The sequence below is a fragment of the Oenanthe melanoleuca genome, chromosome 6, assembly GCF_029582105.1.
Source record: "Oenanthe melanoleuca isolate GR-GAL-2019-014 chromosome 6, OMel1.0, whole genome shotgun sequence".
NCBI lineage: Eukaryota > Metazoa > Chordata > Aves > Passeriformes > Muscicapidae > Oenanthe > Oenanthe melanoleuca.
Window position 1 is genome coordinate 28,618,149 of NC_079340.1, and position 144,179 is coordinate 28,762,327.

General features: G+C 40.6%; 2 protein-coding genes across 2 annotated transcripts; one reads left to right on the forward strand and one right to left on the reverse strand.

The window, feature by feature from the left end:
- Positions 1 to 5,749: 5,749 nt before the first annotated feature.
- On the forward strand, positions 5,750 to 32,185 carry SLC18A2 (solute carrier family 18 member A2). The gene is made up of 15 exons (XM_056494792.1): positions 5,750 to 6,353; positions 8,106 to 8,457; positions 15,525 to 15,583; positions 17,613 to 17,696; positions 19,997 to 20,089; positions 20,491 to 20,580; positions 20,682 to 20,725; positions 20,800 to 20,860; positions 23,331 to 23,426; positions 26,182 to 26,260; positions 26,507 to 26,558; positions 26,968 to 27,031; positions 28,013 to 28,132; positions 28,683 to 28,816; positions 30,657 to 32,185. Exons 1-15 carry the CDS (start codon positions 6,233 to 6,235, stop codon positions 30,765 to 30,767), a joined length of 1,560 nt encoding a protein of 519 aa, XP_056350767.1. The 5' UTR covers positions 5,750 to 6,232; the 3' UTR covers positions 30,768 to 32,185.
- Positions 32,186 to 33,336: 1,151 nt separating this feature from the next.
- On the reverse strand, positions 33,337 to 85,494 carry PDZD8 (PDZ domain containing 8). Its single transcript, XM_056495151.1, has 5 exons — positions 84,477 to 85,494; positions 68,561 to 68,683; positions 64,470 to 64,572; positions 38,958 to 39,120; positions 33,337 to 37,900 (listed from the first exon to the last, which is right to left on the reverse strand). Exons 1-5 carry the CDS (start codon positions 85,367 to 85,369, stop codon positions 35,721 to 35,723), a joined length of 3,462 nt encoding a protein of 1,153 aa, XP_056351126.1. The 5' UTR covers positions 85,370 to 85,494; the 3' UTR covers positions 33,337 to 35,720.
- Positions 85,495 to 144,179: the final 58,685 nt, after the last annotated feature.

The following is a 144,179-nucleotide window of genomic DNA, read 5'->3' on the forward strand; positions in this document are numbered from 1 at the left end:
TTTTTATGTGCTTGGCAGAGCCTCTTTTATTGTCCAATGAACATGTCAGAGCCAGATCTCTCCATCACTAACCTGTGGCCAGTAATACCAGAGTACTCAGACAAAGCCTGCCATGGAAATGCTAAAAATAGCTTCTCTGGACATCTTGCAGTGTGATTGTTCTCCTGGACAGCTCTTGAGGACAGACACATGAAATCCTCAGCCCCATGCAGCTCTTGGTAATGTTTGCTCTCAGGAATGAAAAATATTCTGTGTGCAGAAAGCCAGCAGAGAAATGATGGTGTGGGATGGAAGAGCCTCTCCCTCCTCTTCTGTCTCCTGGTCCTTGAGGTTAAATTTTCAAGCAAGTCCAAAAGGTGAGGATATACCTGGCACACCAGGAAAGCATTGCCACTGCTGAACCATCCATGGTGGTTATTCTGTCATTACTTAGGCTACCATGTATACATGTCAACAAATATTTCCCCATCTATACCTAAACACTCTTATCAAGCTGTAACTCATTTAAGTATCCCAGGTGATGTGTTTTCTGCAGGGGTTTAAACAGGGAGCAGGTTTAAGTGGTTTTTCTACTCAAACAATTCCCCAAGTCCAGAATTGTTAAATGCTTTTTTTTTTTTTTTTTTCCTAATGTGGATAGCTAAATAATTTAAAGAATTAATTTTAGAGACATTTTACAATTTCCTAAATAAGAAGCACATTGAAAAATTCAAACCTTCATTGAAACCCTCACAATATTGTATTTTTTGGATTTGTTTTCAGTGTTAATTGTATAAAGCAAACCTGAAGGAACACCATCTCAGACTGCTACTACTATTTTGGGTCAAGATTATGTGTGAACAATATTTTAGAATAAGTGCCCTAACTTGAAAAACTTTACTTTTTACCAGGTTAAATCATTTAGTGCATATAGACAGCCTATGCCACTATGTATAGAAGTCCAGGATTTTGTCCATGACACATATATGCATGTATGGTTTTCCAAAAGTAAAAGCATTACCTATTTATATTAATATTTTCATCTATTCTTCCACCACAGCTTTCCCACATCTGTAAGAACCTGCTGCACAGTTTCTTGGTGGATGGGGAAGTGTCTGCCCTGTATTCTGACATTAAAATTAATGTTCTTGTTTCTATTCAAATGGGGGAAAATGATATTTTACTCCTTTTTAGCAGAGACACAGGAGCTGCTCAATCTCTCTTCTTGTTCCACACCCCCTTTTTTCACTCTGAGCCTTTCCAGCTTTAAAAATGACCCCCTCAGAGCATATCAGACCTGGTTATCACACACACAGCTGTTCAGCCAAATAAATGCTTAGCATTATTGATGAATTGGTCAATGGTTCTCTTAAAATCAAAATTTCTGCTTTTTTTCCTCTCTCCTCTGAACATTACATGCCATAGTGAATAGTCATATATATAGAAATACACATCCACACATACAATTTCTGTAGGTTATAATTTCTGCAGATTAAAATATAATGCACACTCTCTGTGCCTGCAGAAGAGGAGATGCATTATTCAGTGGAACTCACTGCAGAGTAATTAGCAGCATGACTGTCGGGCACAGAGTGGGGAAAAAAGTCTGGAAAGAGCTGAAAAGGATGAAAAAGCTGACTAAGTATATTACTTGCTATTAGTAAAACATAAGCTGCCAGGTATGCCTTCCAATTTAAATTGTAAGAATTATTTATAGCAGGAATTTTCCCCAGCAGCAATAACTGCAAATGATTAATTCATACAGAAAGCTAAGTTAATTATGAAGTATTGCAAATTAAAACTCCAAGCACTAAAAATAAATGTAAATCTTAAAAAGAGACAGCTTTAAAAGGGATTACTTTTGCCAAAGCAGCCAGGAAGGTAGTGCATTTCTCAGACTGGATTGTGAGAACCAGGAGTGTTTTTTTCTAAATTTCAACATTTAAGGAACCTGTAGGCAAATGAGCAAAATTCCACTTCTCCCTGGTGCTTGCAATGGAATCATAGAATGCTTTTGGTTTGAAAGGGTCTTAAAGATCTTCTAATTACAAAACTTCCACTAATTTCCACTTGACCAAATTGCTTGAAGCCCCATCCAACCCAGCCTTGAACAATCCCAGGGATGGGAAGTATTTATAAGGCCTGAAAATGTTTATTTCTAAATGAATATTTGCTTTTGGAACTAATTTCAGAGTTTATTTATTTTATTCTTTTCTTATTAGAAGGTTGTTTCACATGAATTTCTTATTGCAATTAATAAAGGGATCACATTATCACTGGGTTTAATAAGCATGTATATAGTTAAAAAAATCAAAGCAAATAAAAAATAGATACTTAGCGAAAGAGATGGAGCTGACCAGCATTTTTCAAAGCATGAAAGCATTTTTGAGCATTTTTACTCTACTGTTCTATCTCCCTGGCTTTACCTCACTTTTTTTGATCTTAATTTAAAATTACAGAATAGTAAAGCCTCAAAATCGGCAGTCCTATCCTTTCTCTGCTTTTTTTTCAGTAAACACAGAGATTACTGATTAAAGACAAATGGTTATTAGTGAAGGAATCATTTTATTTGCCTGAATGCAGTTCACACCTGCAGAACAGCAAACCTGGCTGGGGCTGATCACAATTCCATCAGCTGGACTGGTAAAGCAGAAGTATCCCTGTACCAACATCTTCACATGCAAATGAATGTTCTTGAGTGCATTTCTGTCCACCCGTGCTAAGAGCACAGCCATGATTCTGCATTTATATTTCAGCATGATTTATCAAGTAATCAATTAGCTGAAGGCAAGAGAAGCCAGGACAGGACAGGAGGGAAGGGGAGTGGTGTAAAACTCCAGCAAAGTGAGCAGGTATTGTCAGTGTGTTGTAGCTCCACAGTAAGAGAGGGATGAGGAGGAGAAAAATGCCAGAAGAAAGGAGTGAGAGAGGAGGCAGGAGGAAGGGAAGGTCCCCCCAGTCACATCACTGATGCTGAGACACAGAAACAAATTGCTTCTCCAGTCATGTCCCTCTTCAGGAATTGTTAGAAAAACGTTTTATTTCTCTCCATATCTGCTTTTTGATAGGTGACAAAACAACAGCATTGCTGTTGATTTACTCTTCTGTGAACTGTTTGGAATAAAAAACACCCAGGCCCACATTTTCCTGGTAAAATATTGCTATTGACATTCTTGATGTGCATTCCATATTAATGCTGCTTCTGCTGCTGACCAGAGCTGGTGCTCCCCTCTTCCTACTGCAATCCATACATTGCTAAATAATCTAATTTTTTGACTAAGTGCCTTCAGTATCTGACACTCAAAAGATGAAACATTTCTCCTAAGTTCAGTCCAGTCGACTGTATTTTTCTATTGCCTCTGAATACAGAAGTCCTGTTTTGGAAATTCAACTTCAAATGTGAATGTGTCCAACTCCTGAAGATGCTGGTTATGAAAGTTTAAAAACCCCAAACCAATTATAAGCCATCATTCAAGAATCAATACTTATCACTTGGGTGATACTTGTCATGTGCTGGCATAATAGGATCTATACAGAAATAATATGTGGTGGACATGTCAAATAAAATCCAAGCTACCTGCATGCAAACAAAAGAGAGCTGAGCTGTCAGCAGATCCTTTCCTGCTTTTCATTCTTTTTAGAAAAATCAGTGTGTAGCAAAAAACTCACTGGTCAGAAAATTTACTCCTGCTCCCAAGATCTGTTAAACCTCACTCAGAGATGGGTTAAGACCTAAGAGAGCAATTTAGACCATAAACATTTATCTCCTATTATAACTGACATTGGCAAAATTCTGGGGTAAATGTCTCTTGTTCTCAATCTGGGTGTTTACAGCAAGAAAAGGCTGCTGCCACAGAGGCACCAGCAGAAGTTTGAGCACTTTCCTAAGAAACCTGCATCAGCAGTGAAATCACATCCCACCAAAGATGGAAACCACTAAACAGATTAAAACGCACTGCAGGCAATGTAGCTACAGAAATAAATGAGCTGTGTAGTGATGATGTCATTGTCTTCAGCAGGACACTGGGATCTGGGGCAACTGAGCTCCTCAGGAGACTTCCCTCCCTTCCAGTGGGTTTTTCCAAAAGTGAAGTTCTGTGAAGCAAAGAACAGTTCACAAAGCTCAGTATTTGGTGACCAAAAGAATGTAGTGTGTTGTGTGATATGAAAGACAAGAGTTTCACAAAAGTGGAAACCTTTTTTAGAAAGTGTTTCTTGGCAAGTTCAATGTAGTTAACCTCTTTTTTAATACAAATTGAGAAGAAATTGATAAGGGCTGAGAGAGAAGAGAGAAGAGAAGAGAAGAGAAGAGAAGAGAAGAGAAGAGAAGAGAAGAGAAGAGAAGAGAAGAGAAGAGAAGAGAAGAGAAGAGAAGAGAAGAGAAGAGAAGAGAAGAGAAGAGAAGAGAAGAGAAGAGAAGAGAAGAGAAGAGAAGAGAAGAGAAGAGAAGAGAAGAGAAGAGAAGAGAAGAGGAGAGAAGAGGAGAGAAGAGGAGAGAAGAGAAGAGGAGAGAAGAGGAGAGAAGAGGAGAGGAGAGGAGAGGAGAGGAGAGGAGAGGAGAGGAGAGGAGAGGAGAGGAGAGGAGAGGAGAGGAGAGGAGAGGAGAGGAGAGGAGAGGAGAGGAGAGGAGAGGAGAGGAGAGGAGAGGAGAGGAGAGGAGAGGAGAGGAGAGGAGAGGAGAGGAGAGGAGAGGAGAGGAGAGGAGAGGAGAGGAGAGGAGAGGAGAGGAGAGGAGAGGAGAGGAGAGGAGAGGAGAGGAGAGGAGAGGAGAGGAGAGGAGAGGAGAGGAGAGGAGAGGAGAGGAGAGGAGAGGAGAGGAGAGGAGAGGAGAAGAGAGGAGAAGAGAAGAGAAGAGAAGAGAAGAGAAGAGAAGAGAAGAGAAGAGAAGAGAAGAGAAGAGAAGAGAAGAGAAGAGAAGAGAAGAGAAGAGAAGAGAAGAGAAGAGAAGAGAAGAGAAGAGAAGAGAAGAGAAGAGAAGAGAAGAGAAGAGAAGAGAAGAGAAGAGAAGAGAAGAGAAGAGAAGAGAAGAGAAGAGAGAAGAGAAGAGAAGAGAGAGAAGAGAAGAGAAGACCTCGTTGTGGTCTTTAACAACCACATGAGGGGAAGCTGAGGAGCAAATACTGATCTCTTCCCTCTCATCATTCGCCACAGGACTCAGGGAAAGTCATGAAGCTGAGTTAGGGGAGGCTCAGGTTGGGTATCAGGGGGAGGTTTTTCTCCCGTGGTTGGGCATTCAGGCTCCCCAGGACAGAGAGCAGAGCACCGAGACTGCCTGAGCTCAAGAAATGCTTGGACAATGCACATGGTGGCATTCTTGGGGTGTCCTGAACAGGTTTGGGACATGAACTCGATGATACTGGTGGGTCCCTTCCGATATTCTGTGATCCTGTGAGATTCCTTATTTTGGGCAGTTGTTCCGTGTGGCTCGCCAAAGCCCTGCCCCTGTTCTGGCACATCCCGCTGGGCACACAGAGATTCTCTGGGCACACAGAGGTTCTGGCACATCCCGCTGGGCACACAGAGGTTCTGGCACATCCCCCCGGGCACACAGAGGTTCTCTGGGCACACAGAGGTTCTGGCACATCCCGCTGGGCACACAGAGATTCTGGCACATCCCGCTGGGCACACAGAGGTTCTCTGGGCACACGGCGGTTCTGGCACATCCCCCCGGGCACACAGAGGTTCTCTGGGCACACAGAGGTTCTCTGGGCACACGGAGGTTCTGGCACAGCCCGACCCGCCCCGGCTGTCCCGCAGCATCCCCGCCTGGGGTGGGGGCACGGAGCGGGGAGGGCAGAGAGGGCAGAGGAGCGGAGCCCCCGCAGCTCTCCCCGGGCTCACACGGGGACAGAGGTGCCGCCCCCTCTCCTCTCCTCTCCTCTCCTCTCCTTTCCTTTCCTTTCCTTTCCTCTGCTCCTCCTGCCGCTCCTCCTCTCCTGGTAGCGAGCGGCGGGGCCGGGAGCGCAGCGCGGAGCGGGGCTGGGCTGGAGCCCGTGTCCCTGCCCGTGTCCCCGCAGGTCCCTGCCCTTGTCCTGCCCTGTCCCTGCCCTTGTCCTGCCCTGTCCCTGCCCGTATCTCCGCTCCTGTCCTGTCCTGTCCCTGTCCGTGTCCTGCCCGTGTCCTCCGGTATCCCTCTCCGTGTCCCCGTTCTGTCCCCGTTCTGTCCCCGTTCTGTCCCCGGGCTGTCCCCGTTCTGTCCCCGTTCTGTCCCCGTTCTGTCCCCGCCTCCGAGTGGCCTTGGCCGGGCCGGACCATGGCTTGGGGCGAGCTGGGGCTGCTCCGCTGGCTGCGGGAGAGCCGCCAGTCCCGCAAACTCATCCTGCTCATCGTCTTCATCGCGCTGCTGCTGGACAACATGCTGCTCACCGTGGTCGGTAGGTAAAACCAAAGAATAAAACGGGCTCGGGCTCCTTTCGCTGCCCCGGCTCCTGCCAGGGATGATCTCCGGCGGCAGATGTGCTCCCCGGCTAATGCTCTCAAAACCAACGTTTTCAAACGCTGATTAATTTGTTTTTGTTTGTAACCATGAATTATATTCCAGGCATTGCAAACGCGCCGCCGTGGACATCAAAGTCTTGCTTTATTTCCATATTAATTGCCAGATAAGGAATGGTATAAAAAGGTCTTAATAACTCCTTTTTCTCTCTTTCTCTCTCTTTTTTCCCCTCTTTTTCCTGCTAAACGCCACTAATACTTCATAGAACGACAGATAACAGTATTTTTAGCTCATCACCGTTTTTTTCTCCTGTGGTCATGCAACTGAAACAACAGGCTAGATAACATTGGAGATGCCTGTTTCCTTGTGATATTTTCTGTTTCCCCCACATTGGTCTTAAAATGATAGGTTAATAAGAAAACTATCTGAAGTCACTTTTAAGAAAAGCACTTCCATGAGTTAGCTTAATAAAATAATACAAGTTTTGATCAAAGTCTAAGATACAACTTTTAATGGCTTCAGTGGCACAGTATCAAGATTCAGAAATCTACTCAAATAAAACAATTGAATATTTTTCACGGGTAGACTTAGAACTCCTCATATTCAAACGTTTATATGAATTGAAAGCAAATGGCCAGAGAAACCAGTGGCTCAGGAATGTGCACACAAACACACATGAATGCACATGGGTCTCCTGGAAGTCACTCAATCTGTGCACAGCCAGCTCTCAGGTGATGCTGCAGACTCAAACTCCTGAATTTCTTGCAGTGGTTTCATCTTAAAAGTTGATGCCACCAGGCAGACCTTAGTTAAAAAATATCTATTTTTTGCAAATTGATTTTGGAATTTTTTATTTACATAAATATACTTCCTTATAAAATTATTAATATTTAATAACTTGCTTACTAATATGTATGCTAGAAGCCCTAGAAATTATTATAGTTTGCAGATTTGAAAGGCTGGGCTTTTTCAGGACGAAATGCAAGATGGGAAGGGGTTATTCTGTCACTTGTATTAAAATGAATGAACCTGACATCTGTTTTTACAAACTCTGAAATCCTAATGTCTGAGATACATATTAATGCAATTAAATTGCAGCTAAGATCCTAAAACATGTAAACATGGTTCCTTTTGGATGATCTTTTGAATGTAAATTTTAAAATAATGAGACATGCAAATATCAACATATTAGTTTTGATTCCTTGATATAGGTCTGTTACTTTTTTTCCTTCTTATGGCTGGTACCTATCAATATTTTTGTGGTTTATTTTAGAAATGTTTTTTATTCTATTTTTAAAATTTGGCTAAATAATAATTCCAATGCTCTTTTCATTATTCATGCTTTTTTAATAAAAGGACTTGTGCAACAAAAAGGCTTCAGACATGAGTTTTGATACTTCTAATATTTTGCTTAATGATGTAAATATAGAAAACCTTATGGAAATCTTATGAAAACTGGCAAAAAATAAAGAATAACATAAATTAACTTTTTGTTTTAAACTGCACTTCTGAGTTATGGGTGTGTTTTTTTCCCATGAGCAAATTTCTCTTTCAGTTCTGTGTTTCAGCATGTGCTCTGTCGGAAAACCTTGTATTTACTGACCAAGGCAAAGCAAGCAAGACAACTCAGTGATTCCATTTACAAATAACCTGACAATAAGATGCCAATGTATTCTATTTGTTTTTCCAGTGCCAATAATTCCCAGTTACCTTTACAGCATCGAACACGAGAAAAATGCCACAGAAATCCAGACTACCAAGCCTAACCTACCCTCAGCAACCATGGACCATTTTCAGAGCATCTTCTCCTACTATGACAATTCCACCATGGTCACTGGAAATGAATCTGACAAGACACAGCCTGGAGAGCTGCATCAGACCCAGACTGAGCAAATGGTTGTCACTGTGACTCCTTCCCCCTCTGACTGCCCCAAGGATGACAAGGAGCTGCTGAATGAGAATGTCAGAGTGGGTCTCTTGTTTGCTTCAAAGGCAACAGTGCAGCTGATGACCAACCCCTTCATAGGGCCCCTGACAAACAGGTAGGTTGCTGCTGCCCCATCCCTGAGCTTTTCACACTGATGGATTAGCCCAGGTTGTTCTTAATTCTCTCTTGGCCCTGGCTTACTGCCTTCTTGCTTTTTCTGGAGGAATATTTTAGTGAAATACATTTGGTGGACACTTCTAAACACCTACACCCTTTCCAGAGCAGCTGCACATCAGCCACTTTTCCCCCAGCTCCTGAGACCTTGGGTTTTTATAAAACCTTTGCTGATTTGCTGTTGAAATATCTCCCTTATAGTTACAGGAGAACAAAAGTCGCTGCAATGTAGAATTCACAAAGATTGTGGACTGTCAATATTCCTGTGGCACCCACATTAGGCAAAGATGATATTGAAACTGCAGGCAGGGTTCTGATCCCTTCCCTGCTCTCACTGGGATGAGCAGCTCTTGGTGAGATTTGGTGTGTGATGGTTTGGATTTGTCTGAGGTGAGAATCAGTGGGAAATTTGTGTGGACTTCTGTGAAAAGTGACAAATGCCCAGCTTTGCTGATGCCATCACCAGGTTCAGTGGGTCCCACATTCCCATCAGTACATGGCTCTGCCCAGCTTTCTAATTGCTCCCTCTAAATTCTTGCAAATACATGATGTCTTGAACCAAATATGTTTAAATGAGACTTTATAGAAAATTTATTTGAGCCAGGATCAAGCTTACAGACACAGATATCAAAGACTTAAAACCCCTCTCCAAATCCAAGTACTGATGATGTTTACATGAAGATTAAAAATTATATATAATATAATTTAAATTTTTAAATGCTAATAATTAATTTGATTTCCTTGTTAGCATTTTGTGTAACTGCCTCCCAAAGAAGCAGCTTCAGTCCTCCCAAACAGACTGTGAGATCAATCTGCAGGAAATGAACTCCAAATTCTATTGAGTCAGGTCACTGATCTGCATATTTCTTATATAAGCTGTTTTCATAGAGAATTATTCCTTGCAGAAAATAATATGCTGCAGAAATCTGTACTTGTAGAACACTTTTGTTTAAGCAATGTCCATCATAGGTGGCAATATTTAAAACAACCAACACACTCCAATGCCTACAGTATATATATATACAGAGAGAGAAGAGAATCTGAGTGTTTCCTTTCAATCTAATAAAAAATATCCAGCTGAGGGCTAAGCAGCATTTGGACTCAAATGTTATGTATTCAAACCTGTGTTTGATCTGTGCAACTGATCTAAACACAAAAGCTTTAAATGAGAGAGACAGTTTCATTTCTCTCATTTCCCCTTATCACCAATACACATCACCTACACAGACAGAAGTAAGCCACCACAAAATTACTTTTGCACTAATATTGCTGCAAGTTGAGAAGGATTTTTCTTACCTGTATTGTTCAGTGAGGATATCACAGCTCCTCTGCAGGTAAATTAACATAACATCAAATAATAAGTTTTTATAATAGTTCTTTGGATGTGCTGCTAGATTTTCCTAACTGCCTTAATCGTTGCCCTATTGATATTTGCTCTTTTGCTGTTGGCACCACCATTTCCAGAGCCTGCCAAGCCAGGAGGAAGGTGTGTGGTCACACCTCTGCCCTGGAGCCACTCCTGGGACGTGCCTGGGGCATCCCTGGCTCTGGCAATGAGGCAGGAGATGTTCTTGCAGCATCTCCCGTTCCTGTTAGGGGCAGGGCTGGCACCACACCAGTGTGAGTTTTAGTGCTGGGAGCTGAGGTTTCCTCCTGGGAACATCCTACAGGTTTTTGCCTGGGGCAGGGTGTGTGACTGCAGGCACAGGGGCAGGTTTGCTCCCATGCCCAATGAGTGTGAGAAGGAAAAACAAGGGAAAACACGTCATCCCAGCATCCCACATGACAAACTGTTCCCTCACACAGCTGAAGGAGTGCCTTAATGGCAGAGTGCCCCTAAATTAGATTCAGGGTTCACTGCTTTTCTTTCATGTATTATTTGTGTCTTGGACTGGTATCTGCCTTTCTCCTGAGAAAAGTTTAGCAGGAAATAATAGTTAACACATTTATCAATTAACTGTAGAAGTTTTTGGATACCTTCCCCCTCATAAGCTGACAATTTCTAATAACAATGATCAGCTAAAACTTGTGATTGTATAAATCAAACAGAAAATACCTGAGTTCTCATTAGAAAGACTCTTCCTTACCACTGATAAGCTTTTTCTTTACTGTTAAGCTTTTTGCCTTTATTATTTCTACAAAATTCCAGCTACATATCAAAGCTTAAGGAGAAATGGTTGCTTGTCTCAAGATTAGGGTGCACAGTTGGTTAAGATGCCCAGTAAGTTTTTTTTTCCAAATGAGTAGCACACTGTGGACAGTGATTTTTTTTTTTTTCAATCAAATGTAACTGTTCAAGAGTGGTTTAGAATTTTAGCCAAGTGCTGGTTTTCACCAGACACTGGCTTTGAGTGCAGTGATGTTCTACTCATATGAGTCTGTGCAAATAATAACTATTTTTAGGTTTTTTGAAAGTTTTGGAGGCTTGTTTTCCAAGGCTTGATTTTCCAAAACAAATTTCAGAATTGGTTTCATTCAAGGAGCGTGTTCTGCAAAAAAACATTTCTTATTTAAAGCCCAGCTCTTTTCATGGAACACCAAGAACACCTGGCTCAGAGAACAGGTTTGCAATTCCTGAAACAATGCAAGTTCCCTCTGCCCTAACAAAGCCCTAGCAGAGCAAACACTGGTGACGGCTTTGCCATGGGAAGTCAACAACACATTTCCCTCCTTGGCACAGTTTCAGGGCAGAGATGATAACATTTTGGGGTCAGGAGCACATTATCTCTTTCCTGGTAGTGAAATTGGAGAGAAACCATACACAAAGCACAGCACCAGGCACAGGGCTCCTTGTGAGGAGGATGCACTGGCAGGGGGAGAGTGAAGGCTCTGCCTCAAGCTGTCCAGTGAAGAGACTGGGCAAAAGGCTGCCTTTAATAACCAACTGGTTTGTCTGGGATGGTGTTGCTGCCCCATCCCTGCAGGTGCTCAAGGACAGGCTGGATGGGGCTCTGAGCAACCTGGGACAGTGGAAGGAGTCTCTGCCCATAGCAGGGGGTTGGAAGGAAATGGGGTCTAAGTTCCCTTCCAACCCAAACCTTTCTGTGATTCTCTGATTGACTCCACTGCTTGTTTCAAACTCTCACCAAGCCCTGGGCACCAGGCTGAGCCCAGCTGTGCCAACCCCTCAACCACCCGAGCTCTGCCCTCTGTGCTCCCTTTTTTTTTTACCAGTCTGAAAAAAAAATATGTAGTTTTAGCCTTGTCCTTATTCATATCAGCCTCAAAAACCATTAAAAAATTGTTTAGCTATTTTCATCATCACCGTCAATTTGACACAATCCTGGCTAAAGGTTTGAACTCCTTTGCATGAAACAGAGAGAGCAGCTGGGAGCACAATGTTTCATGCCCAAAAAACACAGAAAAAAGAAAGCTGAGGAATAAATAACATTTGTAACCACATATTTACAGTTCAGTTCCTGTGTGAGCTTTTCTTTCAGGTGTTGGCAGGAGATTGAAGTGAGCAGTTCTGCAGGTCACTGTGTCCCTCTGCCTTCCCTGTGCTCCAGCCCTGTCTCTGCTGACCCTACATGTTCTTTTGTAACTCCACACATATTCAATGGCTCACTGGTTCAGGACCTTGAGGAACATATTCTTGCCAAAATCCTCCCCAGCCTTCACTGGCAGTGAAGAAGAGAGCCAGAGTGCCAGGCAGGACAGAGCCAGCAAGGGGTGCTCACATGGAGCTGTGGAACAGCAAGGTTGGAATCAGTGGATTTGCAGCACTGTAATTGATGATTAGGCTCTAATAATCCACAGCTGCTCACCTGGTCAATGTAACCTTTGTTGTGCTGCTGCACAGAACCAACAATCTCTTGTCTTATTCTAGAATAATCTTGTTAATGGGTACATATAATTTCCTGAGAGCCCTACTATCTGGAACAGGGACTGGAGTTCATTTGGGTATTCTCCATCAGTGGCAGCCTCTCCTTTCCCTCCTTCAAGCAGTGACTCAGACTTTTCCAGAAATCAGAAGTACTCTTAATAAGCACTTTTAGCTGTAAGTAGCCTTGGTGAGACATGCTGGACTCTGCTTCAATATTGTTTGGAGAGTTTTGAAAGTGCCCAAGAAAATTATATGCTTGGCCACAGTAACAAGAAAAAAATAAGAGTGAAGACAGGCTGTAATATTCTTTGGTGTTGCATACATGCAGAGGAGCAAAATGCAGAGGTAATTGTGGTGGAGAGTGCTATGTCATGGCTGAGGAAAAACTGCATATTCACTGTTTTCACATGGCAAGAACATGAATGGCCCAGGACCGAGGGACAGAGCCCCTGAATTGGCTGTTACAGGTGGTGCCTCTCTTTTTTATGATTATTTATGTTGTATAGTGCCCTTGTTCAGCAAAACCTCCCAGTCTGGGCTCTCTAACATCTGCAGAACAGAGCAGGGAATGCAGCTGCAGATCAGACATTTGTGGCAGCACAACTGCCAACTAATTATTGCTGCTATTTCAGGAGGAGCAGGGTTTGCTGAGAGGCAGGGTTTGTTGAGATTGCCCAGGAAAGGACAATCTGCATATCTAAGTAAATGTCAGCTGGATGAGGGCAAGACTGTCCCCTGAGAAAGCCCAACCATGGCTTCTAGAGGTTCAGCAATCCCATGCAGGGGCAGCACTCCAGGACTGTGCATCTCCACATTGTGGGGGTGCTCTGGGCAGTGCTGTCCTTCCAGAGTATTATAAGGACCTGTTTAACTCTCACCTTCTGTTATGTGTCACTTTCCACCTTGCTGTGGCCCTGTTTGTCCAAGGAAAAGGAAGAATAGTATCTACAGCATTTTAACAGCAATGCATGAACAGCATTACACTGAACACTAGAAGTGACTTACAAAATATTTGTTTTCTTCCTGCCTTCAACCACCAGAAAGTTCCCAGGTGTAGGAAACCTATTGGAAGAGTTGAAATCTCCTTTATTCAGTATGATAGAGCTGCTATGTGTTTAATTTGTGAATGTTTATGGAAGATCTCACAGCTCATGTCCCTGATGTAATGGTGAAGATGTGAATGTGGGAGCCAACTTGGATGGCATTTCTTTCCATGTAAATGAATATTATTTCAATGCACTTGTAGCAGAAGCAATTTGCTATCTCATAGGCCCTGTGTCAAGTATGTGAACTGCTTGTCTGTACTGAAAGCAGAATTCTCCCCCACAGTGCCCATCCTAGATACATCTGGGATGGCCTTGACAGACCCAGCCCTACTTTAATTTGCAGTGGGAAAAGTCATAAGGACATTCACCTTCTGCTTTCATACCTCAGAGAAATCTGTAATGCTCACCCCCAGCAGTATCCATACCTGCAGGGTTTATTTTATTTTATTTTTTTTATTTTTTTTTTTGTCTGCACTCCTATTAGTACTTTGTTTAATTGAAAAACTCAAAATCAAAGCAATTATGATCAAACTCTCTTGGCCTGTTCACTTCAGGTCTGAGGCAGGTAAGAAGTTGGCAAGAGGTAATTTTTTATTTCCTCATGTACATGGAAACACCAGTGGAGACCAGCATCCCATTGTGTAACATCTGTTACACACACAGCAAGGGAAAGGCTGGCTTAGAAAAAATCATTCAGTTTGAATAAAGCAGACAAGAAGGTATTGCTCTTTTCTATATCATGTATGAAGGTGCTGGGAGATTAAAGTTATTATCCTGAGGCCACAGGGGAATTTTGTGACAGGGATTTTATTTGCTTTAGAGACACCAATTCAGGTAAGTAGCCCATGAATAACCAGTCTCTGCTGGATATTTACAACACCCATTTCAACTAGGAGAATCTGTGCACTGTGTTTTTATCATATTTTAATGCAGTGATGATTTGAGGCAAAAAAACATGTGAAAGCTCAATTTATTTCAATCACAAGAATGGGACAAACAATGAACATTGAGCTCTGCACTCTAGGGAGTTTTCCAGTATTGAAGTCCTTGATTGTATAAAAATATTAATACAAAAACAAAGCTTAGAATAATTATTTTGATTTGCCTGTGTCATGAATACTGTTATTAAAAGGGCCATTATTGACCCTTCCATTATTTGATGGACCTGCTTTAGCCAATACTGCTCATTTAAATGCACAACACTGTCAAATCACTGGAAACTGAAATCCTTTGAGAGTACTCCTCGGAAAAGCGTGTTGAAGAATTTGGCCATTAAATAATGTCCTGGCAAATACATTTGAGATGCACAGCCCTACATAAAATGAAGCTGTGAACAAAGTGTGCTGGATAGAATATGCACACTGTCTTCAGAGCTACCTATGTTTTTACTCTAGAGCAGATTTTAACAGCATGAAAAAAAAATATATAGTGATTTTTTGGTTGAACTTTCAGTTTTATCTGCTCCAAAAATTTATTTGCTTCCCAGACAGGAAATTCTTTATTTCCTGGAAACTTAAAAATTATTGGAGCAACCAAGCATTTCTACAGGCTGTTCAGAGTCCTAATGAAGAAATGGGCTGATGAAGAAAGCTTTGATCAGCTCCATCTCTACTCCTAAACCCATGGAAAGCACAAGTATTATTCTCAGGCTCTTTGGGACTCTTCCAGTGCTCCTGAGGCAAAACTCCCAGAAAAGATGATGACAAATTTTTCCAGTAAAAAAGCCATTGGCTTGACTATGTCTCATCACAATCATTGTCTAATGAGGATGGAAACAGATGAGCATTGAAACACAGCTGGGGTATTTCAAAGTTCAGCACACTCAGGGAAATCTTCCCTTGGCATTTCTCTGGCAACCTCTGGAGCCCAGAGGGGTTTTATTGCGAACAATTAGGGTAGAATGAGAAGAGGGCAATCAGGGTAAACATGAGAAGGATTTCTTCCAGGGATTTCAGATATGAAGTCTATTCTGTCAGATGAAAAAAAAAATTGTAATGTGGATAAATATGGCCATGTGGGCCACAATAAATAGTTCAAAGCTGATCAAGAAACTATAGGTTGAGTTTGTGTGATGTGTGAACTCGTGTAAGACTAACTCAAAACCTCAAAAATGTGAATATTCCTTGTGTTTTCCAGAATAGGCTACCAGATTCCACTGTTTGCTGGCTTCTGCATCATGTTTGTTTCAACAATCAGTAAGTGTCCACATCTTATTTGATCTGGCCCAGGCACAACTTTTAAATAAATGGTCCATGATAATTGTCACTAGCAATTCCTCTTGTTGGTGTATTTTCATGGTGTCTTTACTAATTTCCAAGGAAAATTTAAGGGAGCCAGCTCCATGTTGATGAGATTGAACAAGTGCTCTCTTGGGAACGTGCTCTAGGGAATCACAGCTCTTCATCCCACCTCAGAGGGTCTCTTAGCTGAATCTTTCAGGTTTTTCTGATCTGGAGCAGTGCTCAGGCAGTTTTAAATGGACAGCCATGTCTTGCAAGGCCCTGAACCAGCAGATATCATGGGGGTTTATCAGAGGGATTGTGAGGCTGCAGTGGCTCATGAGTGGAGTGTGAGTCAACAGTGTTGCTAAACATCACTGTGGATGTGCAAACAGGAGCACAGCCTGCAAGTCAGCTGAGATAATTTGCCTGCTCTAATGGCATTGATAAGGCTTCAGCTGCTGTTTTATGTTTGGTTTTGGCCTGACATTTAAAGCTGTGGTCCAGACAGAAAGAGTACAGAGAACATCAAGGCTCATTAGAAGCCTGTGAGGATTGGTGAAAGAACTGTTTTTGCCTCAGAAGGCAGATGTAAGATGTATTAGAGCCTATGACAAAAAAAAAAAAAAAAAAAAGAGAAGGGGACAAACAGTTTTCCATGTCCACTGCACATAAAAGAAAGAATAATGAGAGGAGGTGTGGCTGCCCCATCCCTGGAAGTGCTCAAGGCCAGGCTGGACAGGGCTTGGAGAAACCTGGGGTGGTGGAAAGTGTCCCTGGCCATGGCAGGGGCTTGAGCCAGCTGATCTTTAAGGTCTTTTCTAACCCAAAACAGTCTGTGATTCTATGATCTTAAAACTGTATCATCAGGTGGACTGAAGTGCTAGAGATGACCTGGTCTTAGAGCCACTGACAACTCTGTGTTTTAGGAGCATGTCAGATAAATTCTGGTTGGGATGTGGATCAGAGTAGTGAGCCTAATTTGTGACAGAGAACTGCTAATCCCCTGAAATCCTTTTCTCCTTTATTTTTCTTGATTTTTATGTGTCCACACAGTAGGGATTTTTGTAAAATGTGGTGAAAAGCCCCAAGAGGCTCAAACCCTCAGGGCAGGTGGGAGGAGTGCCCATGGATCCCATGTTTAATTGGTGCATAACATCTTCCTGCAGCTGTAACGTGCCCAGCAAAATTCCAACAGATGGGAGCTGAAACAGAGCTTTATAGTGTAGAATGAATGACACTGGCAATGACATGGGCCCTACAAGCAGAGATGTGGGGAGTTTCTGGGACACTGCTGTTTTCCAGGGCTGTGGATGGGGAGTTCAGCCAGGCTGAGTGCAGCACCCAGGGCTCTGTCCCAAAAGGGGGAAGCCAGGGTTAAATCCCTTGGGAAAAGAAAGAGAGGTCCATTCTCTGATAATTGGGAGGAGAAGGAACTTGCTGGAGGGTTTGAATGGGGGATTCTGGCTTCCCTGCACCTTCAGCCAGCTGTGCTCCACACATCTGGAACAGGGCTGGCAGCAGCAGGGGAACCTCTCCCACCCACTCATTATTGGAGGAAACATTGGTGAGTGTGTTACATCCTGCCTTCCCTGCCTGGAGCTCCAGCCTTAAATGAAACAGCATGGAGAGGTGAGGCTGGAAAAAAAAAGTCTTGTTACTCCTCCTGTGTGCAGCTGAACCAGAGCAGATGTAATCAAATCCTAAGTAATTAGTTAAAACTGCTTGGGCTCTTGCATTCTGTGTTACCTGGAGGCTTGGACACCTGAGAGCAATTCAGCACTGACACATCTAAATGCAATAAAGGACAATAATGCAGTTAGCATTGAAAGTGGCAAAAGTCACTGTAAACACTTGGCTAAATTGTAGGAAGTTTTTGTGATGGTTTCAAGAAATCTAACTTTTTAACCTACTTAGAGTTAACCTAATTTAAAAAATTACCTCAGGTTTTTTTTGTTTTTGTTTCTTTTGTTTGTTTGTATGTTTTTGTTTGATTTTTCTGCAGTGTTTGCCTTCTCTGGAAGCTATGCACTACTATTTATTGCCAGGTCCCTTCAAGGAGTGGGTTCCTCATGTTCTTCTGTGGCAGGTAGGAGAACAGATGATAGAGGAAAATGCAGATCACTTTCAGACATTTTTTAAAGTTGAATTTTGTCAGCATACTCAATAATTAATACAAAAATATTCAATGAAATCAATTTCATATTTTGTTGGGGCTTTTTCCTGTCTCTTTCATATCAAGTAGCTCAAAAGCAAATGTCTTTTAAGACTTCCTTGGTATTTGGGTTGCTGCAAGGTAGAGCACTAAATGAACTGCACTCTCCCTGGGATTTCTGCACCTGGGTCTTCAACATTTAAAATTCATTTTTAGCCATTTTAAAGGTCACTGGGAACTTATGTTGGTACTTATTACAGTTAGAACAGCAGCTCTGTCTGTTACAGAAATTTCTGTTATAAAATGTTGTTTTCAAGGGCTTACCATGCTGGCTGCCAGTTTGGGCTCAGTATATCTGCACCACATTTCCAAAAAAAGTGTCTCATTTTTAAATGAGTAGGTAAAATGCAGTTTGGGTTTCAGCCCAAATTATTTGATCATTCTTGAGGCTGAGGCTGGAGAAAATATGTTTTGTTCATGCTGAGTATTTCAATCTTGGAAAAATTTTCTGCAATGGCAGGAACTGAAATTGGTTAAGGTTGTAACTCAAGCTTTCCCAAGGGAAGGTGTGCCAGAATGAAAATTATTCTTCAGCTGTTACTCAGTCCCTGTGCAAGGGGTCACTTTGAGCTATGGGCTCTTAGGTGAGCACAAGATTTTCTTTTATCTCAGCCAATGTACACAAAAGAGCAGAAAAGGCCAAGGGACCATCTAGTCCACCCCTTCCTGAAGGCAGGATCAACTTAATACCTGTCATTCCTCATGCACACTTGTCAGGCAGGAGCTCAGGAGCCTCCAGCACTGCCCCCAGCATCCAGCTCAGTGCTTGAGCACCTTTATGGTCAGGAAGGTTTTTCTGATGTCTCATCCAAAGGCTTTGCTGCCATGTGAACTTACTTCTGCTTCCCATCCTTCAGAGAAAACAAAGAGCAGTTTCTTTATCTTCCTGGCTCTCTTGCATATTGCAAGGCTGTTGTCACCTCTCACATCAGTTTTATCCTCTGGTTTTAAATTTAAGTCCTGCAGCTGTCCCTCGTGGATGATCTGAGCCCTTGCTCACCCTTGTTCCCATTCTCTGAATGGTCTCCAGGCACCCCCAGATTTCTCCCTGTGCTGCACCAGGGCCTGACCCAGCTCTGGGAAGAAGCTCTGACTCCTTATAGGGAGTATATATCATGTATCTCCCAGGCAAAGGAATTTTTGTGTACCATTGCTGCCACTCATTTACCCCCCTGCATTTGTGCAATCATTCCTATCTATGTGCACGACTTTGTGTTACTGTCTTTGCATTGCCCCCTCCTTTTTTTCCAGAGTATTTCCCCAAATCCCACATTCATTGTGAATTCTAATGCAGTTCTCTAACAGCTCTCCAGCTGTTCATGCAAACAATTTGATGTCATCCACTCTTTTCAATAAACATGGCAATCCACACAGGACCTCTGCTCTTTTGATGCACATGATGGATGGTATTTACTGAATGATCAACCATGCAATGTATTGTCTTTCTTCTCTGTGTAGCTGCAGCCCTTATTTACTGAGTCCTATATAAATCTTGGTTTGAAAACAGAATTATTAATTTCTATAAGGACTCTTCTGCAGCATTTACGTCTACAGTGTCTGAGTGCTCCACCAAAAGAAAAGCAAATTGGGCTTCGTGTTTCCTTTTGTGAAGTGAAGCTTCATAACCAAGTGCAGAAATAAGGCATGTGAATATAAAGGTCAAAAGGATCCTTTAATTTTTTGATGCTGAACTTGAAATACTCATTTGCAAAGCAATCAGCTCTGCATAATACCTCATGCCCAGATCACTGTCCACAGTTGGAGCTAAGTGGTCACCAGGCCTTTGTCCCCAAGTATAAATAAATGATGGTGAATACCTTTCAAAAGCTTTGTTTCTGCTCATGGGAAAGCATCATCTAAAAGCTCTGTGACAAAAAGATGAATAAAGAATCTGAAAAATAAGGGCATCACTATATTACCTGACTAATATTGCACAATAGAATATGGACTGGGGACCATGGACTTTGCTAAAACCATTTTTGCTTGGGAGATAATTCCATGGGGAAGGACTGTAGAAATGTATACACACACAAAAACACTTGGTCATTTCTGTATAATGTTTAGTAGGTGTGGCAAATGATTACCATAAACTGTAGCACACAGATGCCTAATTCTGTGTTGTGTTTTTTTTTTTGTTTTGTCTCTTTTAAATTTTTTTTATTTTTTAATTGTAGGGATGGGTCTGCTTGCCACTGTTTATACGGATGATGAAGAGAGAGGCAACGCCATGGGAATTGCACTTGGAGGCCTGGCTATGGGAGTGTTAGGTCAGTGAGCTGGAGGCTCTGCTGGCAAAAGAAACCATCCCCCAGCCATCCCAAAGCATGTTCTTGCTCTGAAAGCAGCAAAGGGTCTCACTGGGTGTGATGGACTGTGCAGCCTCCAGACTGGATTCATGGTGCATGTGAAGAACAGCTTTTCCCACAGCAGACATTCCCTGTGTGGATACACCTGACAAGCAGTAATCTCTGAGATGTTTGGGTTTTGTTTACATTGCAGAGTGTTTTGGGGAATGAGGAATATGGTTACTGTCATCATCAATGATCTTTGTGGGGATTTCCAGGCTGGATTTGTGGTGGCTGTTTCCAGCAGCACGATGCCCGATCGCTCGCAGGGGTTTGTTCAGAATCAGAGCCTTCACAGCTGTGTCCTTTCCTTTCCCTGGCAGTGGGCCCCCCTTTTGGGAGTGTCATGTACGAGTTTGTGGGGAAGAGCTCTCCTTTCCTGGTGCTGGCAGCCCTGGCTCTGTTTGATGGAGGTCAGTAGATCCCCAGGGTCAGTCCCACCCCGAAGCCCCTTTCCTGCTCTGCCATCCATCCCCTCCTGCAGGAATGTTACAGCACTGATTTCTTTCCACAGCTGTTCAGTTGCTTGTTCTGCAGCCCTCCAGAACACAGGCAGAAGTGAGTATTAAGGTAAAACACTGCAGGAATGGGTGTCACTTTGCCTTTCCTAATCCCAAGCTTTTGTTTTGCAGAGCCAGAAGGGGACACCTTTACTGACACTTTTGAAAGACCCATATATCATTATTGCAGCAGGTACCACACCTTTTTTCCTTTTTTTTCCTTCTTTAAACCACCCATTTATGGCATTCCTGACCTCTTGGCTGAGCTGATTTAACAGCATTGTCATTTGCTGGTTTACTTTATATAAAGATTGAAAAATGTGTTGGTAATACAGGATGAATGTACCGGTAGAAGTACAATAGGCAGAAAATGTGAAATAAATGTGTTTTTCCAACTGAAAGGCCACAAATGACTTGCAGGTGCCTGCTGAGGCAATGAGATGTGGCCAGGAAATTTCCTGTGAGGCAAGTGACTTTGGGCAGAGCTTTCAGAGTGAGGGATTGCCTCACAGGCAGGCACAGGGAATGACATTGAACTTTGTTTGAAGAGGGAGTGAGTTTGGTCTCTTGAGTGTGAATTGTATTTCAGAAAAGGTCTGGGTGGAATGGTGAATGGTGTTTGGTATTATATATATCATTTGTCTAATGGTCCTTCCTGTCTCAAGAGAAGTTTGTTTTTTTTACATTGCACATTGTTTATTCTGAAGTCTGTAATTAAATCTGGCCCTTTCTAATGTTGATAAAATACCTGGAAACAGATAATTATTTTCACAGTTCTGTTTCTTCATCCTAACTTGTTGCTTGTCCAACAGAGCAATTCTTCCAGGCATTTCTGTAAGTTTTCTGTTTCTTGCTATCTTAGGGAATTATCATAACCTTAACTCTGTGACTTGGTTGAGTTCTGACTTTAGTTATACAAACCCTTTTTCTTGAGAAATTCTTGGAGCTTGGTTGAATGCCAAATGCCCTGGTTTGTGTCAGAGGTGCTGATTTACTTTCTTTTGGGGAAGCTTTGCTGAGGTAGCAGGGTCTTGGGCTTTGCCCTGAGATTGCAGATTACCAGCTCAGGCTCCCACTTTTCTCTTGGGGCACATTCTGTGGATCTGAAGTACCTTTATCACCATATCCCTGAGTACTTTGGTAACCCCTGGTGATGCTTCCTGGCCCAAGAATTAGATGCCACAACCATGTGCAAGCACACCTGTTTCTCCTTCCTTTGTGAGGTTTGCTCACAGTAGAATAAATCCTTTTCTATTTAAGCTGTCTCAGCTAGAATGGTCCTGCTTCCTCTGGCTGAAATTTGTGCAGCCTGAAATTTTTCCAGCATCCAGGATGCTGTTTGAGCATGGCTGATTTTTGGAAGAGCCCCAAGGGGTTTAGCTGGGGCTCCTCCCAGACACTCTGGGAGTTTGCACCCGAGTGGAAAGGTTGGCTTTTTTCTTTAGGGCAGAGCAGTGCTGAGTGTTGCTCCTTGCCTGGGGAAGGGAGAGAGCCAGCTAGGCAGCAAGTTCATTTTAGGAATTGTGGATACACTGTCTAATATATTCTGACAGGTCTGAGCAAAGAATGACATCAGTGCTCATTTGGTTTTGAACCTTATGTTGAGGAATTCCTTCCAAGAGAAATAATGTTTCTCTGACCTCTGGAAAAAAAAAAAAACCCAAAGAAAAAAAGCTAAAATTTGTATAGTAAATGACTGGAAGAATCTAGAATATTTTCCTGAAATTGTAAATATTAGGAAGCAAGATGGTGACACAAGTGTGAGGTTGTCACTTCCAGCAGTGCCATTTTGTAAGGGATTAGCAGAGGGACATGTCCTGTTGCATTAAGCTTTGAGTGCCTGTGGGTCTTTTGAGAAAGTGTGAAAGGAATCCAAAGAAATTCCATGGGGCTTCATAATCCCTCCAGTAAAGCTGAAGTGCCCCACTGAGGAGAGATGAGCACAGGTCTGCAGGCAGTGCTGTAGGGCAGAGCTGAGCTGAAGGGCAGGCCAGGCTGAACCAGCACTCCCACCACTTGTTGTCCTTTGTGTCTGGGTTAGTAAAGCTCCAGGAATTCAAAAGAGATTTGTAAGAATTTGAAATTCATAGGGCTGTGCAAGCTCAAAGCCAAACCCATGTCTGCTGCACAGCCTGGCTGTCTGTAGGATCTCCAGAGAAAATTCCCATTTGTGGGGAACACACATCCCTGTGGTTGTATCTTGGTATTTTTAGGATCAAGACCTCCACATCCTGTCATGTGTTGTAGGCATGATCTCTCAGATGGCACAGGGTCAGAGCCTGAGCCTCTTACACAACAGGGCTCTGGTGTTGCCCCAGGAGACCAGGTAAAGACCAAGTGATTGTAGGTTTAGCTAATCATTTGTACAACAGACCTCATGAACTTTCCAAATGTCATCAAGCTCACTGCAAACTTTCACATTATGAAGTAGCTTAACCTTTATTGTGGAATTTCTAGGAGAATAGAAACGTATAAAAAGTTATTGTTCAGTCATTTTTACACTGTGTTCTATTTAATGTTAATCACCACCTGGTGCATGACAAATAGGGCTGTAAAAAGTGTAATATTTTATGTAAAAACATCCATTCTTTGTATGCTGTTTTGTTTATAGTAGAAAGAAATAATTGCTACTGTTTTTTCCCCTCTCCCCTTCTTTCTTGAAGGATCAATCTGTTTTGCAAACATGGCTATTGCTATGCTTGAACCAGCTTTACCCATCTGGATGATGGAAACCATGTGCTCAAAAAAGTGGCAGCTGGGTAAAGTACAGTATATTGTTTGCATCTCTACATTTTGTCTATTGAATGCCTGAATTCTGGTCTTGTTAAAGATCCTTTGCTTCAGGGGGGTATTTTTAAATTTTTTTTTTACAACCTGTAAAGTGTCAGTGTTAAACCTGTGCAATTGCAAATTGGTGTGCAAGAAAAATCCAGTGGGGTGATGTTATTGCAATAAGGCTTCTGTAATGGGACACACTCATACTGAAAGGAAAAAAGCAGCTGCAGGCAGCCTCAGGACTGGGTTGATGCAGCTCCATGGGGAATCCCAGCACTGCTTGGGCACTGAGTGCTGCCCAGGGCAGCTGCAAGGAGCTTGTTGAGCTGCAGAACTCGTTTGTTTGGCTTCTTCCCAGCAGGGAATCCCTGCTCAGTTCCCAGTTTGAGCTGGCCCAAGCAGCAGGCACAGAGATGTGCAGCAGGTGCACTGAGCCTGGAGCAAAGCACGTTCAGGGCAGCACATCCTCCTTCCAGACTGCTCCAGAGACACGTGGAGCAGAGATGGACTTCTGCCTCAAATGTGGCCACAAGCACATGAGGAGCACTTTCCCCTGGAAGTGATGTATTTGGCATCCTTTAGTGGTCACTTAATCATCCCTTTCAACAAAAAGCAAGGGGGAGCCCCACCCTGGACCTCACTGTGACTTTTAGCAGGGACAGTTTTGGGAAGCCAAGCCCATAACAAACATGGAACATGCCCCATGTATCCATTTGCACTCCAGAGTAAAGCTGGGGCAGCAACTTTCTCTTTGAGGTGAGCAAGAGCAGGAAAAAGCCACCAGAAAGTGGATTAAATTCTAGTGTGAGGTCAATTAGACTCTTCTTAAGTAGGGAATGCTCAGCCTTCATCTAGCTCTCATTTAGTGATGAAGTTATTTTTTTAATATCAGTGTATAGCTTGAAAGAAAAAGAAAATCCTTCATGAAAATGATGCCCAGCTGATATCCCTGCTCTGTTAATGCAGGTGTCCCTACACCCTGTAGAAAGCACAAACCTTATTTCTAATTAATGCCATTGAGATCCAGAGTGGCCACAGATGCAATTGCTGAATCTGGCAATAACTTCTAGCCTGTAAAACAGCAGAATGACCATGCCAGCTTAGGTATTTTGAACCTCAAAAGGGAAAAATAAATATTGACTATCTACCTCCCTCACCAGTTTCCTATTGCTAGTGCAATAGAAATGAGTTTTTCAAATCTCTTAATTGAACAGTGGTTACTAGAAGGAAAATATCCATTTTAAATTAGGACTAATTTAACCCTTTAATGATACAAGTAAGTGACTCCATTCCACTTTGATTTGACAGCATTAATGAAAATTTTTAAGCTTCTTAAATTGTAAATTGAACTGCAGGGTTTTAAGCAAATTATTATCTTATGCAATTGGAAATCCAGCTGTTTGAAGCATGATCTGAAGAGGCTCTAAAGAACCTTGATTTGACCAATGAATATTTCTGTGCATAAAGCCTATCTAGAAAATGATGGTTCTGCCTCAGTACCACAGCTTACAGACCAACCTGTGCAAGTCTTATTTAACAAGGCTTTGCAGTATTATTTCTCTTTTACAGCTGTTGAGGTCTGCTCTCTCTGACCCTTTGGTATAACCAGATAGCTCCAAGCAGTACTGAAGTAGCTGTGGCTACACAGGCTAAAATTAAATCTTTCCCCAGCACCACCACTGTGACCCACAAGGTTTTTAATCACAGGATATTGCTGTGCTAAAAATTACCTCCTGTTTTTTTTTCTTATGAATATATCAGAGAGATGGGAAGGAAGATGGATAGGCAGGAAATGAGAAAAGCTGTGTTGCCCTGGTGAAAGATGAGGAGCAAATACACATTAGGGCAATGGTTGGATTGTGCACCCTGATGTCGTGGCTGCTTTCTAAATCTCTGGCTGGGTCCTGTCTGGGGCTTCTGTGTGAGGAGAGGATGAATCCTCCAGCACAGACTGCAATAACTGCCTTTTAAACCAGAGCTGTCACCATCTACTCCAGATACAGCCACTGCTGTGGCAACCTCAGGGGTAGGAAAACATTGCTGGTGCCAACAATGTGCTTTTCCAGATGGAGGTGGGAAATGAGAGACAGAATTTACTCAGGTGTCCTTATCTGCAAGCTACTACAGTTTTTAAAATTTTATTTTATTTTATTTAAACCAATATGTAATCATTTAAAAAAAAAATTAAAAATATGTTGGCTAAACCATTTCAATACCATTTTTAAAGGTTTTTTACCATTACATTATTGATACATGCTTCAGTCTGTGCTTGAGCAAGGCACTGCAGGCTTGCCTGGAGCAGGAAGCTCCATGGCATTCCCATGCTTAGATGGGGACTGTCACCTGGAAAAGCCCAGCAGCCCTGGGGGATTCACCCAGCCTGAGCTCCCTGGGCTGGCTGCATGTGCTGAGCAACTGCAGGAGAGCTGCTCTCCTTCACCCATCCCAAACTTATTGTAGTCAGACATCAACTTTTAGCTCTTTGTTGTTCTGTCCCTTCTCCCAGACCAGTTCTTGTATCTAATGCTGAAAAACCCTTTTCAAAGGCATCCTGTTGCTCCTGCATTGCACAGATGATGTCCTTAGATTTCATGGGAAGGCTGCAACAAACCGGATATTTGATTCTTTGGGCTCTATTAGATGTGTCCAGATCAAAATTGCAGTGTCTGGGATTTATTAGTTTCTTCTAACACTTCACTAAAGTCCTTGCTGATAAAACATCTCATTCATATTTTTCAGGTGTCGCTTTTCTCCCAGCTAGCATCTCTTATCTCATTGGGACAAATCTTTTTGGGATACTTGCACACAAAATTGGAAGGTATGCTTAATTTAAAAATACTGATCATCATCCAGTCTCTCTATATACCATTTCCAGTGTTTCCCAGGGCAGTTTATTCATAGTGGAAGTTATAAAAGCTTGTTCTATAGGAGCAAAATTGCTTTTTTTGGAGCATTGCTACTTTTGCTGTTTTGCTCAGTGCTTCAGACATGGCTTTGAAACATTCAGGATCAGCTCTAATATCTCATTATCACCCATCTCTGAGTGATGTTTCTCCTTTGATAGGTGGCTTTGTGCTTTGCTCGGGATGCTAATCGTGGGAATAAGTATTTTATGTGTAAGTAGACAATCATGCATCTTTTAAATCATGTGGATGTTTGTGTGCTCATCCTCAAATATGCACTTTTCCCATGAGAGTTTTATGACACGTTATTAAACAATGTGTGGTTAATAGGTTCCAGATCAGAGCCTTGAGTGCTTTTCAGTTTCAGTGCTTCAATTATTTTTAGAAATGATGACTCTGAGAGGAGCATGCTCCTCTGTTGGGCTGTCACTCAGCAGTTTATAATTGTAACTGTGTCAGTGGTTTAATGGCACAGTTGTCTGAAATGACAGCTCAGAACAAGGATCAAACTCTCAGATCTGTGGGCCATTAATACTTGGAGATTTTATCTGAAAAAAAAAGAAACTAACCTCATTAGCATCTGCAGCATGACATAATTAACTGCCCAATATTTCCTTTCTAGGTCCCCTTTGCTAAAAACATTTATGGGCTCATAGCACCAACTTTTGGAGTTGGATTTGCCATAGGTAAGAAAATTTGCAATGAGTTCTTACAATCTGTTGTTTCTGTAAGAATTATTTTATATGAGATTCCACAGAAAATCAGTTTTGTTGCCTGAGCTGTGACCCAAACTGGCAGGCAGAGCAAGGATTAAGGGACAGTGCTTAGGGAGTTTGAACCAGGCTGCTTTAGACAAGCTGGACCCCCAAGCCTGCCCAGAATTGCTCCATCGACATAAACAGATCTTTCAACCTGCCCATGAGTGTAGAAATGAACAGAAATGAAGCTGTGCACTGCCCCAAACCCACACTCTTTCCTGAATTTATATAGACATTTCCAAAAAAAACCTTAAATTTTTGTACATAAAGAGGAATTCCCCAGCTCACACACACGTACTCTTCAAGTCAGGAGTGTGAATTTTCCTTTCACTGGCCCAGGCAGGCTGCAGTGGGGACCCTGCCTTGCTTTGCAGTGCTCAATAATATTCTGGGGCATCTTCACAGGAGGGATGTGTGGTGAGGAAAGAAACCGCAGGCACAAATTCAGATCCCCAGTATCTCAGCAGTTTTGTGAGCTGTCTGTGCTGAGGGTGTATATCCAAAGACACAATAAAAACACTGTAAATAATTTTGATTGACTGGGGGCTAATGTCTTTTTACCTTTCAGTCAAGGTAAGCTCACACCTAATAACTTTCCCCTAATTGCTTGGCAGATAATGTGAGGTGGGAGCTTTGCACAGACAGTTGGTGAGAAGGGTGGATATATCCTAAACTCACATCTCTCCTGTCCTCTGGCAGGTGCCATGTGTCCACATGTCCACAATGACCCCAGACACAGCCAAGACCACAAAACCAAAGCTAACACAGACTGTTTTTACACAAATCTTTTGCTTAGTTATGAACCAGCAGTCTTGTAGCTGCTTTTGCATCCCTTCCTAGCACACAGCCCAGCCAGATGTTAAAAGAAGGGGCAGAAAAAGGCAGCCTTTTCCTGGAATTGTTTTTCAGGGATGGTGGACTCCTCCATGATGCCAATCATGGGCTACCTGGTGGACCTGCGCCACGTCTCAGTCTATGGCAGTGTGTATGCAATAGCTGACGTTGCCTTCTGCATGGGCTTTGCCATAGGTGAGTCCAGCCTCTCCCTGCCTGGAAAGCACAGTGAGGAAAAGGGGGATCTGCTACAATGCCAGGTGTGGATCTCAGTGGTTCTTGCAGTTTTTATGAGAGGAGGTTCTTATTTTCTGCAAGGAATCAGGGCAGGGAAAACTGTGTTTGGTGTCTGCAGCAGTGCTGTGCTCACTTCATGAGCTGTAAGAAGCTCAAAGGTGTCTGAAGGCACTAAACAAATGGGATATGCTGAGGAAAGAGACCTTGGAACATTTAAACTAGCACCACAGCTGTGTTCCAAGGATCTGAGAGGGAAATAACTCCCCTCTGACCCCCTGCCTCCTTGAGAGCATGACACAGATGCCCTTAGGAACATCTCTGATCTCCTCAAGGAATGTGCTCCTCAAGGAGCCAGGAAAGTTTTATGAGATAATTACAAACATGTCTCTACATTCCTCAAATCCATCTGTAAGATGGGGGGTTTGTATACAAAATTACCATTGTTTAAAGTGACAGCTGCAAATTTTGTGTCTGAGAATCTCCAGAAAAGGGTTTTTATCTGTACAAGGTCCCTCTGCTGGCGGTGCCATTGCCAAGGCCATTGGATTCCCATGGCTCATGACAATTATAGGAATTGTGGATATCATCTTTGCTCCCCTGTGCTTTTTCCTTCGAAGTCCACCTGCCAAAGAGGAGAAAATGGTAAGGGTAACTTGGTTTCTTTTTAATTTTTTTTGGGTTTTTTTCACTGAAAAACAAATGATAACTTACATTTGCACCTTTGCCTCTAACTTCCTCAAAATGGGACCAGCACATTCTATTTCACCCTCAGGCATTAACTTTGGAATGAACTCCCCCTTCTTTTATGTCCAAGATGTATAAAGGCAAACCATTTATTAATTAGATGTTACAAATATGATTTTTACAAAACAGGCTCCTGCAGACATTCCTCTCCAACAGCATATGCTGTGGTGCAGTCAGTATAGAATTCATTTCTCTTTTCCTTGAAGAGTCAGATCTCTATTGGCCAATAGACCAAATTATTCCTTGGTGTGCCTCAACCTGTTTTTTTCCCATGCTTCTCAACAGTTTATTTTGAATAATCTTTTTTCCTCCTTCTCCTTCCTTCACACAGCTCTCTTATGCCTACAAACTAGTGGCTTCTCTTGTCCAATCTGTACCACAGGGCTTTGGTCTCTCTCTCTCTCTTTTTTAAAATTTAATTAAAAAAAAAATAAATTAGCTAAAGACCTAATGTTCTAGAGCACCCAGTGCTCCCCACCACTATAGGGTGTGTAAGAACAGTGTCACCATCTGCAGGTTTAGCCCACCCAGCATTCCATCCTTACTCTTCCTGAAAAAGGCTGAGCTGGGCCCAAAGTGTTGTTGTTATGCTGATTGTTTATTTGGGTGAAAAGAAACTAATTTTGCATGGTCATGGTCATATTCTGCAGTGGCACATGTCTGCAAGGTTAGAACAGCATCTGCTGCTTGTGCTGCTCACTTTGTACTGGCAGAAGGTGGAAAATTGAATCTTGCTGAAATAATGGTGTATGTGAGGCCAGAGACCTTCTGTTTTGTTTGTATTTGGACTGCAGAATCCCAGAGATCCCAGTTAATCCCTTGTCATGACCTTTGCTGACTGCACAGGTTGAGTTTGTTTTGGATTTCTTACATTAAATAAGGCTGAAGAACAGAAAAGAAAAAAAAAAAATCAGCTGCTCTTTCCTGACAATATAAAATTTGTCAAGTTCTTCCATGGTCCCTGCCAGTTTCATTTCTAACATCACAACCCCTGAAAGGACAGGATCTCTGCCCATGGCTCCAACACCTTCCAGCATCTGCCACCTCTAAATGCAGAAGAGCTCCTGTTCCCAAAGTGGCTCATGGCTGTAAAGTGATGTACCAATTCTTTCAGGTTGGAGGAGAGCCAAAAGGAGGGTCCCAAAATTATGGTCTTGGCATAATTTTTAACCCCCAAACTTAATTACACTCTGCATAAGAAGACTGCACAGCTGCTCCAAAACTCCTTGGGAAATTTCAACCCAGAGAATTTAGTATTTTATCTGGCCCTTACCATGATTACCACTTTTAGCTTGCCATGGGTGTCAAGGCACAGTACTGGGACCACCACTCTTGGCATTATTCTCAGTTATGCTGTTCAGGATCTGCATGGAAAAAGGGGACAAAAGCAGTAAAAGAGAATTGGCTTGAAGCAGTAGGACTCCTCTAGACCATTCATCCAGGTTTTAATAGATGGAAATTAATTATGGGAGGGGTAAACTACTGTATCTGGAGAGCAGGTAGATGTATTTCAGTAATACCTGGGCTCAATACTGGAAATATAAATTTTCCAGAGATGTCTTTAGCACCAAGATGCCCCCTCACACAGACCTGTGGACTCAATTTGCCCTAATTGCAATCAGTGTGGGCTCTGCCTCAAGGGAGGAGAGGTGAACCCCTGAGTGGTGCATGCTGTGTGGATCAGCCCCAGCCTCAGCTGGATGCTGAGCAGAAATACTCACACTCTCTTTTCTTCCAGGCAATTCTCATGGATCACAACTGTCCTGTGAAAACAAAAATGTACACCCAGAACAACATCCAGTCCTACCCCATAGGTGAAGAAGAGGAGGAATATGAAAGTGATGAATAACAGAAAAGCCATATAACATATTTAGGTGTACAAAATGCTGTGGTTCATGTGGAACATCTCATCCAGAAATAGGTTTTAGTTGTACTGTATTTAATAGTGAAATGGTCAGAAAAACCAAAGGTATATTATTTATTGCCCATGACTATAAAGCAGAGTGCAAACCACCTTACAGGGGGGAAAGAGCTTTTATAGACCATTTGTATAGTGTTACTCCTTGTGTATTTAATTTTATTGAATATTACACTCTATTTTTTATTAAATGTGAAGTATTAATCTGTATAAAATGTGAATTTTAACTATTTGGTTTTTAAATTCACCTCCTTGACAGTATTTAATATTTTATTTGAAGTTATAGATTACTGTCAAACTTGAGTCTTTCTTATTGGATAGGAAATGTAAAAAAGAAATCCTCAAAGAAAACCTATCCAATTTACATCCTTTTAAGGGACACCCTTGTAAGTGCATTGAAAGGAGCTGGAATTCAGAGTGTGGACAGCACTATCACTTTTTTCATCAACTTCAGGTCATAATAATATATATATAAAAAACTAAATAGGAGGCACAACTTGTGTGTTTAAATACTGAGTTCTCCCTGAACCAATAATGTTGAGGAAAACATGTTGTTAACAGATGAGTGTATTGCTATTATTGCTATTTAACAAAGTTTTAATCAAGCAACTGTGCAATATGAAGCCCCCAAACACCACCAGGTGAACAAGTCAGTATGAACATGCACTGTTCCTTTCCCTTAACAGGGCATGTAAAAGCATGAGGATGCTTTTTATATTTCTATCTTTTGGATCTTTTAACATATTTCACTTTTAGTTGCATCTTCAGTGACTGGTTAGGAAAAGCTGCAGTATTAGAGTATTTAGTCTTACCATATACTGAAAGCGAGCTGCCAACTGGAGCAATTCAAATGACTCTTTCACATGCATTTACAGATATCTAAAAATTCAATTTATTTTTTTAAATGAGTTCAAATATACTCTTTGCTTAAAAAAAATGGAAGAAAAAGCCAGTTTGTTGCCAATCTCTCTTAACTTTTGGGGACAAGGTCCAATACAGGTGAAGTATTGTATTAGGCAGTCCCTGTCTGCACTTAAAAAAACACTTGGAAAGAAAGCATTTTAAAAACAATCCCAATGTCCTTCTCAACCATGGTGTATCATTTCATTTGTAAAATGAAAATCTTTATGTGCCTTCTCTCATGTAACTGCAGATGTTTTATGTACTACAGCATAGATACTATGTTTACATATAGTTTTGTAAAGCGTATATACTATGGTCAAAAAATATGAAAAATATAGTGGATCAAACTTCAAGTATTGCTCTGTCAATAATTATGCATTCAGAACGCATCAAAATAAAGTTATCTGACAGAAGTTCATGATCTGTTGTAATAAAGTGGAAAAAAGAATTAAAAAAGAACGACCTCCCCTCATGATTTGCTTTATGCAGTGTGCTTTACCAATGTGGGGAAAGCTGTCAGGTGTCTCAGCTGCTGGGAAAGAATTTCTCAGAGCTCCTTCAGAAACCAAGATTCTGTCATATGATGAATTCTTCACTGTCAGCAGGTAAGTAAAAATTGTGCAGATCAGTGACTATTTACATTAGACTCAGATTTTACTGTGATTTGCACACTTGAAACTTTGCCCCAAGAGATGTTATTCTACTTACCTTCACTGAAGTCTTTTGGTCAACATCAAATGGTTAATCTGATCAAATTTGAGACTGAAATACCAGTGCAAGAATTCTAAATTATTACAGGACGTGTTCATCTTTTTGCCAGCTGCTCAACCAGTGTATTTCTTGAATTCACAAGTATGTAATTCAAACACAGCAATTCTCATGTTTTTAAAAGCACAGAAAGGCTTTCTTCATGGCTTGGTTTTGTATTTTTGTGCACACCAAAACTAAGGAGGAGTTTGCATTAATCTGCAACGTGAGTATGAGACCCAAGGAGAGATGAATGGATCACATTGCTCTTCTGCAGCTGGAGCCAGGTTTCTGCTGGGCCTTCGGGAGCAGCATCTTCCCATGATTTGCTGAGCAGATCAGTGCAGAGGCTCCCCTTCTCTTGCTCCACCAGATGAAGATTAATTAAAATACACACACACACACTCATGTTTGGAATCTCTGTGCCACCTTTCCCCCACTCCCAAATAAAAAACTTAGCAGTTGTTTAGGATTTTTTGAGTAATGAGTAACCAAACCTTTTTTGGAGACAGTCAGGAAGGAATTTTACTCAGAAAACACACAGAAATCCCCCTTCTGTCCTGGAAAATTGTGGATTTTTCCTATTTTGTATATTTTGATCTCTGTCAAATCAAGTGTGATAAAGACACTTTATTCATTTGCTCCCAGTACTTATTTCTCCTCTGCTGCTGCAAACTTCCACTGATGCTTTATTTCAAATTTCTCAGGCCAATTAATCCAGTTATCAGTAGTTTTATATATGCAAAATGTGCTTTTCCCTTGACGATCCATCCTTTACAAGGTGACTTTAGATGATAAATTACTGCAATGAAAGTGTTTAAAAAACATTGACACAATGCAAGAAAGTTGATAATTTAGCAAAACTATTTTATTAAAGCTTATTCTCATGATAAAATAATAGCCAACAAAATCATATTAGGCAGGTCTTCTGCAAATGTGTGTAGCTGCCACCTATTCAGATATCATTAAGTCAAGATATTCTTGTTTTCTGTGGTATTCTTTATTTTCAGCTATTTACAGTCAAGCATGAAGCAAAGATTACATCAGGAATGTAGTATTACAATTACCCTCTCGAGATTCACTGCTTATTGTAAATAATGCCAGATAGGAATTTGTGTTTTCCTTCTTACCACTAAAATACAACTATTTTGCCCTTTTTCCATTCAGTATATTTAAAAATATTGCACTACATTTAATTTACCTCTTACAATCATCATCATCAGCAACACTATGCGAGGAAAACGATATCCAGCTTTTCTTACCCACTATGTTACACGAGTCAATTTAAAACCATGAATGTGTTTTTGAAATCAGTATTTGCATTGTTTTCACAGCTCCTTCATGTGCACCAGGGCTTAAATGAAGCACTTGGATATATTTGAAAACCTCTGTAGTAGTCTGTAAGAGCAAACACTGATGGGATTGAATGCAGATCACCACCAATGGTAAGCCACTGAGAAAATGGAGTGGGGAAGTCTTAATATGCATCTCAAGCAAGTATAGGTTAAATAACTTTTAGACAAGAAGGGAAGCTAGTTTTGTGCGATTATTTGCTGAAGCTTCATTTCAGAAGTGTGTCACATGCCTGTTTTAGCATGGATAGTGTTTTCCATACATCAGCTAAGTAGTATCAACTGCCCAGAACTCACAAAAAAGTGCAAGTAGTTGCATGACTGGCAGTAACCATTTTGTTTAGAAGCACAAGCAGGCTGCTCCATGGTGAAAACCACTGCTTCTTAATTTTGCCCATCACAAACTAAACCAAGAAGCAAATTTAAAGGAGAGGTACATTATAAATGACCTCAAAAACTAAAGGAGTTATTCTACCATCTCAAACTCCACTCCCACAAAGGCTTTTTTTTTTCTACTACCAGCAATACCAGTGATAATGATACAAGTACCTAGCACAGTACCTAAAATAAAGATGATATTTTATACAAAATTTCTATACACAGAAGATGAAACAAAGACATGTCTCCAGGAAATAAATAAAAACAATGGCCTTAGCCAGGTGATGCTAAGATCCACAGTTTACACATAGCACAACACCAGACAGCTCTTTTCAAAAGCAGCTGGCTGAATTTCTTCCTCATCTCTACTGGACTCACAAATTGACTCAAATAAAACATGTTATATACATTATAGGACATTTGCTGACAAAGGTGATCCTTCTGCTCAGACTCTATCTTCTGTCTGAGAAGCTGAATGCAACTTACCACTCTATGATTACTCAAAAGTGTTGAGAGAACATTAGTTACATTTGTATTTTGCACCTTAAGCTTTCCAAAATGATAGTCTGCAGCAAAATATTAATTTCTTTATATTACTTACACCATCATTGCATGCTTTTTCACAGAAGGCAATGAAACCTCCAACTCTTGTGAAGAACAACTTCCCGTTATCAGGCTATCAGATAATACAACATCACAAACATATGATTTTGTTCTGGAAGGCAATGAGCTTCTTACCTTGAAAATATTCCCAATTAAATTATTATGAGATACCAGTTTATACTTTGGTATCTAGCAATAGTCCAAAGTTGTAAGGAGGATTTTTTTTAGCATAGCATTACATATATTTCGTGTTAAATACAAACTGCATAAAGTTCTTGCATTTAATAAGAACATGGAAAACAAATGATATGCAATGGTAACTTCAGTAAGTATCAATAACAGACAAAATGAAAGACCTTTTGTTTGCTTTCATGATATGTTTGGCAAAAAATACACAGCTACCTAGAAGACATACTATAAAACTGTGATCAACACTTAAAAGCCTGGCCCCTCAGTGACTCCTGTGTCAGTCATCAGCTTAGGCATGCAACAAGCTTATAATGTTTTCATCATACAATGGAAACTAATCATTTTGAAAACCCTGCCTGTTTTCCATTGAAAACACTAGCTAAAAAGAATAATACAGAGAGGGGAAGTGGGGGCAAATGATACATGAAGGAAACCATACACATTGATGTGAAATGGTAATGTTACATAATTAGAAAAAATAAAAATAAGTTATTAAAAATAAATTTCCAATATAAACCCCAAAGTGTAGTTTTGACCAGCTAGTTTAACAAAATGATGGTGCTGTAGCTGGAGAAAAACCACTATTAGCAATTAACTGTGGAGAAGCAGGACACGGACATTATACCAGTGTTTTAATTTAATTTCTGTGTGTTTGGAGTTAAGTGCAAAGTATTCTTTTAGTCCATTCCTTCAAAGACTAAATATGTAAATATCAGTCTACTGATTGAGGTGGATCAGCTGGTTCTTCTTCTGATATGATGTTCAATGTTGGAGCCTCTGTCAGACTGCCATCTTCACTATCCACTTCTTCTGCTATACTGGGTTCCTCGAACTCTTTAGTCACTTTTTTGGACTGCCTCTCTAAGAGCATGTTCTCCAGGGACTCTATATCCTCAATGCCTGCCCTGTAGTGGATCATCAGCAGCGTGAGGGCCTGCAGTCTCTCACCCGACTTAGCCAGCGCAGCAGAAATCAGGGCTTTTTTCCTCGCGTCGCTCGTCTCCTTTTCTTCTTTCAGGAGCGAGTTATTGTTTTCCAGCTCTTGGTCTATTTCATTCTGCAGCTTATCCAACATAAACTCCAGTTTCTGGAAGCGCTCCTCTGTGGGTAAGCTCCTGTAGAGATCCCGGCCGATCTCCTTGACGGCGATGAAGACGCTGTCGTCGAGGCCGCCCTCCTTGCGCAGCAGCTTGATGCCGGCGCGCTTGGAGGGGCTGCCGGGCCCGCTGAGCTCGGTGTCGCTCTCGTTGTCGGACGTGTTGGGCGTGTGCTTTGGCGAGGGCTCGGCCACGTCCGGGCCCGGCTCGGCCAGCCGGGCTTTGGGCACCTGCCGCAGGTTCAGCAGCCGGGTGCTCGTGTTGATGATGTGCCTGGTCAGACCTGTGGTTCTGTTGGCAGCCTTGGCCTCGGCATCGACCCGAGGGGATGCGGCTGCAGGAGCCTCCTGTCCCTCCGCTCTGCCGCTGCCCACAGTTCGATCGAGCCGCTTGTCAGCTCCTGCACAAAAGGGCATCTCAGTTAAACACTTCTCTTGACATTTTTTATGGCAAACGTAAGCACAGAGCATGCACTGCGAAGCCGCTTTAGTCCACACTTTCTTTTTGCAGTAATCGCACCAAGTTGGATTCTGAAACTGGGTATCTTGGAAGTTATGCCTGCTGTCTGTGATAACTTGTCCTAAGAAAGGATCCTCTTTCTGAAGGGCACGAGCTTCTTCTTCTAAGTGACTCTCCCTCTCTTTCTCCAGATATATGCTTAAATCATCAATTTCACCTTCTTTTAAATATTTGAATTGTAAAGTTACATCACCGTAACAAAATTTTTCATTGAAACCTTTATGGGTTGTCAAACTCCGCAACGCTGTTCTGGTGACTGCGGCTTTAGGCGTAGGAGCACCCAGTTGAAATTTTCTAACAAATTCCATTGAGGACGTAGCTAGACAATCTAAAGCAATTTCTTCAAGTTTTATGCTTGCATATCCTAAGCAGATGAAACCACCTGCTTTGAAAGGGTCTCTGCACCACAGTGCAACATTAAGGTACTTATGGTATTTTTCTACTTCAAAGAGACAGGAGGATGTTCTCGCCATTGGCCATCGGCCCTGACGGATTTTATAAGGAATTTCTGGTGACTCCCACGTTCGATGATCATCACTATCTTTGCAACTACGTGCATTTTCTGTAAGTCCATCTTTTAATGTATCTTGCTTTGGTGCTGTTACTACTTTTGATACTGTTGGCTCTTCTACCTGATCACTAACTTTAATTATCTTCTCTGTAGATTTTTCTCCATTATTTGCAGGTGGAGGTGGCCTCTCTGGTTTATCAGAACATACACTTCCAGTTTCTAACGTACTTTGGCTATCAGTAGACAGAACAGGCTTTATTTGTGGCCTAGGGGGCACAGGAGGCTTAGTGCTAGATCCTTGTGACTGTTTACCCAATGGCTGTGATACATCTGAAACCTCAATCTTAGGTGTTGCCACTTTAGCCCCATCTTTTAGTTGTGTTTTTGATGCTGTCTGGTGACTTCCTAAATGCAGTTTTCGGTTCAGGATGGGCGATATCGTTCCAAGAGGTTTAGCAGCAGCAAGAATTACTACCGACCGTTTGGGACTCAGAGCTGTTGGCAGATCTTCTTTTTGTTCAGGTGAATCACAAGCTAACTCTTCAAACTCTGAATCAAAATCTCTGCTATCAGCATCAACTGATAAACTATTCTGGTCATCTTCTGACGGTGCCAAGAAAGCAGTGTCCTCCAATTGCCCAAATCCATCCTGCAGTGCTGAGCCATGCTGATTATATCCAACAGGCCTTTCGTAAAAGACTAAAACTCTGTCCCCAGCTTGTCTAATAAGCTTCAACACTTGGACAGTTGATGTGATTTTAACACCTATTAAAAAAAAAAAGACAAACACTATTAAATTCTGATTATGATAATAATCTAAGTAACCAAAAATAGTCAACAAACACATTGTTGCTCAGTAACAAAGGAATTCAATTATTACAGAAGAGCTTAATTGAAATGTAACAGATGGATTTGCTCCATTTTAGTCATACAAATATGGAGCTGGAAAAAATAATTACATAAATACTCCAGTTTGCTGCTCATAATAATACTGTAATCTTACATAGTAATGTTGATTTGATATGGAAATGGTTTTAACAAGTTTTTTAGCAAGGATTTTACCTTGCTCTTACTAGAAGTTTCGACTTTTCATCAGTAGACATTTAAAAAAGGACTCAAAAAGATGGGTATCTTTAAACACAGTTATAATTGTAACAGAAGCAGGCTAAAATGAAAATAGTTCCAATATGTTAATGAAATATGGGCATAATACTACATTATCAGTGTGGCTGGAGGGAGCTGAACCATCTTCCTGAGCAGAATTTTCAGAGCCATTTGATGTGTCTTCGAATTACATGTAAGTCAAAATATCTTAATGAGCACACAGTCCAAATAGAGTCATGCAGGGGATCATGTAAAAATGACTCTTCCTTTGTTCTAAAGCAACCATCAGTTATTTCTTCAAAGGAACAGAAAACCCTTTTAAATTACTGGAGTATTGCAATGGGGATTTATTTAGGCAGTACCTTAGCAAAAGGACTCATTGCAGATTTTAAGCTCTAGTCTGTAAAACCTCTGTAAAAGGTTAAACTTCCTGCTAGCCCAGACACATTGATGTTTTGGCTGGGGCTTTTATTGTTTTGTTGTTTGTTCTGTTTTTTAATGTTGTTGCCAAATGCTTATTCAAGCTTCTTTTGCCTTTTACCTAAGGAGGAGTAAATAAACATGCAAGAAAACAAATCAAGCAAAGACCTTAAGTGACCATAAATACATAAATGTTAGTTTTTGAGTGCCAAGTACAACTGTAATTATTAAGAAGGGAGATTAGCTCAACTGCATGTGACAAGATGACCCTTAGAGTGAAAGCTGACATATCACTCACTGCCAATTGCCAGCAGTCTGTCCCCTCTCTGCAGATCAGCAGCTGCAGCAGGTGAGTTTGGAGTCACAGTTTCGATAACAACGTGCCCTGCATCCTCCTCCTTGGACTGCACAAGGCGCAGCGTGAGCCCAACGCTCTGCAGATTCCCTTTCACAAGCTCTGCCTGCAGAGAAAGAAGTCAAAAGGATCTCAGTAGAGCTGACAGCAAGGATTCATGGCTACTAACAATAATTTAAATAAAAATTAATTAAAATTGCACCATTTAATATTAAAAACAAATTATTATTTAGAAAATGCATTAGGACATCCATTGACTTCACCTCATTGATTAGCTGTCTTCCAACTAAATTTACACCTTTGGAAATATTCACAAAAAGTCCCAGTCCTAAATAAAATGCTACTATTAAACACAACCTTATCCATTTTTTTTAGGGACATCAATCCAGGTATCATTTTGAATGCAACCCATTTGTGTTATAAAACCTAACACTATGAGCAGCTCTCCAGTAGTCTGTGCAAAAGGGTGTTTGGAGTGGCAAAACTCTTATGTTTTAACACATTACTTTAGTAGATTTAGAACAAATCTCAATTAACAACAGCCTAAAAAGTTTCTTCAAAGACACAAACCCTTTCCTCATAGTTATCTTGCAAAATAAATACAATTTATATTTTAACTCAACCCCAAATACCTTTTAAAACAAAAACAACAAAAAAAGGACAACTGAGGTGCAATCTCTGTAGCTGACTTTCATATGACAGACCTAGGTAGTGATCAATTATTTACAGACCTTTGGCAACTTTTTTCCTAATAAAAGCAGTCCTTAATGAATTTAACAATATAATCATTCCCCCTAAAGCACATTCCTTTTAAACTATTTCAAATGACTGTCTACCATCATTCCGTCAACAGATATTCTGTTTGAAAGGAGAACTCATATGTTTCAGCTTCAAGGATAGAAATTTAATTTTCTTTTTTGATTCCCAAGAAGAGAGAGGCAGACAGTGTAGAAACCTCCACAGGAAATTTTATATTTGGTTTCAATTTACTGAGTTCAGGTAGACAGCCTTCTCCTCCAGCCTTCTGCATTTACTTTGTTGCTATTCAATTGTGGATGTTTGAACTGTCTGGAGTTGAGCCTCCTCTTTGGAGGATGTGTTTGTTTACTCAGTTTCTGCAATGGCTTTCCACAGATGGGAGTGGATTACTTAGCTCAGTCCACAGCTCTCTCCTTGGTGCATGACTGTCACTCCTTTCCCATAATCTGCATCTTGTTGTTTTTTAATTGTATTTCAGTTCTTTACAGAAATAAAAATGCTGTGCTGCTTGGCAGTTTGCTACAGAACAGCACTGAGTTTGAAGAAGCAGACTTGCATTAACTTTCTAAGCTTTGTCACTATTTTCTGCATTTCCCACAGGCAACTCTTTTTTTCTCAAACTTCTATTGTTAATATCCAATATTGTATGCAAGAGTAACAAGACCAATATAAGCTTAATTGAAGTTCCAAGACTTAAAGGTTATTCCAGAATGAACAAAGTAAATAGTTGCCTACAGAAACAACACTGATGGAGTTTCTGGGTTGATTTTTGTTCATTTGTTTGTTTAAATGCCATCCTCATTTACACCAAAACTACTGTTACATAATTAAATTTCAAAAACTCTAAACTACTAAGTGTTAAGAAACAAAGAATATTAGAAATGTCTGTGGAAGAAAACAATTTTTTTTAAAAAAATTGCTCTTCTGCTTTAGCCCTTTATTTATATGCAATATAGCTTTAAGCTAGCAATTCACAAATGTTGCAATATGCTGTAAGGAAACAACATGAACAATTACTGCAATTTCAAACAACACTAATTGAATATTTTAACTGTCAAAAACACAAATGACATGAATTTGCTTTGGCAGCACACAAAGCTGCAACAAAAACAACATCCAAAGATCACAATAATATAACTGCACATTCTTATCAAACAATGAGGAAACCATTATTTCTGAGCTTTGCTCAGAGTCCAAGTACTCAAATCTCAGTTTTCCTATGATGGTTCCTTTGTAAATCTTGCTCTAAGTGATTAAGCTCAAAAAAAATTTCCAAATCATTGTGTTTGAACAGAAGAGGAACTATCATAATGAAGAGCAGGAAGTAAACTCGCATTTAAGGAATGCTGACAAACATGAAAATTACAAAGGACTTAAAAACAAATTATAACCACTTTCCCCCCTAATTTCTGTTAGTGCACTGAAGTAGGAAGCTGTTTAGTGAGAGAATTCCAGGAAAGAAATGGATGCTTAGAACAGTGAAGGGAAAAAAAAACCCAACAAAAACCTCAAGATGGTTTTCCTTTTAACACCCTGTTATTCTAGCCATTTAATTATACTCTTTTAGGAAGTAATGTATTTTGACTGTATATAGTTTCTTCTGAAATTTTACATTAGTTCTGTATCTCAAAGCCCAGAACTGGAATTCATTAATAAGACAAGATGTTTGAGAGGCATGGCCTGTCCAGGGTGGACATCCTGTTAGCTTTGCATGCAGCAGAAGAGACACTGCTGAGCTTGCTCACAACATGAGACAACTCTTGTCCACTCAGTGTCTGAGCAGAGCAGAAACCTCCCAAGTTCTGCAGAAAGGTGGCCACCACAACCCTGTCACACAAGTTACCTCAGGAAAACCTACTCCTTTCTTTTTACAGTTGGTATTTTCTCGTCCATTCGAAGAATGGCCCAAAGTGATAAGGTTTCTCTGGAAAGTCACAAGTCTTGTCACAAAGAGAATGTCAGGAGGAAGAGCTGGGGATACAACATCCGACTTTTTGAAGAAAGGCAGCAATGATCTCTAACCATTGCAATCATGGCAAAGTGCATGATGAGCAGATATGGAGAAAGGACATAATTAGTGAAAAGGAAAAAAAAGTTACCAAAAGCTGTTTCTTAAGGCGTTTGTCGATACAGACTGATGCTCTTGAGTTTCCTTTCAATCCAAGGACTCCTTTGAGCAGAACTACACCATGGATGACTTAACAGTGAAAATATTCTGTAGTGCAAAGACTAGAAACCCCTGAGGTGACCCCCAGCATTTGACCCTTCCCTCCTCCTGCAGGGAGAGACCACATGAAAGAAATGAGGGACAGCTGGGACCCAAGACATGTAGGTATCTGAACATTTGGCTCCCATGCAGGGAAGGACACGGCCTGCAGATTACAACATGTATGACTCACTGATGGCAAGGAGACTTCCAATATTCCAGCAGTATCTGATGGAAAGCTGTTTTTGGAAGAAGAGTGCCTTTGAACATAACAAGCAAAGCTCATCTCAACTTTTTATTAACTTTGGCACAGTCACAAGCTTTCTCATGAAGTAAGGTGGTTTTATTTATCAACCCAAACCAGATGAATAGTTTCCTTGATTATTCCTTCTGGCAACTGCAAGAAACACCACGCTGTCTCAGGCTAAGATGAATGCAGGTGAAGACCATTTGGAGCTCTCAAACACCCCTCACTCCAACAAGTTCACTCACAAACCCAAATATCTTTGTATACCCAGCACAGCTATTTTATGCCATTCAGTCTCCCCCTCAAATTATGACTTGATAATAAATGGGAAGAGCCAAAGAGCTATTGGAACATGAAACACGAGGAGGATGAAAATCAGTTAAATGACACAGAGGTTAGAAGAAAATTGCTGATAATGAAAGGACATTTATTATCAAGAAACCTTGCTGCAAGGGAGAAAAACTAGCAGCTGCACTCAGGAGAAAGGGACATTTTAACCAATTAGCTATAGTATATTAAAGCAAGTTTATTTTAATTTGATCTAATTAATAGTTCTGTTTTACTAGTTTCTGCAAACCTTAGTAGTTATTTAAATAAGGAGACAAAGCAGATATTAATACTTCATTGTCAGTGACAGCATATATTCAGTGTATTTTACATTGAAATAGTTAGAACTAAACTATATCACAGAGCATAGAAAATGTACCTTTAAAAAAAAAAAAAAGCAAACAATCCCCAGACTATTTATTAAATACTTGTTGTGTTTAAAATGCAGCAAAATAGGAATGACTATCCTGGAGAGGGGAAAAAAAAAAAAAAAAGTAATTTCCTTTGTGTTTTATTATTAAAAAACCCCCCAAAACTCAACAATAAAACAAGAGGGCACAAGCTGTTCATTAACTTTAAAATTAATAGAACATTTGATGTGGAGCTGTGAATGCTTGACTCTTACAGGATAAAGTCCATAAGCATTGATTCCACAGCACAGGCTTCAGTTTGTTTATATGCTCCAGTGTATGAGGCACTGCAGAACACAACCCCAGTGCTACTTTCAGTTCAATATTGGATGTATGCTCTGGAAACACAATGCAGGAGAAAATTATCTTGTGTCTCTCAGCCTTTCCTTGCCTCAGCCTTGTTTTCTGAAAGCCTGGCAGTTGCACGTCAATGAAAATCAATTCTTCCAAACCTTTTCAAACATACCAGTACTGAACCACAGTGATTAATCAGAAGTTTATAGCTTGCTAGTATCATTTAAATGGCCAAATATTTACATGAGTGACAACACACAATACAGTTTTCATCTTCAAATGCTTCATGAAATTATCAGTCGGAAACAATTTACAAATACAGTGGGATGATAAATAAATATCCCTTTTACAGGCAACAGACAAATGTGATGCCATCTCATTTACTATTTATTCCAAAACTGTATATATGAATTTAGATTATTATTTGATTCAGAGGTAAGAATGCCATCAGTAGTACTGTAGTCTTTTAAGAAGAATCTAAGTTAACATTAGATACAGCACTTCCATTCAGAATTTCTAAGACAAGACATAATAAATAATGTTGCTTAATAAATACAGAGATAACATCTAAGAAAGTGTGTGACAATCTCTTACCAGCTGTGCAACATCGTTCAGCTAAACTTTAAAAACTGTTAGGCCCGTACAAAAATAGAGAATCATAAAATTAAGTCATAGCAGGATAATTAGAGCACAAGACTTTTGCTTTTAAACCAAACTGCTTATTTTCAGGAACTGAAAAGGAAATTACTGTTTTTGTAAGTTTAATTTTACACTATAAAATAATTTCTAATAGTCTAAATTTGCTTAACTATTTGTAAGCATCAACACCATAAATCTTCACTAGAATTTAGTAAGCATGTCATATTCTTTTGAATAAATGCTAAGAAAAACTTGATCACCCAAGCATAAATAAGAAATAATTTACTGACTTTACATCAATTAGAAGAATACTGTTTCCCTATTCCCTATCAGGGGTATGTAACATACTCTATGTAGCAGAAACTGAACCCACGTCAGTGCTGTACAACAGACAAAAATATTTTTTTTTGTTAAAGCATTAGAGTTGCCAAAGGGGATCTTAGGTTTTCTTGCAAGGTATAGTCTAATGTGTTTTGAGGAAAAAGAAGTGAAAATATCTGTGAATAAGTCTGTAAAGTATTACATTCTCCCACACGACGCACACGCTGAGAGGAGAGGAAGGAATATTTCATGTCAAACCCCCCAAAACATTAAAGTCCAAAAACTGGAAAGCAGTTTCTTCTCTTCAGAAGACTCAGTTATTTGTATTATTGAAAAAAGGTTTTTGGCAAATACCCTTAAAACATTGACTTTAGTATTATTGCTTTTTCCAACCCTATTACTGAATACAGTTATTATATATGACCTGCACAGCAAGGAGACTGTGAGATTATTTACAGGGAGAGAAGGCACTGAAAGGAAACAGGTATCACCAAACTCATGATTTGCTCCTTAGAAATACTGGACACAAAGGAAATCAAATAATTATCTTTTAATGTTCTAGGAGGATTTCAATCTATGCTTTAGAAAAGGAATAGATGTTTTTCTTCACCTGTGACACAGTCCTGAAGCCTAAAAAGGGAGTTTCTGCCAGTGTAGTCCAAACCTCTTCTCCAGCCCTCCTGTCCACAGGATACAATAACCCCAGACCTGCTCTCATGTAAACCTTGACTAAGGAATCCATGATGACAGAAACACTTTCATTTCTAGGCATACAGAAAGCTCCCAATTACAGAAACCTTTTCTGAGCATTCAACAGCTAACCTTGCTCTTGGGATGCTTAAATAGCTCAGTAATCAATAAAGTATGCCCTAATTATCAGTTATAAACTGTGTTCACTGTTATGCCTTACACATGCACAGGTGTAATGGTGCAGATGTGTGGATGTGCCTCCATCTCCAGATTTGACCTGTGTATTTCCTTTAGTGGGTTCAGAAATGTTGAAACACACTGACAAAAAGTTTAAATAAAATAAAAAGCTGTAGTAATATTTACAGAATAACTAGACTATACAGTATGACAAACAATGAAAAGGAAGAAAATAATCTCTGCAATCAAATTAAATCTACACAGAAAATTGTCAAGTTATTTTCCTCTTAATTAGAAATAGGCATTAATTTCAAATCACTCATTAGAAAAAGACTGATGGCAATGTAATGTCAAAGATAATACACTGGCTACTTACAGCTAGAAGCAATATGCCATTCTAAGAAACCAACGTGCACTAGAAAACATGTTTACAAACTTAGAAATTAATCTACCAATTTGTGAAATTATTTTTTTCAAATAATTAATAAAAGACTGCTTGAATAAAAATGTTTTAAATTTTTTCATTATTTAATCTAAATCCTAAATCTAAAATTGCTAGTGTTCCACAATTTGTATCAAGACTTCTATGACAATAACTAACATACTCTTCCTTGCTATGTGATCCTTCCTCCATACCAAAGACACATACACATCTTTAATATCATTCAAGTGGAAATTTTCATGTATTTTTCCACCATTCCCAGGTTTACATTGATTCAGCTAATTTCAATGAACATTTTGATTTGTCCCCCCCATTTTTTCAATATTTTGACAAAACAAATCAGACAAATATGTGAATGAATATGTATTTCTTCTAGATACACAGAATGGTAGGTGAAGGGGGGGGTGTGAGATTTTTTTCCCCCAAAATAAATTTATAATATTTTAATACAATAATTATAATTTATAATAAATTTATTAATACATTTAAACATTTAAATATATATTTATGTGTGAATAGAACTTTCAATAAGAAATCAAAAGGAAATGATCTGCTGCTTATTAAAAAATCCTGTTGAACAACAATCCCAATTATTATTTCTGCACAATTCCTTTTACAGTCATAACTGAGCAACTGCCAAAAAGATATTCTTATGCTCATTTTGCCTGAAAGAAGAAATTTGATGATACTATTAAAAATTCAACATGCAAGACTAAAATAAGTTTGAAAAAGCTACTAAAATGGACTTCTTCTGTAAGGAGATACCACTGACAAAAATAAAATTTCAACGACATTTTCTTAACTTCTCTTTCTCTTCTGTGCACTTATTTGATAGTTAAACTATGCCTTACTTCTACTCAATGTTCACTCTAGTGTTTGTAGAGGGTTTCTGGACCAGGCTGATTCTTCAAATTTTAGACAGTTTTAATTAATTGTTTCTTGTTTAACCTGGTGTTCTGCTTTCCTCCACTGCAGCTCTTACTCTGTGCTGAAACCTCGTGAGTCAGGAGGGTTTTTCTGTACTCACAGCTGTTCTGAGCAGACCTCCACTTGCTTAATCCCTTACAAAAAGTCAACTTTCCACACTGCTCACCTTTCTCTCCAAAACCTCTGAACAAGAACACACTCTGCCCTGAAAATAATTTTCAGCAGTAAAACAAAGAAACCAGCCTCAATACTCAAAATTATCTTGAGACTAATTAATTCACACAATTTTTCTAGCACAAATAACAGAAAATATTTTTTAAAAGTTCTTCAACTTCTTTCCTTTAATTCAACATTGCCCATTTTGCAATTTCTGCATTTTGGACATACATTTGCATTCCATACCCTATCAGCTGGAGCAGCTTTATAGGACTGGTTACATTTTGGGGTCTCACTGAGTGTCACTGAATGAATAGCCACCAGCTGTTTTGTGGAATACCACAAAAAAACAGAATTTTGATCACTATAAAACAGAGAAAAAAGGGAAATGGGATGTTCTATCTTTTGTTAATCTTTGCAGCCTTGTGAATTGTGGTCGGCGCACAGGGAGAGACAACGATCTCAGACGCAATTTTCCCGTTTAGTTTGTTTCACTTTTAGGAAGAAGTGCACTTATGGACAAAAGCCTTGATATTTTCTTACTAGTCATCCTAAACAGGAAGCCAGTGAGACTCATTTTCTGTTCTACGTGATAACTTGTAAAATCCAAAAAATACAAGTTACAAAATATGACCATAATTTCATTCTGAAATGAGTTACACATTGGACCAAGATCATATTTAAAATAGCAATTCATTAAGGCCACAATATGGCAAATGTTATGCACATGTCTAAATTCACCATCATAAACTATTTGTCTGAAAATAAATGTGACAATTCATCTAGGAAAATTAAACATCTGCATGTCTGCCTGATGAGCACTGAAAACTTTTGACATCAGCAAAATCCAGAACAGGCTTCTTACTGAGGAACTGTATCTTATTTTTCCAAATATTTCTGACACATTGCAGGTAATCCTGGGCTAAGCTACTCCTAAAAAATTGAATCTTCCAATTGCACGGTGAAGCAGGTTACACGACATGCAAAAAGCAAAGTGTTTAGCAATTATCATGAATTGCTGGGGCATTCTTACAGCAATTACAGGACTTGAATGGAGGACTTAAAGACAAACAAGGCAGCAGAAAACCTGCATTTAACTTTGAAGTGTCAAAAGCAGGTAAAATAAAGGCCTTCAGTTTTAGGGGGAGTTCTTCTTTGCAGAGCAATTTAGCACAAACACCAACATAGCTCTTCTTTAAGTGCTCTTACTCACTGACATCATTCTAGTCTTTATTAAACCCAACTTTGATGTTTTCCTTTGACTCTGAAGAAATAGAAAAGATCAATTTTTTCCCCCCAATGTTATATCACCATATAAGCCTTTGACTGGAAAAAGGCTTCTGCCAATATTGTTTAAGCATTACTTAAGCATTATCATCATATAAATATTTTGTGCAAAACTTAGGTAGTCTAATGAGAAATACTGCAACAAGGTTACTAAGTTCATTAATAATACCATGTGTGCATCAAACCAATAAAAACTTCACCTTGTTATTAATCACTGCATTGCAAATTACAGACAAAGGAGATTGATGAGAACCTGTGAGTTAATGCACTGTGAATACGTGCACATGAGAGAGGTCAAACTAGGGGTTTGTTCATCTCTGAGATGGAAGCAACAAACCTGAAAATATTCAAGTGTATGCAATAAAAGCAAACCTTCTAAAACAGCAATTACTTATATGTACCTTGGAAGCATCTCATCAATAGTGATAAGACAGCTACTGTTAATCTTCCTACAATAAACTCAAAATATTGGCCTATCAGGTAAAGTTCTTTATAATGGAAATAATAGACAAAGTGAAGAGTTTTCTCCACAGAGAAACTGTTTGGCAATTTTGACTATTGGACCCAGCAGCATTAACTACTTGAATACTGATGTGGATATTGCCATCAGAACCGAAAATATGAAAAGTTGTTATCCACTATCATTACAATTACATGCATCACAGATGTTAGTCTCCATGGGAATAAGATACACAATATAAATTATAAGCACTAAAAAGTAGCAACGCCTCCATGTCAATAATGGGCTTCAAAGTCACTTTGTAAAGGGCTTAGAAGTTACTTTTCTGACAGAAAAGTTACACTCTCACAAACAAGCATTAAGACAGCAGATAATACAAATTACACTCTTATCAATAACACAGCCAAAGCAACAGGGACCTCACATACACCTAGAACCTCCATAACCATACAACTTGAAATATCATAGAACTTAGGAGAACATTTTGTAATTTGTGCACTGCAGAAACACTATTTTCTTGGCAACTGATACATTTCTCATCAACACTAATGGCTAGATGGCTACTAAAGCAAAGCACAAGCCTGAACCATATCCTGTGTGACCCACTGAGTGTTCAGACTCCCACATTCCCACTGAACTAGCTAAGCCCAAAGGAACTACAGCAGATGTAGCAAAATGATCCATGATCTTAACAGCTCTTCAGAGATTAAACAGAAGACCCATCTGTATCAAAATGAAGTTCCTGTTGCATACAAGCCCCAGCCCCACCCTTTGCCCAGTAAAACCATACCAACACTTCTCTGAAATTCCATGTTACCATGGCCAGAAGAAATGAGGATTTGTATTTAACTTATTCCAAATAATTGCTGCAAGAAGGCCAAGGTTTTGTATATAATAATCTTTCTGTACCTAGAAAGGCAGCCAAACCACACTGAGTTGTTTTCAATTAAATTCTGGACAAAACACTGCAGTATAAACACACAGCTATACAACCAGTAAAGGTTTCCACGGCCATACATCTATTTCTGGTTATTTTGTTGAACACATCACATCAAATCAATTTATTTATGGTTATAGGGCACAAGTCGCTGGCAGGCAGTGAAACAGCAGCTCAATGTCACATCTAATTAGTAGCACCAAGACAACAGCACACCTAGAAACCAGGTTTTCATTCTGTTACCGATGACCATCGCTTATAAAAATTGCCACAACTATTAAACTGAAAATATCTTTACATCAACTCAGTCAAATACTGACAATTCACTTTGCAAAAGAAATCAATATCCAGCTCTATGTCCTCTGCACTTGAAAAATAATCCAGATTATTTTTTAATACACATAAAGATCAATTGCAAATAGATCAAAAGAATGATTTAGAAACAAAACATGAGCTGTAAATTGGAATTCACATACCAGCCAGCTTTGCCACCGGGCTTCTAAAAACATTTCATGAAAACCCAAACATCTGAACTTTTCGTAGCAAGGATCCTTGTCTGCAGTGCTCTCTCCACACCATCAATGTGACCATAACTGCCTAATAAAAAGTAGGATTTCTCTTCCCTATAGGCAGCTACCTGAATGACAAGAAAACAATTTGTGCAACATCTTCTCCAGAAATCAATTTTAGATCTCAAACCACCTACACTAAAGCATGTAAAAGAGCTGAAAAGAAATACTCTTCCAGAAACAGCTTATTAAGAATAAACCCAAAAAAAGCTACAAGAGAAGAGAACACTACATTTAGTAGAAGTAAAAGTTCATTACTTTTGACCTTTTTTTTTTCCAGTATCTTCTGGTTCAGGGAAGTAATAGATACCATTTCCTCATCTCCTTTTTGTAAGGTAAGTGAAAGAAGAAATAGGAAATTATGTCAAGCTTAAAAACTTCTTTTACTTCAGCACTCACTATAACCTCATACACTCTGGTTTTATGCTCTATTATTTTTAAATTAGCAACATATTTTATTGATAGTTGGTGAAATATATACGAAAAATACCCATGGGATTTCATAAAGCAACATCTTTCTATTTCCCTTTTCTGTCACCAAAAACCCAGCTTGCTTGGGACTGTGAGCAATTACCTCTTCCAAAGAATTCAGAAATCACTCATCAAATTGAAAATTGAACAAAGGATTAGTCAATACTGTACAAGGACTGAGAAATAAATCTAACTTTTTAAAAGTCATACTGAAGAAGATAGGAATAATTCAGTTTACTTAATAATTTCAATGACTTATTATAAAAGAAAAAGAAAATTGCATCCAAGAGGTTGATGAAAATTCGTAAAGTAATTTGAATACTTGGTTCAGACCATGGTACTATGCTTTTTTAATCATCACTGTAAGGTCATTGGTGAAACAGCTCAAAAAAGGCATCATTCATAAATGGCATATTCAATGCTAAATATTCAAAAGTCTGAGGTTTCTCTTTTAAAGTGATACTTCAAAAAATATTTCATTTGAAAGCTTACAGGCTTAAGACATTAGGACTCCATAGAAAAAAAACAACATGCAATGTATGAATAATGAAATACCTCACAGCAAAAAGAAGAATAAACCAACAAAATTCCCGATAGCAAAGCTTCAGGATACAAAATTACAAATTTAGTCATCAGCCATCTCCCAATATTTTACAGCCACTTTCCTCTCACCAGAGTTCAACATTTTTTATAACCTCTACAGCACACTAAAAAAACCTAGAAGAAAAATTCTATTCAGTCAGGATTTAGAGGGAAAATAAATGAAGGGGTAAAAAGACTGTGTATATAGAGATGGGAAGGAAAAGGAGATTGGAAATGAAAAAAAAAACCAAAAACCACGTCTGGACAGGAAAATTGCCGTTTGTAAATCCGTGGCTGCACTATGATGGCAAAACACTTCTAATTTTCCTGTTGCCATGACCTCTGATTAATAAAAATTGATTCACATCAACTACCAAGAAACCAATGGATTTAGGTAAAAATTGATAATTTTCAATTATTTGTGTACAGTGTTACATTTTGGTAGAGACATCCATGCATATATTACAACATATTAAGAAAGGAATTGCCTTTTTTGCATGAAAAAGAAAAAAAAACAATATGGGAGCTAAGAAAGCAAAACTATCAATTCTTTATTTTTTAACTTAGGAGTTATGCCAAAAGAAAATCACAATAAATAAACACATGTGTTCATCATGCACAGCTTTCCCTTCTTCATGAACTCCTGAAATCCACAAAACCAGCCTACGACTTACACATTTTCATACCATCTGATCAAGAGCATTACAAAGTAATTAAACCTTAGGTAAATCTACTATTAAGGCAGGCAAACATCAAAATTAACTGTGATTTAGATGCTTTCAGCAGAAGCATCACTGCAATTTTTGCAGTTTTCATACAAGGGCACATTTCTAAGTTGAAACAGTATTTCGCATAGAAAGCAGCCCAAGGTTAAAAATGGCATGCAAGGATCGTCATCTGAATATAATAACAACATCAACTAATGAGTTGTTAATAATTAATAAGAGCTATGGTTTTATTACACAGAAAGTGAAGAATATCAGCTTTTTTGCAAGCTCTCCTCCAGGGCAGCTGCCAGAGCTGTGGTGACAGGGGTAAACCCAGCCCTGATGGGGACAAGTGGCAATAGCGGCAACACTCACCCGTGCCCAAAGGAGAGCGCAGAGGGACAGGGTGGTCTCGCAGCAGCAGGACCCTCCTGGCAGCCAGCCTGCCCTGCTGGGGAGGTGTCCCTGCTGTGGGGGGCCTGACAGCCAGCTCACCCCACAGAAACCCTGAGCTTTTCACCTGGGCTTGCTGCAGCTCTCTGCAAAGCACCCACCAGGTTTCATAACCCAACATCTTTTTACTTCCCTTTCCCGCTTCCCTCGTCCACCACCAGAACACAGCTTCCCTGGGACTGTGGCCAATTACCTTCCCCAAAGAATTCACAACTCGCTCATTTAATTGAAAATTGAACAAAGAATTTGTCAACACCATACAGTGCCTGAGAAATAAATGCAACTTAAAAAACCTCGTACAAATAGTGACACATGGTGAAGGAGACTAATGAGGACTAGAGCCAAGCTCGATCACTTTCTTGATTTAAGCCTCTGCCTGGGTAAGCAACTTTTTTTTCCAACAGAAGTTCAAACCCTATTTTGCAAATAACAGTGCTTCCTTAAAAAAAAACCCCAAAAAACAAAAAAAAGCATTGCCCAGGCATACAGACACTCTGAAGTATTAAAAAAAAAAAAAGACATAGCTAAATTAATACAAAGATGAGACTTTTCCTACAAGCAATGAGACACTTTGAAATGGATATCAAAGTAATGCCTCCAGATTTCAGTGCCTGTCACTCAGTTGATATACCAACCTTAAAGCAGCATGTCTAAAATATGGTTTTCTGAAATTCTTAAATAACAAAAAATTGCACTACTAACAATAGCCAATTAAAAATAAATCTATACACTAGATAAGACTCCTTGCCAACATTCACATTACAGAGTACTCAAGATAAATGGGAGCAATACTCAAAAAATGGAACTAAAGATATGCTGGAGAAGAGGTGAAGTGATAGAAATTCAAAAAAAGCTTGTCTGCACCTACAATACACTCCTGCACATTTTGCATACCAGCCACACTCTCTCTTACAGAAGACATTGCTTTAAAGTATTTCTGACCAACTGATAGTTACTGGCTGCCTGCTCATTTAGCACTCTGAAGTGCTATTCCTTCCTTAATAAATGCTATGTAGAAATGCATGATACCTACAGCTTCAGAAAAAGACATACACTTCAAAGTTCATGACTTCAAAAAGACTGTACACTTCAAGTTCATTACTTATTTGCAAAACTTTCACATTTCAGTAATAACAAATTAATCACTGCTGCCCTGTTCTGGGGGTAGCAAGAAAAAATTCAATCTTTTCTATTGACAGTAGAAATGTATACTCCTGCACTTTGCATTTGTCAATACATAACACTTAAAGCTTACCCAGTAATCTGTAGAACTGATAGACACCAATCATCAGGAAAGCACATAGCAAGAAAAGAAAAATATAGCATTCAAAAGGAAGAAGAATCTCTTTCAGAAACTGGTTGGTAAAGTTATTCCCCAGTAAAATGCAAAAATAAAAAATAAGAAATAGTGCCAAGTTTCAATGTCAAAGATTTATTTCTGATATAGACTGAAGAGAAGAAAGAGAAAGGAATTTGCTTGCACTTCTCCCACACTACTTTGCTGAAAAGGAGGCCCAAGGTAAAATTGTCAAGACCCACAGAGAATCTTTCCCTACACTGTTCTTCTGCAGCCACAGCAGCATTCCTTGAGTCTTTTTCACTGTAGATTTAAAGTACGTACCTCAGCATTTGAAGAGTTATACACCAGGTTGAGGATTTGGCAAAATCAAAAAGTAACCCTTTCCTCCATTAAATTACTTCTGAATGTGCAGAAAAGTGTGTATTGTGTCCAGGACACATTTCCAGTGCCGTTTTAAGTTACTACTTCCATCTGTTAAAACAAATTCAGAAATAAAACTAATCTCTGTAGGAGTAATTTTTTTTTTTTTTTTTGTCTTAGTGAGAAACAGGTTCTTAATTTTCTGGTAAATCTCATTTATTTTCATTACAATTACTAGATATGAGGAAATACTGCTTTAATGACCTGTCATAAAATCTGTTCCTCCTAGCAGCTATTTTTAAAGCCCGGGAATTAATTCTTGGTTACCTCAATCATATGTGACCAAGACTTTCGGTTCCTCATCCATTTCCACACATCAGTTGGCAAGAATCTGAATTTCTCTGCTCACAACAGCAGCCAAGAGTTTGCTCCTAGTTATTACAAACATTTTTAGAATACTTCCTATTTCAGATTCTCTTCCAATAGCAAAAGCTTCAAGAACTCCAGTGGAAATACAAGCGTTTATCAAGATTGGCAAAAAACTTGTTTTAAAAAATGAATTATTTTCTCAAATAGTGTTTTGCAAGGAGTAAAAATCCATCATAGATGTTCCCATTTTTGGCAAAACACCCACTGTAGCCAAAATGAAGATGTTGAATATTACTTTCTCTCTCCAGCAGGTCTGTACCTCAGATGTAATCTTGATGCAATTTAATTAAGGTTTTAGGCTAAAACTGCCTTCAGCCTTGACTGCTACACAAAAAAAGTTTATTCCATCTGAAGCCATCCCTACAGATAAATTCTTAGGCTAGTCTGAAAACTAAATAAGTCTTTTTGCAAATTTTTTTTTTTTTAACTAGTTGAAATCAGATAGCTCTGCTGCCCTCCCCTCCCTGTGTAAAAGTATAGTCTGTCACATACTACTTGGCAAAAGTGAAAATACAATTTGAAGAAAAAAGACTTTTCTATCAATGAGCACTGCCTGGCTGTGCTCAGGAAGAGAATCTGAGCCAGCTTGGCACTGACCTGGCTGGAATTGGGACCAGATTACTTCCATTCTAAATTACTGACTTGACTCAAACAGATACCTTGTCCAGATACCATTTTAATCTTGTTTTAGACTATATATATGTATCTATAAAGAAATGCTTGGAATCAAGCCAATTTTTCTGCCAAATGTTTCTGATAGTACAGTCACATATTTCCTGGGAGTTTCTCAATCCTATAAATAACATACATTAATCAGGCACTTTTAAAAAACCCACATTAGCCAAATATTCACAGCTACTCTACTCCCATGAGCTGATTTACTCTTGTCCTACTTCCTCTGCTCTCTGTTTATGCAGAAGAACTGGTGCAGCTGTTTATCACTGCACATGGTCTCCTGCACCAAGCTGACAGTCACTGCTCTTTCTCACTGCTGTGCACAGGCACAGTTTTTAGTTCAGGCCAACCCTGTGTTCTTGAGGTAGAGCTGCCTGCACCAGTGTGTCAGCAGTGGTGCTCTAATGCTAATTCTGAGTGAGTGTTCCAGGAGGACAGAGCAGAAGAAGACTTCCAGGTCTGTGTGGAAGTGCTGCCCTCAGCCCCGAGGCTGTACCAGCTCCAACAGGGGCAGCCTAAGCACCCTACTGTCCACTTTGCTTGCAAAATCAATTTTCCAAACTTTCTCTCATTTATTTATATGCACATATCCATAGAGAGAACTTGAGATACAGTCTGTACACAGGTCTGGAATCCAGAAATATTGTAATTGCCATATTGGTGTGTTTCATAGTCCTCAAGAACAGACCATACAGCTCAAACAGAATTGGAGTTCACATTTCACAGAAATACCATATGACTGATCAGCAGTTTGGGACTTCAGCAAGTTACTTGCTATACACTTAACTAGTCCAACAAAATCCTACTGTAAATGTGCATCTGATTTAAACCAGTGGAAATCCCTGTTTTGAAAGGGGGAGATTTACAGTGGAGATGAAACACATGTTTGTTTGCATTAGAAGATCTGAACACAGTAATCCTATGCTCCCTTCACATGTAGCTCACATTATTATGTAAAATGATTGTTTTCAGTTTACAAGCTGCTGGACAGACTATTTCTGATATATTCCCACAGATGTGTGATTTAACTACTGTGGAACCTAGAAACAGATTTCTGCAATTGCTCTCTAAACATCAACTTTGTTATTTCTTGACTCTGCTGATGAACTTCAGGTGAGTCAATTCCAGTTTCTCAAGGGTCACATTGCATTTGCAAGTATCTACTTTTTTACTGCATGGTCAACTTGTTATCCATCAGACTTCCATATATATTTAACTAAAGAAGATCAATTTTTCATTATATATATATATACTTATTAAATTGATGTACTTGTAAATATGCACAACTTATACATAAAAAGTGCATATGCGTATTTATAATATATGGTTTTAGATGGCTTTTATAATACAAAAAAAACCCAACAAACAAAACACACAAAAATATTTCTCCATATCTGCCTCAAGTTTCTAAGGAATTAGGTTTCTTTTTTTCCCTTCAGTCAAGGAAAATCTAAAGCTTCAATTAACATCAAATGCATTTGAGGGTGCACAGACATGAAATTTGTTCCAAACTAAAAATGGAAAGGGGTGACATAAGTACAGATCTGAATATACTGACTTCTGGTTAAAGTATCTGTGAAGACACTAACAGTTCATAAATTCTATTTATCCAATATCTATTTACCCAAACTCTGACAGACAGCCTTTTTCCAGATTGCATTAAGGGAAATGCTCCATTTTCTAAGGATGATTTACTCCTGATCACTTCTGATCTGCAGGTGGCCTTTGCAGAGCATCACTCTGCTCCCTCTAACCTTAATACACCAGGTGACCTTTCAGTCATTTCATTTGTATGATGGGAATCAGCAATTCCAGGTTTGATCCCCAAGGCTTTTCCAGGACAATTGCTGAACTGCCCACTCACATTATTTATTCTCTTATTGCTCTCTGCCATCATTACTGAGCTCTGGGAGAAGATGCACTGTACTTGTCTGAGGACATTTTTGCTTATACATTTTTTTAAATTATGCAAAACAATTTTTAAGATGCTTGGTTACCATTAAGAATCACTTACCTTGCACTGCTAATTATCTTGGTATTGACTTTTGCCTACAAAGCGAGATTCCACTCCTGCTATTCTACAGACATAGAATATGTCAGTAACCAGTTATGCAGTAGCCAGTAAAAATTAAAACAACAATATAAATACACTACTATTCTCATTCACTCTGTTTGACCTCAATGTGTAGTAGCATGTAACTTGTAACACTGAGACAAGTACCTAATTTCTGGTTCAGCTTGTGACTGAAGAGGGAGAAAGAAAAAAAAAGAAAAACAGCCAATTTGAGATAAATATTCAGTTAAATAATTACATTCTAGGAAGGCAAGATGTGACACATGTAACAACACTGCTTAACCCTGAGTCCAAGAATCTGAACTACTTAAAGCATTTGACTTCACAAAATAGTTACAATACATCAGAGTGTACTCAGAATAAGGAATTCCTCCCACAAAATTAAAGGCTTTCTTTGCAGTCACTCAGTACACTTTATGCCTGTATTTTGACACTTGAACCACAAAATTTAAAATGACTAGACATCAACTAACTATTTGTGGTGTATGAAAATTCATTTATATCCCACTGAAGGGAATCAGACACAGACTTTAAAGAATGGTAGGTTTATTAGTTAATTAATATAAATTATTATTTTATAGTTATTAATTAAGGATATTTCTTAAAATCACCATTCCAAATTTCTTCCTGGTACACAACCTGATGATGCTTTTGTTTAACCCACTGTAATTGGTAATTTAGCCAGTGTAAACAAAAAAATAGGAACTAGAACCAAGCAGCCGAGATTTCTTGTCTGGTCTTCTCAGTAGTTATTAATGCACTCCAAAGTCTATAAACAGGTGAGATATTCATACTCAGAAGCAAGAACAACATCAGATTCCTGAAGGGCAGAAGTTAAGACTCAGCTGTTCTGTGACAACTACAAGCACTTGCCTATCCTTTGACAATCTGCAGAAACTCCAATGTAATTTTCTCTTCCTTAACTGCAAGATGAACCTCCAGATGATGAACTGCTTGTGGCAGTAACACTGAGACAAGTTCCCAATGAGCAACTCTCAGTCAGAAAAGAACAACTCTGCAACTCTGTGATGTTAAACCTGCCCACACCTCAACAGATTTTGGAAGGTGACTGGTTTTAGGACTGGGCTTTTTCTCTGGCAAACATTCCTGTTCAGTAATTATACATTCAAGCACAGACTCCCCTCCTTCATTATTTTGGGAGACATAACTGTTCTCCAATAGAAGGAAAACAGCTATCAACCTGCCTAACTTGATGAGGTCCCAATTTTTGGTAGGGAAACATTGCAACAGCACTAAAATCCATATACAGATGAGTAAATTAGCTCCAATCAAGTTATTACCTCCTTAGTAAGAACAGAACCAAGCTCCTCAATCTGAAAAGAAAAAGCTATGTTAGGAAAAGGTTAACTGTTGTAAGGTTATCAGAGAAAATATATTTTAAAAGTACACTGGAGGGCTGAAGATGAAAACAAGCTACAAACCAGTGAGACTAGAACCAGCTTATTTTTCCAAAGGTGATTGTAGATACCTGTGTTTAAGTAAGTCCCTCCCCTTCCACTTCAGCCATGTGAGGCAGACTCCAGCCCAAGCTGCCAGCTCATCTGGCCATTCAACTTTGCAATAGGATGGAACAAAATAATTGAAAAAGTCATTCCAGAAATACTGAATTACCCAGGAACCACTTTGTGTACTCTGGTCAATAAAACACTGTTATCTCTCTTACAATAAGCCATACTGTTTATACAAACAAAGTTAGCTTTCATGCATCAGCCATCTATTTATTTAGCAAGATCAGCTATCACTGTAAATCAATTTCTTTGCAAATGAGAAAGACAACTGCTGTAAAACCTACTTAAAACTCTTTACTGTATTCAGTATTTGGACATGTTGCAGAACAGGCAACAAGGATGGGGGGAAAAAAAAAAAAAGAGCTACCAACATTGTATCTGGTGACACTCTGAAACAGTCTTCAGTTTTACACCCATTTCTAAGGAAAAGGTATAATTTACTGTTCATTTAATTGTTACATATCTTTAAATATGAACTAGTACATAAAAAAGTATGACAAGAAAAATTTACAACTGACAGTCAATGGATAGTGTTTTACGTATCAGGATGAGACATAAAACAGTTAACTGAAAGGTAACTCATAGAACCTGTATTACAGATTGGCTATTCCATGAGTGAAAACACAGCAAAAATGAGTATTCTATTCATATCAGCTCCATAAAAAGTACTACAAGAACAGAACTAATCCCTGAGTAGGCCTGAAGTTTCATGTAACTTTTGTCCTAGAACAGCCATACAGAAAAGTCTTACTAAGGACAATTCACCCAACGTAACCAACTAAAAGGCTGGAGCCTCATTCATGACTCTGTGATGAATCAGGTGGTCACTGCCATGTTTTCAGAGGTCAACACCTTAAAAAATATCAGCTTGGAAGACTCAGCTGGAGAGACAATATCACCAATGGCATTAGCAATACAGCTTGGCTACAAAATCTAATCAAGATTTCAACTGGAACTAGATGGCTTCAAATCAAACTTTGTATTTCACTATACATGACAAGTATCTGGTTGCAGAAGAACTCCTAAATCCAAGCACCATGAATTAGCCTTGTTAGCAGCTCTCAAAGTAAGAGCTGGAGATGGAGAAGTACAAAAACAGAGCACTAAGCAGTGCTCAGCACAGCTTCTTCTCACTCAAGTTAGAAATAACTTGAGTGAGATCCATTAATCTTTTCATCTACAATTTAAAAAAAAAAGCAAGTCAGATTCACTGCATGCAGTCAATGTCTGCAGCAGTCCAGGGAAAAGCACAATGTCAGATTTGGACATAGGGAGAAAAAGGTGCAGGAAAGGGAAGCCCCAGACTTGGATGCACAGGCTACATTTAGTACTGTCTGCTGCCAAATGCCAGAGTGTGGAAAGTTCCACTTTCTGCCTGCCCCAAGGAGAGTGTTCATGCCCAGGATGCAGCACAGGACAGCTTCTGATGAGCAGGTAAGAAAAGCAGCTGCTCATCAGAAGTCAGACTGTGACTGGAATGATGACTTTAAGTTCTAAAGAACTATATGAACATACACTGAAATAAACCTCTCTGTCAGTGGGGCTTTGGTGGGTTTTTTTAATGTTCATATTCAACAGTCTCTAAGCAATAAAGAACTACAGTGCATTTTCACAGAAGGTTGTTCATTAAATCACAGTAAAGCTTTCTGAAGCCCCAAGTCAAAAAGCTTAAATGTTTAGGATGAGACTGAAAAAATCCTGATGGCCTTCAAGTTTATTTGAAAGACAGATTACAGAATATTATGTAAGGCACAAATCTCAGAACTATTCCCCATTGTATTTACAAATATTACCAAGTTTTACAAGATCATGAATTTTCATAAAAAGTGACATTTTCAAAAAGCTTTTCTTGCTTTAATCCTCCTTCTTTCTTTTGATAGGATTAAATGCTGAAATGGCAGGCTGTTAAATAAGCACAGTGAAATGCCAACTGTGAGGCATTTAACTCCATGTATTCACAAATTAACATTTCACAGTTGCTTTAAATTTTGACATTATAGTTTAGTACCTTCAGGCAACTCATTTCAGAAGGTGCTGGATTTGATTTACATTATTTTTCATTTTAGATTCATATGTTATGGTACTGAAATACCTTGAAGTTTCCCTTAATCCCTGATAAAGGAAATTTAGTTTTATGAAAAGCTGAGAAATATTGCTCTTTTTTTTAATAGTGCAAGACTGAAAGATGGTGTTACAGGTCCTCCCCTTGAGTTACTCCAGTCCTGACCACAATGTTCAGAATGCACTGGAGAAAACATCAAGCAGTATTCATAAAAAAAAGCCCTGGGATGCTTATCTTAATTCTTTAATTCTTTCTATTATTAGATAATAGAAGATATTTGTGTGCTTCTGAGACAACTGCTGCAAGAATGAATCCTATGGGCTACCAGATGTGGCATTTTAGATGAAAATTTTTACTTGCAGAATATGAAATGCAGTTTCAGTATTGCTAAAGTTAATATTTATAGAAGGGATTTCAAAAAAATAATAATGAAAAACCTTACTAACAACAAAAAAGCCCCAATACTTACTCCCTGTAGAAACAAGAAACTGTGGAGAAATATGAACCTGTGGCTATTCTTACAGTACCACCTCTAACAACATAGTTGACACTAGAGTTTAAAAGTTTCCCTCATATTTTTCTTATGGTTATGTAACTTATTTTATGATCAATAATGGCTCTCTTGTGCTCCTGAATTTCTATTAAAAAGACTTTAAGAGAAAACTTGGAATATACATTTTTGGTGTGCAGTTGAGAATCTCTCCCCATTACACCATATTCTTTCAACCAGTAAAAAGTACAAACCATTAACAGTTTACATATATTTTTCTGGGTATAAGATTATCAGAAGATCTTTGCAACAGTTTCTACAATTTCTAGAAAACTACCTAATCTTTATTAGATAAATCAGTATGTAGATAAATGAAACTACAAAGATTTGCAGAGCAGTTCATAAGAAACAAGATTCTCACTTCAATACAACTGTACTTTTGAATCATTCTTCTCTACAGAGGTGGATCCAGAGAAAAGCAGCAGCATCAACAGAGCAGTCCAGGCACTGCAGTCAATGCACAGGTACTCACAAAGCTACCTCAGGTGTCTGCTACTCTTACTTCAAGTTCATCTCCATGTCCATTCTTCTGCCAGCTCTAAAGAAAGCAGACTATATTTTCCTTGTTTTTAGCTGAAAAATCATACTGTTCTTTCATAACACTACATAGGAAGTGCTGGCACTGGTAAAGGCACAGCAAGAGTCTCACCAAGGGTAGAGAGGGCCCAGGGTTCATTCTGAACATATATGCTCCAAGGGAAAGTAGAACAATTCTTTTTGTTGTAGAAATCAAGCTGGTACTGCTGACTGGCAGTCCAAAGGACATAGCCATCCACATTTATGATACAGCCTCCACTTCAGATCTACAAGCATGCATCTCATTATTTAGAGATACCTCATAGTTTAACCACAGAACACCTGTCTGGTAATCCAGTGCTGCTAATGCTAATTACTGCATCCTAGCCATACATCATTTTTACACAGCAATGCACTGATTAATGTTAATTCCAGCAGCATGTGCTAGCAATTAAGGTATTTCAGGATGTTTATGTTTCACATGGGAATGTGCCAAATCACTTTTCAAAGTCTTACTTGTGTTTCAGATCTGACAAACATAAGCCTGAGACACCTTTGTATTGTATCAGACACTTCAATAATGCTCCAGTTATATTCAATAACACAGAACCTTTTTTCAAAATCAATTGTGACATCTACAAATGTTCCATAAATTCTGGGATCAGATTAAAGTCTTGCCAAAATTCATTACAAAATATTAAACCTCTCTAATCTTTTATCACTACTACTAACACAATAAAAAGAATGAAAATGTCAGGAAGTATAGAAAGTTATGAGGATTTTCCTCAGGAACATTGTAGAACATAGCTGAATCAGGGGATGCATTGTCATGCCTTGGTGAGGCTTGTGTAAATTAGACCCTGTTAAAACAAGAATGTATGTTTTCACTTCAGCTTTGCCTGCTTTTTCTCCTTCATAGTTTCTGAAGTTGTTATTCATTCTAACTTCATCCTGAGTCAGTATGCACATATAAGCATTAAAATTAGAATTTATTATTAGAAAGGTATTAAGTATTGTCATCAGCTTCCTCATGGTTAATATTGCATTAGGGCTAATAATCAACTAAGGATAGTAAACTTTTTGTTTGGAAAAATAACACAATTTTTTCATTGTAACTTACTATTTAACCACTCACACAGTTAATATTTCTGAAAAGAATAAACTAAGTTCCACTTCCTATTTCGTTGAGGACTGAAAATACTATTACCACTCAGTGAGATGTCCTAACATTTTGTAACTTAGCTTGCAAATTTAAATGGATTTCCTAAGGAAAAGAGGAATCATTTTACTACATCTGCTGAATATAAACTGAGAAACAAAAAGTAGTTCTGCAAGTTGCTAATTTTCAGTTTCCATATTGTCCCATATATTGAGACTTTTGAAAAGCAGGACCTTTAAACCAGGCCACCATTCTGGGGGCCTCAAGTTCAAGGTGGTTGAGCACAGCGAATTCTCCAGTGCCAGATGAGCTCGAGATGCAGCAACCCAAACTTTATAAAGAGTCTCTGATCTCTGGCTGTGTCTGAACACATTTAATGAAGGAGTGCACCACAGGATGCACAGAAAACCCTCCATACACTGAGGGCCAGATTTCCAATAACGTAGGACATTTCAAAAACTGCCATTTCATTAAAAAAACCTGCCATTTCACTTTAGATACTGCACAGAAAATGAGTTGTTGAGAGTCTCTCCCTTGAGTACTTTTCCATAATTTTAATAGAAGCCATTCCACTCTCATTCCTTACTCCTACTGCCATCTGCTGTCACAAACATATCAGTGCCCCAGTGTCTGCAGAGCATTTTTCCTTTCCTCTTCTTGCTGTTAGATTGCAAGAGAGTGTGTGTTCCAACACTGCTGCTCAGCCTCTAAAAATAATCACATGCTAATTTGTGTAGAGGAGTGTACTGGTAAACCAATGCATTGCCATCTTCATTGCCAGAGCATCAACCCTGCAGATCTGTGCATGTTTTCATACACAGTTGTTGCTCAGCCATACACCCTTCTTGGCAAAACATAATAGCAGTAAGCTGAAAGCAAGCTGAAAACAGCATATGTTACAAGGGTTTTAGACCCAATGCAAAGTGGAATTTAATAGTGGAAAACTGAATGAGATGTGGCAATTCTGGATTCTTGCAGCACCAGTGCTTGATGCTGGTCTCCAAACACAACTCCAGTCAGATGTAACAAAGGCACAGACTTAAGTTAGTGGCACTCAGCAGAGGGTAAAATACAGGACAGGGATTTTTGTTCCACTGATTTCTTTACATGAAACCAACTGTTAACATGAAGTCTTTTTAAAGCTTTGGGGGGTTTTCTTCAATAGGCACACTACTTATTGCTCAGCACAAGCCCAATTCACTTTGATTACTAACACAATATCCTTCTGATGTTAATCTGAAATGCTCTTTCATACATCACACCTCTTCTTTGAAGAAATAGAAAAAGATCATTCTCACCCTCACACACAGAAAAAGAGACAGGCAATCTGCAGGCTGTATGCTGCTAAACTGCTATCAAGTGCAATAATTAGTAAAACACTACCTTACAATACTTACAGGCAAAGACAGGTGAATCTTACTGCTTTCTAAACATTGCCCCACCCAAATATAACAGGACTATAAAATGCATAATTTCATTGTTTGTTTTAATGCAGTGGACAGCTGGCAGCACATTCAAACCAGGAACAGTTTCAAGCACAGTTATGAGAACTGAAGGCAATATTATCCACACATGGTAATTTGTCAGTGGACTAAAAAGAAAACAATTTGTCTCTTATGCTTTGGGTTTGGTTTTCTGTTACATCACCCATTTGATTGCCCAAAGACACACTTTCTAGACAATGTATCAAGAGCATTACACAAACTGCAATATGCAAAGATGACATCCTTTTTTTGTTACCGTTTTAATAGAACTTCTTGATCTTTCTTCCCAAACATTACTGCTCAGCTCCATTGTGCAATGAACATTTGTTTCTCTTTCATAGGATCCAAACATCAGTAACCTGAAATAGAAAAACCTATGGTAAGAACTATAACACCATTACATATATCCCAGATATCACAATAAACTCTCTATTCTTCATCTATTTACAATTATTACCAATGTGTATACATAGAAGTCCAGAGAGAACAGATTGCATGGACACAGCCTTACACCAAAGGAAAGACACTGCCACCCTCTAGTGGAAGAACTCCAAAAATATAAAATATAACAGAATGTTTAGCTAAGGGGTTTAAGTAAGGGGTTTTTTTTGATTAGACTTTTTTTCCTACAGTGTTTTCCTTTTTTTTTTTTTTAATTGGTTGATTTGTTTTTAAATAAAGTGTTCAACTGGCATTTTTCCATAAAGGGCTTTTGTTTTATTTTAAGGAGAAGCAAGAATAGCCACCAGAGTCCTCCACTTTAGTCCTAAACATCACAATGTGAAGCTCTTGTTGGTTTAATACAGTGCTCCTGCAGATTAAAGTCAGCTTAGTACTGCTTATGTTTGTATTTCACTAAACTGGGATCTTCTTATCTATGATTTTTGTAACATTTATAACAAAGAGTCATGCATGATATTCCAGAAGGCTACAAAGCTTTTCAGACAAATATTAGTACTAGAAAAGGAAAAAAAAGCAAAATTATAAACTTTAGGCTATAGAACAGCAATCAAGTTGTTCACAGCTTATCTCACAGTAGCTGGAAGCAGATAAACACTTTGGAATAAAAACTTCAAACAAACCTTACTCTTTCAAAAGAGCTGTTAGATATTAATTCCCCCTAAACTTTCTATATACATTTGACAAGAGCAGTTTCTAAGTTTTCACCCCAAGTACCTTATTTGTGATTGTGATGTGCTATACAGCTCTTGAGATGATACAGACAAAAGCTGTCAGAAAAACATATCAATTTTCTCTGGTTATCTTGATATTGTTAAATAATGTTTCTAGGTTAAATATTTATAATCTAAAAAGTACCTCATCTTTCAGATGTGGAGATTTGTAGTAAACATACTGTGAAAATTAAGTAATACTGTTGAAGACAACTTTTACCCATAGTTAGAACTGGCAAAATTAAGATAACCCAAGAGTAAACACCTCTCTGACTGTGACAGCTCTCAAGCTTGCTTCTGTTCACTTAGACATCCTCTTAGGGAATTTTTCAGGGGTACTTATGACCCTTCTAAAATATCAGCACAGGATCTGTTTCGCTGTACTGGAGAGAAAAACAAACATGAGATAGCTCAAAACAGGAACAGAACAAGTTTTAGCTAGAACTGCAACATAAGTCACAAACAAAATAAAGAGCCATTTTGAGATTTCACCTCACAGGAGGTTAACAGCACCTGCTAACCTGGGGTAAGGTGAACAAACACATCACAAGACAGCCAAACTACACATTTAAATTTTAAAGAGCTCTTCATGCTGGAATTCAGAGCTCAATTTCCAATTTCAGAAAGACAAAGGCGAAATTTTAACTTCTGCTACACTAAGAAAAATTTTGTTTGAACAGTATCTCCATTAATTTGCAAACAAAGGTGCTGTACCCTGTAAGCTGCACATAAAGACTGACATTATTATATATGACTATATATTAAAGAGATATCTATATCTTACAGATAGAAAAGTGCTCACTTTATGGCACAGTTTATTAGGCAATAAGTATATTCTTGCCTAATACAATCAGAGTTTATGAGCTTTGTTATTTTCTTCACAGTGTTTCTTAAAAACAAAAGAAACAAAACCAAAATTTAATAGAATGTTGCTTTGTTTTTCCTTTTTTTCTTAGAAGTTTTAAGATAATGACAGATAACAGCATTTTTGCAAAAATTAAGTTCTTTGAGGCATCACGCTTTTTGAAAACTTGAGGTTTTTTGTACGGTTAGATAAAGATTTGCAAAATATATTCCTTATTATTTCTTTACACCAAAGTTCTCTTTCTTTCATTAATTTATGAGGAAATCTAATTTTTCATTCAACAGTATGACAGCAGAAAATTGCTATGGTCAAGCCTGCAATTAGAAAAGTGTGAAGAGTGCAAGTATTTGGTCATGTGAAGAGTGTAATTTAATTAAACAAGCCATTTGTAACATAGAAGAAGTTTGCTAAACATTTTACCACTATAGTTCCACCACTGATGTCCAGACTTAAATGGAAGAAGCAGCAGAATCCTATTATCTTACTAGATGGAATCATTCTACTTCCAAATTCTGTAAGTGAAAGATCATCTACTGTACTGAGAGAATATAAAACTTTCTGGGGAACTGAGCAAAACTGAGAACCACACAGAAATTAAAGTGATCTTTCACTCTGGAATGAGAATGAGAGAATGCAAAATGTTCAGTTCCCTCTGGCAGATAAAAGGGCTAAAGCCCTGGATGCCAGCACACAGTGCTGCACTGGGAACTGGCCCAGCCAACCTTCACACCACTCAGAGAGGGCAAATGAAAAAGGGAAATTTGATCACTATTACTTTTGTGTATGTAGTATATGCTTCTTTCACTACCAAAATTCTCTATTTCTCTTTCTATCTCATCAATATCTCCAGATGCAAATTAAACAAGAATATCACTGAGGGACTCTATAATACAGCAGTTGTAGCTGTTTAGTTCAAGAAAAGAATGGGAAAACTGAAGGTCTGAGGAATTACTGTGGGTCCAACAGTCAGACATCTTGGCTGAAGAAGTGTCTGTTCAGACAATTTTCAAGTGTGTGTTGAAAAATTCCAAGATGCATAAAACACTTGGATTATGTCAGACCTGACAAATCAGCAACTGCATCCTCTCCCAGCCATCTGATAAGCATCTGTGACAGCTGAAAATACTGAGAGGTCAGATGATGATGTCAGACTGAGCAATATGAGCTCTCAGTGAAAAGAAACTCAAAAGTTGATGCTGCACAGTGATTCAGACTCAGGAAAGACAGCATTAAAAGATTACTTTCCAAACCAAGAACCACTGCAGAGTGCAGTAATTTGGCCCTCATGATAAAACAAATGCACCACTGGGCTAAATTTGGAGAATTGCTATGAAGAGAGATCAGAGTTCCCCTACTCAGTACAGCCAAAGGGGAAATGCAGACAGTTATTTAGTATCTATCCTTGGATCATGCATAGAAAACACCACAAAGATAGGGAGACAGGTAAGCAGGAATTTTATCACAAAAATATAACCTCTGCAGCCCCCACAGAAGCCTTAGAAGCAGAAGAATATCTTCAGGAAATCCTCACCACTGATAAACCACTTTAGTACAGCAAAGACAGCTCAAATGGATGTACAGTGCTACAGAAAAAGTGCAAAGAGGAGATGATATGGGAATACAAGCAATGAAAAAGATTAAAAGAAGAGTATTTTGCAAAGCAGTTTAGTTCATAAAGAGTAGAACTGCACATGACTAGATCAAAGCCTTAGCACTACTTGGATAAGATCTAACATAATCCAAGAAGCCTAACACAAAACCCCCAACAAACCAAGAGCCCACACACCTTTTCTCCAGCTTTGAAGAGAATAATACTCTCTTCAATCAATGAAGGAAATTGATTTTATTTCTTTCCATTATTTTGTTCAAGACCAAGACAATAAATAATGCCTTATAAAAGTGATTTGGATTTATGTAAGTAAGACTGAGTGAAACCATTAGTTCCCTTTGCTTACATAATACAGTAATATAATTACAACATTTATATTGTTCTGGAAAGACACTCATAATTTGGTGCAGCAGAAAAGCAAACCAAGGAAATAAGAGGAGGCACAGATTAACTTGTAACCAGGCAAAATTCAGAAAGGCAAGGCTTGCCCTCACACAAAATGGAAGTGTCTCACAAAGTAACTACAACTTTCATTTGTTCATTTTTACTTCAAGAAAAGTACATTACTTGGTTAGAGTGCAATCATAACACCAAAGCTGCCACTTTGTGAATCAGAACTGGCCTACAACTATAACTACTACAAACTGAGGAACCATGGGTTCTTGCTTAGTCAAGAATGAGCAAAAGTGGACAAAATATACCTTGAACATTCAATTAAAGTGACCTTCAGTCGACCTTCTCTCAATAGAACATCCTGTATACAGAGGTCTCGATCTTCATATTCATCAGATGGCAACACTTGACGTGGAAAAAATGGCTTGAACCTGAAAAATATAGCAGGAACTTCTCTTAATTCAAATCACACAACATGAACACACAAAAATATAAAAAAGTTAACAGGAAGATAATGAATCCTTAACACTCTTTAAAAGAGAAATACTGCCATTCCTACATATTCATTGGTCAAAAGGAATGAGTAAGAGCTACTAAAGCTGTTTGAGTGCAGCAGACTGGACAATACAAACAAAAATTGCTACACAGGAATAGACTGAGTTACATTTACTAGTTAGCACAGATAATTTTTAGGAAGTGGGAAGCTGGTAAAAATCACACAGTATTTTTATGATTGCAAACATGATTTAACACAAGAGTCCTATTGCACTACATATCTTACCAGGTCTTTATATAAACATCACAGCATAGAAAGATGAAAACATGCTATGACCCTAAAGCTTAAACTTTTTATGACAGTACTGTTGGTGCACCCTAATGAACAGTTGACTTTAGTTACACAGATTGATTCTTCACTCACTTGGTGAAAAACTTTAAGTTGCTCTTCTTAGCCAGTCTTTTTGAATAAAGAGACAGGTATTCTAAACATTTGCCCTTGAGCTTTATTCCCCTCACTGCAGCATGTGATTCACAGGAAAAGCAGTTCATGTTCAAGATAAAACACCGGCTATCTCACCACATAATTCTCTCTTTGATTAGAAAATGCTGAGTTATAAATACCAATTTGGTTTTTAAGTGATAGTGCTCTGGTGTCGGACACAGCCCTGATCTGAGGGAGGGGAGGAGGGGGAGAGGCTGCACAGCTGCAGCCCCATCACATGGCTGACACACACAGGCAATCCGACAGCAAGGGCCACAACCCCGCACAAAGAATGATATCACAGCATCTGTACTAAAGTTTTTGGGAAAAAAAAACCCTTACAGGGTACTCCTCCTTTCTGTCTTTATTTATTGCTCTCATTTTCTAGCACTGCCTTGTGTTTTGGTTTCCATCTCTGTTACTGATGCAGCCTCCCAGCAATTATTTGAGTGGAGACTTACAAATAGCAGGAGAGGAGCAGCACAGCCTGCAGGATGTCTCTGCCATTTCATGAGAAAGAAGTCTTTCATAAGTACTGTTTGCTCAACCATCAGAGGCATCTGCTTGTCACATTCAGAGATCACAATATGTTCAGGAAACAGTCACATGGAGTTGAACTGAAGAGTTTCAGAAACTCAAATAAATAATTAAGCATCCTTTAACTGTCAGCACACATTTTGGGAGGGAGCGCCATGCTCTGATTCAAGACACTTTGGTTCTGTAAGAGCAACAGTCTCTTACAGAGCCATGAGAAAGACATTTCTTTTGTTCTCTTTGTGAATAAACACAACTCAACACTCCAGCTATTTTCCTGAAATCCAATTCAACTCCTAACTTTAATTTGGTTCCAAGTTTCTCCCTCATTAACTCCTTCATGAAGAAAACCATTTTGAAACATGTCACATAAAAATATACAGTTTTAAATACTTTTTTTTTTAAAGTCTTGTGCATGAAAAATATGAGGCTATTAAATCACTCTGGCCACAGTTTAGGTTTATGAGTATACTACAAACAACTAACTCAAAATATGCCTTGTTCAAGTACTGACTGATCTGGTATTTTACTCAATGTTCCTTCACAGTTCTTGAATTACTAAAGTAATAGCAAGCATCACAAGGGTAGGGAAAAAAACATCAAGATAACCCCATTGTGTTGATTCTACAAAACTTAGTACCACTTCAGGGCCTGGTGACCTCCCCACTCAGACCCACCCACGTTTCTCACTTTAAGCACAGGCAAGGGTATACCCTGCTCCTGTTAGGAATGATTTTACCTCCTCAAAATACAGACTTAGCTCAGATTTTGTTAGGCAGAAGAGCTAGGCAAGCACACTAGAAAATAATGGCAAGTTTTGAGTAAATAGGTACTTGAAAATTTGAGGATTTTTAAGCACTAATAAACTATTTTTCCATTAGTAGCAGCAACAGCCAATACACCTTCTTCCAAATTTGTTATAAAGGCAATTTTTCACGGGAGCATCAAACTAACAACAACCATTCTGAGCTTCAGTGACTTACTGAAACAAGATTTCTGACAGGGAAAAAAGACAGAGGAAGAGGATTTCAGTAGGTTACCATTAGCTCTCCCAATTTCTGCAAATACCACGCTTAAAAGTGTTGGCATTTTGCTTATGTATGCACACATCCTGCAGGCCATTTACAAGAACACAAACTTGGAAAAAATCTATTTTAAATGCTAAAAGTAAGAACAAAACAGAAAAGCAAAATAACAGACTGAAACATTCCAGTAAGGATGCAGACATAACCATCTACACATACAAAACAAAAACATCATCTTCAAGTGACTTAAGAACAAAGAGTTAGTACAACAGACACTGCAAGCCTTTGCTGCAGCACAGAATAATGAAACAATCCCAGAAAAAGCCATTTTCCTTGCCAGATTAAGACAATGTTTACTGTAATTTTGATTTCTATTTTCAATTTTTTTTTAAATGTATACAGCAATGAATTAAAGAGGAATTAATTCTAAAATAGCAATACAGTTAAATACAATAATATATAAAACACTTAGCAGTGTATGGGGCATTTTGTGCAGTACAAGTTAAATTTTCTACACATATGGGATTAAAGTCTCAACAAGCAATTGTTGTATGAACATATTCACATTCTTACCACCACAACTAATTTTCGAAGTCATTAGCAAAAAAAAGGAACACACCACCTATTTCCATTGGCACTAGCACTGTATAAAGTGCTGAATATCCCACATTAAGTGAATTTTTAATGTTTTAGTGCTGCTCTGAAGCCCTCCAAATTTATAACATAGCACTTATCTATTTAATTTACAGAGTATGTGCATTTCCAAAATTAAACACTGGACAAATTACTATTTCTTGTAGATTTCAATTACTAGGGAACTGAGCTATTGTCAGAACATTTAAGTGCAAGACAACACTATTTATTTGGAAATGCTTTCCCCCTGGGAATTAGTGAACTAATACAGACCCAGAGGGGAACTGCTGGCAGCTGGTGGGACCATTCCTTGTGCTGTAAAACCACACACAGGGTCAGGCATCACAGGCTCTCCCATCTTTCTCCCCATGGTAGGAAAAGCCTGTGAGCTTCCCCATCTTTTAAAAGCAAGGCACACATTCTTACAGAGCCATTGTCCCTCTTCTTCTGTTTGGCAGGACTGCAGCAATGTATGCTCTCTCTGCAGAAAGTCTTTAAAAGTGCTTTATATTAAATGCTTATAGTGTCTTTTCAACTTGTTTTTAAATTACCAGAGTCCCTCCACAAACTCATCTTATTTGTCCAAAGGTCTGAACTTCAGGCAGCACACTATTAAGAAAATGCTAGCTAAAACCTAGCATTAAATGAAGAGGAATATCCATCAATCAAATTTCATGTGACATTTCGGTAAATGAAAAAAACCCAACAGAAACAATATTTAAAAGAAGGTGTAGCATAGCGAGTGTTTCTAACAAATATTGCAAGATACAAACAACAAAAATTCCTCCTCCACATGAAGAGTTAGATGATTGTACTGACAGTAATTAAGATGAAGTTACTGTATTAATATATAGGATTAAAGGTAGATACTAAAATAGCACAGTGCTAAGCTCTTCCACACACAAAGCACAGCAAAAATGTTTCCACAGCCACTGCAGGCAGAGACTCCTTGACGTGAAGGACTTCTACACTCCACTCATGCCAGACTTCAGAGTCACTTCAGTGGCTCACTTGCTCTTCAGTGAGTGACTCATTCCCCCACATCACCACCTCCCTCAAAATTTAGATCGAAAGTGTATCCAGAAAAACTCTGAGCACATCAAGCTTATTCCCCTTATTTTGAGTCTTTCAGCCCCTGAATGGGAGAATTCTCCCTCCCAGTTGGCAGTTCCAGATGCAGAGCTCATCTACTTGGAACAAGTCTGGATTGGGTGATTTAATTTTAAAGATGTCTGACCTACATTCCCTTTAAATTCACTGTTCTGTGATGATTGTTTTGTGGTTCTTTAGCCAACTTTTAACAGAAAAGAGGACTGAAGTCTTTTACACTTTAGTTTAATTAACCTAATCCCCAAATTAACTGCTCTTCTCAGTACCTACTTAAAAGTATTTTTATTTGCATGAAGAAATCTATTGAGAAAAAAAAATATTGATTTATCTGGTATGATAACCATATGCTTCAGTGTCTGCTGATTGCATCAGTTAAGAATATCCAGAATCACAGTAAAAAACCCAACAATAAATTGTCCAGAGCTAAACAGAGACAGGAACAAAATTCAAAAGCTTTCAGTATTCCATCTCCTATTTGGAGGAGCAGAAAGTCTTAGTTTCATTTCTTGAGTGCAGGAGGAGGTGGGATTTTGTAGAGCTTTTGTTAAGAAGTGAGAATATTTTTCTAGAATAAGTTATAGGAAAAGTTTTTAATTATTCTCCAGTTTTATAAAGGAAGTTTGGCATCTAAAACAGAATTTAAAATTACTGAATATACATTAAACACTTGTTTACTACAAATTCCAGCACTACTATTGACATAAAGATAAACATTTTCAGTTTGGGGAATTTTTAAGCTACATTAACTGAACATTTGAATTTTAATAAAAAATAAAAGATTTTAAAGCTCAGAAGAATCAATTAACCAAAAGTGCAAGCATCTTCAGCAAAAAGCTACTTTGAATGCACTGCAAGTCTTAACTTTCCTCTAGAATGTTAAGCAAAATTCTATCACAATCTAAAGAGAGAGACCGTGTTTAGTAGATTTCAATTTGGCAAGTGCTACTGTACGTGAAGATTCTAGTACCTAAAATACTGAATAATAACTGCTGGATGCATTTTCAGTTTGGGGATTAATCAAATGTTCAACTAACTTCACAATGGAATTGAGTAGTTTCTAGATTGTGTTTTTCACCTGAGTCACAGCAACACAAGTCAGGCACTTGTAAAATGTGTAAATTTTAAAGAGTGATTGAGACCAGATATTTTAATATATAAAAAAGTCCTCTATTCTTACACTGCATGCAATTCAGGATGAAGTTTTACTTCTACAAAAATTCTAAAATATTACAATCCACTCCAAAAAAGACATGATCACCTTAATAAGATTTTTAAAGTGCTTATCAGCTAACATTTGTACTTGTCAGGTATTATAATTAGGTTTATCCTTATTTTGAAGAAAAAAAAAAAAAGTAGTGGTACTGGTTTCTCTACAGATTTCGTTATAGATTTTACAAAAGCAATTCTCCACTTCCACTAATTTCTCAAGGAATAATGCTGAACTGTATCAGTATTCACACTCAAGGCACCTCAACAATTCAAATTACAGAAGATTCCTATAATGAATAAGACTGATTTCAGCTTTACTCATAACCATGAAAATCTGACTTACAAGCAGCCTGAAAAAAAACACTGCAGTAAGACAGTGTTTATTTTCTAGGAAGTTTTATGGTAAACTGCAAATCAGATCTAGTAATCCACCCACTGTCTTACAGGATATTCTGCCACACACATGTAGGAGGCCTCACACACACAAGGTCTCAATATATGAACAGTCACTTTTTTTTTTTTTAAACCAAGACCTCAAAAGAAAAAAAAGGCAAGGATTTTACTATTTTCTTTTCCAAAGAAGTTTCACACATTTCCAGATTCTTAAAATAGTCTTCTTTCTTCTCAGTGATTCTGAGGTGTATCTTGAATCATACACTTGAGACAAGCTACTTCTCAGACTCCAATTTGTTCTCGACTCCCATGCAAACAAATAAAAGAATAAATGCAATCAGGCTAGTAGCTTCTTGAAAAAAAAAGATCATCAATTTTTTCCTGCATATATGACAGAAATTGCAAATACGACATGGACAGTCTTAAGGATATGGTTTTACTGCTTATATTGGAATAGCCATAAGTGAAAAATAAATCTTAGCAAAACTTCTTTCTTATCAGCACAAACCAGATCAACTTGAAATACTTTTTTGCATTTCAGGAATACTAGCCTCCTAAATTCTAAATTCCCAAAATACTGAAACAGCTTTGATAACTCAATGCCTGTTTGACCCCTGGTTTTTCAGGTTCTGTTGGTTCAAATTAAAGGATGAAAATCCTGCTGTAATTCAGACAGGATGAGGACAAAATTTCCCTGTCTAACAAAAATAAGCCTGAATTGTTGCAGCTTCGCTCCAAGTGGGACACAAAATACAGAATGTGCTTATGTTCACTTCGAGCTCAAAGAGAAATAGGTGTGGTTTAGCAACCAACTTTTAGGCTTTCAAGGAAAACATCAGCAGGAAAAAAATAAATAACAAAATATAAAAAGCACACACAAGAAAGCAAATAAAACTCACACCACCCCAAACCTCTACCTTCAGCCAGCTGGATTAGGGATTGGTCCCAGAGACTGATGGTAGGCAAACATTAGCTTTTGCTCCCTTCAGCAGAATGTTCTCTGATAAGGAAGTCCTGAGTCTACAAACATCACCTGTCTGCAATCCTGGGTAGAGCAAAAAGATGATGATGTTTTATGAGAATTCTAAGCTCTGAACATGACTCACTCATTGAGCTGAGAGTTCTAATCCTCTGCTCTAAACCCTAGCCTATACCCATGTGAAAGAAGTGACATCTCTTAGGCTGCTTAGACAGAACACTAACAACTGTCTCACTGCTGAAAGCAGTCTCTGACAGCTGTAAACCAAAAGTGAAAAAATATTTGTATCTGTTGTGAATTCTAGGCAAGAAAGCTTCCCAAGGTTTATCTTCACTCCTCCAGTTAGTTTTAAAAATGCTCAAACTGCAGAAGCTTCTCCTCAATCTACATTTATCCAGTCACTTCTGACAAGACAGAAGATGCTCCAACTCACAGTCTGGGTAGTAGCATTTCCAAAGCTGAGATGAGTGACAGCTCACCCTGAAGCTGTGAGCAGCAGTCATTATGGGCCTGGTTTGCTGAGAGCTCAGGGACTGCAGTGGTGGGAGGGCACAAATGGACCCAGGGACACATCATGGCCATGTACTTGGCAGCTGCTCCCCAGGCAAAGATGACACCACAGGCAAGTCACAGCATTTTATTAATAGACACATACTGTAAACAGGATCAAGTAGCACAGAAGCTCAGACTGGACATGATCTGTGGCACCACTGTTGACAATCAAACACAGGAAGGGTTTGTGAGGTTAATTAACAGGAAGGATTCACTCATGGCAAGTTACACTTAGGACTTGTGATAACATTTGATAGAAGCAGCTGCTCAAATTACAAATTTGGATACTTTCTGTAATTTGCCCTTCATTCAGAAGAACAGAGGAAAAGAAAAAAAAACATCCAAGTTTTTGTAGTATTGTTTTAGAACAATACCACTGCCTAACAATGCTGTTCCCACCCCACCTCCCTTTCTAATCCACTGGGCTCTTTGCTTGGAAACATTAGGCTTGTTTTGTTTCTTCTAGCATATTGTATCAAGTTTTGTAAGCAAGTATACAGTTATTCTTTAAAAAAACCCAAACCAACAAAAAAACACACAACTGTTGAAGTTTTTCTAGTCATTTCCCCTGGTTAATTACTTAGGAACTATTTACCAAGTCAGATCATCCAGAGGTGATCCCAACACCACCAGGAAGCCCAGTGCCATGTCACTGCAAGACTGGGATCTTCCACTTCCTATTTGAGATCAGGCAAACAGCAATAATGGTTTAATAATGGTTTAAACAATTTAATACACAAGTGACATTCATGAAAAAGTCCATGTTCATTTTTATTACCCAATGAGTTTCCTTTAAGATAGGATGTTTTTCACAGGTTTAAGCATAATTTAATGCATTTTACATATGTGGTAGTAGTTACTACCAATATTACTATCTTAATTTCACTGGCAAACACCCCATAATCTTGAACTTAATGCCATTACAAAAGTAAATTTTATTTGTACACATTTCCTTCTGAGTGAGCACTTTTCATAGAAATGTTTCCATTTACACTGATGCAGGAAAATATCCTGCTTAGCATTAGGTCTCAGGAATATCAGGAACAAAGTATGTAGGTGTTATGATTTCCATTATATATCATCAGATAATGTTTAAAAGACAGAAAATAATAAGTAATATTTTTGAATTTACATCTCAAAGTGTCCCTGTAAATTTTTCAGCTGGAGCAACAAAAAACTGTCAAAAAATTAATTCCCAAATGATTATCCTAATTTAATTTTATGCTAGTCATATCTGGCAATTAATTACTGTCTTTGAGTGTGTGTAACACTCTGATTAACTATCATCAGTTGATTACTGTAATATACTCTATTTCTGACAGAGCTTTATGACATCTGGTAAGTCTTCAAAAATGTGTGAACTGTATTGCTGTAGTAAAAATTCCCCATGTAACAGCTTTAGTGGAGAGGGCTGGGGATACTGCTCCTCACAGGCCATTCTGCTGAACTCCAACAGAACTGAACAGGGGAATTAAGATGTTAAAATGCTAAGTTGTACCCAATAGTTTTAAGGCTAAAATTAACTAGAGCAGCTAGTAGGGGAAAAAAAAAAAAAAAAAACCAACCAAGCAGCTGCCCAGAGCCCAACTCAGGGCTGAACACAATTTCTGTGGTTTGTTTACCTCACAAAATTTAAGGTTTTCCCTCTCTTTTATTCTCTGCTATGCCCAACATCTCCTGGCAGTTTGCAGAGCTGTGTTTGGCCACACACAGGTCTAAAACCCTGCCAGCCTCCAGCTGGATCCTACAGCAATCAGTCCTGAGAGGACTCAACTCAGGCAGGGCTCCACAAGGGTAGGAGTCCTTCCAGAGGGAAGGGTGCTTAGGGATGTACCCAGATGGGTTTGGGCAGGTGTAAGAATCCTCATCACATTGGATCATTGCTTTTTTTTCTGGATTAAAGGATGGTTTAAGATCATCATGCAGTTCCACAATTCAGGGATTTTAATAGACTGGAGTGATATATTATCTATTAATGTAACCTACCTATGTAGGTTGCTAATTTCTCCCCATACTCAGTTTAGGAAACAAAGCTTAATAATCCTAGAAGAAGTGTTAGTCTCTTACTATACTCACGAAAACAATATCAAGAATACGCAAATGTTGCAACAGTTTTAAATCAAACAAGTGTGAACATGATCTGTAAACACAGAAGCACACTGGGTGACTTCAGGCCATCTCTGCAGGAATGCAGAATAAGCAGTTTCCCACAGAAAGCCAGAACATGAAAGGACTGGCTCCAATAGTGAATCCAGCAGCTTGAGGCTGAGCTTCCCCAGCACTGCATTGCTCTACCCCACTAAAACCTACTGTCCTTACCCAGGCTGTGTTAAGAACTTTCTGACCAAGTGTCATTTGCCAATAAAAGATTAACTGTTTTATGCATTTAATATATATAAATAGGTTTGACAAAAAAGACTCCTACATTTTTACATCCAATGAGCTACTAAGAGCCACACAACTTCATAGGTAAATTCTGTCCTTTTCATCGAATTAATCTCCTTCAGGAAAACCCAGTGTTCAGTTCCATGTGACAGGTGGGGAACATTAATCATACTATCTATGCACAGAGTCTAAAAATGATAATACACCTGTAGAAGGTGTTCAGAATAGACCAGTTCCAGAGTCTGAATACATCTCCCTGCTCCAGCAGACAGGCTCAGAACCAAATCCAGACATTTCTTAGCTGCCTACAGTTCAGTAAAGTGATTACCTCCCTTATGACCTGTATTTTGGAAAGTTACCTTTAAAAAATAAAAAAAAATAAATTTCATATTTTATTTAAATGCATTGAAAGCAACACAAATTAGGACAACTGAATAAAAAGACCCATATTTGTGTTCACTGAGTGGCATGATCAGTTCAAGATCAGAGTCCAGAACAGAAATGTGGTCTCAATGCTGGTCCATGCAAAACACCATCATGTACTAAATAAATCATAGCAGATTTTTCAGAGTCTTTATTCACTATCCACATGAAAGTTCATTGCAGGACTAAGATCAAGTAACTTCTAATATAAACCAGCACAGGATTAAATGAGGTAATTTTCTTTACAGTGTTTTAGAGACTGTTGCAAGAGGCCCTATTTTCATGTCAGACCAATTATGCCTTATTATTGGAGTTCTATCTGCAGCAAAGGCAGATATTGATCACCAAAACATATTATCTTCATCCATCTCTCCCTCCAACTGATATTTTCTCTTTGTCCCATAATGTTTTCACTAATCCATCTCAAGTCAGTGATGTGTTAGTTCCTCACCCTTGTAGGCAAGAACAGAAAATGTAAGATTTGTTGACTAAGCACAGAAGAAGGCTCACTCTTAAGCTGAAAAGAATGCCACCTGTATACTGGGAAATGGCTGGTATGTAGCTGGGCACTCATTAAATCTGACTTCACTATGAACAAGTTTCAAACTGGCATTCTTCCAGAATTCCATCTTTCCAGTGTGAAAACTCATGAAGTGCTGGAGCTGGGGAAGATGACTAAAAATGTTTCAAAACCCTTTGAAGCAATGGATTTGAACTTGCTAGCTACATAATATTTACATACAGACATTGTGCCATACAATTTCATACAATCTGCAGAAGCTGCTGACTACAGACAGACGTACTGAGTGAAATTATTACCACTTTGCCATTAGCAGAATAGTCTGTGCTGGCATCCTTCAGGGCAGTATCTCTGGAACAGTCTAAAAATCACAGTGCTGCTTTACCATCAGTTTTTGCAGAGCAGAAAAGGACTCAGATCCTGGAGGCTTTTTTAATGCTTTTGTACAATAGATGATTTTTGTACCTACAATAGGCATGGTGTTAAAAAATCCAATAAATAGAACCAACAAACAAATCACCTTTCTTTCCTTTCAGCAGCAGTAGGAATGACAACTTCAAACAGGAATGTCTTACAGATTTAACTAGTGAAAGATTCATATCAACTACAGTAGAAATCCACTCAAAAAGAAAAACCCTCCCTTGGCAGCAGCTACAGAGGAAGGTCTCTGAAGCAAAGACATGATCACAGTCCCAAGATCTGATTATTTTTGGTACTCCTGCCTCATTATGTGAATAATACATACTTTTTTTATTTTTATACTTTTTCCAATACCCCCACTTCCTCATTATGAAGTAATTTCTATTGTAAAACACATTTCAAATCAATAGCTATTTACATTACTTCTAGGCTTAAGTTTTGCCAAAAATAGGAAACTACTATGTAACTCTAAAATTGCACTCTATAATGGTAAATAAAAATAGGCTTGTCTAATTGTTCTTCCCAGAGAAAATCCATATAGCCCCAGCTTCCAAGTAAAGCATAAAATTATTTAACATGACTAAATATATTGCAAATGATAAGTTCTAAGGATAATTCATGTTGGAAGCAGGAAGAGGAAGGCCCAATACAGAAATGGTAGAAGCAATGCTTTGTGAGAATACTTATAAAGAACAGAAGGTTATTCCCCACTCTGTGGTAGCATGCATTAAAATAAAACAGACTTTCTCAAAGCAGGCTAGTATCAGTACAAAATATTTGTGTTTTTCAATGCAACAAACTAAGAAACAAAGTGATCCTTAAATACACAGAACTAACCCACTGCTTAGGCAACACCTGGTCTGCTTAGAATCTGAACTGAAGAATTTGTGAGATATTTCACTTAAGAGAAAAAAAAAAAAAAAAAGACAGCTGTCAAGTTTCCTTATATCATTGCTTAATAAACATCAAGAAGTTAAATTTTGGCAGAAAAAGGACTTTACACATACACAACAGGCTCTGTATCTTCATTATGGCAAAGTGTATTTTTATTGCCTAGAAGGAACTAAAAACCCAAATCTCTCCAAAATCTAAAAGCAAGACCAGGAGCTGCTCAAAAGAGCTATTAAGAACAAGCTGGACACAGCATAATCAGTGTACTGATAAACCTGAGGTGAGAAGAGGGCATGGCAAGGCTGCCACCACAAGCAACTTAATAAAATGTTAATGAGCAAGGTAAAGCTCATTAGAGAACTAACACAGATGAACCCATGACTACTGCAACAGCAGTAGCCACCTGGAACAGTCCTTACTGTGCCTCTAAATCCTGATCATGCTGTGACAATGCAAGGAACTGCAGCTTAGTGTTAACCACTCTAATAGCCACTATGAAAAGGACATGATAAAGTTAAAACCAACACAAACAGTGTCTATAGCACTAAAGAACTGTTTGAGTGTATGCAATGAAAAACCAAAGGCTGGACTCAGGTCACAAGATAAACTCCACTTTGTGCTGATAAGTGTTCAGTGCTCTGGCCTATTAAAATAAACCTACACGAAAACAAGGTTGTATTAGATCTTCCCCACATCTGAACAAGACACTGCTCTGACATACCAAAATGTTTGCAGGAAAGCTGTTTGCATTCTATTATAAAGCAACAAATACATTAATACTAACTACAAAAATTTAACTATTGCTATTACCAATTAAATTGCATAAATCCTTTATCAATGATGACAAAAAAACCCAGCCTACATTCAGTGAATTTTACCAGCAGCCTTACATCCAAGAATTTACTCAAATTGTACTACATAAGATAGCAATTCCCATTCAATGGCAGAGCAGCTACAAAATAGGGTGTTTTGCCAGAGACAAACACATTTATTAAAGAGACAGAGGAAAGTGATTACATGCTATTAGAGTAAAACACAAATTACTACTTATTAGTTTAGACATAAAGTGCAGCCCTTCTTTTTCAATTAGTAGACAATTGCTTTTGTGGAGAAAAATGTGTATAAAATGCTAGACAAACTTTTAAGCTACACAGCCTTTCCCTACAGACTCTTAGGAGTGCAGCAGGAATGAAGATGCCTTTTCCTACTTTCAAGCTACAGTTATGCAGACCACACAAAGTCTGTAGAAATGGATGATACAAAATATGATCTTACTCATCACTGCTGTGCTGCATAAATTTTGTACCTGACTGGAAAGAATACAAAGCACTTGTGTAGTAATTTAGCTGTAGCAACAGAAGTACACATATGAATATACATTTTTAAAATACAGTACTTTGTAACTAAATAGGAGGAGGTCAGGATCTGTAACACAAACTTAATTACAGGATGTTCAAAATCAGCTACTGGCAAAGGTTCTCTTCATATGCCATTCACCACCCAGTAACAACTTCTAGAAGTTGTCTAATACAAAAACAAAGAAAATGGCATATTTGCTATGTTAATTAACACCTTGAAATAAGATAAAACCCTTTTGCGGGCTTCACTGTGGAAGCCAAGAGTAGCAAAGTGCCCCTTTTAACCAGAAGAGAGAATTCCTTACACTCCCACATACTTTTGTTTACAACATTGTAATCACTGCTATTCAGTTTTAATTACAAAGTTACTTGACCAGGAGTAGGGAAACACCAAAAAAGTTTTGAACTACAAATGGAAGCAAAAACTACGTACTTAAGAACATATAGGCAATAATAAAAAAATTGGGAAAGAATAATCACATAACAGGCAGATGAGAAACTTTCAAGACTTAAGTAAGGTTAGAGGTCATTAAGCACTTGTGAAACTCCTGACTTTCTCCTATATATTCTTTTCTAAGAAATATAATACACACCATAATCCCAAATCCAATGTAATCTTACAATTCTGTTTAAAGCCTTACTTCTGCATCTTATCAGCAAGGGACTTGATTTTCCAAACCAGCTTTCAGTAACACCTCTGCCACCACCTAAGAGTGTATTATTACTACTCAGCTATTCCCAAGTTTGAGGATTCACCTGCCTAAACTCAGCTGGGACATGCTGGGGAAGAATTTGTAGTTTAGTCTGTGTTCCACAAAACCTTGCCCACTGTGAACAGCGCAAGTTCCCACCTGAAGCTTTAAAGGCCAGTTTTAAAGGCCAGCTGGAACACCAATGACCCAACCTTCCTTCCTCAGGACAATTCCATTAATGTGCACTGAGCTTTGTGTCCTGCCTTAGTGCCCCCTCCACAGCAGGGGGCTTGGAATGATACCTTCAGTACAGGGCATAAAATGTAAAGGTCAGCACCATGTCAGAGCTGGACACTTTCACTGAACACAGCAGGTTACCAGCCCACTATCTATTGTGAAAATCAGCTATGATACTGCATTTTCCTCTGTAGTAGAGAGTCCCAACTCCTTCAACCAAAGAGAACATTTTAACTGTTAATTCTTCTTAGTTTTATATTTATGCTTCATATATCATTCTTAGTGTCAGTTACCTTCTATCATCACACTTCTCATTTCTGTCTCAGGCTCTGCACTCTGCTTCTTTTCTTATTTGCCCTTCCAGTCCCTCACACAACTCATTCATTTTTTATGGTGGCAGAAAGCTTGAGAAACACGTGGAAAATTGAATTTCTCCAGCTAAATGATGAGAACACCTCACTGTCCACGTGCATCTCTCAGAGGCAAAGTGAAGATGTCTTCATCTGCTGAAGGGGAGGAGCACATCATCACAGGTTGCACAGGAACCCTAAAAACTTGTCTAGGGAGTGCAAAGTTCATTTGTTCTTTCTAGGTGTGCTGAGAATGCTGACTCTGCATCACGACTGTGCTATCCCAACCTCTCCTTCAGGCTCCTCTCCACAGTTTACAGCCTCACTCTTTCCAAAACAGTAAGAGAATGGAAGCAAACTTGCTGTGACAGCTTCCCTGCTGTCCAGGGATTGCTCCCTTCTGGAGAGCAATTAATTACCTCAAAATTTGAAAGAACCACTACATTAGTCAAATAGACTACTTATTGCCCTGTCAGGGCTATCCAAATCTTGGATATTTTAAAAATCCACTTTCATGAGAGTGCTTACAAATTCAGTTGCAGGGGAACCAGCTGAAAAGGCTTCAAAAATTACACCACTACAAAGCTAATTACACTTCAAAATTCAAAGAGGCATTTTCAGTTACTCATCCCTCATGAATTTCAGGGGAAAAGGCTTATTGCAGAAGAATGTGATAAACAAACCTAAAATCCTTGCTAAACACATAACAAAAGCTACAAAGAACAAACAGAAAAGAAACATGGTATCCTAGGAGTGGTAAGACTACAGAAAGGAAACATAGTACCTGAGCAGTGGTAAGACACTCTATATCAGTATCAGACAACAGAAACAAAGCGAATATGCCTCTTGCCACTTCTGCTACAGAGGTAGCAGTGCACATTTCATTATATTCACTATATAATGCAGTCTGTGCTGCAATCGTAAGAGAAAAAACAAAAAAAAACACAACCAACCAAAATAACCCAAAAGGTCCCTCAGTTTTACTTACCACAGCAGTGGCAATAGTTCTCTTATCAACTTTCAGACTTCCCCCAAAATTACTGAGTGAATTAAGTAGACCAGAAAAGAAGCAGACTGCCTGTATCATGGGACCTCAAAAATACTCCTTAGACAGTGAACTCTACCGTTTCTTATATTAAGTAATAATCACCCCTCCTCTAGAGGCGAGCACCAGCCCTGTGGTAAGCACCACAAGTCTTGCCCTGGTGGCTCACCAGCGCTTGGGAGGACACCCCAAACACACACACTCTCCATGGAGTCATCCTCCTACCTATTCCAAAGAGGGATAGCATGGTCCTATTGTCACACACTTGACAAGATCCCCAAACTTTTCACATCTATTAATTCTGTCACTTAGTTATACAGAGATGAGGGCAGGTAACAACGTTATTGAGCAATGGCTTCTTCATGATCCTTTCAGAGAAAGCTTCTGCCAGCAGACAAGCAATGTACCGTGCTAAATACACATTAGGAGCAAAACAGCAATTCTGCTGCACACCACCCAAAGCAAAGCTGAGGACGCAGGACAACTTACCTGATTTTATAATTGGGTAAGGTGTGCTTGCGCTTAATTACTTTCTTGAACTGGTTGACTATGATGGAAGTGAGCTGAGGCATGGGCCTCCCTTCAAACTGAGACTTCACCTCAAAGAGTATCACGGGGTCGTCCATAAAAGAGAAGAACCAGTGTGTGAAGGGCAGGCGCGTGAAGACCAGCTTCAGCTTCCCCATCACCCGCGAGATCTTCACGAACAGGTAGGCCGACTTGCCGAACACCAGGTCGGCATCGATGGCCAGGTGGAAGCCACCATTGTACTCCAGGTCTACCTCGAAGCCCAGCTCCTCGGGACAGCCCTCCTCATTGCAGGCCACCGGCCGAATGAGCTTCACCGACTTGAAGACAGGCAGGACATCGCCGAGAGAGACCTCCCTGAGGCTGAGCCCCTCCAGCACCTTCCCTGTCATCTTGGCCTGGAGCAGCTCCTCGAACTCCACCTTGATCTTCTTGATGACCCAGTCCCTGACCAGGGCAGTGTCCCTGAGCTCCCTGAAGAGGAAGAGGAAGATGGCATTGAGGAAGTGGCACGTCTCCTCGCGGGAGGAGGGGGCTGGAGGGGGCTCCGGCTGCTGCTGTGGCGGCGGCGGCTGCTTGGGGCCGGGCTCGGGGCCCGGGGCGGCGGCGGGCGCGGAGGCCGGGGCCGGGCTGGGGGCTGCCTCCGGGGCCGCCGGGCCGCCGGCCGGCTCCGCGCCCTGCAGGTATTCCCTGAGGCTGTGCTCCGCCGCCACGCGCGCGTAGACGATGCCGCCGTAGGTTCCGTGCGCCCCGGGGGGCTCGGGCTTCCGCCTGTAGAGGAGCAGGAGCTGCAGCAGGAGCGTGAGGCAGCAGCCGGCCAGCGCCGAGAGCAGGATCACGTACAGCAGCGGCATCCTCGGGCCTCCGCGCTGCCCCGGGCGCGCCGCCCTCACCGCGCCGCCGCCATCGCGGGGGTCGCGCCCGCGCCCCACCGGCGTTTAACGGCCGCGGCCGCCAGGGGCCGCCTCATCCGGGTCCCCCCCGCGCCGGCCGCGGGGCGGGGCGGGGCGGCGGCGGCAGCCAACGAGCGGCGCCGGCCCCGCCCTCCCCGCCCTCCGATTGGCGAGCCCGGCGGGTTACGTCATGGCGCCCCGCGCGCCGCCCTGGCGTCACGGCGCGGGGGGCGCGTGCGCGGCGGGGGAGCGGCGTGGGCGGGGCGCGCGCGGAGGGGTCACCCGCGGCCGTGAGGGGCGGCGCGCGCTCCCGACAGCGAGCCCGGGGCGCGCTCCCCGAGCTCGCTCCCGAGACCCGTTCCCAGGGCGCGCTCCCGGGGACCCTCACCCGGAGCACAGTCCCGGGACCCTGTGCCGGGGCGCGCTCCCGAGACCGCCCCCGGTAGCCGCTGCCCTGATTTGCTCCCGGGGCGCAGTCCCGAGTCCCGGGGCCGCGGTGCGGGCAGGGTGCCCGGGGCTGGCACGGCCGGGCCGCACCGCCCGTGGGAAGGCACCGCTGTCGGTCGCCCGAGGAGGCGCGGCAGGAAAAGGACATTGAGCATCTTCCAAAATCGGCGGGTGGGCGCGGATGGTTTGGGTGGAATTGCCCCGGAGACGGGCGAGGAGATAAAGTCTGTTTTCGTGGGCGTTGTGTGACTTCCTAGAAACCTCCTCGTTTCCTGCTGATGAGAGATGCTTTTAGCACATTATGAAAACAAAACAAAACCCAAAAAACCTGCCTAGATGACATTTTATCCAGCTCTGCTATTATTGGCGATAAGATATAAATCTGTTTCCGTCCCCTTCAGCTATGTACTTGTGCTTAAAAGTCATCATTGAATACATGAGGTAAAAAAACCCAAACAATCCGGCGGAGAAGAGGAACATGAAAAAAGAAAAAAAAAAGCAGAGAGCTTTGCATGGTATTTCAGCCTGTGGCGTGTATGAGAGCGCTGCTGTCCTGTGGCTAGGACAGCCAAGGACAGAGGTTTGTTTTGGGACAAGCTGTGGTTTCGATGAGATCACGGAGGAAAGGAGAGGAGAGGAAAAGAGGGATCTCTCTGCCCAGCAAACTGGGCACCAGGAAGGATGGACATCACAGAACCGCTTTAAAATCAGTGAGTGAGGATAGAAAGAAGAAATGTGGCATGAGGCAGGGCTACAGCATACAGGAAAAACATGTAACTCTTCAGAAAGAGTAATTTTAAATATTTTGAGAGGTCAACTCAGAGGATCCATTCAAATTCAGCTTACAAAATTGTCATAGAAATAACCATATTTTTACTAGAAAATATAAACATATATCTGAAAGAAACTCCTGTTGTTCTAATCCAGCAAACTCGTTTAAAGGCCAGATCAAAGCTGTATATACTACTGGAAAATGTACTATGTCAGCTGTACACTGTTTTTCCAGGTGCTTCCCTTTGTCAGGAGTAGTCTTTTCCTTCAGTCTTGAAATTGAAATGATTTCTGAAAGGCAACTACAATTGAGGAAAAAATTACTTAAATGATTAAGCTTGTTTCCTACACTGTTTTTTATGATTAGCTAAATACCTAGCTAAATGTTCTTAGAATATGTTATATTTTAATAGAATAAAAGAAAACTCGTGCTCACGTTGTTGGGTTTTTCCCCAACCTCCAGAACAACTTAAAAATGCAAACAAGAGGAGAAGAAAATGTGAAATTTTATTACCAAGAAGATAAAAGCTCTCTTCCCCATCCCCCTTTGTAAAGTGTGTGGGGTGGGAGGATTGAAAAGCTCTTAATGATGTAGTGCTGTGGTTTGAAACTAGAGATTCAGAGTATGAATTTTTTATGGGTCTTGTGACTGCAAGTTGAAATGCCTGGGTGTTTAACAGAGCCCTTCTATAGAAATACCAGAGAGGTCATTAGTCCAACATTTGAGCTGCTCTGTTACGGGCCTTTACCGTCCTAATACTGGCATACGTGGTAATAATGGAAAGGTTTGGGATTTGCAGCTAAATGGCTTTTCAGATAAGGGACTAATCTATTCAAAAAGGCAATAGCAGCCTTGCTTTTGGGTCAGGAGGGACAGCAGGAGGATAAAAAAAAAAAAAAAAAAGTCACGTTGCAGATGTCTCAATTGAGTATTTTCTTCTGTTAGACAAGCAGAATAGGGAATTTGGCACATCCTGTGCACCTGATGGCAGCTTAAGACCCTCTGAAATGTTCACCTCAATAATCACTTTTCTTCTTCCCCGGGAACATTTTCAACAGGAGTTGTGTTATCTTAAAAGTCACATTATGGAGCAAGAATCAGGCATGTTTTAGCATTTTCAATGGGAATGAGAGAATGGAAGGAAAAAGCAAATGTGTTAACATGAATACAAAATGTGCAAAAATGTTATATAACATAGGATTGAAATAAAAGAAAAAATATTTAAATTTGTCAGGTAGAGGAGGAAAAGAAAATTCGTGTTAATGCCATCTAAAAAGGGCCTTTAAGAACATATTTTACTTTGCCTTCCATTTGGAAGGTCTTATTTGCATTTTCTGGAAGTCTAGATGAATAGAAAGGTTTATGTAGTCTCACCAGTTTCACCCTGGTTACACAGAGCTTTGTAAAACTCTAGAATGTACTCAATTGTTTACTCTTTGAATAGCTGGAAATTATTAAATGGGACTCAAGACATGTAAAATAAAAAGGTCTATATTTATACTGATCTTTTTAAAAAGTACTAGGAAATAGTTTATTAAAAGGGATATTTTACCTGTATTTAAAAAGGGAAAATACTCTTTTCCTTTATAAATCAATTTAGTACATGATGGCAGCAAATCACTAAGTGTAGGGCTTCAAAATTAGTTTCAACATTTTGTGGGATATTTCAACAATGATAGTGCACAAAGAGTTCAAAATATGTAGAGTTCCATAATTGATAATAGTGAGTAGCATAAATTCACAGAAGGGATGTGTTTGAGGCAATTGTCCTGTTCTAAGCCAAGAGTGGTGGTGCTTTGGGAACACTTGTCTCAATTCATCTCATCCATGCCTGATCCAAGGGTCACTGGGCTTTAGGAGCATTTTCAGTAACCCCAGGCAGCAGGACCAGGCAAAGTTGCACACTTTAGAGTTCATGTTGTGGCACCGAGGAAGGAAACATCCACATCACAATCTTGGAAAGGCAATTACAGATGGGGTGGGTTTTATTTTTTTCAGACCTGCAAAGTAGTCTAAATAGATTGTTTTTCAAAGCAGGATGTTTTGTAATGAGTGGTTTTAGCAATTTTCTTCATCACTAGACTGGAATTGTTGCCTTCTTTTGTAATATCTGTTGGCAAAATTATTTCATTCTTTCCTGGGCCTCCTATTGTTTTTGTATTACATCTCTTAGAGACCAAAACTAGATTATCATTCTCATGGTGCTGCATGAAACAGGATTTAGAAAGTGATTAGGTAAATTCATGAGGGAAAAGCAATCCATTAAAGGCTATTAAACACAAAGATTGCTGGAAGTTACACTGTGACAGACAGCTGGTGAGTGTCTTTTCCTTTTGACTGTCCTCAGGCATCTACAAATTCAGACAGGATATGCTGCACAAAAAGCAGCTGGTCTGCTCCAATGCTGAAGATATGTTAAAAAAAAGCTATATATATATATATATATGTTTCATATATATATATGAAACATAGTGATCAGTACTGCTTGCAGTTCTAGTTCTGAACTCTGCCTGCACAGTGTTACATTAATATCATGCAATTCTGCATTTTATTGGTATAAACCTCTTTAAAAACTGGATCAGATGAGATTTTCTTACTCTTTGTTTGTTTGTTTTAATTCTGCCTTTGAAGGGGCAGGTTGCACTGTGAGTCTGCTCCCAGAGCTGGCAGAAACAGCTCACCCTGTTTTTAGCTGGTCCCTGGGGAGATTTGTTCAATTCACCTGGAGGAATTTGTCTCATGCTCCCTCTGAGCCCATTCCTTGTCCAGAGGTGGATCCATTGCTTGGGGCTCCATATTAATTTCCAAATCTCTCAAGTGTATTTCACTATTATGACCTAAATTTTCCCATTTAGAATTTTGTTGGAAAAAATACAGTTTGGTGACTCAATCATAATTAGGCTGTGATAGTGCTACAGAGAACCACCAGCATTTTGTCAGTCTGAATAAATCATTGGCTCTATTTCGTTAATGCATTCACTTATCCTTCTAAAAAATATGACACATGCATCCCCCAAATTCTAGTTATTTTTATGTAAGGCAAGGGAGAATTTTAGGTTTTATTCCTATCCAAGAAATGTCTCACTGGAAGACTTATTTTTTCAAGATGGGTGTGCATATTACATCTTGCTTTTTTGTATCCTACCTGAGATACCCAGCCCTTGGTTTTCAGAGATAGTGAGAAACTACAGAATTTACTTTGTAATTGTGAACATTGTGTGCAGCAGGAGGAAAAAACCAAAACAACTGCATTGGCTGAGTAAAGATGTGGATGTCCCAGATTAACACTTCTGAAAAAGAAGAGGTTTTTAACTCTGTGTCTAAATTTGCAGATCTAGTATAATCTGTCTCACCACAGGGACACTGTCATTTATGAACAGCTTTGCATTCTTACCTGCAACAAGTACAGCACTTGTGTTGTTTGGTAAGAGCCCAAACACTTTGGATCAGAACATGCCAAAACAAAAGACAGTGAGGGTTTGCATCCAAGATTTAGTTTGGCCCAAATACAAACCCAGTATTTTCACTGAAGCTTATCTTTATTTTTTAAAGTATGTTCTGCTAGTTTAATCAAGAGCTCAACATTTTGAATGTAAAGATGCTTTGGATATTTCAAGAAGCTCATCATACTCAAGCTTAAAGTATCGTGGTTCTTAATTAGGGATTCTGTTACTATCTTACACAGACTCTGGTTTTTATAACATCATGAAACAAGATATTACACATAGGAACTGTAGCTCTCAGATAACTTTTCCAAGATTAAAAAAAATAAATATTAAAATAGCTATTTTAATTGTAAATATAACAAATTCAGGTTTTTTAATATTACCAGTATGCAAGGCAAACTGAAGATTTCCTTTATTCCCTGTCTGCTGTTACATCTTAAGTCCAGAAACTGTTACTTAATTCACAGATGCGAGTGAGACTTGTCACACATATTTCGCTTTTTCCTGCATTTGCTTTGCTGACTGTGGTATTCATGTAAATGCCAGCTTGCTTAAGCTTTAGAAAGTGATATGTTTGGGACAGTGTTTATCACATTTGTCATTTAGTGTTCGCTCCAGTACCTTTTCCTTATACTCTCTGAAGAATTGCAGGCACCCTCCCCAAAGCCCTCTTGCAAGCTCCCAGATTATCTTTTTCAGAGTGGAGATTGCTTTAGCTACTTCCCCTAATCCATTTCAAGTATAGTTACACTGTGGTCAATATGTTTTTTATGTTCCATAACCTCATATTATTTTTTTTTTAATGCTTGGCTCATTTCCTGGATTAGTGCAAAGCAGCCTCTGGCTGATGGAGAGGCTTCAGGAAACTGCATTAAAAAGCAATTTTGGTTTGCACGAGGATTCACTGGCTAAAGGGTTAATACCCACTTCAGGGATGAATGTGAGGTTTGAGATGAGGGTCCCTGTGAGGGTTTGTGCCTCATTTGCCCTTCATTGAAAGTGTGATTCCCTGCATCAGTCCACAGGTGGGGTCGTGTCCGGCAGCCGCTGGTTGTGGAGCATCTGCTGTGTCTTCTTATCCTCCAGATAAGCTCTGCCAAATCAGGCCAGGGTGAGAAGCCTCCTCCCTCCCTCCTCCCTTCTCTCCTTCCCTCCCTCCTTCCCTCCCTGCTGCTGGAGGTGATCACCCCTGCAGAAAAGTCAGAGCTGCACACGTGGCCGGGCTGCAGCTGCTGCGGCGCAGAGAGAGACTCTTCATCAGCTCTGACCCTTTATCAGCCTCTGTATCTGATCCTTTATCAGCCTCTGTATCTGATCCTTTATCAGTCTCTGTATCTGACCCTTCATCAGCCTCTATATCTGATCCTTTATCAACCTCTGTGTCTGACCCTTCATCAGCCTCTGTATCTGATCCTTTATCAGCCTCTATATCTGATCCTTTATCAGCCTCTGTGTCTGACCCTTCATCAGCCTCTGTATCTGATCCTTTATCAGCCTCTATATCTGATCCTTTATCAGCCTCTGTGTCTGACCCTTCATCAGCCTCTGTGTCTGACCCTTCATCAGCCTCTGTATCTGATCCTTTATCAGCCTCTATATCTGATCCTTTATCAGCCTCTGTATCTGATCCTTTAGCAGCCTCTGTGTCTGACCCTTTATCAGCCTCTATATCCGACCCTTTATCAACCTCTGTGTCTGACCCTTCAGCAGCCTCTGTGTCTGACCCTTTAGCAGCCTCTCTGTCCTGCAGCAGAGGGGGAAAGGGCTGCACTGGGGGCAGTGGGAAACAGCCACGTGGCACTGCCACAATCCCAGCCCGAGTTCATGTCCTGGTCTCAGGAGAGCGATTACTGCTGCAAATACTCAGTAATCCAATTTCAGCAGCTCCAGCCCCGGGCTCGGGGACATGCAGGGGCAAGTCCTGCATTCCTGTAGCTGCTCTCACTCCCCTGCATCCTGATGCTAGCTCAGCTGGAAAGAGAAGTGGAGTAAAGGAATAGAATATTTGAGGGAACCTGCTCCAGTCCTCCAAGCTGGAGGGAACATCTCAGAAATTTTAACTCAGATTGGACTTTTATTGGAAAAGGAATATTCTGCGATTTTTGTTATTTATCTTAGTGTCTCTTTTTGCTGCTAAGTTTCATATGAGGTCTCAAGCCATTAAAACAGAAAGAAAATGAAATTACTGATCAGTTCATGTACTTTATAGGAAAGATGTGTTTGTTGTAAGTGCAGTGGGCAGACACGAGTGTATCCTGTCCCCCTGGCATTCCTTGGGCTTCTCAGGCACCTTCACAGGGCTGTACATAAGGCTGTCCATCTCAGCATCTGTGAACGTGTTTGTGCAGCTGAACTGATGCCTAAAGAGATCCTTTCATCTTCCCTTCTGTTTGGTCAGCCCTTCCTCCCCTCAACCCTGCAGTTTAAGCTAAAATGCATTTAACTTGTTCCAAGCACTCAATGGTAGACCAGGCATTTTGATGTAAATAAATCTGAGGGGAAAAGTACCTTTTGTCAGCAGGAAGCTCAGGGAAGGCAAATGGAAACATTTATTTACGTATTCTCATTTCTGTTTCTTCCTACTAACACGTTTTCACAACAGTTTTCCCCTGCCTGGGTCGATGATTCTGTATTCAGAGAAAGAAAATACACATGTGGTCTCCCAAAGCTAATCTATACACATGTAGTTTTTTTCCCTTTACAACATATTTCTGCACAAACTCAAGTAGATATTCTTCAGATATCCCCAAGACTATGTTTAACGACAAATGATAATCATTGCAATCATATCTGAACTATAATTCTAATATATGTACATATGTTTGTATTTTAATACATGTACTTATCAATTTGGGCTACATATTTATCATAACATGAGTTACTTTGTTTAACTGTGTGAGACAAATAGCTATATTATTGGAATCTCTGTAGATACCATTAGTAACACATTTCAGCTGAGAAAGCATAACATTACAATTCCTGCCATTCTTCCCTTAAACTTTATTTAATAGTCTGGTTTCACACTACTCTGTCTGAGCTGCTACTGTTCAGAGCAAGACAAACATTGGCCAAATTCACCCAGAAACCCAACCTCATGTTTCACACTCAAGAAGTGATAGATTTGAGAGGACAGAAGCAATTCCTAACGTCACAAACATTTTGCAAGTTGGATAACTGTATTATCTCTGCAGTCACAGTGACTACTTTGACACAGAGTCCTGGACATAAGTTTTTAACACTTTCTTTAACATTTTTTTATGCATAAGACATTGCAGAGGAATGGGCTAAGTGAATCACCTACACAAAGGAAGTAACAAAAATAAGTAAGAAAAACAGTAAGGAAAATCAGCAGATTGTGGAAGTTGTTCTAAAATTTGTATTATCAATAAAAGTGGATGTAAATATTTGGCAGAAATGCAATTTAAATCAAGGTTCTTCATGTTCACTTCCAAACTTCTGACAAGGCAAAAATTCCAAATCCTTAACTGAAGAACAATTTCCCCTTTTTTGGACAAATTATACTCCTGTAGCATCATTAGGCCAGAAGGCAAAGCTCATGGATGTTTGTCAGTTTTGGATCTGCTCAACTTCCACTCTCCTTTCCTGGGCACTCAGTGATGCTGAGGATGCTGAATTGAGTGAGAAGGTGAAATTCCAATCTGCAGGCTAAAACAAATGAGGAACCTGCTTGTTGTATTCAGCATCACAGCAGATTAACATTTCTTCCCACCACCAGCCTACAACTTTTCAGTTATTCCCCTAATTTAAGAAGCATGTCTCTAAAACCACAGCTGCCTGAAATGCAGCCTCTACACATATATTTGAATTTACTTATTGAGCTCTACATCTAACAAATGGAAAAACTGAAGCAAATATTTTCAACATGAAATTTAAAACTTCTCTGAAATAAGCCTTAAAGAAGCTTGGGTTCCTGAATAATTTCTGCTAAAATTTGTCATCCATGCAAGGTTATTTAATCCAAGTCAATATTAAGATTTTTAAAAAGCCAGGAAGATGAAAACTGTCATCTGAAAAGTGAAACTGAAGTTCTGTGGGGGCTATATTTCCAAATAATGTTATTTTTATTGGAATGGGTAAAGCTTAGAATATGGTAATAAAAACTTAGAGCTTTTTTTGCCAAGATTTTAACTTGACTGCTTTTGATCAGCAACATTTTCTCAAAAGCTTTTGAAAAGAGCAGCCCATGTAACTACATGAGTGCCAGCAATACATTTTCTGCCATTGGTACTGTGACCCAATCAGCTCAGCTTAAAGACAAATAAAATCTTTAATGCAGTCAATGCAGTTTTTATTTGAATACTCTATGTTGAAACTCAGATTTTACTGAGGGAGCTCCAAATGCACGAACCACCAGCCACATGAATGATAACCCTTCATTTAAAATAGGATTGCTGCATTTATCACCCCAATTACAATGATCCTAAGCACTGATCCTAAGCCCTTCTGCTTTAAAAAAAGGCAGAATGTATTAAACAAGGGATATCTGCAAAGGCCAGAAACTGTTAATGGAGTGCTGAAACTGTATATCTATCAATTTTAAGGGTTGAGAAACTGAGTAAAGCTCGTCTCAAGTGCTGTTTAGTTCCACAGCCTGAGCACTCCCACCACCTGTACAAGTGGGAGTATTCTCAGTTTCTGGTAGTCTGAGAGAGAAATGTTACCTATGAGGAATATAATCAATGCACATCACATGCAGAGGCTGCAATAAAGGTCTCCGTAGCAACATTAGGAACAGATATTTTTAAATGCTCTTAGTCTTATGTTCGTGGGTTTTTTTAAATAGAACTATTAACTGCTTCCACTGCAGATGCTGCTGTGAGCTAATCATCCAACAAAACTCCTTTGCTGAGGCTTGAAAGGATGATCCCTGCCTTGCCTTTCTGCAGATCACCACAGGCTTGCTTTCCCCTGCAATCAGTTAATATCCACTAAATACTGCATCATTATTTATCAACAGGCAGCTGGTCTGAAAAATCAACCTGTCAGAGCTTGCTCTCATCTGAGAGGAGTCAGAAGTGCTGTGGGAATAGAAAGAATTTAAAAAGGGTAAAAAATTGAGCAGGATATGGCAAACAATCCACCAAAATGGAAGAAAACAAGAGACTGGGGAGGCTCATCATGCCTGGGAGTGGGGCTAGGGAAGCAGAGTTAGAAGGTGAGGTGGTGAGGAGGAGGAGGAGGAGGAGGAAGCTGGAAAGCTCCTCAAAGCTGTGTGAACTGCAGCAGGTGCTGCAGTGGGGGAGCTGCTATGAGAGCCTGATATGATGAGCTTGATAAAGAGAGCAAAAACAACAGAAAACTGTTTGGTTTGTCTCAGGGACCCGAAATGGCTGTTTCTGGAGGAGGAGCAGGAAGAATGATAATATTTTTCTGAGAAATGAAGCAGCTTGCGAGGTTTTCTTGCATTTCCTTGCTCTTTTGGACCAGTGTCCCCAGAGCTTCATCCCCTGCTGATTCCAGCATAAAGACTGAGCTAAGGCAGGTCTGTGCTTCCAGACCTCCTTGTACCCAGCATTTTTCTTTATTTTCTCAGAGTAATCCTATTGCTTTCCCCTGATTCCTCAACCCTGCAGTACTCAGACACTTTGAGAGGAGAATGTCCATTTCAGGCAGGTAAAACAGGTAGAAAAAGGCTGAGCTCAGCCCTGTGCTAAGAGTGATACTGGGGCTTCATTTCTGAAAAGAACAGAAAGCTCTTCCTTTTCACTGTTAGCTTCTTTACAGACAAAGAGCAAGGACGAATAACAGCAATAATTTATAAACTGCTGTACACAGGAGTGATACAGGAGTGATAGAGGCATGTACTGCAAGCCTTGGACTTCATTAATTATATATAAACACACATACTGGGTAAAAAAACAACCCTCCTAAGTTTGTTAATAGACTTCTGAGATGCTAATCTTTGCTTCATCAGCTTAAATGCTTAAAACATAGTCTGGCAATACTGCTTGTACCATGCAGAAATGATCTGCTTTGGAGGGAGAATGAGAGTGTAGCCATCCATTATCCACTCTGCTATGTACACAGGGCTCTGGTCCATCTCTGCAGCAGCTTGGGCACAAAGGATGTTGAAGGCAGGGGAAGGGAATCACAGGTAAATACGTAAAAATTCCATGTTGAGAGGAATGGTAGGTAAAAAAAGGAGTGGGGATTTGTCAGCAGGCCTTATCAATAACAGGGTATGCAGAAGGGTGGGTGGAAGGAGTGGATAGGTAAAAGGATTGAATTCTGTCCCATTCTAAAGCTCTTCAGGGGACACCAGAGGTCTTTAGCAGGGATTCACAGATATGCATTTGTGCAACAGAACTGGGCTGGGCAGAGCTGGTTTATTTGGGTGTTCCTCTCTCTTCGATCAGGATGGGAACACTAATTCAGCTAATTCAGCTCAGTTCCTAATGGCAATTGTCTGGGATGTTCTCCTTCTTCAGGACTGTATCCCCCCTCCACTCATGCTGCTTTGCTGGGAAAGCCTGGGAAAGAGCCTGTCCATGGCAATTTGGCTGAGCTACCCAAACCTCCTGGAAAAGGGCAGCAATCAGCAGCTCTGTGAATGCTTAATGCAATCAGTACAGCTCCTGGCTGGGAAGTAGCTGAAGATTTAGGACCAACTGCAAGTTCTGTTCAGGATCTGTGCCAAGGAGCAGCTGGACAGGCTGCTGGCTGAAGCCTGTTACACCACCATGGCTCACAACCGAGGTAATTGTCTGTGTTTGATTTTACACAGGAGATTTGTGGCCATCAATGCTTCCTCTGCACCAGTTGCTCAGCAGATCTGATGCTGTAATGTGAGCTCCCCTGCTTTCTCGTTCTCAGAAGGGCACTATCAAGGACATTTTCAATGTGTATGCCAAGTTATTTGTGAAACCCTCTCAGAACAATGAAAATATTGGTTTTTCACAAGGCCAAGTTCTTATTTGATTCCTAGATTTACCCTCATCAGCATGACTCATTACTCACAGTAACTTTCATGTCCTCTCTTCATGCATGTTTACTGGGGGGAAATTTTTCATTTGACACAAGATAGGTGCCATTAAGAATAAGCACAGGTTCAAATTTAGGTGAAGAGGAGATCACAGAGATGCAATGAAGATTTAAAAGCAACTTATTGCTGTCCTTCTCACACCATTGATTTTCCCCTTTTGCTTTCCACACTTTTTACACTTAGTAGAGTTAGCAGTAACAATCTATAGCTAGTTTACATTTTGTATTTCATTTCCTTGTCGTTTGGGGAGGGGGGGTTTGACACCAGTGTTACCTACAGAAAAAAGTTTTAGTCAGAATTCATCAGCACAGTCCTGTCTTCCCTCCTTGCTCATAATTCTGGCTCAATAGTTTGTTTCTGTGTTATTCTCTGCCTGGGCTCAATATTCCCAGCTTTGAATCTGTCCCATCTCAACATTTAAGGAGGGTATTTTAATGATTTGCAGACCAGACCTGGAGAGAACAGCCCTGTGACACAGCAATGCCAGGATTCCTGCCTGAATTCTCACCTCAGACATCAGCCAAGTTGGTTCATATTTTCAGAAGGAATTTAGTCACCTGAATCCTATGAGATGGAGCTTAGGTCTTCAAGCCCTGAAGTCATGTGTGTAAGATCAGGATGAATGTGCTTACTAAAATTACAGGCTGGTTAGATAAGTGGGACATGTAGACACATCTGGGGCAGCTGGAATAAATATCCCTAACCATGATCCACACTACTGAGCTAATTTAGCCCTTGCTGGAGGCTGCAGGAAGCTGCATTAGGTGCTGTGGAAGGAGCACAGGGGCACTGAGGGTGCTGTGGTTGCTGTCACTACATTTTCTCTTTCTGTGGCTTTGTGACTCATCTTTCACACTTCCTCATTTTCCCCTTTACCAACAATACAAAGTACCCTTTTCTAGCAGAGAAGTGTTTAGAAGCAGTGGGTTTGGGTAAACAGTCTAAAAATGATTCTTGGTAGCTGTGAAGAGTTCTGGCTCAGCTTTTCTGAGGAGTGCTTGTCTTTGTGCAAACACACCTCTTTTACAAGAGCCAGCTGCTCAGAGTTTGAGCAATACCCCTGATGGACCCAGAGCTTCTCTAGTCCAGAATTCATGATGGATAATGAGAATCAGCAATATCTGATCCTCTTCATCTGAAGATTTCATGCTCAATTAATCACATGGCTTTCTTTTTCCTTATTTTCATCTGGTAAGAAAACTTTCAGTGCCTTTCCTGCATTTGCCTTTTCCACTCTGCTTTATTTACATTTGTTTCCTGATTTAGCTCATCCAAGGAAACAAGGCCCTGCATGGGTCTGGCAAACAGTGCATATGTTCCTGTGTGCTATGATGAGGTAGCAGGTGGAGAACTTGAAAAACAAGTTATTTGGAAATGCACTTAAAATGCCAAGGAGTAACCTTCAAGATTTTGCTGGACCAACATGTAGACCCAAACAGGCTATTGCTAAATAGCTGCTGTAGACTAAGACAGCTGAGTGGAAGGAAAAGCAAATACAGAATGGTCATAATAAAATTAAGTAGATTTTCATGTAGGAAAAAAGGGGATCCTCTGTTGTATATTACAGATACTAGAGGTTTGTGATTTTATTTTTAAAACGTTTTTGTTTGTTTCTTAATTTGGTTGGGGTGGTTTTTTTCACTAAGTGTGAAACACAATATTTGAGAACATTAATTAAATGCTTCAGTAATAAACCACACAGAGACTCATAGCTGCACCCCTCAGATTTCCTATGGCATTAAAAGCTTAACCAGCACAATAAAAATAGATTATCCTTTGAACAGTTCCTCCTGAAGATACTCTTGGCTTGAAGAGATAAAATATGGTCCAAAGCTTCATCCTCATAGGTCTTCTGGGACATGGGGCTCTGAAACTTTGTTCTTTTTGAATAGCAAAAGATGCAGAGCCAGCCTATGCTTTCCCCAAAGCAGATCAGCATCTGCACATCAGTGTATAAAACAGAACAGCAAAGAGATGAGATCATTAGGTCTTGCCAAGGTTTTAGTCAGGCTTCCTGTAATGTGATACTAAATCCAGCAGCAGAGGAATACTGGAAAAGTGAAGTGCAGTGCCTTCCTTTGCAGGCAGTAATATGCCATTACATCTTGTCAGTTCTGCTTATTGATGTCAAGAGCTTTGCAGTTGTGTAGACATACTCAAGCAATCATTACAATGGAGAAGATTTTCAGTTTCTTTTTTTGCCCTCAGGCTGAGCCCCATTGAGGTAGAATCTGCATAAGGAGGCCTGAACTCATGCATAAAAATTTGCAGCATTGATGGCTTTTATTTTCATCTCTATCTAATGATAAAACTGCTACCTTCACCAGGGAGAACAACCCTCATTTCTTAATAAATTTTGAAGACCATGAGTACATTTCTCAACATGCAGTGTGCTACCTCACCTATAGATAATCCACACTCTAGTAGAAAGGTCCAGAGAAAACAGCTGAGAGAAGATAAAAAGCCAGCAAACATCACAGTCATGTGCATTCAGAAGATCCTGAGGGAGGCCCACTTAAAACCAGCATTGGATTCAGTCATTGAATCCACTCCCCTTGGGGGATCCACTTTTTGTGGTGCCAGCACCACCACAGAAGTTATTGAATTCCTGGCTGTCTCAATACTAAGACTTCTCTGGATAGATGCACAATATTTTTGAGCATAACTTAAAAAAGATTTCTGTACCTCTCTCTGTATTTCTCTTACATGTTCACTGGGAGTTTGGCTGGTTCCTTTCCATGGGATGCAGGACAGCCTTAGGGTCAGGGCAGTATCTGCTCCACAAGCTGTATCCTCATACACTGTTTGCATTTCCACAGTGAAAAGTGAGAGACCATTCCAGCTCAGGGGTGAAGAAATACTGTAGGGAAAAAAAGCAGAACAGGTCTTGTTAATGGACTGGGACAACGTTATAACATTCTTTGTTTTGGGGAGGCAGGAGAGGGAGTGAGATGGGGTGAGGGAAGTAGGAAAGAAATAAAACTGCTTTCCTCCAACAAGACTTACTTTCCAGGAAGCTCAAGGAATTCCACCTTTATTTCTTGCTACAAGAATTAAAAAAAAAAAAAAAAAAAAAAAAAAAAAAAGAGAGAGAAAGAGAGAGATACAGTCAGCACTTGCTGCCTGTGCAAATGGAACTGCTCTCTCTTCCACACATAGCAAGCATTAAGTTTTTATGCTCACTGTCTCCAGCAGCAGGCAGCTGTCCTGAATCCCTCACTGTGGCAGTGCTGGTGATCTCAAGTCTTGGAGGGAGACCAGGGCAGCCTGGCAGAGCCACACCACACTCCCAGACAGGGCAGCACTACATGACCAGTCCACAGCTGGTTTTCCTTCCAGCCTGCAGCCACCCTCCATACATGTTCCCTCTTCTGCAGGTGGGTTGTCTAAGGGCCTTGTGCACTCCAGGGATTTTTGGAAATATTATTAATAATAATAATAGTGATTAAATATACTCCAACCACCCCTTTTAAGGTTTCATTTCTTACTGAGCTGCCAAACCGCCAAATCTCAAACTTCTGAGAAAGCAAATCTTACTATTTGCTCTGAATTCAGCCAAGTTTAATCCTATTACACTCTGTTAACTCCTGCTAGGCTTACACTGCCTCATAAAGACTCTGCTGGAGACTGACACTGTCACTTACTCACTTCTTCCTTTTTTACAACCACTCTGCTCTGTCACCCACCTGGCACCAATGACATCAAGCTTTCCATTTTTAACTCCTGCAGCCTGATATTTTTCTTAGATGTGATTCTGATATCTGGTAATCTGTTCTCTCTTTCCTAGCTTGGATGATGTTTCCCATCCCATGCCAGGGGGTTACTCAGGGAGTAGCTCAGATCTCCTATGGATTCAGACACTGCTTACTTTCCCCTTCTCTTTCCTTAGCAGGAATCAAAGTTCTCAGTAATGATGGACTTGTTCTGTTCAAAAGATTAAGCAGAGGTGCTAATTGTACTGCTCAAGTATTAGTAAGTTCCTTGGATATGGCTTGGGAGTCATCCTAAAATTTTCTTAAAGGAGCAGAATCTGAAGTTACTATGAATGATTGTAAGTACAAGCTGAGTATAAACAGTTGTATGTGAATAATAGGAGCCTGCTGCCATCTGGGTCCTATTTGGAGCCTTAGCATCTTTTAACATAACCAAGTAGGTAGAAAAACATCACAAGCAATGGAAGCAGGACAGAAGTGAGAGTCATCCTGACAAGGATGAAACAAAAAGTGATGACAGAAATGTCAGTCATCATCATGATGTCCTTAAGCAGCCACTCTGAACAGACAACGGGATATTTTATCAGGCTGCTATCTCAGATAAAGCATCAGATCTGAAAGGCTGGCTTCTGTGCCTCTGCTTTTTAGTTTCAGTACATGTGTTTTTAGACTCAATTGTCATTCCTTGAAGCATCTGTATTCTAAATGTAAGCAATGAATAGTGAGCAGGGTTTTACTCCAGCCCTTTCCACAACTGTGAATTAAAGGTTTGGATCTCTGTGCAAAACTTGTTGCTCAAGTGCCTAAATATAAAACCCTGGCTCAAGCACAAATCAAGTACACCAGAGCCATAAACCAGGCAAGAGCATTACCAAAGCCCAGGGCTCAAAAATGAGTGAGCTCCTGCAGTGTAATGAGTTACTTACTGAGCATCAGTGGAGCCAGATGTTCTTGGCCTGTCTCATATTTGAAGAAAAATGTGTTCATTTAAATGTCAGCAAAAGAAGATTTAAGATAATGCATTTTTGCTGCGTGTTTGTGAGAGTCTAGAAGAATGCATGTGGTGGAACCCCCAGCCTGGAGGAACACACAGTCACTCTCCAGCCAACAGTAACTTGATTATCTCCCCCAACCCTGAGCTGAACCACAGCAGTCACTTCAGATTAGAGCTGAGCAAGAGGCATGGGGCTGCCAGGGAAGGTGTAAATTTAATGTCTTAAATTGCAAGTCTGGTCAAGTAAGAAACAATGTTTTACTGAGGATTTCCTTTATGGAGTCACAGTTCAGCACTTCACTAAAGAAAAGTCTATTGTCTCTGAGGGAGAGTCGAGCATTTCCTAGTGCACAGTTAGTACTAAATAGTCTGTGTCTGGCTCACACTGGGCTGGTCAGTGTTTTTCTAGCACACCAAGAAAGAGAATCAAGGTTTTCTCAAGTTCCCCTACTCATGCAAACCAGCTGATGCACTCCTTGGTGGCCTGGTTCATATCCCCCATGAGGAGTCACTCTGCAACCCTGGCTCAGCAAGAAGTGAGGCAGAGTGGCTGCAATCCAAGACAGTCCCTGTGTCTGCTTGTTCAAGGTCAGGGAGCCATTTGGATGCTGGAAGTATTCCCTTTGCTGTATTTAACACATTGTGGGTTGGAACACAATAGCATAAGGAAAAAAATGCAATCATGATGTAGAAAAAAATCACTCATGATGTAGGATTGCTAGATTGGACTTGGACTACCTGTATCTAGTGGCCATCTAAATCTTGGGAAATAGGGCTGTGAAAGTTTCAATGGGGGTCTGCACTGTGTTTCATACACATTTCCTTTTAAAAAAGCATTGATAGCAGATCCTTCACTCATCATACAGAAATCACCACATCTGTATGACTCTGCCAAGTGCAGAAAGCCCCTTTGTTTAGACAGCATTGCCAGAAAATGCCTAAGAAGCCAAGGAGCTGAATAGAAACCATCTGAGAGCCAAAAAGCCCTTGGAAAAAGCTGATTAAACAAGCTGCCAGCCTGCTTGGACACCCCAAGCTCATCCATACTTTAACTCCAAAATACCTTATTGAGTGAATTGAGCTTATTCTGAAGGCCATCTATGGAGGGAACACTGTGTGAGTCAGAGCAGGAGTGGTTCCTTGAACAAGAAGATTTTGTACTAGATCTTGAAAAAATGATCTGGGTGGATATATATATATATGTATTCTTCATTCCCTGGATGGTGGCACACTTATAAATCTACATACTTTTTTTTTTTTTTTTTTTTTTTTTTTTTTTTACCCTGCATCCCCAACCTTTCAGGACACATGTAATTAGTGGTAAATCCAGCCCAAGCTGTTACATCCCAAAATTACTGTGGCTGTCTCCATTTATGGCCACTGGATGTCACTACTGATCCATTTCAGAGGACCAGCAGATTTTTATGGGTGCAAAACAAATACCCTCCTAATTTGGAGAAAATGAAACATTATTTTACTTTTTATAATTGTTTATAAGAACTTGACAGACCATTTTCCTAAGTCAGCATAGCATGCCTGTCTCTGTCTGTAACTGTGATGGAGCACAGGCACAGACTGTTTCTTGGCATTGCCAGACTTCTCATCAGGGAAGAGATCTTGGGATCCAGGGGAAAAAAACTGCAGATTTGCAGTGATGGTGCCATGTCAAGACTTCTTGGAGCAGAAGCAGCTCCATTCAGCCTGTGCTCATGGGCTGGGGGGTGCCAGGAGCCTGGCAGGGGAGGGTGCTGGGACCCTGCTCCACACTTTCCTGGAGCTGGTGCCAAATGCCAGCTCATTACCACTCTCCTTCCCTGCCTCTTCTGTGGAAACAGGGCAGATTTGCTTATTTTACTGGGCATAAAAGATTGATCCCAAGAATTATAAATTGTAATAAACAGTAATGACAAAGCACCTGCCAGGTCACTAAAGATGAGTTCTCTACAGAACCTGTAGAGATCTAGTGTTTTGGACACTCATATGGACATCAAGTGAGAGCTGGATCTGCTTCTGAACCCTTGCAGTAAAGGAGGTAGCAGAGATCAGAGGACAAAAATATTCTGTGATATCTTTGCTCTGCTCTTCTGGCATCCCCACACCAGAGCAGAGGCAATCTGATAGGAGCAGATGAAATGGGGCTCTGGGGAGGGATGAGAGAAGATTTGGATGAGAAGATAGAGTTTTATAGCAATGAAAGGCAAGATTCTAGAACAATCACATAAGGAACATCATGAAACTGGGAAACAACCTTGCTTCCCTAAGGCCTCTGGGCAGTTCATATACATTTACCCACTCCATGCAGTGCTCTGGGGGTCTGGCACAACCACTGGAGTTCTCTTCTAAACATTCTGTGAGTCCACCATGCACTGCCTGAGTCCCACCTCATACCAAGGTTGCTCAGAACTTCCCAGTGAAAGGTCTTATTTGCCATTCAGTATAGCCTCACAAAACTTTCATCATTCAAGCTGAAAAAACCTGTTAGGTTTTTCTGCCTCAAGGTGAAAAACAAGGGAATAAAACTATCCATCTATTTCTAAGAAAGAAAATTGAAAGAGAAATCATATACTCAGTAGAGACTTCTAGAGATTAATAATTGGACTCTTCCAGGATTTATTCCCTTTAGGCAGGCAAAGATCCCCAAGCCATTTAAAAACCAGGTGACAGCCTGGGATGAGAAAGGAGAACAGGACCAGACAGCTAAAGAGATGGAGATTTTATATATAGGGTAAATTAAGTTGATACAGGCAACCCAAAATTACTGCCCTTGAGCTCCTCCTTACCACCTGCAGTGTTTTGAATGCATTTCTGGAGTACCTTTCCCTTGTGACCCAGTTTGTGGTTGGGAGTTGTTTGGGGTGATTCAGCTATTTGCAGAAGCACAGATTTTGGAGCTGCAGGGTTCCCAAACACCATCATCCAAGCCACAGGCTTGGTCCAGTGTGAATTACATCAGCTTGCTGATTTCCTGCAGTGACATAACCAGATACAGACAGTGGTGACCAACACCCAGTTATCTCATGGGGCTGTGGCTCCAATGGGGCTGAACCAGGGCTCTCCCCAGCACCAGCACACTGACCTCATTGGAAACCTGAGGAACTCCTCACATTTATGCTGGGAGACTCATTTTGATTCAATCAGTCGGGCATTTTGCCAGCATAAAAATTTCCTCTCTGAGATTTTCCAGCCTGTTTCAGTGAGAGCTACAGGATAAGCCAAGGAGGTCTTCAGCAGCTCCTCTTTTTCCTCCTGTTTCCTTATGCAGACCCATATTAATGCCATGGGGAAACAGCACCAAGTGCAGAGTTTTATTATGTCACGAGAAATTAAAGAAATACATGTATCAGCACAGAGCAGGTACTTCCCCAAATCAGCTGACTGTTCAGGAAAAGAAGCAGCAGGGCCATGCCCATGGGATCCACCCTTTTCATCTGCTACTGGAAAAACTGCTTTTTTTAAGTCAGGGTGTCCAGTGAAGTATGATCACTCTACCAGTCTGACTGGAAAATTGGATGGAGGGAGGAGCTAAAGCAAAAAAAATAAACAAATCAAAAAGCACAATCAGAAGAAATATTGGACAAATTTGGTCCATCCTTTCTGACCCTGGATATCTTTGTGTATGCTGGGAGAGCCAAGCAGGCAGCAAAGCTCAGTCCCAATATACAGCAATGCCTGTAGGGCATTTAAAGCTTCTTAATACATAAGCAAACAAGGTGAATGGGTATTTGGAATCACAGCTAGTGGCCTCTACACCATGCCAGGACACCTTTCAACTCCATTGCACTACCATTGGTTTCAGCACAATTACTTGCAGAGCAAGAATCTGCTTGGCCTAAGGGAGAGAACCTGATCCCTTGTTTTCATCTGAAAATGTAAACTCTGGGACAAGGAACATTTCCATCTTGCAGAGGCTCAGTTTGGCTCTCTCTTTGACCAGTCTGTAAAGCAGCAAATTACAGGAAAATCATTTATTAGTCTAAGCCAGGATACTGAATATTAACATTAAATCATATTTTAGAATCATAGAATTATGGAATTGCTTAAGTTGGAAGTAACTTTAAGATCAAAAACCCCAAAATTCTGCCCATGGCACCAGGCTCAGAGCCAGCTATCGATCTGCTGGCTCTTCTGGTTTCTTCCCTCATCATTCCCTGCAACTGGAAAGATGGAGGAGAACACTGCCTGTGCTCCTGATCCCTTCATGTGCTGTCTCAAGCCCCTGAAGCCACTCTTGATTTCACTTGAAATTCCTGTCACAAATTTTTCACTTCCAGCCTGAAAAATCAGTAATGGGTAGAAATCCATCACCCATACCAGGGCAGAAATCTTTCTGGTCACATCTTTAATCTGGGCTGTAGGAAGGCAGCAGACTTCCCCAGGAAATGAGTCTGTTTGGCATAGCAGGCCTTCTGAGCCCTTCTTTTCACAGTCACACTATGTATTAGGCTAGAAAAGTTGAATTTTCCCAAGAAGAAAGCAAGGAGGGGAGGAGCTGGCCAGAGTTTTCTGAGACACATTGTCAGGATCCTTCCTTTCCTACTCCACTGCCTCAGCACCCACTGCTTCTCCCTCCCTTCCTGGAAGTGTTGCTTTGTCCTGTGCAAACTCAAATACATATGATAATATGTAAGGAGTTCTTACTAGCTGTTTTTATGAGCACTGTGAAAGATGTCAGATGATTATCTGGGGCCTCCCCGCCAAGCCCATCGCTCCAGGGGCACACATGGAGGCTGGCAAGAAAGGGAAATCCTATGGCCAAAAGCTCTTGGAGAGAGCAGTTTCTCCTCCCACTTGCAGAGACCATACTTAAATATTTGTGGTATCATAAATATGCTCTTTAGTGTGTGCACTAATACATCTCTGGAGCACAGCTGGGTTTGGACTCTTGGCCTTGTGAAAAGCAAGGTAAGAAGTGTCCAGTGTGTGTGAGGGGGTGTTGGGTGAGGGAATACTGGGCTCAGGGTCATTCTGTTTGACCCCATCCTGCCACCATTAAAGCTGAGCGATTTTGAAAATAAAAGTTTTTTTATCACTAACCTGCATGACTACAGCATAAACATTACATATAGGGAGGAAAAGTTACTGCCATGGGGAGAAAACTTGGCAAAAGAAACCTCTAGTGCCTTACAGGTTATATAGCCACTTATGCATGCATGAAATTAATAGAGGAACATATTAAGTTGATTAAATAAACATAGCTGATAATATTCTGCTTACTCTCCATACAGTGATTTTATGCTAAAGGGTGTCACTTACCTAACATGGTGCTAAAGCCTCGATCCAAAGTCTTAATTCTTTACTTCAGGCCACATTAAAACCCCTCCTTTGGGAAAGAACTTCTCTTTCCCCCCATGCCCTTGCTTTCCCATGCTGTTTGCTCATGGCTTCAGAGAAGTCTCTTCAGTCTCAGAAGCTGAGGTCCTTCCTATGAAAAGCAGAGTTAAAGACATGCTGAAGGCTTCACCTGAGTGGTTTGGTGTGTAACAAAACAGCAATCCCTCAGGGGCAGAGGAGTTGAGGTTGATTTTAATGATTTTCTTCATGTCACAAGGAAAGTTTAAACAGATTTCTGTGCCCTGAACATGAGACCAGAAAGAAGTGATTTCTGTTTAAGTAGGTGTTAGGAGGTAGGAAAGAGTGTTACAATAATAACCTGTCTCATAAGCCAAGGAAGTGAGAGGTTGAATCTGTACCCAAACAAAGAGGGAACCTGAGCCACAAGAACACTTTGTGTTTCTAGGGCAGCTTTCACTGGAGAATTTCAAACTGCTCCACAGTGTTTTACTTACCTGGAGAGCTGGGGTAAACATGTGAACCTACACCATGTGCAGCTTTCCTTGGTGATGTCATGGAGCCAAACACTCAAGGAACACAGAGCCTGGGACTGTTTCAGTATGAGTAAGAGGACAGAATTTGGCCCCTTATGCCTTCCTTTCACATCTCTTTTCCCTTGTAAATTAAGCTTTCATTCCACTTTATAGATGGGTAACTGATGTACAGAGATCCCAGGGAGTTTGTCTAAAGTCACAAATTGAGGAAGGTAATGAAAAAGGACCCAAAAGTTTTGGCTTTGTGCTCTAACCCCAAGGAAAACTTAATTTGGCACTGGCAGCTGCCTGATCTTTAGGGCTTCTGCATGAACAGGGAGTAGTTTGGTTAATGAAATAATATCCCAGGCACATATGAAGAGCAATTACTTGCTCTCATATAAACTCTCATGTATTCATCTAGAAAAAATGTCCATGACTCAGTCATCTGGGATGGCTCAGGCTACTCAGCCTGCAGCATGAGGCACAGGCATTGCAGTGGTGAAGTTAAAAAGGAAGACACGTGACCCCAATTACTCACAAGGAGAGGAATTATGATCTCAGATACAGTGGTATAAATCCAAAGTCATTCCCCCCTGAAGTAATTGGCATAATACTGTATTTTCTCTAACATGCAGGAAATCAGAATGCAGTCTGTAATCCCAGTTTGTTGCAGAGCTTTGCTCAGGGAGGGGCTTTGCTCTCCTGCAATGGATGTAAAGTGATGGAGAAAAATAAGGCTGAAAAATGTACAAGAAAGAAAAATGTGCCAAGCTTCCCTGTAGCAAGAGCAACAAATTACTACCTAGTTTTAACAGTGTCTTTAATAATGATTTCACTTTTTAAATCAAGTTTTCTTCATTTTTAATAAACAATAAAAATTAATTGATATGATAAATGACTGTCTAGCTGACCTGTAGCTCGGTTTCCTCTTTTTTGTTCTGGATATCACAAATACTGAGGCAGGAAGGTGTTAACTGTCAGGAAAGGTGAAGAAAATTATGAACTTACTAATTTACTGATGGACTTTGAAAACAAACACAGATCAAGTATTAGGGACATTGCAAGTTCAGAAAAAAGATTAATTAATGCAATGACCACAGTGAACTCTTCCTGTGGGACATGGGAAATGGTATGAAAATATTTCCATTAACGCTCAACAAAAGACTTAGGGCTTGAAGAGTGTGGATACTGGATTCAGCAAAGCAGGAGATCACATAGAATAATATTCTAAATAAACCCTCCATTTATCATTTCTGATATTTTGATAATTGTAATATTCTCAACTTTATGGTTTCAGTAATTTGGAACTGACAGATGAGAACTTTATCCCTTGGGACTACAGAAAATCTGGCAAGAAGTGAACAGGGAAAAGATTCAGTTTGAAACATTATAGGCACCTTGAAATTTTCCAGCACATCAGGCAACCCAGAGTTTTTACAAATATGTGTGCTTTTCATGTTTTCTTAGAAAGACCACAGAAGCAGTTCAAACATATGTAAAATTTTATTATTGGCAAATTGTACCAGCAGCATACAGAGGGACACATGGGAGTTATTCCTTAAAAACCTCAGGATGTGCAGGAGGACAGATGAGGTGGCACCACAAAGCATCCTGCTGTCCTGCTGTGGCACTGGGAGGAGCACAGCATGCAGCTCCAGTGCATGTAACACTACTTTGTGGGAACATATTGAAATTTCTGGCTGGTCACCCAGTTCAGATTCCTTCCTGAAAAGTCTTGGCACACACATCTTGTTGATATAACTTCTAAGTATGCAGAGGACATGCTTGTGCACCAGTAAAGCTACAGATCTTGTGGATTTAGGAAAGCTGATACCTGTATTACATGGATGAATGCAAAGCATGGATATTTACACATGCATAAAAGGTAGATGTGTTTTACATGTGTGGCAGCATGTGTGTAATGGAGTGTAGCACAAGGTCCAGGGGTGTCATTAGGAGACACTTAAATGAAGGTGGTGAGGAAACTGTTTGCACTGGCACAGCTGAAATACTGCCTTTTTGCAGAAAGAGATTTGAAATGTTTTTCTGGCAGATCCAAGAATAGTAAAGCCTTCCCCAGCATCAAGTACAGTCAAAGTGATGGTTTGCAGTCACTTGCTGTGTGTAATTAACAACTCTGCATATCTGCAGCAGTCAAAACTCCTGCTGTGGAACATCCATGTGTCTGTAACCCTGGCAGAGAAGTGGCCCCAAATAGCACCAGCCTGGTGCAGCTGGGTGGGGCCAGCTGCTCTGTGATGCTTCATAATCACAGCTGTGTCCTGGTCTGGTTTGGGCACCCTCTATGTGCAAAAGCATAGAGCAAAAAATTAAATTCTCTAATTAAGTATCTTTTATTACTAAAGCAATGAGTGGTTTTGGAGCAGTTTTATACAATTCCAGTTCAGGGGTGATTTTTTACTGAAATAGTAACCCATGCCTGCATATCTGCAATGTGTCCAGTGTGATCAGCAGAGAAGGTGCAGCAGCACCCACTACCCACAATAAGTTCATCTTCCCTCTGAAGAGGCAATTCTGCCTTTCTCATGGAGAGACACTCACAAGAGCTGCCCCTCAAAGTGCTGCTCTTCCCCTGGGACCCCAGTTGGAAGTGATCACTGGTCCTTGGGCTAAGCAGCAGCATCCAGGTCTCTGACCCAGGGAGAAGAAGCTGGACACATGGCACATTTGTGAGATGAAGGAGAATGTGAGGGGGGAACATCTAAAGCACCCTGAGAAATTAAAAGGTATCCTGTCAACACCAAGAACGTGCTGAGGGTTGTGTTTTGGCAGCTGGGAAAAATATAGGACCACACACAATATAGGACCAGTCCTCACAAGCACAAGAGGTTCTGGTCCTAGAGAAGCTTTAAAGAAAAGGATTCCAGACAGTGTTGCAGGAAAAGGGAGCATTGTCTCCAGAGGTGACACACCTCCCTACTTTTGTTTAGGGACCTTGAGTCACCTCATCATAGACACAGTCCCTACAGGCTCTGATGGGACACAGGGCTGTTTCCAGCAGCACCACCCCAGAGCCCAGCCAGGACCAAGTCTGCAAGGATCTGGGAAAGCCAAATCTCTAAAATTGCATAAAGATTGCTCTGCAGCCCTATTTTCAAGAGCATTGATACTGATCTAGCTCCTCCCATCTGAAAGCTAGCTAAAACACTTTGGTGAGGGTTGTAGGGCTGCAGCAGAGCACTTTGAACTGCATCATTCTCATTCTTGGTGAATAGAGAAATGTTTATTGGGGCACTTATTTAGTACAGGTGTAGGTAGTTTGGAACTGCCAAGGACAAATCACCACGTGTAATGTTCAGACAGTTACTCCAGGGAGGAGAGAGGGAGGAGGGGAGTGCTGTATATATTAGCATAACTATCTCCTCACACATCCTCTCTCTTCTTTGCATAATATCCCAGTCTTGTGGGCCCCTGCCAGCAAAATAAAACAATGATCCCAGCCCCGTGGGCCTGTCATTATTGATTTATAAAATACTTACAGCTAGTTGTGTTAAATGTGTCCTTCCACTGCAAGAAGGGATTGCTGGGCATACAGTGGTGTAAGACTGCAGAGCTATTATCATGCTGTAGGAGTTACATATAAAGTCATCTTCAAAATGCCTTTTTTTAGGCAATTTGACCATTTATGGAAACCCATCTGGAAATAAACCTAGCTGGCCTAATGTATGTAATGAATCTAATGTGCCATTCTTCCACATTAAGGATAAATCTAATAGGATGATTGAGTGGGGCCAAACTTCTGCAGGAAATTCCTTTATAATACATGATTGAATTATTGTTTTTCTATTAGGGCAGCCAAAACATTCAGTGTTCTTGACAATGCAGGATGTGTGCCTTAACTTTTTTGCCACTAAGCTAGGCATACTGTATCTGGACATATGCCCAGCTTTTTGAGTATTTCCAGTTGAAGGATTTATTTATTTTCCAAAGAAAGGCTACATAAGTTATACAGAACTCAGTAGATTTCTTTTTGGGTCAGACAAGAGAACTCTGTGCCTGGCTGCCAAATGAATGAAATCTCAAGAATCCAGAGGTGTTTATAGCAAAGCTGAGATTTTCCTAATGGATGCCTAAAAGTTGTGCTTATGAAACTGCTAAACCTTTTCTCAAAAGAAATTGTGCACCTAACTCCCTTTGCAAATCTCTATTTCAGGTCTGCATTCAAGCCTCTAATTATCCTGATTTTCAAAAATGTTGGTCTTCCAGCTGCAACTGTGTAATGTAAGAGAAGCTGAATGTAGCACGTGTGAAAATATGATTATTTATTTATAAGCCTAAATATGATTCTAGAAGCCTGACTTCAAATGCCTTTTAAAACCTAGGACCAGATTCAACAATCTTAAGGGTCTTTTCCAACCTAAATAATTCTATGATTCTATAATTTGAATCTGGGTTGCTTGGTCTTTATTTTTTCTGTGGGAAGGCATCGTGTATTTATGCACTCCCAGGGGTGACAGCCATAAAATGTGTATCATTATTGGTGCACAAGATGAGAATATCCTGTGACTCTAAGAAATCCTGAAACCCCAAACATAAGTGTATGGCTATATACAAAAGGAGTCAGGGAGAAGAACTCTGTATTTTTTCAAACTACAGCTTGGGAAAAGGTGGTGTTTATTAGTGCAGCCTCCTAACCTTGTCTAGAAGATCTCATTGCTCATTTCCTGTAGCAACAGAGATTCTTCCTTTCTGTCTTCTTAATAGGGGAGGGCAATTATTTTTCTTCTGTGAATAAAATACTTTATACTCCCCCCCCTCCCTTCCCAAGTAGTCTCAGGTCAAATCAGTCATATAGTTGCAGCTGGAAACTATTTTTGGCCTAGGTTTACAGCTCTGTAGAGGATATCCAGATACTTTACCAAATATTTAAGGCACTCAGCCAGGGTGTGGGAGATGGCAGGTTCAAATCTCTCTGGAGAAGAGGGTTGGAATCCATCCCCCAGGAGGTAACAATCACCATCATCTTGCTGTGTAGGGAATGATGAGTGAGGGAGAATGATTCAAGCAGCTTGAGGTTTGACCAGCTACTTGTCTCACTTGAGGTTTTCCTCAGTTCCTGGGTTGCAGGGAAGGTGGGATGAGGCACCAAACTGAGCAGGGGACTTAGTTTTACCTGGCAGGCTGAACCAAACCAATTTACATTCAACCATCATCTGTCTCAGCCATGCAGAGGTGAGGCTGGGCTCACTTTCACCCCTCCCATCTCCCAGAGAAACCAATGTTTGATTGCTGTGTTTGATTTCTTTTTAATCCTCCTTAAACTCAGACTCAGAGGTTATCTGCCACCGAGCCAGGATCCTTACTCATCCTGGCAGAGATCAGGTTCTGACCTCTGGGACATCAAATAAAAGCAAGGAGGGGAGTAGAATTGTTAGTAACAGAGAGTGAGAGACATCCAAGTGGGTAAAACTGGAGAGACCCAGTACCTGCTCTGTGCTGGACATCTCCTGGTGGTTTTTCTCTACATGTGCCCCTCAGCCTTGCTCCTCAAGTGTATCTTGAGTGAACATCTCCCCAGGTTAGCCCACACTCTCTGTGCAGGATTCCTAAACTAGCTGAGTGTTTATCATCCTTGAGGAATCTCGCCTCTGGAGGTTTGATTAATTTTTTTCATACACACATAAACAGATTCAAGATGTTCTTGCTCAGCCAGAGGATAAAGGTTTCTCCTGCTATCTCAGCTCTCCATCAGAAAACAGTCAGTCCCCTTGTGCCAAGACTCTCCCAAAGGCATTACTGCCGTCATCGCGTTTGCTAACGCAGCTTGCAGCATCCTGGCAAACAAGGACAGCGCCTCTTCCCAGCACGAGCTCTGAATTCTGGCTGGTCCCAGGTTTGAGCTGCTTCTTACATGTACCTAGAGCCAGGAGAGCTCTCTGACAAGACCTGGAGATCCCATCCACTGCAGAAGTAACGGTGGTCAGCTTTGAACTGTGGCCCAGCCTCTCCAAAGCAGAAGCATTGAACCTGTGATTCCAGTTTGGACAAGTGCACAGCATGACCTAAACCTTCTTAGTTCACTCAAGAGTCTTCCCTTCCCCTCCTAAGTTGCCAAATCACTCTGTCAGATATTGCTCAACTGCTGATGTGGGTTTGCAGTGCCTGTGCCACGTGTGAGTGGATGTTAAAGAGAGTCATTATTATTAGAGAATCCACATTTGCTATAAAAAAACACTACAAAAATCACTGCATTCTCATCAGAGAGAGGACTGAGCCACATGCATCCACACAGAGCTCCCTAGGATGCTCCAGACCCACTTGTCCTTTCCTCCAAGGCAGAGGGCAGGCTGTGTGTCCAGCACAAATCCAACCAAACTCTAAGCAATCTTGAAGTGATTTCACTGATCTTAAATGAAGAAAAGATTATTTCGTTTAGGATTCAAAAAAGTGAAAAATTTCCACCATTCCACCCTTTCTTGCCAAACCCCAAATATTTAAATTGAATGCAACTGGACCAAAACAACACAACCAAAACTGAGTATTTTGATTATCTAGGATCTCAGCCTTCTTACTGAGAAATAAGGTTACAGAAAGTGGAAAAGAAAGTACATTTTAGAAAATCCTTGACCCAGCGCTACAGTCTTGCCCTTGTGTCAGTGTCCCAACAGAGTGAAAGGCTCTTCTGACAAATTCTGTTTAATTCTTTATGGGAGATGCTGCCTTTATCTCTTTTACAGTCTAATCATCAACACAACTGTATCCCAAGCTGGCAGCACAAACATCCAGGTTCAGGATCTCTGCTTTCTTTTCCCATTTTATTTTTCCTTCTAATTTGCATGTATGCACATCCACATTTCAGATATAGCCAATGATGTCAAGTTTTGAATTCCCCCCCATTTGCTATCTCAGAGAATTGTGCAAACTAGAATTCTTAGTTCTGAAAGACCAGAGCTTGTCAAGGCTCTTCTCTGCACCACTTTCTACTGACATGTTTTCATGGTAACAAAATAAAATGCCAGGGATTCCCTGTAGCAGGGAAGGCTGGGGAAGGAGCTTGCTCACTGATTGCTACAGCTACACAGTGTCATAAAATGTCATTATTAATATATTTGCTTTATTAGGCAGAATAATATGAATTATTCCCTCATAAATTTTTACAGTAACTCCTCACTACACAGGGCTCTGGTTGACAAGAATTGTAGGTCTAATTATTGGAACATGTGCTTTAATGTGTTCTAATGTCATGTTTTCCTTTAATTGTATTATATTGTAAGCCTGCTCTAGAAATAACACTATTAAAGTTCCCTTTCAAAACAAAGATCAATCAAAGAGACAAGCAATTATTTCATTATCCTTAAGAAGCTCATAACATAATGAAAAGAATGTTAAAAATAAACTAAATGGGTGTGTTTGATTGAAAGAATAGATCAGTCCTAGTGACTTTTCTCAGAGAGTAAAAAATTATCCAGGATTAAATTTTCACAGCTTTGAGTAAATTAAGGATTCTCTGTTTCTAATAATTAAATAGGGAAGACTTTCTTGGATAATAAACTAAGAATGAAATTAGGGACAGTTGCATCTGAGGAGAAGCAAAGACTCAGGATGAAAAGCCAAACCTGCAGTTCTGAGGGCAGGTGGGATTAGGTGATGTTTGGGCTGACTGAGTCCTCCCCAGCCTGGCTTGGAGGAGGCTCCATGTGTGACTCCACACCATCCCTGCTGGTGAGCCCTGGAACCCTCTTGAGGGGAATTTTCAAAGCTTTATGGGCCTTCTTTGTTATTTTTTTCTCAACTTTTTGTAATATTGGAGCCTTTCAGAAGCTCAGGTTCTGAAGGCAGGAGCGGTGTAAAGTAACATCAGAGAAAAACTTTTGTGTAACAGAAAAGCTTTCCAAAGAAACTGTAAGAAGAAAAAGCTGGGCAGGTGGGATATGGGTTAAGGGAGGAGCTTCTCTCTTCTCTGTCCAAATCTGACTCCTCTGGCCTTTATCTGAAATAAGCAGCACCTGGTACCCACGAGGCAGCCTGGCTGCAGAAGGTGAAGGCAGCTTTGGGACATTTGTCATCTGTAGAACTGGGGCCAGATGGATCCTGCAGCATGGAAGACAAAGCTTGAAAGATCCAGAATGAGCAAATTTCTCCTTTAACAGGCAGAGCAAAATTCCTTTCTTCCTGTCTGCTTTCCTCAGTGGAAGGGGAAAACCAGATGGAGGAGGAGGGATCTCAGCTCATCCCCCCTGGGCAGGCCAGGTGAGCATCACTGCCCTGCCCTGTGCTCCCTGCCCTGCAGCCCCCCAGGAGCAGGGCAGCCTCCAGGGCTGGGCTCATGGGGCCACTGAGCAAGCTGTGCTGGCAGCAGCTCTTTGGACATCAGCCCTTCCCACACAGCCATTTTTGCCAACATCTCTCCCAGGGGGATGTGTTCTTACTCCTTGCAGCAGAACTGGGCAGGCAGTGCCTTCCTGCTGTCGGTTGGACCTGAGCTTGAAGCTGGAACAGTCCAGTCAATGCTGCTTACACTGAAAAGTATTAACTAAATTCCTGCTCAGAATTGTTTGAGCTCCTGTTGTTCCCATTTTCCTGAGCGAGGAGAGGAGTGAGAGCCCCTGCAGGTGGCCATGGCACCAGGCTGGGAGCAGGTGACATCCCAGGACCCAGAGCTTCATTTGTCATGATTGCAGCAGTGATAAGGGCTTCAGCATGACTAAACTGGGTCCTGACTTCCAGAAAGAAAATCCCTCTTGGCATCACTGCATCCCAGCATGGCACCATCATTGGTTTAACCAGTTTCTCAATCTATATAACCAGTTCTTCCTGCCTGAGGTGTGTGCATCAATGTTTATTAGAGTAGACTCTCATGTCTTGTGTTTGCTGAAGAAAAGTCTCTGCCTAACACTTTTCATCCTTTCTTTTACTGTTTTTTTCTCTGTGGGGGGTGGGGGGTTTGCTGTGGCAATTTCTTTCACATGTTGAGACTGTTGTTTTTCCAACACAAAACACTATACATTTCAAAAGCTTAGTAGGAAAGAGATATTTCTAAGTCATGTTTCTTGCCAGAGGAGTAGTGAACACTAAATGTTGGCTGTAGACAGTGGTAGACTTGGGATTTGGTAGTTAACCAGTAAAAATATTAAAACAGGCAAAGTCTGTCATCATGTAAGAGACAGCTTTCAACTTTACTAAATGTCTTTCTACTTACAAAGTTAATGGAAACCAGTCACAATGATAAAATCTGTGATTGTCTTAAATAGAAAGAATTCTTGGTTCCTTGTGGTGGAAAGAAGACTGGAATTTAAATTCTTGGGCTTTCCCTCCTCATTTTTAATTCCTTTCATTTGATTAAAAGAAAGTTTTCTAAATGAACAGACCAATGCAGGAAGAAAAGAGAAACATACATCTTAGCAAGATAAAACCCCAACCCTTATAAAAAAAATACCCAAACCGTGCAATTATGAGAAATCCAACAGCCCCAAAACATGTGGGCCCAGAGCAGATAGAGAAGGTAAACAAAACCTTGGGCAAAAATGGGCAAATTCAGGAATGTTACTGGAGAATGCCTGATAAAAACATGACAGGAGAAACCACCATGCAAACCACTTGCAGCTCGGGAAAAGAAACAGCAAAGAGGCAGAGATGGGAGCCACAGATAACAATGTGTGGAAAATTTCTGAGAGGAGTCAGGGAGAAAAATAAGGACAAAGAGAAATCTAAGAGATTCAGATGTGCTGAAATGCCAACAGTGTAGAGAACACCGTGAGGGAAAGGAATTGTGAGAATATGGAGTTGAGAAGCTGTGATAGCTCTGCAGAACCTCCCCAGAACACTGTGAAAAGAGGAAAATCACCCCAGATCTGCCTCACCTCTGCCCAAAGGAGGAGGTTCTACTGGGACAAAGTGCTACAGGTCAGTTCTGGAAGAAAACCCCAGTTCCTGCCCTCACTTTGTGAGAGCAGCTCTTCTTCCAGCTCTCTTGGCACAATCCAGGCTCAGTCCCCTGCTCAGGCTCTGAAACAGCAGCAGTGGCCCAAATAACAAATAACAGGGTATAGTCTGAGTCTCACAGCATCAAAACTGAATGGACTGGCTGCTGTTAGCCCAGGAATGATAATATTGGCCCCTGCATGGGAGCCAAAATGCAAAGTCAGCTGGTGTTCTGTGTCAGTGCAGATTTTTTTTTCTGCCCTCTGGAATAGTCTTTTAGAGTGATGAAAGGGGAAGTAATATTTTCTAGCCTATGAAAACTTCTATTGTAAAAATGGTCTAATCTGGTCTGTGCTAGAATGAAGCCATGACTCCCTGATGTTTTACATTAACAAACAGAGAGAGGCTCTCATCACAGCACACACCAGCCCTTGACACCTGCCTGTCCAGTCCTACTCTGAGGTCAGCTCTCCCACATCTCAGCTGGGTCACCAACAGGGTCTTCTGTCTTTATTTGATGTGCTGGAGTCTTTTTGTAGTGGAACTTGAAGGATCTGGTGTCTAACCCAAGTCAATGACAACATTTTGTCTGGAATTAATCTGGAATTAATCTCTGAGAGCTTTGCCAGTGTGGTTTAACAACCAGGTAACTAAGAGATTATCAACTAGGGGCATTTTTCTATTTGTGTGAGAAAGTCCAGGGGAGGATTCATGCCACCCTGAAGCAGGTACCTCCAGCAGGTGAGTCAGGGTGCATGGCTGCTTCTCTCCTGCTCCATGGACCAGAACAGCAGCCTCAGGATTTGTTTAGCTTTAAACATCCAGCTGGCACATGGCTCATGTTCAATTAGAAGAATCCACCCAGAGGACTTTGGCATGTTTGGGTCAGGCCCTGCAAGGGAATGTACATTTGGAAATAACATTTGCTGGGGGAAAAATGAAATCAGTTAAGCCCTTTTATTTGGGGGAATGTCTATATTGCTGCTTGTCCAAATTAAAAACTTTTTCTTTCAGTCAGGGTAGGGGGACCATGTAGGTTCTAACAGTACCTGGGAAGGTTTCTCAGTCCAGGTTAGAATTGTTACCAAAATTAAGAGAACACCCCAACCAGAAGAACTGAAAGGTACTGCAGTGTTTATTGTTCCTGTTGGAAGAATCTGAACTTCATTTGGGAGGCCAAAAGAACATCTGAAAGCCAAAGACACAAACCTGTCAAAATGGCATTTACAAAATCTGTGACTCCTCCTTGTCTCTCCTCTTCCTGATGCTGTCCCACATTGAACTGAGCTGTATCTTAGCAATGTTAAAGTGTTAAAATATGCTTGTTACTGTGCAAAAGGTTAATTTGACTTTAAAAAATAGCTCAGCAAATGGTCAAGTGTAGCTGGCACACATTTATGCTGCAACACAGCTTTTAGATGATTCCTCTTAAATGTTTAAACTTAGTAATTCCAGGCAATTTTGAGAAATATTGATAGTTTTACTAGTTTTTAGTAGTAATGGACAGTACATAATTACTAAAAATGTAATATTTTTACACCTGTGTTCTTTTATGATAGTGTTACTCCTGTGCAAAATTAAATGTCAGCAAGAGAAGAGTTATTCTAAAACTCAATTTAAAATAAATGTATTATTACACTGAGGAGGTAATATGGTGATTTAATATGGTGACTAGCCACACCTGAATAACTAAAGAGTTTGTTTTTACAGGAAAGCACTAAGTTTACCAGAGCAAGGGAAAAGCATTTTATTACAAATAGCTTATCTTGGTGCTTTCACTCAGTTTGGTGCAAAACTTCATGAAGAATCTGGGATTTGACAGAAGTCAGATGGCTAAAAGCCACTCTCCACCCACTGTCATTTATAGGGCTGGAGAATTTATGACAACTCATCTTTTAAATTCTATTCAACCCAGGTGCTGAATGAATGCAAAAGAATGTTATATTTTTTCATCTAGAAATTTCTAGAAGGAACCTAACTTGCTGACACTGTAAATTCAAAAAATCTGTTTGGTGAGTGTGTGGTTAATTGGAGTTAATTGCAGTGCTGAAGTTCTTATTCTGACTGGGAAAAGTTCTGTTTTACTTGTGGGTCTTCCTAGGGCTGGAAATCAAGTTTATCCACAAATATGAACACTGTGTCCTTGTTATGAGGAGAGAGGTGTGAGAGGCTGCATGGCTGAGCCACAGATTAGAATGTGCCATTTATGTCATCCTCCATTTTTTTCTTGTTTTTCCTACTTCAGGACTGCTATGCAGGAGGTTTTGGGGAACCTCAGCTCAATAAAAGCAGAAAAATTCTGGGTGTGTTTCAGTGTAAAACAACATTCTGTAGAATGCATCTTCATTCTACGGAAGATTTCTCTGCTTTCTCCTGAAATGGCCTCTCTAATTTTTTAAAACTTCCTAATTTTCCATCAATGCAATTTCCCTTTGCTGATTTCTTGCATCAGACTATTCACTAGATAGGAGGATGCAAAAGAGAATTAAAAAATAAAGAAAAAAATAAGGATCTGTTCCCAAAGACAGTGAAAACAATGGGAGTCAAAGAAACTGGCATTGACAAAAGATTTTATTTCCCTCAGGAGGGTAAGAATGATCCTAGCCAAAATTTTATAAAACAAAGATTCCAGTAATAAGTCCAACACAGCAGAATATAAACTGGCATCACATTTAGGTTCTTCCTTCCTTGCTAACAGTGGCACACACCTCAGATTATGCTTGATGAGTGAAGTAAAATTGTCATTATTGCAATAACTGCATTCAGCATGGTCTTTAATCTTGCTATGGGATTTTTGGCTGACTACTGTACATATTGTTTCTGACTGCTAAAAGCTGAGGGTAACCCCTAAAAAAAAGATAAAATCTCTCTTTTTTTTAAACTTTGGAAATTACAAACAGAAGAGCCTGTGATGTAGATGTATACACAGAGGGAAATCATCTAGACAGGCTTTAATAAGCTAAATAGGTTCATCCTAATGTAGATTCATGTCTTCATTAATTTAGTGGATGATTTTCAGAAGAGTGAGCTTCTCTTCCTCTGGAGCAGGAAAAAGGCAGCTAAACTCACCCCCTGCTGACTTGCTGTGGGTAAAATCATCTAGAAATCACTTAATCTGAAAGCAAAAATCCTCTTAGGTATTTTTCCAAATACTTTCTTGAATAGGCTAAGCATAGGCAATCGTGTATGGAAGATCATGGTTTAGCTGAAGGTTTTCCTGCAGTCCCAGCCCTGCTCTCTTCCCCCCAGCTGCTTTGGGAAGCAGCACTGGCAGTGTGTGCCCCAAGCAACTTACAGCTGGAGTTCAGATTCAAAAAATCGAATTGGAGGTGCTGAGGGGCTTGGAACACAAGCCCTGTGAGGAGCTGGGGGTGTTCAGCCTGGAAAAAAGGAGACTCAGGGGTGACCTGATCACTCTCTACAGCTCCCTGGAAGGTGCCTGTGCTCAGGTGGGGTTGGTCTCCTTCTCCTGGCAGCACTGGCAGAACCTGAGGACACAGTTTTAAGCTGAGCCAGAGGAAGTTCAAGTTGGATATTAGGAAAAAGTTTTTATTGAAAGAATAATAGAGTACTGGAGTTGTCTGCCCGGGGAGGTGGTGGAGTCACCATCCCTGGATGTGTTTAAAAAAGGATTGGATGTGGCACTCAGTGCCATGGGTTAGGTGAGGTGTTAGGACTGGCTTGGACTCCATGATCTTGAAGATCTCTTCCAACCTCATCATTCTGTGATTCTGTGAAATCTCATGAGAGGGAGCTCTCACATGGGGTCACAGAAAAGAAAAAGCAGCACTCAAGAAGCAGGAGTGTCTCAGGCAGCAAAGCTCTGCTTCTGAGGAGCTGAATGGCAAGAACACCCCTGTTCCCACCCCAGCTGCTCCACAGTGCCCATTCAGCCCCCACCTGCCTGCTGCTCCCGTGGCATGCAGAACAAGACAGACAGGGAGGGAGCAAGAGCTCCAGCCCAATCCAGCCCAGCATCATGTGTGCAGTGCAGGGAGTGCTGCAGCTGTGGATGGAGATTCACAGCTGTACAAAACTGGTAAAAACAAACAAACAAACAAACAAACAAACCCCTAACATAACATATTCTAGTATGGCAGTAATACACATTGGCTAAGGGAAATTTCACGCAAAATTACAGCTGGCTTGGATGTTTTTGTCTTCTCTGGAACCATTCAAATTTGGGGGAATGGCTGCCTCTGTGCTGCAATAGCTTTAGGGTGGCTGCTGGGTTTGTTGAGAGGTTGTGGTCAGGAAGGTTTTGTTTGCAGGTGCTGTGCCATAGGTCTGAATGGAATTCTCTGAATGGGGCACTTCATTCTCCTTATTGCACTTTGAGCGCAGAAAATACACTAAACCACACTAATTCACTTAAACAAACAGGTCCTGTATCTCAGTGGTAATCTAAGTGCTACAAACTCTGTTAACAGCAGCCTAGCTCTGACACACTTGCTTTTAGGAACCCGGATTTCAGAAATTGATTTCAACTTCCCAAGTACCAAATATTGCTCATGAAATTAAACAGTCTTCTTTCCTTTCTTTCTTTCTTTCTTTCCTTCCTTTCTTTCTTTCTTTCTTTCTTTCTTTCTTTCTTTCTTTCTTTCTTTCTTTCTTTCTTTCTTTCTTTCTTTCTTTCTTTCTTTCTTTCTTTCTTTCTTTCTTTCTTTCTTTCTTTCTTCCCTTCCTTCCTTCCTTCCTTCCTTCCTTCCTTCCTTCCTTCCTTCCTTCCTTCCTTCCTTCCTTCCTTCCTTCCTTCCTTCCAATATCCCCTCATTAAAAGGTGTCACATTTCAGTATTGATTACCCATGCAGCTGGTAACTGATATTTTTATTATTTTGTTTCATGGTTTTAAGAGGATGCTGGACATGTATATTTGGAGGCTCACTAAAAACCTACAATTTTCATTTGATTGACAGGAATTTTTTTTCTGATTTTTTATTCACTGAAAATTACCCAATACAACTTAGCTGCAATTCTTGCCTACAGTGAGATAAAGGTATTTTTCTGTGCAATGCATACTCACATGGTGGTCTTTGCTTTATGACAGTAAGGTAAAGATCTTTGCTGGGATCTGATATGGGAATCTGCATGAGATGATTCATGCTTTGTTCTCATTTGATCAGGGTAAAGACTTTTTACCCTTTAGTGGCTCGTTTGTGACTGGAGTCCCTGCATCTGTTGGCAGCAAAGTTGGTGCCATGGATTAACTGGTGAATTAGTATCAGGCTTTAGTAGTGAAAAATGAGACTTTCCTTCTCCCCTCACAGTCTTTAAGTGGTGTTGCTGCTCCAAATCCATTAATGGTTTTGCTACCATCCTCCAGCAACGTGGGAAAAGAAAAGACAAAGACAATTCATGTCAACAGGAGATTGGGAGGGGGAACAAAACAAAACCAAACCAGGCTTTCCTAATAAAAAAATGGCTCTGTCCTTATACAGAGTAAGCCAGGATAAAAAAATGAAATGTATTTAGGATTCCCCAACAATAAATATGCCTGTAGTGTGAAAAACAGTATCAACAGCACAGAGATAACTGGCATGCCATTTTAACTGCACATTCCAGCTGAAAAGTTTTGAGAACTCACCAAAAACCCTCCCAGTCTGAGACAGAGCTTGTGTTCACACTGCCACATGATGGATGCCTAATGGTTTTCTCCAGACAAACAACCTTAAAATATCTTAGACCTTATTGTGTTGTTGTTGTTTATAGTTTCTACTGTAGTCAAGCCTAAGAGCTGAGGGCCACAATTGTGCTGGGAATGGCAAAAAGAGAGAAAAACCAGAGAGAAAAACCCCCAGATCCTGCAGCCTAAGCAAAGCCTCATCTGTCACCTGTTCTTTCCTCTAGCTGATGGTTTGTGTTTGGTCCAAGAAACCTCTCTGAGATAAGAACAACTTGTGGCTGACATGTCTGTGTGTCTCTGGCTTTTAAAGGGTTGTTGAATGAATGATCAGCAATGCACTGAGTAGAGCTTTATATGGGCCTGGTTGGGTTTTTGGGGTTTTGGGGATTTTGGGGTTTTGGGTGGTTTTTTTCTCCGAGAGGGAATGGACTCCAATGGCTTTTGGAATATTTACACTCAGCTGAGTTCTTTTGGAATCCACAAAATACAAGCCATAATAACCAATAAATTATATCTTCTGTGCTGTTGTGTAATTCCATTGTAGTTCTCTGGAATTCTATTGAAATTCTTCTTGGAGATGCCTCTGTCCTTTGCTGGATCTGGCCAAGGAATTGAATGTGGGCTGGTGAGGAGCATTAATGCAATGATGGAACATGTCCATTCACTCTATTGTGATTCCAGGCAGCCAGCTTCTTTTTCAATGCCTCTCTTAAAGGCTGTGGCACTTGAATGAACCAGCACCAGAGTCAAGCAGGGCACTAGAATCCAATTCACCTTCTGCTGCCTGACTTATGAAAAATATTTACATAGAACCACAGGATCATCAAGGTTGGAAGGGACCTTCAAATCATCCAGGGTCCAACCATCCACCCAGCACTGCCACTGCATCCCCTAAACCACAAAGCCTCCCCTGGAGCTGCTGGTTATGAGAAAGAGGTTGAGATCCAGTGGGAAGTGGATGTGTTCACTCTGTTCCCACCACCCTGCTTTCATCTGGCTGCTCCAGGCAGTGGCTGCTTTACCCAAAAACTCTCCACAGCTCCCTGAGCAGCACTGAGTGCCCCACTGCCAGGGTGAGGAACACCAGCACCACTCTTCCCTCAGCACAGCTGCAGTGAAATAAGCTCCTTTAAAAATGTGATGTAGGCACATCCTCACCCAGTGCTTTAAAAATCAAGGCAGAGAAATCCCTGTGCTGACTCTGACCTGAGGCCAGTGCCTGCTTCTGGCTCTGTGACTTGTGTGGCACGTTATTCCCTTGGGATGATCTGCATGAAGCCCCAGCCCCACCTCCTGAGCTCTCCTCTGCCAGATTCATGTGGCAAACTTCAGCCTAAGTTGCTCTCTCCAGATTTTTGCTGCCTGATTCTGCCTCTGCTCATTCTGCCTTCTACTGAAACTGCCTGAGTCTCCCAAACCCACAGAGTCTGTTTCGTTTCTTCTCTCAATCCTGTCATGATCAATTGTTTCAGCTACTTTGAGTTTTCTGTGGAACGTGTGCCAGTGTTACTTCCAAGAATGCAGCATCACCAACATTTTTCAATTATTCAGATAGGTTTTAGGCTGTCATCATCTCCATCTCCCTGGAAGGAGCTGCTCACTCTTGCCCTACCTCTGGTCCTGCTGACACTAATGTGATGACATTGACTCTGCAGAGGTTCCTTCCAATTTCAGCAGGAAGGAGAGAGCAGGATCCATCCCTGCTATGCTGCCTCTCCTGCCATGTGGAGCAATGCTCAGCTGCTCAGTGCATCTGGTTTCAAAATAAAGCCCTCTACAACAGACAAATATGTTAAACCTTTGAAAGTCTTTTTTCCAGGTTTCAACAACATTCTCTTCAGAAACGAGCACTTAATGGAGTTCACTTAAGGTTGTTGAAGCCACAACTTGCTGTCAGCACTATTTACCACTTCAGTGGCTCAGCTAGAGCCTCAGCTGTTGTGAGCCAGTTCAGTGCTAATAACGGAGTCCTCCTGATTTACATCAGCTGAAAATCTGACCGAGCCTCTGCCAGGCTGACAGCCTTCCTCTGCTGGGTTCCAGTAGCTGTTTACACGCTCACTCAGTGCAGACAGTAGTAAAAGCAGTTTTTCTTCTGACACTCCTGCCTGTGCCCTATTTTTAATGTACAACCAAGCAAGTGTGGCAGATGCTGCAGTGTGGTGTCCTGTATTGCCTGGGCACTTCAGCTGGGCAGACAGCAGGCTGGGCTTTCACAGCCCTGGAATGCAGCTGGAGCAGCTCATCACTGCTGCCTTGTACTCCTCTCTCAAGGGCTGCATTCAGGGTCTCTTCTGCCCAGTCCTTTGGGAGCTGATCAAGCAAATCTCCATCTCTCACTGCAATCCCCACTCCTGCTCTCCTTGGCTTTGCTCGTCTGTGCTGAGAGGAGGGATCTTCATTTTATCAATCATTACTTTTTAATTCTATTTTCCAGCTCAGTCTCTTTACATCCATTGAGCTTCTTTCTCACTGCTGCAGTAATTTCCACTCCTGCTCCCAAATTAAAGAGCCACAGACCTTGCCAAAGCCATGGCACTGGCCCTTTTCCAGCTATGCAGGTTGAAATTACCAACATTTCTTTTACTCCAAGCCTTTTATCATCTTCCAGGGTTCTGCCCTGGCTAATGCTGTGTCTGAAGCCTGTAAAAAAACTGTATCATCAACTTCCAGAGCCAAAGCCCTGCAAAATGGCAGCCATCTGCTTCATGGCAAACAGGCAGTGCTCAGTAAGCTGAGAAGTGGATGATTTTAGGGAATAAAACCACAATGCCTTCTGTCATTTATTTCAATAGTAACATTAATTTTATTCTCTTTCCCCTCCCAGTTTGCCACAGAAATTTGCTGAGAGCCATCACGGGAGGTTTTGACCCCCTGAGTTATTAGGCTGATAAAATGTCAGTTTACACCTCCTGCAGAAGCCCAGATTTAAGAACAGAGGGGAATGACTGCTGCAGGCAGACCAGCCATCCTCTGTGGAAGGTACCGAGGGAATCTTGATTTCCTGTTGGCTCATCCCTTTATTTAGTAGGTGGAGAATGGTGGCATCACCCAGGGTGAGGGGCTGGGCTGGAGCAGAGGGCACTGAGCTCAGGGACACCACACCACTCATCTGTCATCTGGAGGGAGAGCTGAAAACTGCCCTGGGGCCAGCTCAGCTCTTGGCGTGGAGAAACCAGGATGCAGAGGGGTGGGGACACTTGTGATCCACCACATGGCCCCAAATCAAGCAGCTGAGAGGCAATTTTTTGTCACTGCCAATACTAAAATGTTTTAAAGAGAAAAGAGTGAAATTCACAAACTCTTGTGATGAGCTTAATAATTAGAGCATTACATTTGTGCCTCTACCTAAATTTCCTTTCTGAAAGGTGAATTTTTACCATTTTAAAAGATACGTTTCTCAAAAAAAAAAAAAAAAAAACTCCTTTAAAAATACAAATCTAAGACTTTGTCTTGATTGCATGCTTCCCTCAGATGGAGCTTTAAAGAGAAGTGTTGTATATGACATGAAAAAACTGTGAGAGCCGACAACAATAAATCTTTCTCAGAAGAGCTGCTGCCACCACAACATTTGTGATTTCTGAATTTAATTTTAATGTACAGATCTCACATTTTTGTGTCAGTTTTTAAGGGCATATCAGGATATTGTGCTCCAGCACTGTATGTTAATGGATTCTTGCCTCCCTCCAGGAAAAATGGAATATTTCTTCTCTGAGCTTTCACTCTTCTGCCAAGTCAAAGCAGAAAGGAAAAACTGTGTAAAATGTTTTATTAGGCCAAATGTCAATTTGTTTTTCTGAAATCTTTACCAATCTCCCTGGCATTTACTATTCAAACAAAAAAAAAAAAAAAAAAAAAAAAAAAAAAAAGAAGAAGAAAAATAATAAAGCTTTCACTTCAGTCCACAGTGCCTGAGACATCCAACAGGTCATGGTACATGGAGCTACATTTCTCTCTTATAGAGGAAAGAGGGGCAGTGAAAGATGCTTGAGAAAGTGGACAGCATCTGGGTAAAAAGGAAAGGTATACAATCAGAATGTACTTTTGAGACTTTTAAGCCAGCTGTCATTAATTTCTGCTGAATCTGGCTAAAGACAGTGCCCCTCCCATTTGGTCAGATCTTGGTCTTTCCCTCAAAAATGAGTTTTTTCCATGCATAAAAAGATTTCAATTTCTACCTCACTTGGAAACCTTCCTGCATTTCCAGCTCACTAGACAACACAGCATGAATGTAAGCCAAACCTTTTTACATATTGCATTGGTTGGTACTTGGTATTTGAAACAAATCAGCACAGGCACCTTGGTATCAGCCAGGAAAGCCCAGCTGGGTCAGGTATTTCATTTGGCATGAGAGCTCAAGAGCTTGTAAACTTCATTTCCAATGCAGGGGCCACTGCTTGATCACCACACTGAGAGATGCTTCCCTCTCTTGAACCCCTGGGTGACCCTTTGATAAAAGAGAGACAGAAACAGGTTTGATTTTTTGCTTCCCAAAGGCTATGGAGAGACTTGGATAAGCAATGCTCTGGGTATTTAACACAAGAACTAGTATCTAATCCAGATTTGGGTTAGTCAGGGACAGCTCTGTGCCCACAGTTACCTGTCAGCAGGATTTGTGTCATATTAAGAGATGCCCAGCAAGGCTCAGAAGTATCAGCTGCAGATTGAAGTGACTTCCATGAGTTGTAACTCCTTTGTATTTTCAGTAACACTGTTTTTGAGCAGGAAAAGGAACCTGGATTTTAGTTAAAAGGTCTTTGCTGCAGAGGCTCAGTGTGTCAGCAGCCTCTGGGATCACCTTTGTCCTCTGGGTATTACAAAGGGATTCAGTTTGGGACCTTAGCCCATGTCAGGGTGTGTGGGAAACAGAATTAATCCAGTTCCACGGTGAGCATGACACAAGATTCTTGTGTTATTGCCATGCCCAGATAATGAATTCTCCCCAAAACACCACTGGGCACGGGATTTTCTGAAAATATGCTCCATTTTCTACCAGACCCCAGTGCTGCATTCCTATTGGGACTGTGAATTGCTGCTGCTGGAACAGCTCTTTCCTCTGCCCCTGGAGAATGGGGTGTTGAATTCTCCTGATATCGAGAGGGCACTGAGGCTTCTCAGTGACAGCACAACAGAACAGGACAGAAAACAGAGTAAAACAGTGATTCTGTTCACTTCACAAGAGTAACTCTTCCTGATGCATAGGAACTTTTTTTTTCCATTGAGCTCCAGTTGAAAGTCCACAAGACTCTTGCTCTGAAATCCCAAAGAAACCTGATGTCATGGATCATCTAATTAATTCTTTTCCAGGGCTGTAAAAGCAATAACTCATCAGAGGGAGGTTGGAGGTACTTGAAAGTAAGACTCACCCTGTTTGTCCATCACTGCTGCCTCCCCCTTCCTGCTGCCCATCTAAATGTGAGAAAGGAGCCAGGTCCCTGCAGACCTGGCCTAGAACCAGCCCCCAGCCTGCAGGGAGGGCAGGGGCAGGGGCAGACACTCTCTGCAGCTGAGGAACAGACCCAGCCTCACTGGAGAAGGAAGCTTTTCAGAGAGCTAGAAGGGATATACATCCATGACAACACAAGCAAGAATTCACAACTTTTCCTTTGAAACAGCACAAAAATGTGTCCAAAGGATGGAGGTGCTCCTTTGCCTAATGCTCTAACTTTCTTAAATTATTTCACCCAAAAGTACAACTCCCAACAAAGAGCTTTTTGCCCAACTCAGATCTTTTCCATCTGTGCAGGTCTGTGCAGGATCCCTTCATATTTGAGCCTTCCTGGCTATTAGCCCAATGAAGTGATCTGGCTAGGATAAAAGAAAATGGTGAATTTACATTTTCCCCTTCTGGCATTCTCACTCTCTTCTATATTTTTAGTAATAATCCTGTTTACAGAAGAGAGGTTCCTAAGGAGTATGTTAGACAAAAAGGATAGCCATAGGCAAAAAGTTGACTTGAAATATATTTCAGCAGATATTTATATTCTAGTTAGGTCAAAATTTTCTCATAAAATATCTGCTTTTCTCTACTCAGAGGAGGAAGGGATCATTTGAGGAAAAAAATAATTTCAGCCTTTTATTTTTCTGCTAAAAATACCCCTGGATTTGGCCAAAAGACAAATATATTTTCAACAGAACATCAGTGACCTCTCCAATACATGGATAAGTAATAAAAGGATGGCATATGGCCCAAACAGTGTGCAATCAAAGAGATCTTTAGGCATTTTTAAAGCCCTGGCTATCACAGGAGATAGTGTTGATTCAAGTTCCCTTTCATCTTTTTTTCTTTTTTCCCTGTGCTTTCAAAACCCAGCTAAAGTATTACCACAGATGATTCAGGGAAGGTGGAAAGGTACATCTCATTGGGTTCTGGCAATGAACCTTTATCACCCCAAGAAGAGCCTTCCTGGAATGTCACATTCCTACAGGAGATTAGGAACCAGCAGGCAGGAGATGGGGTTAATCCCTGTCTTCTCCTTGACACTTCAAGGCTTGCATGGAGACTTGTGGTTTTCATTCTGCTTTCTGCAACAAAGCCAGCTTAGGGTCTGAGCTCAGCATATGGACCTCTCCAAGGTCTGGAAACCTGAGGATCCTGTGTTTGGGTTGGGTCTCCTCCTGTTGAAAACATGTCATTGCCTTGGGTGAATTGTGATCAATGTGTGTTTAATAAACCACAGTGCAGCTATTCAGTACCTTTCACCAAAGGCTCTGAAAGTACTCCACAAATAAATGGCCAAGTTTCAGAACAATTTCTCCTTCCAGTTTTTCTAGATAGTAGGAAAGCTGACATCCAAGTGGCTTTCCCACAATCACACATCAAAACTGCACCAACTTGTGAAGAGAATTAATTCATCCCAATTCCAGCTCTAGTTTCATTCTCAAACAAGATTTGTTATTACTGCAATTCTTATTTATCCAAAGTTGCCATTACTGCTGACCAGAAATAAATGTACCATTTTCTTTAGCTTGAAACTTCTTCCCCTCTTTAACATGAATAAATGAAATTAATAAATTTGAGCAATCAGAAGAGAAGGTGTTCAAGGAAAAGGAGCAACAGGTTCAAACACCAACTGCATGTCCCAAAGCAGTGCTGGCTGCTCCTGACCTGGCACATCACCTTTGGAGGTGCCATGCTGATCATAAAGCTGAGAAAAGGGTGGAAAGCAAGAGTCTGTGTCTGGAAAAACTGGAGACAAATCCAGTCCTGGTCAAAGCAGCTGTAATTTTTGTTGAGAGAAGCTAAGCTGAACACTTTCACAGCAAAAGTAATTTTGTTGTTGTTCTCTGGGTCCTGAATTCCTGCTCTGCCATGTAAGAATGATGTTCAAAGCCAAATAGTTATTAATAATGCTCATTAATTAATAACAACAGTAGTGCTATTGGAAAATTTCAGGTCCCATACTCACAACTTGCTGCCAAGGTAGTCACTTCCCAAAACTGACTTCTAAAATTAGAAACAAACAGGCCCCTTCTAAAGGCAATAAACAGCACTTTAATTGGACTAAAACCTATAAATCTGTCAGCAGCTAGTTACCCTGGCTCCCTGTGTGATCAGCAGCTCTGAATGCCCTCCTGGGTCTTTTCCAGAGGGCTATGATGGGATCTGATGCCATCACAACAAAGGTGTGATGGAGCAAGGCAGAGTGGCCTGGTGCTCAGCACTGGGGGGGACATGGCCAGGGTGTGCTGGCTGTGCTGGACAGGGGGTGTCCCCATCAGCAGGGCAGAGGGACAGCCTTGTGCTGCACTGCTCTGACTCTGGGAGCTGCAAATCCATTTGCTTGGACATGAACTAACATCTTGGGTAACTCTCATGTCATGAAACACATATTACAATTAATTTTCTTTGGCTGAACCAGTACATTTCCATCTATTTGTTGTGTGATGGAAGTCTTTTAAAGGAATTCTCACACATCTCAAATAGATGCCAGCTGTCAGCCTTGTGATGCAGAAGCTCCCATCGAGAGAAGTGATGCCCTGGTATCATCTCCCCTGACAAGGACATGTTTATAGGAAAAAAAAAACCAAATACACAAACCTGATGGGATGAGGAAACAAGCCTTTTCTGATTGAGCAATACTGAAAAAAAATCATGCTACAGTCTCCAGAACACTAGAAATAATCAGCAGTAGCTGCAGACCTATGCTACTGTTTACACTTTTCTTACTTTTTATTGCTATAATATTCATTCTTGAAAGAAAAATAAAATATTTCACCAAACATAACTGGGTATTTTACCCTAAACTACATTGGCCTGAGGCTCTCATAGAGTGCAGGAGACAGCCCTTTCCATGCTTCCCAGCAGACACACAGCATCACCTGGCACAAGGCTGTCACCTGGCTGTGGCTGGTGACCTCCACCAAGTTGTGGCCATTTATACCACTGCAAAACTGATCCTCAGCTGCAGATGTGTTTAATGCCAGTCTCCAAAATAAAATAATAATAAATTTCAGCAGCATGCCTGTGAAAACAGCTGATTCTCTGGGCCCTTGAAATACCCTGTATTTATAAACAAAAGAGGGGTTTAGTTTTTCTTGTCCTAGCAAAACACACTGGAACATTTCCCCACTGTTTTCTTTCATTTTAATTAACAAGCAAAGAGGAAATGTCAAAGAGCAATTACACAAAATATATACTGTGCTGATTAGGGATTTCTTTTCTGTAGCATGGAGAAGGCAGCTTGAAGTTCACATTAAATCTCTCTCCCCCTCTAATGAGATATGGCTTATCCAACCCAGAAAGATACAATTAACTCAGGAAAGAATGCAGCCACTTTCTCAGGGGGACAAAAACAGAAGGGAGGGAAGCAAGGATTGATGTTAGAAGGTGAAGCATGAAAGGCTGATCCTGCAGATCCTGAGTGTGTATCTGACTCAAAAGAAACATCCTGAGCAGCTCCAGACATTTAAATAAACGCAGAGTTTTACAAGGCCCAGTCCTGGTCCTGAATACTTGTGGATTCCAGCCTAAATCTCTTCTCTTTCTGCCTAGAAGTGCTGGGACCATTTGCCTCCCCTTGCCCAGGCAATGGTTGTTTGGGGACCAGGAAATCAAAGAATTAGGAGACTGAGCAGGGGCTTAAAGGGACCCTAAAGGCCATCACCAGTGCAGGCTGTGCTCTCTGGGGTGTGGTCCTGAATGACCTAAAACAGCTCTGGGAAAGATGGACAGGGACTCTATGAGAGATGGGACAAGGGGGAACGGCTTGATGCTGAAGGAGGGTAGATTTAGATTAGATATTAGGAAGAAATTCTTTACTGTGAGGGTGGTGGAGCCCTGGCACAGGTTATCCAGAGAAGCTGTTTACACCCCATCCCTGGAAGTGTTCCAGGCTGGGCTGGACAGGACTTGGAGCAACCTGGGATAATGGAAGTTGTCCCTGCCTATGGCAGGGGGCTTGGAACCAAGGGATTTTTAAGGCCCCTTCAACCCAAATCATTCTGTGACTCTGATTCTGTGAGTCTATGACCAGCCAGCCCCAGCTGTACCTTGGCTTCGACTTTGACTTCCCACAGGGAATGGATGTTCCTGGGCGCTGCCCACCTCAGCCCAGCCTCACTGCTCGTTTGTATTACTTCAAGGTGTTTTGGGGTTTTTTCCCCCATGACATTTGCTATTATTTTATCTGAAGAGGAACGGCATCCCTCTCTCCCCTTGCCCCTGGCGATGGGCAGAGTGTCCCGGTGCCGAACGGGGCTGGAGCGTGTCCTCCTCCAGATCCCTCCTCACCGGATAGCGGGGTCACGGGAAAAAAAAAAAAAAAAAAGAAAGCAAAAAAAAAAAAAAAAAAAAAAAAAAAAAAAAAAAAAAAAAGCCAGCAACAACCCAGAAGCATAAATTGGACCCAGAAGGGCAGATGCAGACCTAGCAGGAAGCGCTGGCCCGAGGCGAAATGAAACAGCTGTTGCCATTGTTCTGTCTCTGCGCGCCCCGGGCCCGGCAGCGGCTGCAGCTGCTCGCAATTACCGCACATGAAAGGGGGGCACGGGATTAGGCGAGTGACGAAAAAGCGAGGGGACCGCGAGATTTATCACCGAGCATCGGGCCCGAGCAGCCCCGGGACCTGCCCGGGCCGCACCGAGCTCCGCCACGCCCGGGATGCTGTGCCCGGGATGCTCAAATGAGATGCTCACACGGGATGCTGCACCCGGGGATGCTGGCGCAGGATGCTGTGCCAGGGATACTCAAACGAGACGCTCACACGGGATGCTGGCGCAGGATGCTGTGCCCGGGATGCTCACACGGGATGCTCAAACGGGATGCTGTGCCCGGGATGCTCCTCCCGGGATGCTGTGCCTGGGATGCTGTGCCCGGGATGCTCACACGGGGTGCTGAGCACGGGATGCTGTGCCCGGGATGCTCCTCCCGGGATGCTGTGCCCGGGATGCTGTGCCTGGGATGCTCACACGGGATGCTGTGCCTGGGATGCTGTGCCCGGGATGCTGTGCCCGGGATGCTGTGCCCGGGATGCTGTGCGTGGGATGCTTGCACCGGAGAGCAGAAAAGCCGCGGGTGTTTACACTTGTGCCCTCGGGACACCAGAGCCACTGGGAGGGGTCTGGTCGGGTCTGCAGAGCTGCAGCAGGTCCTTAATTCTCGGCATGACCCTTCCCCCGAGGGATCCCACCGGGACCGGGGAGTAATCGAACTGAGCCTATGGGCAGATTCCATCATACAAGCAGGAGAGCAAGCAGACGAGATACAAGTTTAACATATTTTGTGAAATACTTCAGCTCTCCCACATAATCAGAGCTGTAAAATAAAAATAAAATAAATAAAACAATACAAAACAAACCCTCGCAGCTTTGCTTTTGCAAGGAGTGATGAGCATAAGAAAGGTTTTTAGGAAGGTGGAGCATGTGTTTGCCATCTTCACTGCTGATATGGAAACCATATGCTTAAATACCCCACCAAACATACTCAATATAACACTCTTTTTTATTAAAGGTGGTTTTATAAAAGATATCCACCTTCCATCCACTGGTGACTCCCAAAGAGGTCACATATTCTTCATTGCAACTATCAATACGTATTTGGGATAAATTAAGCTCCAAATAGACTGTTTCTGATTATTACTGCCAAGGGAGCAAGAGGCCGTCTTATTTTGCCTCACTGATAAATTAAAAGAACTGTAATGGGTGATTTCTGTAACCTGTAAGAGTCACCATCTGTGACTCATTTAGTGTCGCTTTAAAGAAAATTTATTTTATTAATTTGGGCAGAGTATAAAGGGAATATACTTTTTTAAAAAAACACTACTGCCAAAGAGAAAGAAGCAGCAGCAGATTTGCCCCATCCCTGGAAGTGTTTGCCCCATCCCTGGAAATGTTCAAAATCAGGCTGGATGGAGCTCTGAGCAATTGGATCTAGTGAAAGGTCCCTGTCCATGTGATGGGGGTTGGAACTAAGTAATCTTTAAGGTCTCTTCTAGCCCAGGCTATTCTCTGATTCTGGAAGAAAACCCTGACTCAGAAAAAATATTTTGCAAATTAAAATTGCCTAAAATGTTTTCAGAAGTGCAGAAGCTCCTGCCTTCATCTTAACTTTGATGATTTTTGCCCTGGCAAATAGAGGTTCTCAACATGAGATGGCTTTAACTAAATTCCATATAATTGATGAAGGGATAGATGAGAAGTGAAACATGGAAAAAGCAGAATTGAGCTTGAGGCTGCTCCATTGCTCCTCTCTTTTGGAGCCAAAAGGAACCAACCAGCCATGCCCTGGTGTGACCCTTACAAAGATCCATATAAGATTATTGCACAGGTTGTGCAGCCAGGAGCAGCACCATTTTGTCAAATGGGTTTTTAGTTTATGCAGCACCCAAAAACACCAAAAATGAAGAATAGGGAGAATGTAGAGGGAGAGGGGATGACAATTTCCCACTCTTCAAACCAGAGGTAAGGGTGGCAACCACAATGTGACCACCTTTGTCTGGACTGACAAGCAGAAAGTGGAGAAAAGATCAAAAGCAAGTGGAAATCAAAAGGATTAAGATATTGAAATTCTTCTGTTTTGCCACAGGCTGTCACCCTAGCTCCACGTATCACTCAGCCAGACAGGAACACTGTGCAAAGCAAACAGAAATAGCTCTAGAAGTCTGGAAGCTTGCTCCTCTTGAAATTTAATTGGGCTGCAGGTTTCCCACAGCCTCAGCTCCCCTGCTTGTAATTCAGAGACCAATATTGAATAGTAATTATAATAAATAATTATTAAACAATACATTATTTTTTATAAATAATGGCATATTCTGTGGGGCTGACTCTTCAAGAGGGGTCTGCCTCAACTCTGGAGTGCCAAATGACATCTTTTCTGCTACAAAGGTTTCTTTGTACAAGGTTTTTCTACAAGGTTTGCACATGGATAAAGTTATTGTTTGCTCTTTGACCAGGTTAAGTAGCTTTGGACTGCTTAACCCCTCTGCAGATTGGGCATTTTGCACCTGTCCTGCTTCAAGGATCAGGACTCAGCACAGTTTAGTACCTCTGAACATCTTCCTTACAACCTGTGCCTCATCCAGTTACATTTTTTGTCACCACTGTCATCAGCCCTGAGACAGTGACACAGAAAGCTGTCCATCTTTACACACCCACCTGTTCCTCTGCTAAACACTTTGTGAGTCAGTAGGGTTGGATCCCTGAAGGCACTCAGGTTACTCACTGCTCTTTCTACATTTTGGACAAAAACCCCTTTTCCTGGTGGAGAGATTATAAGGGCAGTGCTATTTTCATGGCTTACTGTGGAAAACATGGATGGACCTGCAAGTTGTAAATGAGAAAAGAGGACAATGTGTTTTTTTAGGGTATCTGAAAGGACACTGTCTTAAGCTGTGCCAGGAGAAGTTTAGGTTGGACATTAGAAAGAATTCCTTCTCAGAAAGGGTGATTAGACATTGGAATGGGCTGCCCAGAGAGGTGGTGGAGTCTCCATCCCTAGAAGTGTTTAGGAAAAGACTGGACCAGGCACTTTGTGTCTGGTTGACACAGTGGTGTTATGTCATGAGCTGGACTTGATGATCTCAGAGGTCTTTTCCAACCTAAATGATCCTGTGATTCTGTGGTCTCTGAAACACAATAATGCCATGCTTGCTCTTCTGAGAAAAGAGCAAAAACCTGTGAAATACTCATCAGAATATTTCATTGAAGATCCATTATGTTAAAATACTTCTCATCAAATATGTTGATTTTCCTCATTAATAATATTTTAGTTTGTGCCTAGTTTACTCTGCCACAGAGGAGATACAATTCAGGTCTGGAGCTGCTCAAACCATTCCATTTTGGTTTTCATACACAAACTGTTCAGGTTTGGTTTGTTTCTCTAAGTGGCTTTTTACTCTGTGCCATCCTGGTTTTGTCAAGTAGAAGTTGGGGGGTAGGGAGGTGGGATTATTACTCAATGTTTTCTCTAAACCTGATATTTAAAAAGGGGTTCCTTTGGTGCAGGAGGAAACAATACTTTTAATAGTCATCAGTTAATTGGGCTTTTCTAAAGTGGCTCTGGAGCTAAACACCCCGCCCCCCCCCAAAAAAAAAAAAAAAAAAAATTAAATTTGACTTTTTGGTAATGACATACTGTGAAGTATGTTCATGGTGGCAGTGCAGGCTCCTGCCCTGTGAGATAACAACACTGTGTATTTCTTTACTTCACACTGCATATAGAGAAACCTCCTGCCTAATTTTTGCACAGTGCAGCTGTGTCTTCAGAGAAAGGCTACTGAAGGCTGAATTTGCAGGTTATGTAATGGCTTGGGGAATTAAGTCTTGTTTTTTCCTTCCTCTTTACCTCCCTCTATTTGCTCTATTTTGTTTTGTGCTATGTGAGCCTTTAGTCAAATATCCCACATACACACTCATCACTGGGGCAGCTTTGAGCACAATGCATGGGCATGTCTGGGCACTGCATTAATACATCTTCTTCTTGTCTCTCTGTAGATTATCCTCTGTTAGTGTAATTTATAACTCCAGCCCTTTGTGTACATGCTTCCATTCTGAAAATGTAATATCGCTGCTAATTAAACAGTGGTTTAAGAAGTCAGCTGATAGCTCCTTGCAGCATCTAGGAATTAACCTCACCTGGGAGCAAGCTGCTGGTTGAGGCTCAAGTGAAGCTTAGATAAAGGCAGGGAAAAGAAAAGACATCAAAGAAGTAGTCACCACCAAAACCTCATCCTCCACAAATTCTAGGTGTGGAAACATTTCCCAGCCATAGGGATCCTCCCTCCACTGGATTTCCAAATAACTATAATCATCAGAATTCCCTCTTTCACCTCCCTCTGGCCTGATTATCTCATCTTTCTCATTTGATCTCGCTTGTTACGAGCAATGCATTCACTCCCCTTCTCTTTATTACTTTGATCCCAAAAAAGCCTAATTTGGCTCAGATGGTGCTAATTTAGCTATGCAGAGCTTAGGGACAGCAGTGTCCTGGTGGGCTGCTGTCACCTGTGAACAAGGTTTTGTTCCTAATCTAAAAGATCTCCTTGGGATTTCTTTTATGTGTCGTTTCCTGGAGCTCCCTCTGGGACCATGGGTCCAAACTGGTGTATGCAGAGGACAGAGCTGTCTGGATACCTGAACAGGGCTTGAAATTAATCTAAACTATGTGAATCTAATATTCAGAAGCCTCCAATTGTTTTGGGATGTTTTCTTGTTTTGTTGGGTTTTTTTCCAAATTAAATATGCTTCTTAGCAGAAGACATGGAATAAACAAAGAAATCACAACCCAAATTAGACTCATTCTGGGTAACCTCATGTCAAAATCCAGATACCAAAATCACTAATCGCTCTGGATGTAAATTTTAGGATGTTGACAGAGCATATATTCTGTGATAAAGAGTATAGTATGGATATACAGCTGAGATAAGGAGGTGACTTAATTCTACAACAGATAAGCAGAGTAAATTTCAAGGGCTACACAGGGAATCCATCCAGCTCTGTGGGATGGAATAATATCACTCCTGAGTGCTATTAATGCACCTCAATTCTTTCTTCTCTCTCCTTTTTTTAATTTTTTTTTTTTTTTTGTGTTCACAATTTTTAATTATATGTTTGGAAACTGATTAAACTTACAAATCAAGACTTGGGGTTAAAGGCAACCCTGTCTAACTATCTTATTATTTATAAAAAGATTATCATTAAATATCTTACAGAGAAATTCTCAACCACTGCAGAATCTTAAAAAAAAAAGTGGAGGAAAAAATGGCTAATGTGTCTACTTTTTAATTAAATGTAAATATAATTTGTAAGGCTTATGGGTTTTAAACAGAGAAAATTTACTCTGCATAATTTCCTTTCTGGTTAACCTTATAGACAGAAGTTTAAGTAGGGTTATTCTGAAGAATTTTGTAGCTATTAAGGCAGATACCAGCTCCAGATCCATGGTTGCAGATCACTTTAGACACATCCAAGGTTCCACCTGAAGTGAAAGTTCCTAATTAACAGTGACAACATGGTGATTCTGAGCATCAAAACAAACTTTATTAAACAACCTGGTTTGCAGCTTGTTGTGGATGTCAGCAGACTTTTCATCTTTATTGCTGCAGACAGATAACAAGGCTCTGATTCCTGAGTACCCCATGGAATGGCTCAAACACACAGAAGTGAACTCTTGGTTATTTTAATGTGACAAGTAAATATAGCCCAGTTACAAACACAAAGGCAGGATAAATAGGCCTGACAATACAGCAATGCCTAAATTACTGCCAGCTTAGTATTAAAAGTTCTGTCGTGGTTTCTGGTTCAAAGAGTCCCATAAAAATCAGAGTTAATTTAAAACTTAGCCATCCATGGGAGTATTTCTTATTCACACAATACAGGATCTCTTGCACAGGTCTGTTTATATGCTTCAGCTATGGAGAAATTTTCATTTCAGTTCCAGAAAGTACTCGTAATCAGCCCAGCAAAGTAATTAAGCACATGCTTAACTATATACTTTATTTAAGTATGTGCCCATTACTTGTAATCTTTTCACCTGTCACAGCTTTTAAGCCAGTTGCTTCATTATTTTCTTCTTCTTTTTTTAAAAGTAACTAATTCATAACAAGATTGTGATACTTGGTTACAGTACATCAAATGTTATAGAATACTACTGGGTTTTGTACCAGATCATGATCCAGCTAATATGAAAAGCCCACTAAGCATCACTGCCCAGAGACACTTGAAATTCCTGACTCTTCATGGAAATCCATGGAAATCTTCCCTAATTTCATCAGGAGAGTCATCTGCCAGTCCATAACAGGCAAGAGGAAGGAAGGAAGGTATTCTACCAGCTGGCAAAGGGTCACCAACCCTAGAGAGACACTCTAGGAGACCAAATGCATAGAATTACCAGGCTGATTTACAGATTTGTAGGCTGGTTGTGCAGTGAGCACCAGCAGCACCCCAGGGACAGTGCCCTCCCACAAGGGCAGGTTTCTCAGCTCCAGTAATGGAAGATATTACTTGATCAGAAATGGAAGACAGTACAAAAAAGGCATTCCCAACACATGTCATGCAATTACTGGCAAAAGGGACCTCTGGAGCTCTGCAGTCTAAGCTCCACCTCAGAGTGGGGTCAACACTGAATTCAGACCAGGTTGCTCAGGGCTTTGTATCTCAGTCTTGTGAACCTGCAAGAATGGGGATTTCATGGCCTTTCTGGGCCCTGCTCCACTGCCCAGGGAGTGCAGCCCCTCAGTGCCATGCCAGCCCTGCTCCCCTGCAGCAGCCAGGCAGATCCCAGCCCAGTTTCAGCTGCTTTGTCCCACCTTTCAGTATCCTGTTCTCCTGCAGCTGCCTGCTGCTCCCACCCACCTCCCCAGCTTTTCCCTAAACCCTGCTGCTGCTGCTGCTTGCTTGTAACTCCTAGCTCACCCTCCAGAGCCCTGCAGAAGCCAAATAGTTCCTCAGCAGGAGCTGCTGGCCTTTCCCACACAGAGACCTTTCCTGGCGCCGCCATACGGAGAGCACATGCTGTGTCTGCAGTGCCAGGAAGCTGCAATGCAGAGCTCTGCTCCCAGCTTGATCCCAGCACTGGGGAAGGGGCTGCAGTGTGTCTCAGACCCCCAGAGCCCACTGCTGTGTGCTCTTCTGGGGTGGGAAGGGCAGCAGGTTGGGGATGTGCTGGCCCTGGCGCAGAGCAGGGTGAAATGGGTGTGCATACCCAGACCAAAGAGCAGGAAGTCTTTCCTTCATGGCTGATTTTACTGGAGCTTCTGTGCCCAAAAACACGCCAGGGCTGGCACCAGATTAGTCAGAGGAGGAAGGGAGGTCTGGCAGGGATGGATGCTTCACCAAGGATCTCCTGCTGCTCCTGCTCTTAACCTAACCAGCTGGGGCTCCAGGCAGTGGCTTTTGGTGCTTTCCCTGAAACCAGTACCTCCTCCTCAGCCCACACAAAATTGTAAGCCAGCTTCCCCAGGCTTGGTGCACCCTTGTCCTGCTGGAACTTAGCTGATGGGGGGAAGCCAGGACCCACCAGGCTGAGCTCTGCTAGGACTGTGCTCTGGCCTTCCTCATGGCAAGAGGGACTCCACAGTGGATGCTCTTTTTCCAGGCCTCCTTCTACCAGGGGAGGAAGGGAAAATCTCCATCCCAGGTTGCAGAAAGTATTGAAAAATTCCTTTGTCACATTCTGCCCTCTGAAGGAAGCCAGCAGGGAACTGCTGTGAGGAGTCACCTGTAGTCTCTGTCCAGCTCACAGAGGCTCTGCTGCAAAAGGAAAAACATTTTCTGTCCAAGGGAGAGAAGGGAGCCAGGACAGAAAGGCAAGTTCCCAGCTGCTCGTCTGGAAGGACCAGCAGGGCTGTTAGGAGAAGGAGGAGGAGGGTGTGGGGGAGACAGAGGCTAGCCTGTGATCTGGGTGTGAAAGAATCCACAGTTGAGCAGGATCAATAAAACAGTGCCAAGGCTTGTGATGAAGGGAGCAGAGAATAGGATGGTGGAGAGTAAAAGAGAAGGAGCCCCCCTACAGCTCCTGAGAAGAGAGGGGTAGGTAAATAGGGAGCTCTGATACCACCAGGCCCACAGGAGACTCAATGGGTTGTCTCATTATTATGGTGAACAGAGAGAGCTCATGAGCTGGGAAAGATAGGAAGCTTTTATTTATTTTATTTTAAAGAGCACAGCCTCTAGGAGGGTTTTTGCAGCTCAAATGCTTTTATTTTGTGCCAATTACTTATACAGGGTCTGCATTATTCCAGTAATCAGTCTAAATGAAAGTCAAACATGAAAGATTCCTAACAATGAGCTAATTGGAATGCCATTACCATTTAGATTTAATAAGGTATTTGTAATAATAAACTTGCCTCAGTCTATAGAGTTGTCTTATTCCTGCTCAGATCTTGCCAGAGTGTAAGGGTTGACATTTGTCATTCGTTCTGCAAGACATTGGATATAACCTTCAAAATGTTTTAGTCTTGCAGTGCTTAGTAAATGTCAGGGACGGAAACAAAATCTATAGCCTGCTATTGTTCTGGCTGTGTCAGGCTCAGAGTTAACAGGAATTGTGCTAAAGCTCAACAGCAGATTATGTCCCACATATCCTTCTTTATTTGCAGTCCAAACATCTCGTGGTTTAGAACGAGTCACTCAAAGTCCTCTTATGTAGCTTCATTCATTATTTGCATTGAGGTCTCGCTGGGGAACTTCAGTCCAGTTCCAGCACTGCCAGGTACTACACAAGCACCAAGAGCCCTGCATAGCTTAAAATCTAAGTAATTAAGTCAACACAGGCTCTATCCTGAAGCCAAGATGTCCCATCTACAGAGGTAAAAGCTAATTAGAGCTCCATGCACAGCTACTTTTGAGAACTGGTCCCAAAAAAAAAAAAAAAAAAAAAAAGAAAAAAAGAAAAAAATTTCTTGCTTTACATTTCTGGGTGAGCTGTTTTCACAGAAAGCACATGTGAGCTCAAAGACTTGGTCTCACTGTGCAGCTGGGGAAGTTTTATTCAACTGTAGTTCATACCACAAAAGCAAGGCATAATCTTGGTAGGTATTTCTTCTATTATGAAGAAAAGGAGCTTGGTACTTTATGCAGTCTGAGGGAATTCCCTTTGGAATAGACTGAAAAGGCAGAGGTTCAGCAGGTGTGTGTGTGTGTGTGTGTGTGTGTGTGTGTGTCTGTATGTGGGAAGCAAAAGATAAAAAAAGACAAAAAGGCAACAAAAGACCCAAGGCAGGATGGATGACACAGGAAAGAGCATGATAGGGACATTCTTTAAAATAATGACACTGCTTTTCCCTCCCTCTTTGACCCCAGAAAGATGCTGCAGATATTTCTCCACCCCTTAAAGAGGTCCAACAAGCAAACAAAGGGGAAACAGAATGCTTGATTTCTGTTTTAACAGGAAATAAACCCCACCAAGTTTCCTGGTGGTATCTCTGCCTGAAGAAGTATTACCTACCCCATAAACTGTGCTGCCATCAGCCACAGATGAATTATGTTCTGCTGACACTCTGTGGTCCCAGCAGCTAGTCCTGAATGATCTGACTCAACAGAAAACTTTGTACAATAGCTCAAATAAACATCAAATCATTGGAAACTGGCAAAGCTCATGGAAATTTGGAATGTTCCTTTCTGAGGACAGTCTTTTAATACAATCCGACACTGGGGATTCAGCTGAACATTTATAACGTCCAGGAAATTCTAGGCACAGTTGGTAAAATGACCAATGCTCTTATAAACCTTCTTCTTTTTTTTTTTTTTTTTCCTCAAAACTGTGTGTACTTCATGCCAAAAGGTTTTTTTCAGAAACATAAGCCAACAGTCAATAGCCTTAAGTTAACCATATGCCTGAGCACTGTGCTGGATTGTTGGAGAAGAGCAAGGAAGCATGAAAATCAATAGCTTCCCTGTATGTTTTCACAGAAGACAATTTGGCTAAGAGTTAAAATCTGAGCCTAAAATTCAGACTTTCTTTCTCCTGATGGTCTGGTTAAATTATTTTGTCTTTTTCTGATTCACTTCGGACATTAGGAAAAAAGTGATGCTTGTTACTTAGATCACAGCAATGTTGTGAAGCTTAATTTTTTGAGAGGTGTTTTGGGATGGTATGAAAAGGGCTATAAATATACACATTCTTAGTACTATTTAATTTACTTCCTTTACAATTCCTTTGAGCCAGCACATGTTGCCAAAAATGCAATATTCTCTAAGATGTCTTTTCTTCTTATATCTGTCTGGAGTCCAGGACATACCCCAGCCTTACAAAGCATCCAATATTGATGTATCCACATGCAATGTGTATATATATAGCTAATACCATCAGATGGGGTTTTTTTCTCCTCACAGGAACCCAGACTTGCTCAATGTACAAGATGGACGTGCTTAGCAAATGAGGCAGCTGTTCAGGTTTTATTTTTATGCTCATTGTTTGCTGTGCAGCCACATGTCTCATGGAGTGCATACCATCCAACCTTTGGAGTGAATCAGACAAGGCTCCACCACAATTCACTCTCTTGGAGCATCCAGCTCCACCCTGCTGCCTGTTTGACACACATATGTGATCATGTATTCAGGGACTGGAGCATAAGAAGGCTTTAATTTGTCATTTCCAAACTGTTTTTTAGCCTCAATTTTTTTTTTTTTTTTCCTGTGGCTGTTTTTACTGAGAATCCCTAGGGGTGTAAAACTTCTCAGTATCAAAATAATCCCCTGAAAGTTGCATCTCACTGTGCAACAGCATCAGTGTCCTGCAGGTAGGAGGACATCTGTACCTGAGCATCAGCTGGTCCCTTTTCTTGCTTTTCTGGAAGAACAAAGAGACTTCCAGAGCTGCTCCTGGTTTGTTCTTCTGCACTGTGTCATGGAGCACGTGCCAGACATCATTTCATCAACTTGCCTAATGAATTTTCAGCAGATATGCCTGTGCAAGAAGAGATGGACTATTCAGTGTTTGATAATAGCAATATTATCACCTGCCTGTGCATTCCCCTCTCTGGGGCAGTTGGGGTGAGATGTATAAAGCATCACCATTTTTTATATTCCCTAGGGTTTTGAAGTTAAGGGTCTTCACACATTTTACAAAAGGACTTTGTTCTTTGTTTCTATAACTGGAGGTGGCATAGACATCTTTAAATCTCTGTAAGTTGACCTGGCTCACA

Coding starts and splice junctions, on each gene's coding strand:
- SLC18A2 (XM_056494792.1), top strand. CDS start 6,233: ATGGCTTGGGGCGAGCTGGGGCTGCTCCGCTGGCTGCGGGAGAGCCGC. Junction 8,458..15,524: donor ATAGGGCCCCTGACAAACAG/GTAGGTTGCTGC, acceptor TGTGTTTTCCAG/AATAGGCTACCAGATTCCAC. Junction 20,090..20,490: donor CCTGGCTATGGGAGTGTTAG/GTCAGTGAGCTG, acceptor TTTCCCTGGCAG/TGGGCCCCCCTTTTGGGAGT.
- PDZD8 (XM_056495151.1), bottom strand. CDS start 85,369: ATGCCGCTGCTGTACGTGATCCTGCTCTCGGCGCTGGCCGGCTGCTGC. Junction 68,684..84,476: donor TTACCCAATTATAAAATCAG/GTAAGTTGTCCT, acceptor TATATTTTTCAG/GTTCAAGCCATTTTTTCCAC. Junction 64,573..68,560: donor ACTTTAATTGAATGTTCAAG/GTATATTTTGTC, acceptor TTTCTATTTCAG/GTTACTGATGTTTGGATCCT.